Source organism: Chenopodium album, chromosome 3 (assembly GCF_948465745.1).
Source record: "Chenopodium album chromosome 3, dcCheAlbu1.1, whole genome shotgun sequence".
NCBI classification, from domain to species: domain Eukaryota; kingdom Viridiplantae; phylum Streptophyta; class Magnoliopsida; order Caryophyllales; family Amaranthaceae; genus Chenopodium; species Chenopodium album.
The window spans coordinates 62,747,017-62,891,195 of NC_137836.1; the positions used below are offsets into that span (position 1 = coordinate 62,747,017).

A 144,179-nucleotide genomic window follows, 5' to 3' on the forward strand; every position below is an offset into this window, starting at 1 on the left:
CTAATTTAATTTAATACATAACTTCCTCATAATTCATCGGAATTGAGCTAATAATATATCATTGGAAAGCTCTTTTCGAGCCCAATCCAACTACACTATTATTGGACCTTACCAAGGTCCAAACCAAATTGGAGTGGCTATTTTTCATCAATAGAGTAAGAAAAGAAATATTTTAGAAAAAAGAAAGAGAAATATTTTAATAAAAACATCCTCATCACTAGACTTTTCACACTTTCACTTCGTTCGATAATCAAATGACATGAAAGGTCGGTATTCATCACTGGGTTTGGTTTTGGGGAGACACATTTGGGTGTCTACAAGTATCTTCATGAAACCAGGGAATATCATCTTCATCCTCCGATCCTCTGATCCATGTAAACTTCTAAGCTCATCTGATTCAGAGCCCTCATCTTTTAAATCAGGTTCCTTACAACCAATGTCCTTAACCAATTGTTTCAATTTCTCCTCCCTCACTCCTGTGAAGTTTCACAATCTCCAAACTCCTATCTACTTCACCTAAAATGCCTTGTGAAGTTTGCATATGCCATTCATTCTCATCACTGTATCCCAGTCAATCTCTAGATCAGATGAATCTGAGCTGGATGACCCAGACCCTTATTCATCCTCTTCATCCAACTGTAGAGCCCTCCTTGCTTTACTTTTCCTACTTCCCTTCCTAGTTCCTTTCCCTTTACCCCTAGCAAGCCTCACACCAGCATTCCTATCTTCTTCGGTCACCTTATCCTTCCCCTTATCAATAGTTGTAGAAAACATAGGGCTTCTCTTCACCTTGTTCTCATTACAGTTCTCTTTTGTTTTAGGCATTTTACACAGTCTTAAGCTCCTTCTCACTACAAGTTCTATAGTTGTTTGTGATTTTTTCTAGGTTTGTGGTGGGCTAGAAGTCACATTTGAGCAATTTGTCTTTTTGGAGGTTTTGTTTGGGTTGGATGTAGTTTCAGTATGGCCATAAACATGTGGAGTTGAGTGGGAAGTACTTTCATTAAAGTTGGATTGTAGCTGGTTTGAGGTGGGGTTATTATCTTCAACTAATTAAAGTGCTCTAGATCGAGCGTTCTTTTCATAGACAAAAGAATCTTTACAGGCAAATACTGGCGGTGATATTCCCCAGATGTCAATAGTAACATAAATCTTTAACTGGTAGTAATTTTTAACAAAAAAGCATTTGTATGGTAGTAAAATAAAATAAATTTTTTCCCAGTTAGCAAAAGTGAAATACATGTGTTTTAGAGGTAGCAAAAGTAAAAAATCTCTTAAAATAATAATAAATTAACATCAAAATAACACAAACTAGATGAAGCCCGTGCGATGCACGGGTTGTTTGAATTTCTAAAAATAATATATATATATATATATATATATATATATATATATATATATATATATATATATATTGTGCAAAAATTTGTTATATATTTAGATAAAATTCCTAATATCAAAAGATAATATTTATATTTAATTAATTTAAACTGCGAAATCTCATTCGTCAATTTTGCTTACGTGTCATTTAAATTATTTAATTCTAAAATATGTGTCATTTAAATTATCTAATTCTAAAATAAATTAATAATCTCGTATTTGATTAGCTACCACTAAAATTTATTATTCTACATGGCGCGCTGAAAAAATTAAATCCTACGTGGCTTTCTAAAGACTCAGGAAAAAACTCTGCTTTATATATATACTAGTTTTGTGCCCCGTGCGATGCCCGGGTTGTTTATTGAAAATAAATTTTAATCTGTATGTCGAATTTTAAAATATATCATTGATACAAAATTAGTTAGGAATTGATGTGCTTTGTGACGATTTGCTATTTTTTTCGAAAATTTTTAAACAAAATTATAATTCAATTTGAACCTCTGAAATATTGGAATTTTATTGAAAATAAAACTCTAAACTAACAATTTTATCCTAAAATTCTATCAAAATAGAATTATAAACTAACTTATTTATCTTATAAAGTTTATTAAATTTATCCAACGTGGCGTGACATTTGACGAAAATTTAGAACGCCAAGTGTCGCTGTCTCGTTGCCTGACTAAAAGTTTAGCTTTATATATTAGTTATTATATGATATATTAGATTTTATAAACCTGGAGTATCATGCACCTAGGATTAACATAGAAATTGTGGATTAATCCTGAATCATGTAGAAAAAAAAAAAAAGGATGAATAAAACAAGGTCTAACTTATCAAACACGAGATTTAGATATTTAACATATGAATTGTTTTCAATCTAAATTCCAATCTCTATTTTCTTAGAGTTCGGCAGTTTTTGCTCATTCGAATGTTCTGAAATGAGCAAAATGAATACCAAATCAGCAGTAAATTACTTTTAGGATGTTTTGTTTGCATAAAGAAAAATCACTATTTCTACTCTCTAACTCTCAATCCCACATACTAAACGCTTCTCAATCCCACATACTAAACGCTTCATTAGCTAAACTCAACTAATGTACATCCAAAAGAAAAGAAAAAAAAAATAAAGAAAGAAAATTCCAACAGATTAGCAACTACTGCTTTTATTGGTGTTAGACAGCCTGCTTGAACAGGACATTACAGTTCATCATGACAGTTGCTCTTCATGTCCCTCACCAAAGTAATTGATTACAAGCTGAGTATCCAAATTGACGAAATAATAACTAAATGTATACAAAGTCATAATTCAAAACAATATTTTCCAACCTTACACAAAAGAAATCTATGTATAATCAGAAGAATGTATGGTGATCAGATTATGCAAAACCGAGGGGGTGCTGTTTTCGTCACTCCCCTCTTCAGATCACCAAAAATGAAAGGAGGAAAAGAATCTTGTCTTATCTATCTTTTAACAGCGCTGCCAGAAATTCGCCGGAACTAAATGGCACGGAGTCCTGATAATTCCCGGAGTTTCTCACAAAGTACAAATGTGATTGTTGTCTGTGGACCCAACCGTGCAAAAATTGTAAAGCCCCTGGTGTAGAAAAGAAACAAAATTTTCATTCAGCCAGCTGCTATCATTACTCAGACAGCTACATTTATAACTGTAGAGTACGAGATAAAATGGACAGGACAAGTATCGGTAGAGATATAGATGTGAAATCTCACCCTTTGTAAAGAGCAAGAGGACCCTCAGTGCGCATGACCTGCAACAAGTGAAATGATATGACGAAACTGAATACCAATTACTATATTAGGTAAATTTACCAGTTCAAAGCTGATAATGTAACAATTTTGTACAAAAAACATACAAGTACAAATTGTGGTAGAAATGCAAGTCATTAAGTTATGACAGCAAGAGTTAAAAATAAGCCTTCTTTGAAAATTTCATATTTATAATACTTCTGTCTCAAATTTAACTTCAAATTTGCATATGGCAGCATCCAAGGTGATTAAAGAAAGTTTGTAAAATATAAATTAAAAAAGATAAAAGTGAATACAAAGAGAGAATTTTGAGGCACCCTATAATCGAATGGAATGGCGGGAGCACTACTAATTTACAGATTGTGACAGCTGATAGCAATGAGATGCAAAAAATTAACACAATCTCTCTCAAAATGAGCATCCTAGTCAGAAGTACAAGAATAAAACTCATGTTATCAAAAGCAAATAGTGCCAAGATGAGAAGACAGGACCAATTTAAGTGTGTAGGACCAATAAGGCAATAAGTACGAGTGACACCTAAACCTAAAAAACAAGTCAGTCAGTTTAGCATGGGTGATAAGTTTGCTAGGAAATACGGAGGAAGAAAATAGCATTCAACTCCCTGTTAATGCATGAAACAACAGAATCCAAGCTTCAATTATATCTTGGATTCTTAATTAAGATTCACATACAAGTTTCAGTCTTGAACACTTATATTAAGGCATAATGTTCAAGCCTTAATGGTATAAGCAGTCACTGAAATCAATAGGAATATAAAACATATGAGCAAGTTGAAATATAGTATGAAGACTATCTCAGTACCTGGTAGGCACAGTGTAGTCCATTCTTATAATTCCTGCCACTTGATTCCTTTTGTGACATTAGACGTGTTTTGATCATATCCATGGGTGCCGTGACCAGAGTGCTGGCAACCCCAGCTATAGTACTTGACCTATTGTAAATAAACAAAGAGTCAGTCCCAGAAAACCTGTAGAGTGTAGACAACTCACAAACTCTAATAAAAGAGCTACTCTCTTGGCCCACTATTTTAATCCACAATATCAAACCCTTGCCTATAATTTATTTAAAGGGGGCATGACATCTAATGCAATTTCACAACACTCTTTGACTATTAAGTCTGAAATTTAGTTAGCAAATGAAGGTGAAATGAAAAAATTCACATGGGATGTCAAAGATTTACATTAATGAGGTGTAGCTAACCTGTAAGCTACATCGTATTGGTCTTCATGGTCCTGCGTTAGTTCATTAGTTGTATTAAAAATACTAAAGTGGAGTTTAAGCACAAACTATACTCTGCATTACATTAATCGTAACCTTGTAAGCAAGAGAAATAATTTATATGTGCATATCATGGATAATGCAGAATATTAGCCACGTGCTGAAGTCATAAACCAAGAGGACTACTTCCAGATATCATTCATCACATTTTGGGCTTTAAAAAGAGACAAACCATAAAAGCTGAAAATAATGCACCAGGTAAGTTAGTAAAGCAAGAAATACTGCTGCATACATGAGGTGCAAAGAAAATCCTTCTTCAACAGAGGCCCATCTTGTCAAAGCCTGCAATGCAAAAAAAATAGTAATTCAATGACTTCAAATATCATAAAGCAAGAATGTTTGGAGCTGAACAACAATCATCAGATGTTTTATAATATTGATGTCTACTTATGACAATCTAAAAGGTTTAAACAGTTGAGAAAATAGCATGCTTACTCGCTTAGATTCATCATATGTTGCTAGCTGTGATGCAGTCAAGGAAGCAGCTCTTGCCATAGCAGGACCAACACCCTTCCACAGAGCACTTATACCCTCTTCTGAAGCAATTTTGCGCATTAGGCTAATAGCACCAACTTTCGTTCCTGAGTTCATTTGCAAGCGAACCTGATTCAAAGAGTTGCTTCATTACAAAAGGCATTTTCGCACAGAGAGATACACAGAGAGAGAGTACAAGGTGAGCACCTTCAGAACTTCAGTAGGATTAGTCATTGCAGTTGCAAAAGAACCAGCAAAGCCTCCAGCAACTATTTTTACAAACAAATTTGTTGATTCAAACGCCACTTCACACACATACTTTGAAGGTTCATACAGACCTAGACGTAATCCTCCATATAGAACTGACCTTGTCAATGCAGGTGTCAATCCAAGGTACAATGCACTAAATCCTTCTTTGTTCAATATCTGGGTGAAGATGTGTCCCTGCAGAGGTTGAAAATGGCTAAAAAATTCAACTGGTCTTCAATGTCACAAAATTAAAGTTTAGGAGGTACATAAAACTTCAAAAACCTAGATGTTTACCAATCCAGTTAAAGGTCCTCTCTGACCAACAAGTTGCATTTGAAGCCTTACTTTGAGAACATCTGCAAGAATTGAATCAAGGTATTCAGACTTCAGAGTGCTGGCAGATTGAATCTTGGTCTCACGCTTCCATATTGTATATGAACAGAGCGAATGGTCACATAACTACTTCAAAGTACAACTAAAATCCCATTCCAATGATAACCCAGCCCATCAATCAGAGCCATTAAGAACTATTATAAGTCCTTAAAACAAGATAAACAACCGTTTCCCCTGACTGAACCCAACGACTCTCGAGTGGTTGAAAAGGGCGAGACTGGTATTGCAGCAAGACAGGGAAATTCTTTTTTTGAGAATGTGGAATCTGTGCTTTAGCAGTGGGCTTTTGGGCAGCTAGCTTTCTAAGCTAAGAAAGCCCAGTTTTCTGGGCACTAGGGTAGAACGTGGATCGACCATGATGAGAATGGACTTTTCCATACGGTCCTAATGTTGCAGCTTACCACTCCCAAATCCATCCATGTGGATAATCTTTTAGCGAATACAAATATGACTACTTGCTTACAGAATAACAATATTCCCCTGAGAAATATCATAGGGGAATAATATCCAAGACTAAGAATTGAGTAACTTTAGCAGAATTCCATTCCTTAAAGTTATTCCAATCTAAAAACTTTATAGATTCCAACACAAATGAAATATTGGACTCTCTCGATAAATATATGGGAAAAATATACTCTTATGGAATTTTGTTTGAATTGTCTTGATATGTAGTATCAAACTTTTAAAGATTTTAATGATATTGATACCCAAAACATTTATTGATAAAAATAGGTAAATGGGAACGTCTTTTAGGAAAGGAGGTAGTAATTTGCCATACAATACAGAGGCTATTTCCCTTTCGGACTGTCCAATGTGGCCACCAGACACTTCCAATTATCTCTCACACAATAATTTCAAAATACAACATCAAAGAGTTTGAAATCTTCATCATTTTCTATACACGTGAAGATTTTTATACAAACTCAATATGAATTTAAAAATATTAAACAGTACATTTCAATAGAATAGTGCTCCATAAGAGTTATTTGGATAGGAAACAGACATGTATTTTACATTGCAAGATAATTACATTTCATTGGAATTAGCTTTAAAGCGTTGGATATGAAACTTATTCACTTAGTTGCCTTTTAGCAATCCAAAGTTTCCTATGTGTTTTGGAGGCACGCCGGGAAAGGTCTTGTGAAACTCAGCATCTTTATATTTGTTTGATATAGATTATTTAAATGAAAAAGACAGTTTACCAAGATTATATTTACAATCAAACTAAACAAAGAGGTAGTTAATTTTTCTATCTTCACTCTGGATGTATGCTTTAAGAACTATTCCTTAAATATTTCTCTCTCTCTCTAAATTGATTTTCTTTTTTGCTAATATACCATGTAATTCTAATCATCAGCTATGCATATAACCAATCGACTAACACATGTCAACAATTAACATTTTAATCATGTTAAATCCTCATATTAGGGATGTACAGGGTTACCTAAGACCCTCTCCAATGGTGAGACTTAAGTGAGTATTTTTAGGAGAGAGAGAGTATTTTTTGCAATGTATACCAATAAGTTGGTATTTAACCTTAGCAACTCCAAAAGAAAGTTGTTAAGTTTAGATACTCAACTTTGAGTCTCATTTGACAAAAAGTGTGGGTCCCTTGTCAATATTGTAATATATTTTGTAATTTATTTAAGTTTTAACCTTTTTTTTAATCTTACAATATTTGATATTAAAAAAGAAATGAATTTGGTGAGCCATAAATTGAAAGTGACATTTGTATATTTTAGTGAGTCTCACCATTGGGAAATTAGGCTTCACATGAGTTGCTAAATTAAAAAGTGAGTATGGTATCACTATTGAAAGTAAAAAAACAACTCACTTTGTATTTCAATACTCAAATTTGAGTCTCACCATTGGAGATGGTCTAATACTCCCCCTACCCCTGAATTCCATATTAATACTTTCGTTCTAATACACAATACTTTTGCATATAAACACTCCCAAATTAGCGTATTCACCCTATTGTGATATCCCAATGCAAAGAGATAGGATTTAACAAGGAGGGGTGGTGGAGAGTAAAAATAGATCAATTAGAGTGGGTTTGTTTATTTGTCTCTATTACTCTAACCAAACACCATAGAGACTTAAAGAGGGTTCCTTCTTTTGATTTCCTGTTTCACTATGTTTCTTTTGCAGGGTTACCTAATACTCCCTTCCTCTCCATGAACTCCAGATGTAAGTCTTTCATACCAATTCTCCCTACAATTTGTATTTAAAAATATATATATATTTATTAGGGTGTATTGTTCATATCGTACCACCTAGCGCATTGTGAATTTTGCAATCGTTTCGCGTATTCGAGTGTTCTACGTATTAGGTAAGCCAACTCTTGTAATCAATCTAGCTCAAGCCTTCAATTTACCGATACCTAAACCACACATTTGTAATTCAAAGAAAGCTAAGAACTAAACCCCATAAACATTACACAATAAAATATTTCTTTCGTCCCACTAAGATTGCACTATATCCCATATTTTACTTTCTACGAGCTAAGTCAAAGCATGTGGGAGGATTTTTTTTTTTTTTTTTTTTTTTTTAGTGTGAAGCACTTTAATTGTTGAGTAGGGAAAATATACTATTAAGGAAATAGGGAAGACTCAATGGGACATCCCAAATAGGAATATGGGACAATATTAGAAGGATGGAGGGTTTAGCTAAGAGGACCATACACCCATTGTAGTTACCCACTACATAACAATTCAAAACCATGTCTTACCCCTAACATGAACATCATATATAGGCATGTAGAAGTAACATCAAGCAATTACGAAGTAGTATATTTGAAAACCATAGGCAAAGCATCTCCAATGGCCATGAATATAGGATATTCCTGTCATCACCCTAAGTCCATAAACAAAACCTATTTAAACCACCTCTATTTTGTAGTTACAACACTTTGATTTGCCAATTCACAACATCAACCATATATCTTCGATAATCTATTAAGAAAATCTAAACAGAGTAAAAAGATGATATTTTTAAACCATAATCTAACATCATTTTACAAATTAACATTTTACAAATCGATTCCACATCTTAACTACCAATGAGAATCCACAACAATGTATTTAAAAATTAAAACCTCAATGAGACTCCCATCACCAAAATTAAATTTCATTAATGAATAAACCAAGCAACCAAACAAATTAAAGCATTTCAAAAAGAATATTGTATAAATTAATGATATAAGAGAGAGATTCGAAACCTAAAGGATGAGTAACAGTTGTAGCAGTGGCAACAGAAACCCCACTTGTACCGAAGTGATAAACAATGGTTGATAATGGTGGCAAACCCCATTTGTGTTTCTTCTTATCATCAACGTCCATTACAGAATCTGCAATTATGTTGCATTTAATTCAAGATTAAATTCCCAATTTTTAAAACACATATCTCAAAAAAAATAAATGATTTTAAGATGGTTTTTTTTTTTTTACAAGAAATTCCAAGATGGGTGTTTAAAATCAGTAGATGACGCAAATGTAAAAGGGAAAAGAAAAAACCTGAGGAGTTAGAAATGGACATTGTTAATTAATTTGGTCATCGATTGAGAATCTGTACAAGAATGAACAATAGAGGTCCAATCAAGGTACCGGAGAATAAATCAGAAATACTTGGTAGTGAAAAAGTATGAGTTGCGAGTTGCGAGTTGCGAGTTGGGATTCCCTTCTCTCTCTTTTCAATGTATCACTCCTTTTTCCGGAGGCTATATAAACGGAGGATTGAGAGAGATTTAGAAGTGTCTTGCAGGAGTAGATTGGTCATTTCATGCAGGATTTAAATTTTGCCATTTTAAATTCAGTGGTATAAAATAGGTACAAAATATAATTTTAGTGGTATTTAAAAAAAGGTTTAAATGTCTAATTAGGCTATCAAATAATACCATTACAACTCAGGGGCTGCCTGAAATGGGTGTAATGGGAGGGGTAAAAATACACCAGTAAAATTTCTGGAATTGTTTTTAGTATGGATCAAGGGTAATTAATTAGTGGGGTAATCTATTTCCTTAAAAAGGGGGTTAATAAGTACCCACCTCCCCCCTAGGGTAACAATCTCCCCTGTTACAAAAAATACTCTCCACTGTTATATTGTACCTTCCTTCTCCCCTGCTCATGCTATCTCCTTCACCTCCATATCACTCCGCCCAATTGAAGCTGTTGGCCGCCATTATTGCCGCCCGATGGAAGCTGCGAGCCGCCACCATAGCTCATCAATTCTGGCGAATTACGAACAAGTGTCATGAATTGAGCCATTGGTTGAAGAGATAGTCGAACAAAAGGTTAAGGTTTTTTATCTTTCAAGTGAGGCGATGCTTGTGGTGGTCTCAAATTTATCATCGACATGATGGTTGCCGTCGTCCGTCGATTGCCATGAAGTTGTCTTTACCCCAGGATACTTGCCAAACCTTAGAAAATGAAATATTACTCTCTAAATCAAAACTCAAGCAGAATCTACCCCACTAGATATTACCCCCTATTAATTTATGGAATTCCAGGCATGCCCTCAGTGGTACAAAATACACTCCCTGTGGTACTCAATGCGGTTTTAGTGGTACTTATAAAAATCCTCAGTGGTACAAAATATACTCTCAGTAGTTGTGGTCCTAATTTTTTTTGTCGTTTTTGCACGTGAAACCAATTCTGAAAAGTTTTAGTGGGCCCCACACCACCTTTTTCACTCTTCCTATCTCTCTCCTCCTTTCTCTCTCCTCTTTTTACTTTTATGTTATTTTAATGGTTGTGAGACATTTGCATTTGTCTCACAACCCTCCATTTTTACTTCCTCCTTTTTCCGTATCACAATAATTGGGTTTTTTTTTATCAATAAAATCATTTTTTTTTTCAACTCCCTCCGTTTTAAATACTTGCTTCATTTCTCAATGCGTAGAGTTTAAGAAGAAATTGAAGAAATTAATAACATAGAAAGGTAGTGGGGTAGGTGGAAAAATAAAAGATTATAAAATGCAAAAGTAGTGGAGATAATTAGAGGAGAGAGAACATGAAATTAATAAAAGATGATTAATGGTGGGTCCACTAGGTAAGAGAAATTAATTAAATATTGTAAAATTTTTCCAAATAAAGAAATGGATCAAGTATTTAAAAACAGTCGAAAAAGGAAAGTGGAGCAAGTATTTTAAAACGGAGGGAGCATAAAGAACTTCATCTGTTTTTTAGTTGACACCTTTTTATTATCACGCTAGTCAACACATATTTTAAAACTTAATAACTTCAATTATCAACATTGTAAAATTATATAAAGTGGATATTAGTAAAATATACATATATACATATGGACGATTCAAACAAGATCACACATGATTATATTTTATCGTACATATAAGTCACAAAAGCGAGTCAAAGTGTAGTCCGTGAATAGTGTAAAAGTCAAACGTTGTCAACTGAAAAAACGGAGGAATGTAGTATTTAAACTAAATCTATAGTATTATATGAAAGGACTTTTTGGTAAATAAATTTTGCTTTTCCTAAAACATTCTTTTATATTTTAAAAATTACATTTTTACCAAAAATAAATGCAATTAAAAAAATAAAATAAAGGAAAATTTGTCAAAAATAACACCACCTTTGAGCAGTCTTTCAATAATAGCACCACCTTTTGATTATTCCAGAATAACACCACCTTTCACATGTATTTGCCAAAAATGAAACAAAACCGGTTGGTAACCTGATTTACAGGTTACATGTGACACGTGTCACAATCTCATTAGTCAATTTTTTTTAAAAAAAACTAAGTAATTAAAAAAAAGTTAAAATTAAAATTTCAAAAAAAAAAACCACCACCTAGCCCCCCTTCCCAGCCCCCACCCTCACTACCACCCCTCCCCCTCCCCACCCTCGCCGCCGATCGACCTCCCCTGCCTTCCCCTTCCCCTGAACGACACCCCTCCACCCATTCCCTTGCCCTTGAACAACCCAACACTGCTTGTGAACAACCCTCTTCCCCTTTCCCCTCTTGGATACGACTGAAAGGAATGGTGTCCTTCGAACAAGTGTACTATTCCGTTAGTGGGTTCAGAATTATTAGAAAGCTAATATATTCAGTGAGGTCAAGTGATCGGAATGCCTGGGTGGAGGCCGCTTTCGATCAGTAATATTAATGAATAATTAATATTACAGCTTAATCTTGACTGAACCCTTCGGGTCACACCCAAGCATTCAACAAACCGAACCGACGAATTAATTCGGAAGGAATTAATGAGTCGACCGAGTAATATTTATTTAGACGTCGGAAATTCGAGCTTAGAAAGCGTCGAAACCGAGCGTCGGAAGTCAAGTCGAAAAATAGTGAAAGACGAGACGAGAAATAGTAATAAATCAACAAAAGACCAAAATACCCCTAGCATCGGAATGCCCAAGCAAACCGAGTGCTAAGGGCCTATGGCCTAGCATGGTGGCTAGCATGCGCACCAAGCCGAGCCTAGGCTGGCTGGTGCGTGGTAGCGCACCCATGCTAGCATCGCAAGGCTAGGCGCTGCCTAGTGTGTGCTAGCATGCTAGGCACAGCCTTGTGCGCGCAATGGCTAGCAAGCCATGCCGCAACAAGCTGCAGCAGCTAGCACGCTAGGCGCGCCAGCTCGCCACAGCTAGCAACAGCATGGCTAGGCCATTGCTTGCTGCCTAGCAGCGCTGGCCAAGGCCAGCAGCAGCCCGCACAAGCATGCTGGGCTTGCTGGCCAGCAGCGCCTGGCAGCCCGCATGCAAGTGCTGGGCTTGCTGGGCGTGGCTGCCACGGACAGCAGCACATGGCAGCCCACCTTGGCTGCCTTGGTGCCCAAGGGTGGGTGCCATGTGGCTAGTGGTCCTTGAGTGTGTGTGGAGTGAGGTGGCCGGTTATGGGAGAGGGAGTGGGGAGCAAGTTTGGTCCTCCCCTTCTCCAAGTGGTCCTCACCTAACCACTCACATGAGCTTGCCACTTGTTGATTTATTACTAGTTTGATTATTAATTTTATTTTAGCTTTAAAATAAAATGGAAAAATCATACTATCCCACATTGATGGGAGAGTAAATGATACTCCCTTCATTTCCTATAAATACCCAAGTATGGGCATTGGGAATGAGGCTTGAGTAAGAGTTGAAAAAGGTATCACAATTAGTGAAAACCTTTGAACTCAATATAATTACTCGGGTTTTATTGGTCGGGTCTTGCTAACCCCAAGACATTGGACCTAGTCGGTTTTGTTGGTGCGGGTGGACTTCGTTGGAGGTCTCCGTGTGAGCGGGACTTGAAGCTTTCAAGTAAGAGCTCATTTTGGAGCGAAGCACGCGTCAAAGGTAATTATCTTATCTTAATCTTGTGATTAATATAATTATGTTTATGGTTTTATTTATTGCGAGTGCGGTCTTGTTTTTTGGGTTTGTTTCCGCGGTGAGTCGGACTCACCAAACCCCAACAACGACCCCCTTCAGCCACCGCAAATCGGTGCCCCCTCCTTAAACCTATAGCTATACAACATGAAAATCAAACCCGACCCTAAATCTGACCCTAAACCACCTTCCCGAAACCCTAGCCTACATAAATTAGGGAGGGAAAGCCGAAATTGAAAAGGGAAGGAGGGAGGGGCCGAAAATGGGTCGGTAAAGGGGAGGGGTGCTGGAAATGGGGTCGGGAAGTGGAGGGGCCAAGGAGAGGGTGGTTTCAGGTGGATGGTCTTGGCGGGGGTGGTGGATGCCGGTGCAAGGGGGTGGGCAGAGGAGGGTTTCAAGTGGATGGTCTTGGTGGGGATGGTGGACGCCGATGAAAGGGGCTGGAAGGGGGGTTTAATTTTTTATTTTTTATTTTTTGTTTTTTGTTTTTTTTAAAAGTATTTTAAAGTTTTTTTAAAATCAAAATTAAAAATAAATAAATTGACCAATCAAATTAGAACACGTGTCCCAGGGTTACCTATAAAACAGGTTACCGGTTTTTTGTTTCATTTTTGGCAAATGCATGTGAAAGGTGGTGTTATTCTGGAATAATCAAAAGGTGGTGCTATTATTGGAAGACCGCCCAAAGGTGATGTTATTTTTGACAAATTTTCCTAAAATAAAACCCTATCATAATTCATAAATACCCCTTTTATTTTTTTACTAAAAACTATCATCCTTAAGGCGTGATCGGCGCTAGCTTTTGAGTAGCTTTTAGGTAGCTTTTAGTGGTTTGACTTGGTTAAACCACTACTCAACAAAAAATGTGAGTGTTTGGCAAAGTAATGGTTCAAGTAGCTTTTAGTGGTGGAGGTAGCTTTTATTAAAAGTTAGGATTATTAGCTTTTGAAGTTAGAGGTATCTTTTGAGGTAGCTTTTGAAAATTTAATGTATAGTTTTAAAAATTAAATTTTGATTCTTAAATGTAACAGCTAATCAACCACTACTTTACCGAACAATCATACCTGAATTATCTTTTTTCACAGCTAACAGCTTATTGACAGCTAACAGCTAACAGCTACATACACAGATCACAGCTATCTCCACAGCTACAACTACCTTCACAGCTATATTTTGCCGAACATGCCCTTAGTCTTAAAAAAAAAAAAAAAAAAAAAAAAAAAAAAAAAAAAAAAAAAAAAAAAAAAACTACCATCCTTAAAAAATAAAACAATAAAATAAAAAGGACACCATTAAAAATTCCATCTGGAAAAAAAAAAAACAGATGATTGATCTTAATAGATTATTTAAATGCACACGCATGAATTTTCGTGCATCTCTTAACTTGTACTAATAAAATAAAATGAATTTATTTTAAGAAAAATACACTTTAATAATCCTAACTACCGATTTAATCTAATAATTCCAACTAAAGTTTATTTTTTTTTTAATAATCCTAACTATGCCTTGAGTTTTCCTCCATGGTCCAAAAAACCGGCTACCTACTGAAAGGGGTTTTTTTTAAATGCCACATGTCAACACATGATTGGCCTGAATATTTCAAAATTTTAAAAACAATAAAAGAAAAACAAAAAAAAATTAGAAACCAATCCAGTCAACCCAACCCACACAGCCAACCGTGAAACCCCGGGCAACCCACATAGCAAACTGGCCACTGGTCGGCCAACTCTCTAACCCTTCGAAAATGGTCGACCGATCCTCCCAACCCAAAAAAAAGACATAGCCGATCCACCTCAACCCCCTACATCACTCTTTGTGTTCCCTTCGCGCCCCCTTCGCTGAAAAACAAACCAAAAAAATAATCAGTGCCGCAACTCCTTCCTTCCTACACCTTCGAAATCGCCTAGGGAGCCGAATTCGGGGGTTGGGGAAGGGAAGAGGGTCGCATTCGGCGGTGGGAAGCTTATTTTCGACGGTCGGATTTGGTGGTAGAAGTTTTCAATGGGTGGGAATGGGTCGGCTTGGGTGGTTTTTGGGGTTGGGAGAGGCGAGCCAACCATTTTTCATAGGTGAGGGGAGATGGTCGGTCATTTTTCGACGGGCTGGGGGTTGGCCCTTGTGTTTTGCGGTGGTTTAGGGGCGGAGTGGTCGCCGTTAGGGTTTTTAGTTTGTATTTTTATTTTTTTAATTTAGACCAATCACGTGCTGACACGTGTATTGGTTACCAATTACAGCAAGTCATTGACTTGGTGTTGACCGGTTGGGACTATTAGATGAAAACTCAAGGAATAGTTAGAATTATTTAAAAATAAAAAATAAAAAAATAAAAATAAAAAAATAAAAAAAAAAACCTTAGTTGGGATTATTGAAGTGTATTTTTTCCTTTGTGATATTGGTCATTTTTATAAATTTAACACTTACAATTATAATTGAAATCCTTTTTTTTTTAATTACTCTATGAGTTTTGAGAGATTGTTATATACAACCGGGTGTATCGTACAGGGCGTATACCCATGAGTATTTTGTTCTCGTTTTGATGATTGTTTTACATTTAATCATCAAATTAGAGCAAAACTAATCTTACGTATACGGTGCACCCAGGTGTATATATAAACAAATTCTACTGAGTTTTGAATATTTGAGATTAACTTTTATAACAACTTTGACCAATTTTGACCATCTTTTTTGTTATTTTATAGAATAAATGTACTCTCTCCATTCATTTTCTACGGTTACATTTCCATTTTAACCTTCCCTTCCGTTAATTACATTTCTACTTTTAGTAATATATACTAGATAGCTCGAAGAAAGAAATATGTAAGACGTTATTAGATTTACCTTGATGTGTGTATGTGTATTATTTAAACTCAATGGGAAGACATGAGTCTGCCACGTGTCATGATGAGTAGGCAGATGATGTGGTGTTATGTCATTTCTTGAATAGTTCTAAGAGCATCTCCAATGATAAGCTACAATGCTTTGTAGCTTGGTTTGTCACATCAATTTTTAAGGTACAACAATTTCTAGCTACAAAGTGTTCCAATGGTGAGCTACAATATCTTGTAGTTTGCAATCAATAAAATATAAAAAAATTAAATAATTATATACATGTTATAATATGAGTGGAGTTTATTGGTCTCTTTTTCAATCAAGCATGTAGCTAGGTTGGGCTACAATAGCTAGCATGTTGTTCAATTTTTTGTTTTCCAATAGTAAGCATGTAGCTAAGTATTTTATTTATATTGCAAGCAAGTCCTTATAACTCAACCATTGGAGATAGGGGTGAGCATGGGACGGGTACCTATACCGTTAGTACTAACGGTTCGGGTACCCGATAACCAAAATCACTAAAAGTGATACCCATAGGAACCGATAAGTTCGGGTACCCGGATTTCGGGTACCCGGTTTTTCGGATCGGTTATCGGATACCCAATAAGATATCCAATAATGATAATTAAACTTAATTATGTAGTTATTATCATATAATTTACAACTAATTAAAAACAATACCATATGATCTTGACCAAATTATTAATAATATTACTAATCATTTATATTATAAAGTGAATATGAAGTAAAGTAAAAGTTTAGATTTATATTAATAGATTTAAGGAAATTTTGTCAAGAACTACCAATTAAAGCGCGTGTTTTGAAAACAACTACCTATTAAAAAAAAAATTTAAAAGAACTACCACAAAGTTGTAAAAAGTTTAAGTAGCACTACCACTCTGATAATTCCAAGTATAATATTTGGCATGTAAGTTCCACTTTTTACCTTTACCTCATAGAATCATCATCTAAATTGACTAAATTACCCTTCATAAAGGTAAAAAGTGATAAAAAATGAGACTCAAATACCAGAGATTCTAGTCAAAATTGTTAGAGTGGTAGTGCTACTTAAACTTTTTACAACTTTATGGTAGTTCTTTTAAAAAAACTTTTTTAATAGGTAGTTGTTTTCAAAACACGTGATTTAATTGGTAGTTATTGACAAAATTTCCTAGATTTAAGTAGGGAAAAAAAGCAAAAAAAAAATGCTTATCGGATCGAATCGGGTAACCGTTAATTTTAAAATGATACCCATAACCACACCCGATAACAAATTATCAGAACGGGTACCCGAACCATTATGGTTATCGGATCGGGTACCCTAATTTTCGGAACGTTACGAATCGGTTTTTCGGGTAGTTTTGCTCGGCCCTAATTAGAGATGCTCTAAGAATTACTCAAGAAATGACCCCAATTTAAGAGGATGTTTAAAGTGATTAATCACCACCATAATTCTCTTGATAAATAAACTCTCATAACCTCCAATTTAAGAGGATGTTTAAGGTGATTATTCACCTCTTTTGATGTTTGAGATTCTTCTTCTATGTTCTTTCATGTTTCTTTATAAATAAAAGTCTTTTTCTGATTTTTACACTGAAAAATACATCAAGCACAATAGTCTAAACACATGCATTCTCTATCGGCATAATTTACTCGACTCAAACTTTCCACCCAAAAGTGTCTTTTGTGTGGAAATGGTGTGTTAACCTTAGGGTTCATGCCGACGAATACAATTAAGCACCTTAGTTAAATCGAAAATTCGTTTTCAAGTCAGTGAATTGCATCACGGCGCAACGATATTGTTCCATTGTTTGTGAGATTATCTTTTTATCTTACTTAAATATTCTTATACGGTTTGTGCTAAACTACTTTATTTACAACAAATGTTTTCACCTTTTTCTTTTTAGGGGAAAAAAAAAGAACTACCATCCTTTAAAAAAAATAAAAATTAAAAAAAATCATCTAGATAAAAAAAATAATGGCCATCTTTTCCTTTTAAGTTTTCTTTTAGGAAAGTCAAATTGTATATTTAGCCTACATAACATCATCATCATGATCATATTTTTTTTTTAATAATATATATATATATATATATATATATATATATATATATATATATATATATATATATATATATATATAATAGAATAATTTTTTTATTATATTTTATCAACAATTTTTAAATCCACTAATATTTTTTTAATTAAAATTAAGGAGATAATATTGTAAAGGAAAAAAAATCGAGCTTGATAGGTTACTTATATTGCGCACACACACACATTGTATGATTTGTGTGCGTCTCTTAACTTGTGTAACCAATTTAATCTATATTTGTATTTTATCACATAATTTTTATCATAAAACCTCATTTAAAATATACGTATAATGACACAGGCCAAAAACTAGTTGATATATCAAATTATAATATTTACCACTCTCCCCCCCCCCCCACCTTTTTTTATTCTCCTTTTTCTTATAACATTTACTTGAAAATCAAATTTCCCATTTTTATCCCAAAAATTTCATCAATACCTCCTACTTGCAATATTTTATTCATCGAATTTCGATCACCGTTTGTTGCCTTTAAGGCTCATTTTTCACAAAGCCATGTATCATTACAGAGCCCTTTTGGTGTAGTTGCCCATACGGTGTGGTTGAGGCCTTCTGCCAACTCAACAAAAATAACGAAGTTTGACACGCATAACGGAGCCTGACATTCACATGCAATTTCAAATAACTCCTAATTTCAAGTAATCTATATTATTAGTAACCCTTAATTTCAAGTAACCCATAATTTCAAGTAGTAACCCATAATTTCAAGTAGTAACCTCTAATAACCCATATTATAAGTAACCCCTAATTTCAAATAGCTCATAATTCCAAGTAACTCCTAAATTCAATTAACCGTTTTATAACATATCAAAAACAGAAGACAAAAACAAGTAATTCAGATTATAAACCCCTAATTTCATGTAACCCCAACTCCAAGTCTCCAACCCCACCAATGGCACCAAACCAACCTAGAAACCCAGCAAAATGAGAAAGAAATGCGATTCATCTTCTTCTTCTTCAATAGGCATTTGCTATAACTAGAGGAGTGGGGGCCCCAAATTGTATCTCGGCTTCCCACTAATTTTCTATAAGAATAACAATAATAACAATAACAATAACAATAATAACAATAAAACAAGAACAATAATAACAATAACAATAATTATAATGTGTTTGGATGGAGACCGTGAAAGAAGAATGATATTATATTAAAATGTAATTATTTGGATAGTATTTAAAGAATTCATGAAAATAGGGCTCTAATTTGAAAAGTGAGTCTTTTGACAACATTATTTTGGAAAAAGGCTCTTTACTTCGCCATTTTTTTTAATACTCCGTAAAAGATTTTTTGATAGAAATGTAACTTTCTAACATTTTTTTGTAAAAGATTTTAATTTAACCCATAACCCATAAAAATAAAGCCATATGCCAAAAAAAAAGAAGACCATACTTATACGAAAGGGGGATAAACACAAATACTCCGTAGTTGAATACACATTTTCATGCTTACTAATTATATCTTGAATAAAATCAGCATTTACATTGGATTAATGACCTGCACAAATGAGAGATTTATGCCAGTTGTGGCTCTTGAGAAGATACTCTGCATTCCTACACCTTAAACAGACAGTTATATCTTCTCTTCACTCGGCTATCAGGCTAATTCATTGATGAAAACAAACCAAATAAACAATATAACAAAGGTAACAATGAAGGCATAAAGTTGTTTTGTTAGGGCTAGGAAAGGCATCCTTAAGATTTGATGCTTCGTCATGACATCACCCACTCTAAATTCTAGAGATGTGTATGAACATTAACTGGTAACTATCATTCAAAATGCACATTCCTATGATGTGTCCACCTGATTTCAAGTAACCTTTCAAGTATCAGAGATCAAGGTAAATAAATGACATCGATTTAAACAAGTACATCACCAGATCACTGAATTCAGCTGAACTAATCTTCCATTTGGCTCTTCAATATTTGTCATAAACAAGAAACAAAGCCTAAGAAGCCATGCCGTGCAATAGAAGCTTTGATTTATCTATAGGAATAGGATCCCCCTGCAAATGAGTATCGAGATGAAACAGATGCAGGTGCAAGCTCAGATTGAGCACCAACATGACTTCTCTGGTTGTATGCAGATAGATCACGAGAGGCATAAGATAAATAGAGCCCTTCATCAGCAACCCTTCTTGGTAAATGGTAATCAACAGCATTATTTGCAAGCCCCAAGTCACTACGATAAGCCTCAGTCACTGTTGACTGCGAGTATACCCCATAAGTATCAGGCCCTGCTCTTGTTAAACTTGTGAATGGATCAGAAGGGGTCACTGTCGCCTGCGAGTATGCCCCATAAGTATCAGCCCCTGCCCTTGTTAAACTTGTGAATGGATCAGAAGGGGTCACTGACGCCTGCGAGTATGCCCCATAAGTATCAGCCCCTGCCCTTGTTAAACTTGTGAATGGATCAGAAGGGGTCACTGACGCCTGCGAGTATGCCCCATAAGTATCAGCCCCTGCCCTTGTTAAACTTGTGAATGGATGATGAGAGTGGTATTGATTGTCTTGGTAACCATCCAACTCATTATTTGGCCTTGTTGTGGCTGATACCAATGGTTTATACTCACTTTGACCTCGCAAACCATACATTCGATACTCATTTTCACTCAAATAAAATGGCTCATGATGAGAAACTGCCGGTTCTTGCAACGAGGAAAAAGACCCATAAACTGGGGCAGGCTTTGCTAACATCTCCTGTGTATGGGACACATCCCTGTACAGCGGGGCAGGAATCCTATAGAGTTGCTCCTGCGCAGATGGTGTATCCTTGTATAGTGTAGCAGAGCTCCTGAAAAGTTGCTCCCTCTCATGATTAGTCCCATAAGAATCTGGAACAGGAGCATAGGAAATTGTATCTTGCCCCATATTACGTAATTCTGGTCGGAGGCCATATCTGCGGTACTCCATCTCAGAGACAAAAAGTCGATCAGAAGATGATGCAGGCTGCAGAACGACAGGATGATCCTTCAAATGAAGCTGGAGAACAGGACGGAACAGGGATCTAAGTTTCTTCACCTGCAAATGAACGGATGGTGAAGATGTGATCCAAGTTATTGTATGTAATTATGTACTTCCTCTCTTTTTTTAAGTCGCAACGTTTAGAATTTTACATTTTTCACACACACACACTCCTTTAATCAAATTTTGTAATTTATACGTTGAAACAAAATGTTCATGTGTGATATGTCAGATTTGTCCCAATATATACTTTCATAATATCAATTTTTTATTGGCAAGCGTGAAATCCCAAACGTTGCGATTTTAAAAAACGGAAGCAATATCATGCAATCTGCTCAATATTTAGGCCCAATAAGTTCAGTGGTGACAGAAAACAAATCATGTTCGCTTTCAAGACACTTTTCCCTTGATGCTATGTCACACACGGACTCTTCATTTCACCTCCAGTACCCATGTCGAACCCTCGACACTCGAACATGGGTATGACACTCGAACACTTCATTTTCAGTTCAAAATCATGAACTTTTTCACAAAATAGCCGAATCAGACATTTGAACTTGTACCCGGAGGGTACCCAAGTCCATGTAACATAGCTTGTATGCTTATACCCTATGTTGAATAAACATGGGTAAGAGTATTGGATGCGATACAAGTTTATGCTATGGAAAATTTTAAAATTAAGATACGTGGACACCAACCTAAATTCAGATATAGGTACATAGGTACACAGGTACAGGGATCCGGCAAGTGTGAAACTTTTTTTTGAAAGTTTCCATAAATCATTTAATAATTTTTTTAAGAAATTCTACATGGTGGCATCGTAGAATTGAAAATTTTAACTTGATGGCTTTTTATTATTAAACGGAATTCATATGATTAAGCATATTTCATTACATGCTCCTATTGCTCTTTTAATTGGAGCCCATTAAATGATTAATTTACGAACCAATTCTTTAGGCAAGTAGTTAATTACAAGCTTACTATCACGTTCACTTTGGTCAACCAAAAGCGTCAACTATTCCACATATCCATGCGAGACCTACGGGAGACTGTGAGACCGCACGCGCGAGTGGGGCATCGAGTCAAGGAGACCAAACTATTGTGGGATATAGGGTAATCACACTTGTATGTAAGGCTTGGGATGTCATTGATAATGATCTCATACGCTTAGTGGCTTAGCATCCTAGGCCTAGGCCTTGTCACAGGAGCAAGCGCGTGCACATAAGGATTTAAGTGGGTAAAACTCCATTCTAACCTATGATAAATTGGGAGCCTAAATGGACTCCCATTAAATCATAGATGACCTTACGGTCAAATTTAGGTCAAGGAATGTCAAATCACATTGACCGTTGCAAAATAATGTTTTTTAGGGGTTAAGTGTGACGACCGACCATGAATGGCTTCATGGCCATGAGCCACAGGCATAGTCATTGACGTAAAGAGACCAAAAGGGGCTATAACACATGAGGGATAATTAAGGTTGACATTGACTACAACCAACCTACCCGATGGCTCAAAACAAGGCATACTAACCCAATGGTGCGAGGCTTGCACGAGCTGCTCAACTGCATGTTTGAGGCTCTCAAAAGGTTATTACCATGTTCACCATAGAAATGGAGATTGTGGGAGGTAGTTACCTTGATTAGTAATTACCAAGCAATTGCCACATGACAACAAATGTGGCTTCATCAACGGTTTTCATGAACACCACATTAGTAAGGATCATGAAGACTTGTGCTTAGGACGATTGCTCTTGAAGAACCATGTGGGCGGAGAAGGTTGCCATGACTTTATTAGTAGGATCATGGGTGGTGGTTACTTGGCATAGTGTGCGGTGTGCGGTTGCAGATTGCCTTTTTTATTTTAGGAGGGTTCAGTAGTGGAATAGTGGGCACTTAAGTTAAACCCAAGTTGCTCCATTCCTCCTATACCGGTGGGACGATTATGATGAGATGACACCCGGTTGAGAATAACTTCCACGGAAAGAGATTGGCTCACAACCGAATAGTTAAATAAAGGTCAAAATCGGTTCCTAAACGATTATGCCATTCGCGACATGGCACCTAGAAAGTAGGAGAATTATGTTAGTGGGCAATTACACTAGAGAGTGAGTGGTTATCTTATAATAAACAAGCTACGTCCACCGGCAGCACCACCACTTGTGCATGCCTCCAAACTAATAGGATGCATGACGATAGTGGGGTGATGCGGTTGACCGCTAGTTAATGTGGAAGCACCCCTATGTACATTCAAGGGAGTTAAAGTAGTGAGCAGTTCCTATATTATGGGTGTAGTGGGTGGATATGCATGTTTGAGCATGCATTGGCCTTATGAGGAATCCCTAGTAAGCTCTTTACTTCTTTAGTGTTGTACTAGCCACGATTAATGAAAGTGGCTTGTATTTTGAACGCTTTTTTTCTATTGTTGTGTGTCTATACACCATTACAGGCCTCAAGCCTACGAAACCAAATGTTAAGTCTCATATGATTCATGTGACACCCACCAACATTGGGTGAGACCTACCGACAAGAACCAAAGTTTGCTTCTTCAAGTGACAAACATTGTACCAGTCAGCTCAATGAGATGAACGTATGGCCTAAACCATCTACCAATCTTTATTTATGAAAATTGTTTAACTGCAGACCATATACTTTCTCACTCCTCTTGATTAAGAACAACCCGGAACAACAAATACTTCAAACAAACAACTTAAATAGGATAGTCACCACACCAAGGGGAAATGACGGCGGGTGGCGGTCAAATTTGGTTAAGATGGGTGTAAACTAGGGATAATTTGGAAATTTAGGATTAAGGTTAAAAACCAATCATTAAATTGTTTAATTAGCCATAAAATTAGCAAATTAGGGCACTTACGAAATAAGCAATACCACATGTTCACTTGAGAAAGTATAAATTAAAAAAAAAAAAAAAAAATTAAAAAAAAAATATTAAATGTTCCAAAGAATCTTTAATAGTTTGATTCCCAATATAATTTTCACATTTGTGAAATGAAGTATGACATGAGGGTCCCTTTTAAAAGAAGTAAGAAATTAGAGATTAATATTATTAGATGTAGCAACACCAAGCAGAACCAAATATGATTTACTTAAACTCATTTCTAAGATTATAAGCCTGCTCCCTAATCTTAATTTTACAAGAAAAAGCTTACCCTAAATACCAAAAGTGTGCCAAACTCTTTGCTCTACAACTAGCCTTGGATGTGGGTCATTCATGTATAATTCGAGTAATATAAATACTTCAATACTTCATGGAGTCAAGGCTACCATGTGGCCAAGTCCCCGCTTATAAGAATTTAAGAAAAGCACTAATTTTTATCATATATTGATTCTAAGCTGATGTCTTACAAACATGCCACTGTCCAAGGTATATTACATCAAGCCTCAATCCATGATCATCATAAAATTTGATAAGTTCCTAACAATATATTCCTTATGTCCCAAATTAGTTGCACCATTTTCCTTATAAAGGCATTTTGACAATAGATCCACTTATTTTTTCTTACTACCTATGTTTGTTATTATGTGCAATAAAGGAATATTTTATTTCTCACAAATAATACCCCTTTGTTGCACATAATAAAAAAAAAAAATAAAAAAAAAAGAAGAAGTAGCGTATTAAGACTTAAAGTCCTACTATAACTAAAATTAATTCAAAATTGGATGATAAATATTTGTTGAAAGTTCATTCCATACATAAAAGATAACTAATATACTTTTTTGTAAGATATACAATATAGTTTTTTTTTTATTTTTTCCTAATGCACATTACTCTTTAATATGATAGGAATATAACCTTTATTTTCTCAATAAAATAAATAGAAATTTTCTTTTCCTAAAAAAAATGATAGATTGTTTTTCTCTAAAAACTAGGCGAATTTTGCCCATTCATACAGGTAACAATGCTTGCTAAAACACATTCTCTGTTTATTACTTGAAAACTACAAAGTTTCCTAGTTTTGGTAGTATTAGGATTTTAAGTGTTTATTTTCTACTCCCTCCATTTCATAAACGGTTTCACCTGAACTTTTCACAATTAAGGAGAGATGATGGGAAAGTAAGAGAGAGGTATGGATTAGTCGAATGTCGTAAGAAAAGAATAACTCATAATAGTTTAGAGTTGAGTTGTTTAAGAAAAGAACAACAGCCAAAAAAAAAAAAAAAAAAAAGGTGGAATGCCAAGAAGAAGAATTATAAAATTATAGGTTTAGTGGAGGTGTTGTACTCTGTTTGTAAAGAGGGAAAAGCAGAGCAGGGAAATGGATTAAATAAGGTGGGTAGTAGACCCAAAATTGGAATGCAGTAAAGTGCAACCATTAATATGAAACACCCATTTTTTAAAGCTTAACCATTATGATGATACGAGGATGTCTTTAATAGCTACTCTGCATAAATTTAGAATAAAATCATGTCTTTCCTAATAATAATCAACAACAATATTGACACCACTTCAAGCCAAAGAGAAGAATGTTAAGAGGATAAAATTCTTACTTGTTCAGAAGTTAGTTCAGTCTTGAATTTGTGGGTTCTCTCATCATAGTTTTCCTTTATTGCATTCTTGAAAACGCTTTCAGGGAGAGGTAAACAGTCTTCATTAATTCTGAAGCGCACCTGAAAAAGTGGCATCGATATCAATAATAAATAAAGGTAAATGACTAAGAAAAACAAAACCTTTTTTTTTTTTTTTTTTTTTTTTTTGAGATGATCCACCTGAGCAGGGAAAGCTCCACCAAAAGCATCTGGCTCAAGTTTCATACCCCCAACAGAAGATGCTTCATAGATTCCATACATGAGCCTAAGATCAAAATCGTAAAGGAAAAGCTTAAAACCAGGCTTTATACCAAGCACAACCTCCTTTTTGCTGGAAGGCAGGGCCATGACATTGTAACGAAAACAATCAGGTTTTGTTTTTGCATTACACATGAAGATCAATCCACCAACTTTATTCTCAGAACTTGGAGCCCCGACTCTTTTTTGCTCAGACTTACTGTTTCTATTGTTTTTCTTTTTGTCTTCCTTGAAAGAACCGTTATATTTCCTATTATCACTTGAATTCTTATTGCTTTCTTTTTCTACTCTTGCTGCTGTCTTGTTCTTATCCTTATTATCACTTTTTGGCTCATGCTTAGTGTTTCTAAATTTCTTATTTTTAATCCCCTTGGGAGTACCATTCTCTTTGCCATTATCACTCGTATTCAGATTGCTTTCTTTATCCACTGTTGCTGCTGTCCTGTTCTTATCCTCATTTGTGACTTGACTCTGTGAGGCAACTTCTTTTCTTTTTGCTCTTCGCAACCTCTGTTTCTTTAATCTCTTCAGCTGCTTAGCAGTGAGCTTCAAAGATTCCGGAGTCTTCTTCTCAGTTGATGCTTGAGAGGAGCGATTAGCAAACTCGGCTTTTTTCTGACTCTTCTTCCGCACCATTCTGTTTTCCTTTCCAAATAAACATCCCAAATGGTGAAACTTTGCAGTAAAAGTAGGTTAATTTCACTAATTCAGTACATAGAAAAAACTTGTTTAATTCAAAGAAAAGATATGCTAGGGGAAAAAATTAAGAGCAAATTGTAGTAATCTGCAGTTAAAAATATGTATATGAATCACAGTTAACACTCCTTTGTGAGCACAGCTGATAAGATCATTCATATGATTCCGTACTCAGCTTTTTTTTTTTGCCACAGATAGATTTGTGACTATAGTGGTAGTCATATGACTCATAATGAGTAAAAGTCCCGCCAAATCTTCCCGACTGCTAAGGTGAGCACAAGCTAATATTTTTTCAAAGATTGCCTAACAAAAGACTAAAAAAACCATGGACTGACTTGTAAACTAGACCAAAAGGATAACTCAAAGGCTAACAATCTTGACAGATTTGATTACGGGAGAAAAATTTATGACAGTTTCTATATCGAAAGACTCGAGTAAGCCACGAAACCAAAAAGCTCCATACATCAAAATCTTTGCAACATTTCAACCTAGCAATACCTACCCAGCTACCCCTCCGCCCCGCACCTGAACAAGGGCAGGAGGGAGAAAAGTTTTAGTTTCACAGAAGGTTCTGCATTAATACAACACATTTGCAACCAAATTTGATTCAATTTTCAAATAAGGCTCATAAATTTACCGAGAAAAAATACAATTTCATAGTTTCATCCTATCACTAAAGGGTTCTGCAACACATTTGCAACCAAATTTGATTCAATTTTCAAATAAAGCTCATAAATTTAGGTGAAAAGGTACAATTTCATAGTTCGATTCTATCACTAAAAGGGTTCTGCAACACAGTAGCAACTTATTCAATCATCAAATAAGGCTAATTAATTTGGGGAGAAAAAGTCCCAATTTATAATTACATCCTAACATTAAAGGTAAATTAGATTCAAATATCACATTAATCGAAGAACCCTAAATGGAGTAAACTAAGTATTAAATTAACGATAAACCTTCGATTGTGAAATTAAAATTCGATGATTACAAATAAAAACATCTTACCTCAGAAGCTGCTTCAATGGAAGATAGAAATATCAAAAGTCTCTCTAATGGAGAACGTTGAGTGCGCTTCAATGGGAAATTGAGAGAACGAGAAGAGAGCAATGTTTTCGACCAGTACAGTTTAGGGTTCGTTTGGCATTGACGTGGTTATCTGTTTTTTGGTTTTTTGTTTTTTAAAAGTATAATTTTGAAAACTGACAACAGAAAAGTGGAAACACCTTTTTCTTGTTTGCTGTTTTTGGTTTTTGATTTAAAAAAAAAACAGAAAACTGAAAACCAAAAATGATGCCAAACAAGCCCTTATTTTTTTATTTTTATTTTAACAAATACTCCCTCCGTAACAATTTACTCGCAACAATTACTATTTTTAGCCGTAACACATTACTTGCAACAAAGAAAAATATTTCCTATTATGGTAAGTTTTTAATGGTGAAATGACTATTTTACCCTTAGTTATTTCTGAAATTTTTTTTTAACCCCTAAACACTACTTATCTAACATTTAATCAAATACACTTAGGGCGTGTTCGGCAAAATATAGTTGTTAAGGTAGCTGTAGCTGTGGAGGTAGCTGTTAGCTGTGTAGGTAGCTGTTAGCTGTCAACAAGCTGTTAGCTGTGAAGATAAATAATTTAGATATGAGTGTTCGGTAAAGTAGTGGTTGACTAGCTGTTACATATTAAATTTTCAACAGCTACTTGAAAAGCTACCTCTAATTTCAAAAGCTAATATTTCTAACTTTTCACAAAAGCTACCTCCACCACTAAAAGCTACCCTAACCACTACTTTGCCAAACACTCACATTTTTTGTTGAGTAGTGGTTTGACCAAGTCAAACCACTAAAAGCTACTCAAAAGCTAACGCCGAACACGCCCTTTACCTAATCTAATCTAATCATTCCCACCAAAAATAACCCTCCCCTTTCTGATTTCATTAGAAATCATTCAACTCCTCAACTACCAGAATTGAATGAAGAACATTCAATTTTCCTCGTTCATGGTGCCCAAACTCTCCTTAATCTGGAGAATTCTCCAGAAGCACATTATAAACCCTAGATCTACTGTATTTCTCTCCCTTCTCTCTCATTTTCGTCCTCTGTTCTCTCTCCTCAGTGAAACCATAGTTCTCTCTCTGTTGTCTCTGTTTAATTTCCGTGAGAATGAGTTCCAAAAAAGCGAAGAAAGAGTCCCAAATTCGTCCAAAAAAGGGTGAGGAATCCACTATGTATATCGCTCGTAGAGGATCTGGTGTTATGAAACCAGTTCGTCGCTGTTCTTCTTCGTTTTCTCGTTACTCTGGAGGCAAAATTGGGGCGAAATTATATTTTTCAAGCGACGAGGAGGAAGTTCTGGAAGTAGATCCGCTTAAGGTCGTCCCTGTTCCGGCGGAGGTGGTGGCTGAACTACCTCCTCCTGCTGTTGAAGTTGTCGCTGCTGAGAAAACGACGAAGGAAAGCCCCAAAAATGCTGGTCCTGACGCCGTGGTGACGCCTGAGAAGGTTTCAGGCGAAGGGGCGTCTCCACGGGGACAGAAGCAGCCTAGATCTGTCTGGAAGGACGACTACAGTGACTGGGATCCCTACTACATGGCGTATTTGAGGGACAAGTACCCTCATGACTTTCCCCCAGATCTCTGAGTTTGCAGCGTAACTATTACTATACCCTAATTTAATGAATTTTGCATAAATATGAGTCCCTTTGACTGATTTTGGGTTGTGATATTCATTCCTTGTTTGTTATTGTTGGGTAAAACTGTTGTTGTTTGGTTGTTGGTGTACAAAATAAACAATTGTGGCTGTTATGACCTTTCTTTATGTTGGGTATGGTGGTTGGTTGTAGTTTTTGAGTTGATTTTGTTGATTTCTTATTGGCATTGTTATTGATTGTGGTTATAAAATGGGGGTGTTTGGTCGTCTGCTTATGTTGGTTGAAATTGTTGCTTTGGGTAAGGGAAATTTGTTGTTCTATTGTTATATTGGGCACTTCACTTGAATTCATTGGCTGCATGTTGTTATGGTTATATTGTGAGCATGAATTGCTTGGCTTGTGTGGTTTTTTTATACTGCCTCTCAGTTGGTTGGCTTGTGTGGTGTTTTGTTACTGCCTCTGAGTTGCTTGGCTTCTGTGGTTTTTTTTTACAATATGGCCTATGAATAGGCTGTTGTGGGTTGGTTATTGTTGATATGACTGTGTGGGTTGGTTATTGTTGATATGACTGTGTTGGTTGGTTATTGTTGATATGACTGTGTTGGTTGGTTATTGTTGATATGACTGTGTGGGTTGGTTATTGTTGAGATGAATAGCCTGTGGAATATCTGTTGCCTATGAGTCCCCACAGTTTGAGTCACTCCCTGCCATTGGTATTTTGTGATGATGCATTGAGTCCCTTTACCCACATTGCATCATAGATGTAGGTTTTCCATATGATGAAGGGACTCTTATGACTTGAGCCCATTACTTAAGGGAACTCCAACATCTTTTAACAGAGGGTGTTGTTGAGGTGCCTGTTAATAGTGGCTTATATGGTTAAACTAATCCCATCTGATGGAAAAAACAGACAATAACCAACCCATACTTTAAACACATTGTGTACTTGTTAATGCTATGATTTCATTTGCCCAAAAAATTGTTGATTGTACAAAGTTCCATTTCAATAATAAGTACCTACTAAGACTGCCTACCTACTCTATTTAACAAAATACACCTAGCCATTACAAAACATACAAAAACTTAGTTTTCAAGTTAATGGTTATGTGTGGCAGTCTTTGGTCTTCTGACTTGGTTACTGATGAGTCCTTCATTTACAAAAAATTACTTGTAGTGTTGTTCATTTACAAAAAGTTGCATGTTCTTACTTGCTGCTGTGACCTTCAATCTGCATCTACTTCCATATCTTCCCTATCTGGTTGAGGTCCTGTGGTTGGAACAAAGAGGGTGTTGAGATATTGCACTGTGTCTGCAATTAGTGTCCTGTCTACCTTCAAAATGTCCTCCAAAGTCCCTTGCCTGTCTTGCCTTGCTTTGCCCATATGTGGTGGATTGTAGTTGTTCCCTCCTTGTTTTTCCAATACCTTAATCATGCAAGCTTGTAGTGTGATCCAAATGTACCTATTTAGTGTTGGATCAAACATGTCAAATGCCTCTGCCACTTTCTCAAGTAGCTCATCAATATTTTTTGGGAATGACTGGTATTGTATGGATTGAATTGCCTTGAACAAACCTAGGTCCAACACATTCAGGTCTGGTGATTGGGCTGGTTGGAAAACAAATTGAATGTTAAACCCATTAGCTTGTGTTGCTTCCAAAAACTCTTCATCTCTTGGTACTTGATGTGGCCTAGCATTATCCCATTGTATGATAATATTCTTTGATAATTGTGCTGGCCATTGTGCATGAATTGTTGGGATAATTTTGTCTAAAATCATGTGCCTAATAGCTTCTTTGTTTACATTCTGAATTGCTTTTGTCTCCACTGTGCCTGCTTCTCTGTTTTTGCTTTTCTTTTTTGCCCTCTCATGTTTCACAAAAGGGAACAAACCATACTTCCCTGAGTGAATAAGTGTCCCATCTGCATCATAAAGTGGTTTGCCCACCATTCCCATGAACATTACCTTTATCTTAAACCTTTTAGACTGTTGTGCTCTGTATGGGACCTCTTCATTTGGGGTAAGATAGAAAGTCCTTGTCTCTGGGTTTAGGTAGAACCACTTCTCATCAATGTGTATGTGATGTTGCATATCCATAATTGTAGGGTCCCCCTCACTTGGAATTGGATGAATGTGTTGCAAAACCCACTTAATCCTTGCAACTTTGTGATTTTCTGATAATGCTGGGTGATTACTTGCTGACATTGCCCTAAGTCTGCCCCTTTTCTTCAACCTGTGTATCACCATATGATTGACATGTAGAGCAGCACCATAGCTTCTGTTAGTGGTTCTCTTGTAAAGAGGGATAGACATAAGCCACTCATCAGAGTATTCAAATGGCTTGCGACCAGTTTTCCCTAACTTTTTTGTCCTCACATCCACAACTTCTCCCAGTTGCATGTGTTGTTTAATTACTTTGAGCCACCTGCTTGTAGTAGATTTGTGTACACGATGTTTCTTTGCCAATGAGGTCAGCATTCCTCTTGGCAGTGTGTCTCCTACCATATTAAGCAGAATATCATCAACAATCTGCCTTTTTTCTTCAATGTTTAATTCTCTGCTTCTCCTCACAAATGCATGTTGCTAATTTTGTTGCTCTGTATCTGTTTCTGATTCTGCTGATGAGTTGTGTTCATGTTGTTGCTGCTGAGTTGGCTCTTGAGTTTCTGACCCAGAAGAACTGAAAGTTTCTTCCATCACCAAATCCTGCTCCATGAGCAGTTGGTTTATGTTGAAAAAATCATCCAACATTTCTGCCATGAGTCCCTTAATTTTTTATTTTTTTTTTTTCAGATTTGATGGTAGGTGATGAAGTGAAGGTGACTTGCCTTTTTTTTGGAGCTTTCAGTGGAGCCTAATTCGTGTACAAATTCACTAATGCTGCTACTACTAACACAACAATTAGGAATTAGGACTAATTTCAGATTATGGTTTTTGTAATTTTGCAAACACTTGGTTGTATCCTCTAACTTCTACTTTTGAAGAATTCTAAATCCCCCCCCCCAATACCCTCTTGTGTTTGAATGAGGGTATTGAATGAAACAGCTACTCCTTTTTATAAGGAGCTTTTGGTTTGGAAAATTTGTTGCTTTTGCTGGCTGTACTTGTGTGCATGAATTGATTTTAAATTTTGTGAATTTTAAGGGGGGGAAATGAAAATTTTGGGAGGCAAAAAAATTTCCCTCCCAAAAACAGCCCTCCCTTCACGTGAATAAGGGAAGGAAAGAGAGGGAAATGAACAATAGGGGCCACATGGCCTCCACTAAAAAGGGACCACCTTTATTTCCCTCCTTTTTTACCACTACTAATCACATGCAATTTACTTTAACTTACTCACTTAAAAACTTTTGCCTAGGAGTCCGTTCTCCCCTAGTTTGTTGCGAGTAAATTGTTACGGAGGGAGTAAATAAATGGAAAATTTATCTAGAACTAGTGCTAATCCGGCAAGCCGAGCCTGAACTATGGTCAGCTCGGTTCGTGATCGTTTAAATTTGTTTAAACTCGAACCGAATTCGAATCTTTATGAGTCGAGTTTCGGCTGAGCCGAGCTTTGACTATACGTTGACCTAGCCGAACGCAAACTGTTCACGAACAACCTTGATTTATTCTTAGTCCTAATTTACTTGTCTTCTTTATTGTTCATTATTAATTTTTTTACTTTATAACGAGTTTATTGTTTTAATAATGAAAATACTAACTTATTGTTGTGTAATATCTATTGATAAAAAAATTTATATTTATATACATGATTTTTTTATATGGAAAAAATAAACGAGCTTGTTCACAAACTTTTCGAGCCGAGCTTGGCATAACTCAGCTTGGCTCGTTAAGGTCTCGAGCCGAACTCAGACCCGAGCCGAGCCACCACAAATCGAGCTTTGACCGAATCGAGCTCGAATAGTTCACGAATAGCTCAGTCTCATTATCACCCCTAAGAACTACCGCTACCCATTTATTTTTTAATTTGTTTAAAATTATCCGTAAGTTTGAAAACTTTTGGGTAACACTACCCAGTAATATTTTCTGTCCAATTAAAACAATACTTTGGCCAATTTTTCACTTTTGTTAATTACAATGACCAATTAATGCTAAAATAAGCAAAAACCCGAATTCAATTAAACCCTCAAACCTTAGAAATCAAAATCCCTAAATAATACTAAACTCATGAACCCTAAAATAAATCCTAATTAAAACCTTAATTAGATTAATTAGGGTAAATTAAAACCTTTAAACAAATTGGTGGAGTTAATTAAGTGACAAAAATGAAAAAAATGGGCTCTAATAAGTCTTAATTGGACGGAAAATGTTGGTGGTAGTGCTACCCAAACGTTTTCAAACTTGTGGGTGGTTCTAAACAAATAAAAAAAATCGGGTAGTTGTTTACAAATGACCCTATCTTTAGGTAGTTTTACACAAAATTTCCTAAATAAATGTGTTATTCCAATATAGAGAATTTGCAAATTGCATCCACTTAAAACTTGTATTACAGCCCAAAAATATTATAAATTGTAAATTGCATCCTAATTCAATATTTTCACCGATTTGCGTGTCGAAAAAAGTTTGTTTAGGTTTGGCAAAAAATACTTTAAGTGTCCTGTTTTGCGTAACAAATATGTATCAATTTGTGGGCAATTATTTTTTTTCCCTGTAAAACGAGGCACTTACGTTAATTATTGGCCAATTTCGAGCTCAATTTGAGTTCTTAAGGGCTAAAATGACCACTAAAATCTTTACCGGACATTTTTCAACACGCAAACCGATGAAAAAATTGAATGGGTTGTAATTTACAATTTATAACAACTTTTGGCTGCAATCTATAAAATACAAGCTTGTTCAAATATTTGTCCATGTGTTCTAATTTGGAGAATAATGTGAGAAAATTATGCCCCTTAAAATGTGTATTGTATTTACTTATTTGTTATGTTGAATATTTTTTTTTAACTCTTAAGTCTTAACAATTAACAATAGTTTATTTCCGGTCAAAAAAGAAAAAAAAAATAGTATACAAACATTTATGACAAGAAGAAAAATGATTTCATTAATGAAAGATAGTCAAATGACAATTACAAACAATTTCCATATCGTAAAAATATTCGTTTACGTTTTTTTCCTTATTTATGCTGGCAACCACTAAAGTTGTGACATAAATTCAACCCAAAAGAGTAACTCGAATATGACTAGTTATGGCGTACGTGTTTGTCATAGTAGTAACAAGTGTGTCATTCAATAAATAATACTCCTTCGGTCACTAAATAATTACATGTTATATATTTTTTCACTATTGATATGAAATCTTTTTATTAAAAAGGTTTCCCCCAAAAAAATTGTAATTAAAAAGTATTAACATAAATTTTTACAGCTTATTTTGCGTGCGGCTGTGTGGTTAGTCACATTATGTGGTCAGCCACACATGTGGTGAATTGTAAAAGAACATTTATAACACTTACCGAGTATCCCATGTAACACTGATGGAGTAACCTTTATATCACTGATGAAGCAAATCCTGTAACAATGATTGAGTAGCTCTTATAATACTAGCTAAAAATAACCTCATTAAGGCTAGTCACACGGTGTGACAAGCCATACATACGAATTTGTGAATTTGTATTAGTAACTGCGTTAACTATTGTAGGATAGAGTGCATTTACTTGTACAGTACGAGTATTTTCTAATTGACCCCTTTATCTTATTTGACAAATTGGCAAGTTGCAACAACTAGCATCTTTTTTTGTTTAGTGTCATTATCTGTAGAGGTTCAGGAACTCTGTTTATTTAACACTTTCTGACATATGCTCGTATATAAATTCCATAGTAGTCCATCAGATTTCCAGCAATTACCAAACACATTATTTTTTTCCTCTTGTGCATTTCCTGCTGAATATATTCAGAAAAACTAAAGACCAAAATGTTCATGCTCAAATTAAGGTTAGTTTTTCTCTCTTTTCAGTCCTATAAATTACTAACTTGTTTAACATACATTTAAGTTACTTTTTTTTTTTTTTTTTTTTTGGTCCTGATTTGTAGCAGTTTTGCAGAATAATTTAATACCAAATAATCATGTTATAAACTTTGGATCATATGTCATTGATGGCCAAAAATTCCTTTTTTTCCATTTCCTTTTTGTGTGTAATGGCTGGGAATTTAGATATGCCCATTGGAATTTTCTTTTTTACTTTTTTTTGGGGTTTATAGTACGCTTTTAGAAGTATGATGTAGACGAGAATCAATCTCAGGTCAAGGGTACAACCCCGAGAGTTTAAATTTATCAACTAAGGTTGTTGACATCTACGAGTCAGGACAATGAGTTTAGTTATAGTTGTTACATGACAGAGTAGTAGTCTGGCTTTTATTAAAGTGGTTGACATAAATTTTCTAATGAAATTTGATTAATGGTTTCTAATGAAATTGTGATCAATGTATTGCTAACAGAAAACTGAGTTTTATCTCAAGAGCTCTAGCTTCAGCAAGCTTCACCAGGGAATTCTCTAATCATGGTGGAAGGTATGCAAATCATAAATTTGCTTTGGTTATTGTAGTGGTATGTGTATGTATGACTGTATAATCCAAATTTCTGGCGTATGTATGTAACTGTCATGTTCTCGGGTTTTCGAGGATAAACTCAAGGAAACTTTTAGAGTTATAAAAGGGAAACTTTTAGTTTTGGATTACCATCAAACTATTCTCATTATAGACATTTGAATCACAAAATGACCATTTATTTGAAGTAAACCAACTTCAGATTTGTAAGAATAATTGATTAATGATTAAGATAGATCTTGCTTTTTAATATATCCAAACTGTATGAAAATAACAGTTCTCAACCACAAAATCCGACGTTTCATTTTGTGTAATGTAGAACGGAATATAATGAAAGGTCTATTATTTGAATGAGTTATGTTTCGTGCTGTCAATCAGACAACCAGTACATGCTATAGTTCAAATAAAATTATACTTTTGTCGGGCTGTATTAAGATTTTGTTGCAAAAAAACAATATTGAAGTTACTTTTTTTTTTATGAAGGGTAGACTTTCAAGTAAGGACCATCTACATTTTGTAGTGTAGCACAAGGTAAGAATGCAAATGAATCTAAAAAATCTAATTCCCGGATAAGAAAAAATGCATATGATCTGAACACGTTTTAGTTAAAATTAAAATGCTTCATGTCGGCATGGTTTCAACAATATTACATTAAGCAATATTCTACCTAGCTGTTGGCCTAATGCACAGCCGTGTTAACTCTATTACTCTAACATCGCCACGTTGCTACTGAGTTTAATAGTTTCTCAGCTGAATTGCATCAAGAAATACCTTACCCGACCTATCTACTTTATACCAAGAAATCTTTGAATAATATGTGCTGTAGATTGTGCTAGTTTGTGGCTTTGGTTTCAAGATTGTATACCTTTTGTTGTTAAGCGAAAAGCTATTGCTTTTGATGGTTGCTATAAGATTCGTATGTGTCTATTGATGGAAATAATCTATGTAAATGTTTGTCACACTTTCTTGGTAAATGAATTAATTAGTTCTCATGTATCTTTCAACAATATTCATGTCTGTTGTTGAAAGGGAAGACGAGTTTTAATACTGTTTTTTTAAAGTTAGTTCCTAATATACATGATGCCTTCAAGAGCCCCGAAAAAAGCATCTTTCAGGTCTTGTTGCTTCGGTGAATCATTTGAGCTCTGGATTCTATTCTCGATTCATCTAATAGTGAGCTTGTACCATTTACCATACTATTATTAAGAGCTTGATATATATATATATATATAGTTTAGTAGACCTAAAATAAAGGTCAAGGTGTTACAATTTTTGAGTCTCGGAGATTAAAGCCTAGCTATTAGAGAATTGTCCATTAATCGTGTTAGTTTTTTGACATGTGTGAAGTATAACATCTCGATAAATGCTTGTGTTTCCTTGCTTACCAGTCAAACAACAATATTACCTACTTTGAGTCAATTGGACTACATCTGAGCATGTACTTACACCTAGAGTCTGTTTAATTGTTTATACTCTCAAGTCTATAAGCATAAATATTGTAATATGGTTGGTCAAATTTTGGATTAGAAAACTATTTTAAGATTGGATTTAAAAATTGATTGGATCTTACAGAGATACGCGTTTATCCTTTGTGTTCTCAATCCACAAGCATATTTTATTCCTGCATCCCATTAAGTTGTATGTTGAGAGATCACTAAAGTAGTTTGATGACTCGACTTGTATTAACCAATACTTGAGTTCCGCGTTCATGGGTAGAGATGGGAACCTTGATTTGGCTTTCTTTCTTAATTATGTATTAGCAAGCCGACAATCTCTTTTACTGTTGTAATCTACCTATATTAGTCAGTGGGAACATATAATTTATGTTATGCAAAAAGGTAGCATTCGAGTGCCTTTTTGCCTTTTACATAAAAATTGTTCTATCCAATGAATCTAAATGTAAACTATCCTGTTTTTCACGTTTATTTGCTTCAAGTCAAGTAGTATACATGTGAAAAATCATCAGAAAAACTGTTTCCTGCTAGTATTTCAGAATCAGCTTCTCTACTTGTTGCAATTTAGAAGTACTTTCATGTATATTTTGACTTCCCTATACCGGCCATATGCATCGCTCTGTATCCATTTGACATGTTATAATAAAAATATATAGACTGGAAGGAAAAGTAGCACTGATCACTGGAGCGGCTAGTGGGATAGGCAAGGCAACAGCAATAAAATTTGCTGAAAACGGGGCCAAGGTTGTCATTGCTGATATTCAACATGAACAAGGCCAAGAACTGGTAAAGGAGTTAGGTTCAAGTGCTTCATTTGTTTCGTGTGATGTCACGAAAGAATCTGATATCTCTGGTGCCGTTGATTTCTCTGTTTCCAGATATGGTCAACTTGATATCATGTATAATAATGCAGGTGGGTTTTTGGACTGACTTAATTGATCAAATTCGTTTTACGTTACTACAGAAGATGAATGCCGCCTTTATGTGTACATGTATGTACTACAGTTATATACTGATAGTGAACATGCAAAAAAATCACAATCCAAAGTAGTCGAATTGATGCAATACTAATTTAGACCAACGCACTTTTGTATTACCAGAATGTTTTAGTTTAGACAGAGAAAAGAAAGATGTCCCATAAAGTTCATATATTTTTAATACAAATCTGTATGTTAGGTAACTTTGCATGTGATAGGTAATGTTACAAACTCACTGATTTTCATTCAATAGCAATTTAACCATATTTTGTTGCCCAAATGTAGGGATTGCTTGCAGATCGCCGCCTTCCATTACAGACCTTGACCTTGGTGTCTTTGACCGTGTAATGTCAATCAATGTGAGAGGTTCATTAGCAGGAATAAAGCATGCATCACGAGTGATGATTCCTCGTCAAAAGGGTTGCATTTTGTGCACTGCAAGTGTTACTGGGATGATGGGAGGGATGGCTCAACCATCCTATTCTATTTCAAAATCTGCAGTAATAGGCATGGTTAAATCTGTGTCAGCAGAGCTGAGCAAGCATGGGATTCGGATAAACTGCATATCGCCCTATGCAATTCCTACACCTTTTGTTATGGATGAGTTGAGGATGCGGTTTCCTGGGGTTAAAGACGAATTGATAGTGAAAATGGTGCACGGTGCTGGTGAACTAAAGGGAGCAAACTGTGAAGAAATTGATGTTGCCAATGCAGCTTTGTACTTGGCATCAGATGAGGCCAAGTACGTAAACGCCCATAATTTAGTCGTCGATGGAGGTTGCATTTCCATTAAAAACTTGCATATTCCAACACAGGATCAAGTGTCAAAAGTTCAATAACAAAATCAAGGCCTTTTTCCCACTAACCCAAAAAATATGAATAGTAATGAAAAAAGAGGGGCATTCCGAGAATCGAACTCGGGACCTCTCGCACCCAAAGCGAGAATCATACCACTAGACCAAATGCCCAGTTGTGACAAAATTGCTTTTAGTAATTAATGTATTTACGTTTGTTTGTTTCTTGCTAACGTATTAATCGGTATCTATTTTATGGAAGAGTAGCTTATTTCGGTTTTATGTGTTGCTTTTTTTTCGAAGAAGGTTTTGTATGTTGTTATCTTCACATCTAATGATGTCAGTAAGTTGACATTCATGAACAAGTTCAATGAAAAATTAACATACAAACTTGTTTGTAATTTTTTCTCTCTCATTTAATAAACAAGCCTAGCTCAAACTATTCGTTTTACTTGTTCATAGTTGGGTGTATTTAAATTCAGTTAAAACTCATTCAATACTTGTTCAAGCTCATATTGACATTATTAGTTAATGTAACAAATTTTATACATGTTGATTAAGTACAAAATAGCCTATAACATCTTCTCTGCTCCTCATGTGAATAGATCTATGATAGATTGATAGGTATAGGTATAGCTGTGTAAGAGAATCATAAATCCATCTTCGTGAAACAGATTTATTACATACTATAGTTCCTGTTTACCTATGGATAGGTTTAACAGATATAAGTTCAAGAAGCATCGATTAGTTACGCCTGTGACACACATCTTTACAAATTATCAGTATATGAACAATTAATTACTATTCTTAAGAGCCTTTTACACTGCAGCAATCTCTTTCCACTATTTCCCTTTCCTTCAATTCCCACACAAGGAGAAGACAAGGCTGGAGATGGACAGGAAGCAATAAAGGCGTAATAAGGAAGACATGAAGCTAAACATTCTCTATCCTCTCAGCAATTAGATTAACAGCAGCATTGGCAGAAGAGAAAGCTCCATGAAAGCTTTCCTGGTAGGAAATAGTTTCTAGTTCTCGGACCATCTTCAACAAAATTTCACCCACATCAGTAGTCTTCTGCAGTAATGACTGGTAATAAGAATTAGCAGCCACTCTACTAATGTCAACATTAGTTGGTTCAGGACAATATTCATCATCTAACCACTTGTGGAGTGACACTCTAAGCCATTCAGATTCCTGAAAGAATATGACAGCAACCCTCAGGATTAAAACAAAGGTGAACACAACACGTAATATTTGAAAGGAGGAAAAAACACCAGTAAATTAAAGAACGCAATGAATCAGCAGATTGTTGGAGGTTATAAGGTCAAGAGAACTGAAAAAAATCAAAGAGACAGAAATAAAATTAAGTTACAGTGTTCAGCTAAAATTACAGCGTATGGAGCCAAGTTTAATTAAGAACAGACGATAGGAAATGAACTACAAACACAGGCAAAGCATTAGCAACAATCAGTAACAATTTCACCTTACTGCAATTTTAATCCTAGTAAACAGGAATGCAAGAGAAATTTTAAATTGGAATGAGCTCTGGATGCAATTCATCGAGGTCATGGCAATGAGTTTGTGTGTGGTGTTGTACATAATTACGTATATCCCACGGATCTTCACAAAGATGCATTTGAAGTCCATATTATGAGTATTCCACCTTTTCTTCTTCGGTTATATCACCACTCGTTATCCCCTGAGGGAAATCATTGTAAAAGGTACAAGCAAAAATCGTTACCATTACTTCTATGTATAAACTTAGTGCCAAGCTGTTTAGGGCAAAATAGAAACTGGAAAGACCAAAACCCCATAAATAATTTATCTGTAGACAATTTACTAGTTGATGCAAATATCCTTTTTCTCCTATATTCCTATGTCTTTCCTCCAGCTACCAAGTGAGAAATTGGGTCAAAAACAATTCTTTTGTCTCTCTCTCACCCCTTAACATAAAACACAATCCCTTCCCTCCACAGAAAGAATAGAGGTCTTTCTAGAGCCCTTTAGACAACCCCCTTTCTGAATTTTCTGGACCGTTTTTCATCCACAAAGACCACCTTTTCACAAAATGCATAGGTGTGAAAAGTGAAAATCCAAATCACTTCTTATAGACATAAGAAAGCCTCTCAAGTAAGGCTAACAAACTCGGGGAAAAGTCCTGACTTCTTGTGAGTTCAGGAACCCAGAACATTCGAAAAATACTGCTAGCCTGTCGATCAGTCAATGCCTAAACTACAAGTCTACAAAATAAAAAACACAATACACCTTAAAACCAGATATACAGGATCTGGATCCTTTGTCACATCTAGTTTTCTATCATGCATCCAATCTCTTCTCACCTTGACTGATCACCACTATAAAATTAATTATTTATGATTAATCACATCTTTGTTGGGGATGCGGTGATTGAATGGCAATTAAAGGAAATGTTTAGGGCACGCATAAGGGAGACACTGAATGCAATCTATTACCTAATACTATATGACATCATAAAAGTCGAAAATGGTACATATTAACAATAAACCAAAGGATGTTATCAACTGTTTATAAAAAAAATGAACCTCACTCGGTCCCATTCTTATACGGAAAGGATACATTCTAACTCGTGACTTCTACATTAAGAACGACGTAAGGTACTTCACCTTTATATCAAGCACAAACGCACAACTAATTGAATAACCAGAACTTATATTCATCAATGACAATTAAAACCCAGCTAAAGTAAAGCAAGAAATTTTGATCCAAAGTTACCAATAAGAATAAAAAATAACTCAAAAATGCGCAATACATAATTACTCATTTTGCATCTTAAATCATTACAATCAACAACAATTCAGGAACGCAAAGTTTCGTTCCGAAAAATTCTATCAACAATTAATTAAAATGGGTTCAATATTAATTTTCAAGAAATTAAACCAGGGCCATAATATACAGTCTTATACACAGGATTAAAACGTGATAATTAAAATAATATACACAAATAATTAGAATTTGAGGTGATAAGAATTACCTGAATAGCTCTGGAAGGTTCCAACCAATGATCAGGAACCCTAAGAACCTCAACTGAGCCAAGTGGGTCTGCTCCATTGATGGAAGAATTTGGAGAAAATCGAGAATTTTTCACCCAAAACCCTAATTGAAATTGGGGTTGTGAAGGGTAATTTAATGAACAATTAAGCGGGAATTTTGGGGGATTTGAAAAGGGATTAGAGGTTGATTTGTTTATTGTTGAAAATGGGATTATAGAAAGAGAAATTGAAGTCATTTGGCTGGAATTTGGAATTCAGCTTCAGCAATGGCGGGAAGGATGGTTATCTGGTGATGAAACAGGTGCTACACTGGTCTACTCGTATGGTCGGAAATTGTTGTGGGAGTATTACGGATTGTTAAATCTAACAAAATCTAACTTTTTATAATTTTACTTATCGATAATTAAAGATATAATTATTGATTTGTATATTGACAATAAGAGGTGGGCATGGGCCGTGTCGACCCGCGGGTGGCACGAGATTGGCCCGTCACCAATTGGTCTTGGGTACACCCTTGTGCGGCCATCTTAGCTACACCAGGCCCAAATACTCGCATCCAACAGCTGTTGAAGGTTGGTCTCGAGACCGGGTACATATTCATGGTCCCTCATTTAAAAATGAACATTTACAATAACAAAAATGACATTTTCTAACTGAACGTATTTTACAATAATTTTGTATATCTAAATTATGAAATGTTTATTTTCATGTAGTATGATGTTTATTCTGATAAAATAAATGTTCATTTTCATGTAATACAATGTTTATTCGTACAAAATAACCATTGATTTTGTTAAGAGAAGTATTGGCCCAGAAAGCTTCGTTGACACCAAGAATAGGGTCTTTAGGTGCCGAATCCACATGATCCCACCACGTCGACGACCTTCGAGCTCCGCCCATCAATGGCAGAGTTCTAGAGGTGAGTGCTCGTTTTATGGCGGAGGATGTGGTTCGTAGTGATGCTGTCATTTTAGGATGAACTAGGTTAAAATCTCGTGCAATAATGCACGGTTGTTAAATATTTTTTACAATCAAAATATAAGGGATATTCAGCAATATTTTATTTAGGTATATATAGAATAGGATAAAAAAAAAAAGATTTTGCAAAAAAAAAAAAAAAAAAAAAAAAAAAGAGATAAGTGAAAATGTCGGGAAATTTTTTCACAAGGTAATGACAAGTGTTATAGATGGATTTGCTTTTAGTATAGGTTAATAGATTTGGAGGTTTGGACAAAGAAAATGGTGATGGATTTGGAGGAAGGCGATGACAAAAAAATTGTGAACACCTCTCACATCAATGGCGGAGTTCAAGAGGTGACTGCTTGTGATATAGCGGAGGATGTGGCCCGTAGTGGTGCTGCTATTTTAGGGTGAAAGTTTGGAGAGAGAAAATGGTGGTGGATTTGGAGGAAGACGATGACATAAAATTGTGAACATTAACATTATAAGAATGAACATTTGATAGTGTGAAAATGAATATTTAATTTTGTAAGAATAAAAAACCTATAGCAAGAAAATGTTCATTTTGTTATATTATAAATGTTCATTTTCAAAATGAGGGACCAACCAGAAATGGCTGGACTTGGGACCAGCTAAAAATTTGCTCGCATCCAACACTATAAACACAGCCCATAAATTTTCGCCCCAATAAAACGCAGCCCACCCCACGAATTTTTCATGCAATGCCTTGTTCAACTGGCATATTAATATTTAAAAAAAAATAAAAGTTTAAAAAAAAAAAAATAATCATTTTTACACTTCTGAAAACTTACTTCTACGCTTTTGATTTTCTCTCCTCTCTATCTTTTTCTCTCACTAATCTGGAAAATCACCATGGATGTTTAATAAGAAGAATAATAATAAAATAAATTCTCCCAATTAAAAGTAAATTTATGTGAATATTAATTGTTAGATACTTTTGTTTGAATTGTTAGATACTCTATTAATTTATGTGAATATTAAGTGGCAATATTACTTTTGTTTGAATAGTTAGATACTCTATTAATTTTGAGTAACATGTACTATAATTTTATTGAAATTTCTTGAAAAATCATGAATGAAATCTACAAAAAAAAAATGAGATTATATGATGCCCCCATTTCACTTTTTTTTTTTTTGAGAAATAAAAAAAAAAAAAAAAAAGGTACTACTTCAATAACTAATGAAAATCAATTTTTCATTTTATTGTTACATAATTGATCTACATTATTTTTGTTTTAACTTAAAAATCTAATTAACTTGAATAGCCCACTTAGTCAAATGTTCAAGATCTAATTAAAAAAAATGTGAAAAGTCTAATTGTAGAGGGAAAAAAAAAAAAACTGAAGGAAGGAAGTTGGAGAACAACATGAGGAAAATCGGGAAAATAAATATGTTTTTAATTCTTATGTTCATTTTTACAAAACTTTCTATTCATAACCTTTATTTTCTTTTATACATTCTTTGAGAAACTTTATATTCATAAAAAATATGTACTTAATGCTTATGCTTATTTTCGAAACCTTTATATTCATAAACAATATGTTCACTTTCTAAAATCTTTAATAATCTTTAATATGTTTCCTTTTATTCATGGTTTAATTTAGATTTATTAAAAGCATATATGACTATATGCTCATTATTTTAATGTGTATGTTCACTTCCTGAAGTCTTTATGTTCATTATTTTTTGCTAATTTATCATGCAGTATTATGGTATTCATTTTATTTATGCTTATGTTCATAATTTAAAGCTTATATATACGCCTTTTTTTTTTTTTTTTTTTTTGAATAAAAGCTTATGTATACACTTTGTTCATACTTTTATATATACGCCTTTTTTTTTTTTTTGAATAAAAGCTTATATATACACTTTGTTCATACTTATCTTCATACTTCATATTGATTTAACTTTTTGTTCTTAATCTCTTAATGCTCACCATTGGACAACATGTTACTCCAAAGATAAACAAGCTGCAAATATAAGCACTTTTGGACAACCACCAGTTGATCAAACACAAGAAAAAATTGAAGTCCAAAAAAGAATGTAAATTATAATTTGGTTAATGTTCATTTGAAAAATTGTTTGTGTTCATATTTTGTAAACATATATTAATTAATAAACACATGTGAATTTACAATTAATTGGTACTATTAGAAAATGCAATTCATATTACCAAATTAATTCATAAGGATAAAAAAAAACAAACCATTGTTAATAATAATTACGGAGATTATTATTATTATGATAAAATACTCTTTCATTTTATCTCTCCTCAATTCCTCATCCTCATTCCTCACCATATCCTCCCACTATTTTCTCTCTCCTCATCCTCACCAGTTAGGGCAGTCACCAAGTCACATGCCCTCCCACCATTTTCTCTGTCATTACCTCCTTCTCCACTTATTTTCTTGCCCAAGAATATTCAAGTTAAATACGAAGTGGTAAATGAACTTGAGGTAATAAGTAAAACTCACCTAATTTAAAAATAATAACATAAATAAATAAACTCAACTAAGAATTTATTTTTAAAAAAAATTAATTTCGGCAAATTTTTTGGATCTTGATGATGTTTTTTTTTTTTTAATTTGGTTTTTATATGTAATTATGTAAATTGGTTGCAAATCATGCAATTGAATTAGAAATTGTTTTAATTTGTGTTCCAGAGAAAGGAAAAGAGAGAAGAAGGAGAAGGAGAATGGGAGCTTAGAAACATTGAGAATGTCTTGACAACATTAAACGTTGTCGTTTTAACCTTGGTACGCAGCTAGAAATAGACAAATAGTTGCAGTAAGGTGTAGAAAAGAAATTACGTCCCGGCACAGCACGAGCCCAAAAGCAGCACGACACGGCACGGTGACAGACGAGTGGACCGTGGGCCGTGCCATGAACACGATTTCAAGAATCCGGCACGAACCCGCAGACCCGCCAGCATGGCACAACCATAAAATAACATAAATAATAATAAAAAGAATAATAATAATATAATAATAAAAAAAACATAAACATAAACATAAATTAATAAAATTATTTAAATAGTATATCCATTTTAAAAGTTGTTAAAAAATTTTATGGGCGGCCCGGTGTTTGACACGACACGACATGCCTAGCGTGTGGGCTGGGGTGTGTTAAATGATGGCTCGGCACAACACGCCAAGTTGCAGGCACGGGCCACCACCATGCATAGCGAGGCACGTCCCGCAGCGGCCCATCACGACACTTGCCCACCTCTATTAACAAGCGTTACTAAATAAAGTGTCAACAAAAAAAAAGAGCTTGTTATATATACCCAAGTGTATCATATACCCACGAGTATCTTGTTCGATGATTGTTATTTTAAAATCATCAAATAAAGATCAAACACTAACCTTGGAGAGGTTGTTTAGTGAGTATTTTGTACTTATTTTGATAATTGTTTTTTATTTAATCATCAAATGAAAAGAAAAAAACTAAACTTAAGTTAGTTGGGTATACGGTGCACTTGGTATAACAAAATTTTCTAACCTTGGGTTAGCAAATTCTACCAAAGAAGAAATAGTGGAAGTTTAATGATTTTTACTTAACTAAAATTATTTTACTGAACTAAAATTATTTTTGCTGAACTGAAAATTTCATTTTTTTAAGATGAAGTGAACGGGACCAAACAAGAGCTAATATATCTATTTCCTATATTAAATACACAAGCACTTAATAATTGTTTGTCTATGGTGGAGCAAAATAATAAGGAAAACAAAGCGCGGCAAATTTGAATAATTGATGCACTAAATGAACCTAAAAGAAAATCAAAATAAAGATGATTGTGCAAATATATGAATAATAAATCTGAATAAAATGCATACTAATAGCTTTGCATACGTGCTTGCTAGGGAAAGACCCCTGCAGGATTGTAATTGTGTATAATCGAAACTATATTACAGCCTTACAGGTTATTGTTGGTTGCCTCATGAATGTTGTGGTGGTTTTGGACCGCCTAAAACAAGAGAACAAAAACTTTATGGGAATATCCCCAAATATATAGATTGAATGTTGCTTAGCACCTTCATATGCTACGGGGACAAAATATACACGTAAGGGGAGCTTGAACATGCTTTCAGCATGGCATATCAGATTACTAGCCATGCTGAAATCCACCATGGCTACAGCTATGACATTGTTTGTTTAAGCAGATAAAGAATGAAAACTGTAGTTAGTACCTCCATCAGAGCAATATATGCTTCATCGGGCCAAAATTGGTATGGGGATATAGGCTGCCTTTTTTTAATGTAAAACCCCGATTCAAAGACTCAACAGGATGGCTAATATGCTTGGGTACAAGTTTACTAGAAAGGCTGAACCACATATTCATCTCATAACCTTTTGTAATGTAGATAGTCTTAGAACTTTCAGATGCATGCATGGATTTGTGAAATGCCCAAGAATCCATGAAAGAACCACAACCTTTCATACGAAGCACCTTGGAAGAATCCAAAAGGAGAGCACTGGTATAAAAGGAGTGCCAATCATTGCCATTTCCAGTCACCTTCTTAAGGTTATTCTCAATTCACAAGAGAATGCCTCCTCTGATAAAAATCTTACAACAGAAATGAAAGACTAGAAGACCTCTATAATAACAGCTATGAGGCCAGTCTTCCAAACAAAACGCCACTAAAGATGAGAGCGCCAAACCATTTGTTTGAAACAAACCTGATAATTCAGAAGGAAAAGGTATATTATAACATGAGCACAGCTGCAGAAGTTTGCTATGGAATTAACTAAGATAACATGAGCGTTTCACAGCTTCACCAGACCAAAATATATTATTTTTGAGGACAAGTTCAAAATGCATGCAAATTTCAAGAATGAGAAACAAACACATGCATTTATGATGCAAAAGCATCACATTCAACACCTAGACTATGTTCTTTCAATCTTTCATCATACTATCATAATCTTTACAAATTTTTTTAATGGTAAGGAGGACCTTAGTCCTTTTCTTTATATCGTACGGTTCTTTATATGACGATTCATGTTAGTTGACCCCAAATTATGTTGGGACTAAGGCTTAGCTATTCTTGTTGTAAAAAGGACCCTAACTAGACAATCCTCAAAGTTTTTTTTGTTCCATAGGCCAAGCACTAGAGAGTAGAGGGGAGGATAAGGGAGTCCTTACCCCCCAAGTACCCTCACTTGGAAGATTTTAAACCACAAACCTTTAAAAGATTGAGGTAAGAACCTTACCAAGTGAGCCAACAATTTGTTGGTATGTTTTTTTACATGCATATGCACTAGTATTCTTTTCCATGACCTAAACATGATTTAAGTTGCATGCAGTTTTTATACTACCCCATTAGGATCTTTTTTAACAATTGACAGTTCAATGTAGTGTCTTTTATTAAACCATAGATTGGCATTTACTACATCTTGAACAATATGCCCATCTTATCCAATAAATTATGATTCAATATGGCAACTGCATACCAGACAAATCAGTACCATGATGTGATCATACAGGCAAAAGGGTGGAAAGGAAGTTGTGTGTGTGTTGGGGTTGCGGAGAAGAGAGAGAGAGGAGGGTGGGGGGGGGGGGGGGGGGGGGGAAGGTGCACAGTAACAAAAACAAAGTAACTAGGAGTTATGAATAACTCCCGTTGTCTCAGAACTAACTAGCTAAATCGACATTACTCAAGGGCAATGATATTAAAGAGGAGAGAGGGATAAACATGGATGTTGAAGTTGTGTAACTACAACGTTAGTGAAAAGGTAGAGAGAAAACTTATCGAAAACAGTAAGATAGCTTAGCTCTTGGTCAATCCCAATAATAAAATAAAATTAAACCTTAAACTCTGGAATGGAAGGAGTGGTGGCAGTCTATTAACACATTTTGTGAGTTCCATCATTATAAATTTAAAACTTGAAAAAAAAAAAAAAAAAAAAAAAAAAAAAAAAAAAAAAAACAATATTTGGTTGGAAATTTAGAACATTCATCAGAAAATTCTAAGGATGACAAATTTATCACAAATTGCTTGTCCTTGGGCATTAGTCAAGTATAATATGAAAAACAATTAAACATTGGTCCATAATAGCACTCAATTACACCATCCCTAGTTCTTTGCAAATTATAACTGCATTTGAAACTTTGTTTGACACAATACCTAGAACATCATAACCAATTCAGAAACGTAATATAGTAAAATCAGCCATTAGTTATAAGGGATAAGAACATACTTTCTATTACAATCAGCACGATTAGACAAGTCAACTGTATAGATCTGCCATGTCATCTGCCCAGATGCAGCAGCCAAACATGCAAAATATGGCCATCCTGTAGTTCCAACAGAAGAAAAAAAGCAAATAGCTTTAAAGTAAAATCCTATAAACTATAACCCCAAATATATAAAAACCAACAACTCGAAACCATGAGCAGAAAACTATGAGACATGCATACCCAAATGTGCATTGTATCCACTGAGAGCAAGGCTGCATATGCTTACAATTCCAAACCCAGTGACCCATTCCTTTGTTAAGTCCCCAAACCTCAAGGCCGTAGATTTCACACCCACTTTCAGATCATCTTCTTTATCCTGCAGTAATTTACAGTTTCAAAGGGTTTGATTCTCAAGACATTAATCAAAGACCTTTTAATTTACATTCTACAAAGTTTTTTTTTTACCACCAACAAAAATCACGAAATTGTTTTTTACCACCAAAAGTTCTAAAACTTTTATTTTACCACCAAAAAAGAAATTTAAAATTGTTTTTTACCACCTGCCGTTTAAAAAAACCGGTAAGCCTAACGGAATTTTTCAAATTCTTTGATTTTCGTGCCAAAGACATGATTTTTAGGGGTTTTTGGGGGGGCGTTTTGGCCCTATAGATCCAATTTTAGGTAGGAATTGACAAAAAATGATCGGAAAGGCCTCGTTTTTCCTACTAAAAAATACCTTGATTTGCATGAAACACGCAAAACGAGGCATTTCCTATCATTTTTTGTCTATCCTGACCTCAAATTGGACCCATGGTACCAAAATGCCCCCTTATACCGGTAAAGAACATGTTTTACACACGAAAATCGAAGAATTTGTTTTAATAACCATTAAGAGTTGACGGTTTTCTTGACGGTAGGTGGTAAAAAATAATTTTTAGATTTTTTTTGGTGGTAAAATAAAAGTTTTAGAAGTTTTGGTGGTAAAAAACAATTTCTTGTTATTCTTGGTGGTAAAAGTGTAAAAATCCTTCCAAAAATATAAATAAACAACTATGATTTTGAAGATCAACCAATAACTTGAAAGAAAACAGGTTTAATTTTTCTCTAGAGGTCACCACATTACCATTATCAAATGCTAGGTATAAAAGCAGATTATGTCATTTGAACTAAAGATGTTATAATATTTGTGAAGAATCTCCGAGAGAGTACCTGATGTGCATAGATAGTATCATAGACCAAAGTCCAACAAACACCAGACAAGTACAATGGAAGGACTACAAAAGGGTCTAAACTTCCTCTGACAGCAGACCATCCCAAAAGCGCTCCCCAGTTAAACGTCAATCCAAGGTATGCCTGGGGCTGTAACTCCACAATTACATATTCCAGACATGTCAGTAGGGAATAACATGATGTTTACAAGCAAGGACAAAGAAAAACGTAATAAAATGCTTCACAATATTATTACCCAAAATGTCAGCCTCTTCATAAGGGGATATGAGAAAACTAGAAGCAAGGATGAAGCTCCCAGAATGCGGCTGTTGATAAATGAATGTCAAAACACTGATGTTCAATCAAACAGAGAGTGTATAAGCATGAAGATATACTACATATATAGAGTTCAAAACTTTTTTCATCATAATCATTTTCGACTTTATCTAGTTTAATTATTCACATTGTAGTTCAAGAACAGAAAAGTTCATTCTTCAGAATATTTAGAAATAATGTTTTACACTATTCCAGAAAATGCAAGTAAAATGAACTTTTTAGTCATATCCCTGCAATGATGTAACCACAAACTAAGCACCAAATTTAGTTGAAACAATTATTAGGCTCAAAACTACTTCATAGCTAGCTTTTTTCAGTGCACAGGAACCAAACTCCATTGATTGGAAAGGGTTAAAGAGTTATCCAAACTGGCCATTTCTGTAACACTAATGTAATGTATGATCAAATTATATAGCATTGGCAACTCCTTTTTATAGCAGTTAATTTTGGAGCAGAGTTAGGTCAATCATTTATCTTAGTTCAGAGCAGAAATGATACAGAGCTCACCTGTAATCATTCAGCTGAAGGAGAATTCCGAGACCCAATAGAAGTTGTACACCAAGAAAGGAAATCCCTTGAAATGGAGTCAAAAGACCACTAGCAATTGGTCGTAGCTTAGTACGTTCCACCTGAAAACAGAATTTCCATTCATTGCAGAGGATTGGCAATGAAGAAAAGGTGTAGACATCAATAACAAAAGGGAAATTCTCCAAAATTGAACCAGTTGACCAAATGTCTAAAAATATAAAATCATGAGTAAATTTATCACAATGAACAACCAAATATAAAATATACAATAAACAACCACTCAGCTCCAAATAAAGTCTAATTCTAAGCTAATGATTCCGATCCTAGTTGTGGGCGGTATTATTCACAATGAAAATAGCAATTCAAAAATACACGCTCCTCCATGATAAACAACCAAATTCGATCACAAAAAAAAAAAAAAAAAAAAAAAAAAAAACACAGTGAATCTAATCGAAAATTTCATTACATAAGAGTATAAGACCCTTATATTTAAATTCTACTGCAGCTCCCTACTAGTTAGATTACATTATCACTCACATGATTATTTAGAACACACAAGCAGACTAAAATTCTTTCAAATTTATAGAAAGCATCTAAAGCATGTTTCATCATCATCATACATTCATAAAATATACTAGAAAGGATACCAAATCAAAAACAGATTAAATATTGACACAGGATCAGAAGATAGATACTACGGGGAACAGAATCTGAAAAAGGTTGAAATGGGGAACAGGGGGTACATTCTGCACTAAACCAGACCATAGCTAAATATTGATAGGGGTAGAGAACAGAATACTCATGTGAATACAGAAATTTAACATCCAAACAGTTCTGTCTAGTATAAGCTTAGTTGAACCCTATTTAGTATACCATCATACTGCATTTTTAATGAATAACAGATGTAAACATTTGCAAAGAAAAAGAAAATTGATGATCAGTAAATGACTATAATATACGCAAACATAGCAGAAATGAAGAATTTACCTTCACATCAATATCTTGGTCAAGGAGATCATTTATAGTACAACCAGCACCCCGTAGGAGAAAAGCCCCACAGCCAAAGAGAGCCAGCATCTTGAAATCGGGAAGGCTTCCTGGCTCTGCTGCCATTGTAATGGACCTTAGAGCCAAAAGAAAATGGTAAAGATGCCAAGTTGATGTTTCATTAATCATGAATGAAAATATTGACAATTATATTGTAGCTAATAAATTTCGTAAATACAGTAAAGCATGCAAGCCCTAAGCTCAAGACAATAAGTAAAGTCAAGGTCTCAAGGAGCAAGTCCAGACTCAACATTGTTCTTTATATTTCATTTGAAAAGGTTTAATGCTTTCATGATAGTAAACTGGATGCATAAACCTCATAAATGAAAAGATTAAGCCATCAGAAATATAAAACCACTATAAAGCTGGGATCTGAGCATTGCAATAGAACAGTAGCCGGAAACAATTTATTTCCTCATGAGCTTAAGATCACCTAGATGGTGATTAATAATTTCTAATATCTGACATCACATCCTAGCACAGTTCAGCCACCTTCATTTCCCCACCTCAGATATGTAGACAAACTATGCTTTGCCACTATCCTTTTAATTTGCAGGAGATAGCATAATATATTGGCATTTTATTTACTACAATTTTTTCACAAAAAATCCCTTTGTCCCTAATGAGTTTCCAATGTACAATTTATGATCGCCCCAATGTAAAGTTTACACTACCTTTTCAAGTTAAAATTGATAATGCATTTTTTCCCCATTCTCGTCGTCCCATCAATGCTTCTCTCCTTTCATTATCTCTTACTACCTTATCCCTCTTTTTTATTTTATATATTTTCATCTACAAGCTACATTTGACAAATATTCCTAATAGTTATGTCATTCTAAATTTCTAACCATGAAGCATGCATTCTTTTTGTTGTTCCCATATAGAATCTTGGCATAATTCATAAATTGAGAGAATCTACTAAATTAATCTCAATATATAAAAAAATTAACATAGTCATGTTGAGTTTTATTTGATTCGTTTCAATGAGTAGTTTATTTGAATTTTACAAATTGTACATATAATAGCTGCTTATTTAGTATCACCATCCATGGGAGGGCTCTCCGGTACTGTTCCGTGCTATATAGATAACAACCCCCTATTATTTACTAGAGACCAATTATGTAATCTAATCATACAAAACCAAAAACAATGAAATCACCGAAAATTAAACTATAAATGCATTTAAAATTGACCAAATTCCAATTAAAACCTCTTACCACATACATGGCCAAGCAAGCAACCAAGTACCAATAGGTTTATCTAACCGAGCCAGCTTAGCATAGGGCTGAGCACTACGCGGCAAATACAAATCAACCCATGAAGTCTCGGTCTTTGTCTTCAACTTCAACTGATCATCATCGTCTTCTTTGCCAAAATTCGCAAATTGTGACCCTTGAGGTACCGTAGAATAAGCATAGAAAAACGATTTCTGGCATAATGTAAATTGGTCCAAAAAATTCAATTTGAAATTGAAATTAAAATCAGGGGTTTTGTAAATATTGTTAGGTTTATGATAGGGGTTAGCATTGGGGTAAGTAGATGATGATGGGCAGAGGAGATGAGGGTAAGAGAGAGAAAATGGGAGGAGTTTACGGCTGGAGCGGGAGAGACGACACAAGGCCGCCATTGATGGAAAATTCTAAGGTTTAAGATGAAAATGGTGGGTGGCCGCTGACAACTGTTGGCGGTTGCGCCGTTTTGGTGCTCCTTTGACGGCAGCTCATCCTATAGGAAGTCGGAGGCTAAATCTGACTCTGAATCCTACTCCGCAACTCCGAATCCAATCCGACTTCAATATCCAACCTCTGACTCTAATCCGACGAATTTTTTATCTAACAATTATCATTTCTGTCATCATACAACAAACAACAGATTATCAACAGCAGCAAATAAATCCAGCTTTGAGCAATTATCAACCACTCCACATCACACAGCAAAACAAAATAACAAAGAATGAACACATTATCAATTCTTATCTTACAATTATCAACTCTGCCATTTTAAATTAACAGATTCTAAGACATTAATTCTATCTAACTAATATTGACTAATAAAATCTTTATATATAAATCAGATTTCATAATTAGATTAATAATTATTCAAAAAAAAAAAAAAAAAAATTCACGAATTCAACATTTAGAAGAGTGACTTCGTGATACAAAGATGGAGAAAATCTTGGTTCATATGCCATATAAACGAGCTGCGTTGATATGAGGTTATACGCGCCATTTCGCCAGCTTTAGTAAGGGTAATGTCGTCAACAGGGAATTATCACCTTAACTGAAGACTAGCGGCGTTTATTCTTTGCAAACTAACGTCCGTTTAAAAATGTTTGACCCCGTTCATAATTATATTGACCTGTAACGAATGCTGGAAAGACCAAGCACAAGGGCTGTATTACATACCAACGTAGGGGGAAAAGGGGACTGACACAAGCACAACAAATACAACAAATGCAGCAGCCACAAGCACAGCAGGGAAAGCCACCAAATCAACCTACCAATCAGTGAGCAATGTAGCATCATCCTCTGAGGATGTGACAGCTGCAATATGCCATTTTGTTTCTTCTGTTTTTTGGCTTGTTATGTAAATATAAGAAAGGGGAAGGGAGAGTGTGTTGTCTTAGGCAGTCAATTGGTAAACACTAGGTTAAGGAGAGTCGTACCCTCAAGGTACTCCCTAGAGAGTAGTGGCCTGAAGCCACCATATGTCCAAGATTTCATCTTTTTGCATTCAATCAATCAATCAACAGCTTTCTTCCCTCATAAAAATTGCATCTTTATTGCTAATTTCTATTCTATTACATAGTCAGTGAGTTAGTGTGTTACATGACCCCATTGTACTTCAGAGTAATTTTGCCTTTCCAACATTAGCTCCTGTTAATGGAGGTAGCAGTAACTTGGTGAAGATGCGTAACCTCTAGGTAATTGTTGAGGCGTCAAATTGCTGTACCGATGATAAAGAGTTGAGGAGGTGGAGGCGGAGGCGGAGACCTCGGGGCCGCGATTGAGGAATGTACAGCTAGGGCTTCGAAAGGTATGTGTCATATCCTCCCAATTAAGACCTTTTTCATCGGGGTTTTCGGTTGAGTGTGCCTTAAATTGTTCATGTGTTTGAATTGCGCAATGATTGCTAAGAATTGAATTGATATGGGTATAACTGTGTTTAATTGTTGTTGTATGAGCTGTGGATTAATTTGCGCAATTGATACATTAAATTGTGCAATGATGGTGTAAAGGGATTTCACGCATTTTCGGTCGCAATGACTATTGTTGCAATTGGGATTGAAATGGTATGTTGATAATGTAGTAATTTGATTGTGCCCAGTATTGTTGTTGCTAAGTGAATTGATAAATTAAATTGTGTAGTGAAATGAATTGCTATCGACTGAAATAGGTGGCAGTGAGTAAGGTTGAAATTGAGTATGGCAGTACATGGGATTGAACTAGCACAGTGACAGTGTATTGATATAAATTGTAGTTGGAATTAACGTGTTCTTAATGTGGATAGGAAGTTCTATGCAGGGATTGGTTGGCAGAAAGAATGGATTCATTGGGGAGTACAAACCGGAAGCGCAAAATATGCAGAACTGGAAATTTTTCTGAGGTATAAACCCTGCTGTGAGCATGTAAAACTCTCTATAAACCCTACTATATTCATGTCCCCGTCTTGTTCTAAAGCTTCTATCTTTGATCATTCCTTGGTTTCTCCTGCTAACCCTTTTGAGGATTCTAGGTGGGGTTTTCTTGAACATGATTATTATGTTTTTTTTTTTTTGTCTAATTATTCACATTTAATTTGGTTTTCAACTTTTTAAGTTATGCTAAATTATGTTTGTTTCTTGTTTTTTAGGAATTTGGGTTGGAATAATGAGCAAAAATGGAATCAATTAGTGCAGACAAACATGAATTCCAGTGTTTTCCATCAACAATTTGAAGGGGAGCCCTTGAATGTGAACTCTCAATCTGGTTACAACCCTACCAAATCTGATGAATTGGGTTTATTAGAGAGGCCTTTGTTTGATGGTTGGTCAATGGGTACGGCAGGAAATAATAAGAACAATGGAAGTAGTAAACTTTCATTGTCCTCATCAAATGGAGGCAATTCCAATGTTATTGATGATGAAATGTGCCAAATTCATATGGGTCTTGGCCTTATTGATTCTTCCACCACACCTGGTGGTCCATTGGCCGAAGTTCTGCGGCTGGGTAATATGGCATTGTCTGATGTCCGGGAGGTGGAGTTTGTCACTCCACCGGCGACTGCGGTCTCATCGCCTTCCGGTGTTGTGCAAAAAACTCTTGCTACCTTTTTCTGATAGCAGTGAGAGCAATAGTCCTACTACTACTACATGCCACAACACCAAGGCAAACTCTGATATGCAGGAAGTGCAGAAAGTATTAGATATTTTGAGTTCTAAGAGTTCAAATATTGTTTCCTGTTATTTTGCTGTAAAATGTCAGAAAACTCCTATATCTCTAGAATAGTAGAATTAAACTGAAGTAGTGTGTATATAGCCAGACTTAAAATTGCATCAGCCTATGATGTTCTACTTAAACTTCAATGAAACACTAGATAAAACAAACTACCAATCAAATATACAAGAATCCACAACTCCATCTAGTTTTTCGTCTAATTCTTTCATGCATAATGAAGCAAATATGAACACATACTAACTGATTGTCACCTTGTCTCATTTTCGAAAAAAAGAAAATTAAAGCTGCAGAGAAGTTTGGAACATGTGGTTGGATTGATTGATTTGGAAGATTCCTGGGTGTGTAACAAAAAAAAAGGGGCTAATTTCTTCAAGTACAAGGAATGTGAACATGTGGTAATAGTTATCTAGATTTTGGTAACCATACATAAAATTGCCAACTTCTATAACAGAAATCACTCCTATTTCAGATACCAAACTGAGAACTTACAACTGAGCATGCATCAATATAAACATATTAATTAATGGTTACCAAACTAGAATGTGAATGCCAGGAAAAAAGCAGGAAATTTGTATTATGCAGTCTATTCAAAATGAGAGAGGGGGGGAGGGGAAGGTATTAACAGTTCATACTCAATAGCATATGCAACAAAGGTAAAAAGATTCCAACACTCAACACTCATCACTACAGATCGAGAACATATATACCTTAAGCAGAATTCACTTAAATTAACAATTAGAAACAACAAAGGATCAAAGTTGACAAGCAATTTTTAGCAATGAAAGAGATCAAATTTGAAATTGACAACTTCTCCACCAGAAATCACTTTACTCACTCCTATTTCAAATCAACAACTGGAACAACAACAAATACACTAACCCTCCCAATGTCGAATTGCCCCCCACAACAACACCATTATTCACTCGACAACCAAATTAACTAGTACAATACTTGAAATCAGTCCATACACAACAAAAATATTGCAATCCAACACAATTACAGAGCATTTCGATAATTTAGACCCTTCCCAATTACCTTTTGCTTCACTCCATACCAATTCCATTTTCGATTAATTAGAAGAACATTCAATACAATCAACCTCGTTTTACCCACCCAATAACTGTATTTGACACAGAACAAGCATATCTTTAACAATTGCAACAAACGACGTCAACAATTCACAAAATTAATAGGGAAAATTAGGGCTAACCTCTCACAATTGATGGTAGAAATATACAATTGGGACAAATTATGGGCGTCGAACCGCTGCCGTGGAGGTCGTACGGACTTCGCCGTGAACCACAGCGGTGGTGGTCGTGTCTGGTGGTCGCCGCTATGAAGTTTGGTGGTCGCGCTGTGGAGTTTGGGTGATCAGCTTTCCTTCCTTTTTTTTTTTTTTTTCGTATAATAGTAGTATAAGGCCCCGTTCTTGAGCCTGCTCTGCTCTGCTCAAATCGAATCTGCTCTGCTCAAAAGAAATCTGATCTGCTCTATTTTCAAAAAATAAATAATAAAGTAGTGGGATTGGTAGGCTCTCATTAAGTGACTCTACAATTATAATATAGATAATTACTAATAATAATTAATATTCAATAATAATAATTATTTCAATATTCTACTTTTAATTTCAATCAATATTAATGTTTTATTATTATTTTTATGATTAATATTATTGTTGGTATTATTATTATTATTATTATTATTATTATTATTATTATTATTATTATTATTATTATTATTATTATTATTATTATTATTATTATTATTATTATTTGTTATTATTATTAATTATTTTGATTATAAATTATTAATTATTATTATTATTATTATTATTATTGTTGTTGTTGTTGTTGTTGTTGTTGTTGTTGTTGTTGTTGTTGTTGTTGTTGTTGTTGTTGTTGTTGTTGTTAGGAAAATTATTATTATTTCCTACAAATATTTTAAAAGAAACCTAGAAGTATTAAAATTATCATATAGTAGAAGGTAATGAACTTGTAATATTTTATAATTTTATTATTTATAATATCCCACATCATAAATGAATTTTTTTATAAGAAAGTATTAAAATGGGGATCCTAAGAAAACTAAATTACAGATTACAGTTATCATAGTTTTTTGTTATATAGAAAAAAGAGATTTGACTTGTCTTTGTTATAGGGAAGTTTCCAATTTTTTTGGTAACGTAAATTGGTTGACTAAATTGAAATGAAAATTATCATTTCATATTTCATATTTCAATATTCCAAACTACTATGGGTAACACCTCTATGTTCCTATATAAAACAACATCTTACTGTCATAATTTTCACACTCTAAATCAAGTTCCTACAATATTTTTCTCCTCATCTTTTCAATAGGTTGTTTGTCTATAATCTCCATCATAGGTAAATACTTCAACACTCTATGTCATTAATTTTATCATTTGTCCATTGTTTTTTTATAGTGTAGGAAAATATACATTTATTTGATTTCATGAATTTAACAATTGACCTAATGCAAGTAACATCGATGAAAATGTAAAGCTCAATTAATATTTTATCATTAGTTCATTTATTTCATGAGAATCCTTTTGATTATAATCCTAGTGCCAATTCAACATTAATGTCTATAATTTATGCATGAAATATTGATTCGAAAGTGCTCTTTATCATAGTGTAATGGCTGGTAGGGTAGCATGGTCTGAAGAATCTACGGAGATATTGTTGGACATATGCTTGGAGATGAAAGAATTTGGATATTTAAAGCTTAATTGGGATAGAATAGTGAGTACTTTGATCGTAAAAAGTGGAAAGCAATTCAATACCAAACAAGTAACAAATCATTGGAATGATTTGAGGAATAAATTCAAAGTTTGGACTGAGATGGAACTCATTTGGACTGACCTTAAATTTGATTCTATTACCGGGTGTCCTCTGATTGAACAAGATGATAAGTGGATGCTATTTGTGAAGGTATGACATGTTTTAAACAAGTTTTTATTATTATTGGTACATTGTTGGTTACTTTATTAAATTCATTTATCTAAATTAAATCTTATTTTTGCAGAAACATAAAAATATACCTGGAATATTCCTTACGAAACCATTACCTCATGTAGAGAAGATGCGAGCATTTTTTTCATGAGGGACAAATACCTTAATTAAAGGTGATAATTGATGTATCCATCGGTATTTTGTGAAGTCGTTACCTAGTTGAAAGGCGACATTTTAAAATCCAACCATGAGAGGTTCTTAAAATAATAATATCGGATTTATGATGTATCGGATTTGGTTTTATCGTTTGTTTGAACTGGCCACATTTTCTACGTTACTATGTACTAATTTCAATTAAAGGAATGCGTTGCTATTATTATTATACACATTTATTTATAATAATTATAATAACAACAACAACAACAACAACATTGATAATAATAATAATAATAATAATAATAATAATAATAATAATAATAATAATAATAATAATAATAATAATAATAATAATAATAATAATAATAAAAATAATAATAATAATAATAAAAATAATAATAATAATAATAATAATAATAATAATAAAAACAACATTAATAATAGTAAAATTTATAATAGTATTAATAATAACACCATTAATAATAGTATTAATAATAATGTTGAAATCTGCTCGGCTCGGCTCGGCTCTGCTCAAAAGAAATCTGCTCTGCTCTGCTCGGCTAAAATTTAATCTGCTCTGCCCAGAAGCTCAAAAGAACAGGGCCTAAATATGGCAGAAGCAATTAAGTAAGTGTGAGATAATATTATAAGTAAGAGAGATTATTTAATTAGGTAAGAACCGTTTGTCAAAAAAAAAAAAATTAGGTAAGAACCGCTATTGGTGTCACCGTTAGCGGTTCTTTACTGAACTAAAAAATAAAAAAAATAATAAAAAAAAGAAAACGAGCCTTGTAATGTCCACAGTACCAGTCCTACGTGGACAGTACCATGGGAATAAGTTTTAACACCAACGCAATTAGGGAATTAATTTATAATTAAACAATTTCTAGGGAAATCGTCCGCAATTAAAGGGTTTGCAAAAACTAGGATTTTCAAGATAAGAAAATTTACCAATTCAACTGTACCACTTTCAGATCTATGCACCAAGTACGCTCACGACATCAAATTCGTATCTTGCTATCTCAAACTCTTACAAAAATGGAGTAGAGAAGAAGGAGGAGAGCTTGTTGATCGTGTTCTCCAGATTCCTCAACGACGGGGTGAGGCAGAGCTTGTGATTCCCAAAGTCAAGACAAAACGGGATTGAAATTGACCGTTAACCATGCTCTAACGTAAATTACAATTGCAATTTAGATCATCCCATTGCAATTGTACTTTTACAAAATCGTAATTATGCAAAAATTGCAGAAACGGAAAATTAAATAAAGTCGGTACGAGCCTAACCCAGCCAACAACTTAGAGTGATTCCACCCCGGCATATATGCAGCAGAGCTGGTTGCGACTTGCGAGTTAATTTCGTGACTAAAATAGGTCGGAGAAGATCTAAATTGCAGTGAAGCCCTAATTTAATTGACTTCAGCAAAGTGCAACTCCCTAATCACAATAACGAGACTATTCAAATGCAATTTGGGTCCAAGGAGAACCCAATTGCATGAAACGACATCTTAATTTTTGTGTATAAACCAACTGCTGAAATCCCTTTTTTTTTTGTTTGGTGCTCACGAGGGGGAAAGCCCCAGAAAAAAACAGAAAAAATAAAACTAAGGGGGAATTAAACGTGGAATAGCCACACCTACTACATCATCATGTAAATTCTCCCTAAGGCTAGAAGGGGGACTTGAATCAACACCGTAGGGTTATTCTGATTGACTCCTTGATTAGCCAGCCAATCTGCAGCTCTATTTGCTTCTCTGTATATATAATGTACTTGAACTTGCCACTTATCATCTTCGAGCATTTGCTTACATTTTGAAATAATATGAGTAGTTTCGCCAACATGCGTCTGGTTGCCTTGTAGAGCTAGCACCAAAGCTTGGCTATCAAGCTGCACTTAAAGTTTACCAGGCTGTAATCTTGCTGCCAGCTCTAGTCCATATTCAAGATCTTTTGCTTCAGCTTTGAAAGCATTACACACCCCAAGATTCAAAGAGAAAGCGTAGGCTAACTTACCCGTAGCATCACGAATCAGGCCACCTTCTCCAGCATGACCAGGGGCCCCTTTTGCTGCTCCATCCATATTAAGAACCAGCCATCCAACAGGGGGGTAGCCATCGAATATAAGCTTCAACGTGTTGCCTCGATCTTGCATTTAGAGGGCTTTCGAAATCCCCAACATCTCTCCAAGTTTCTTCAAACTTTGCTAATAAAAAAGCTCTTATATCAATGGGATTCTCATCGCCACGGTTGTGGACAACATTATTTCTCCATCTCCAAGTCCACCATATAACCAAAGCAAAAAAGGTTGGCCAAATTTCTGGTGATAATTCATTCCTCTCTTGAATTTTTATATTTCGCACTATCCATTGTTTCAAAGAGCTTGTTCGAAATTGAGGAGTGTTGGCAGGACCTCCAACTTGTCTCCAAATATCCCGTGCTACCTTGCAATATCTTAGCATATGGAGCATAGTTTCATCATGGTCAGGGCATGCTTTGCATTTAGGATCATCCGCTAGATTTCTCTTAAATCTATTCTCATTAGTCATGAGTCTATCATGCAACACAAGCCATAATAGAACTTTTATTCGCTGCTGAACTCAAATACTCCATACTAGATCCCAACTTCCATCCAATGGCACATTTTCCTCCCCTCAAATAATTTGTAAAGCAGATTTAATGGTAAATTTACCTTTAGCACTGCCTCCCCAATACAACAAATCTCCCATCGAAGGGTCATCCCGAACTTGGTGAGCTGCAATTTCTTGGAGAGTATATGTTCTGGCAGAAGGTCACCAAATAGATCCCACTTCCACCCTGTCTCTTTATCCCAGAGCTCCTCTACCGTTGCCCCCTCTATTTCCTGCGGGATAGGAGCTATGGCAAGGTTTCTAAGCTCACTCGAACAAGCCCACTTATGGTCCTAAAATAAAGTTCGAGTTCCATGACCAATGGCCACTCGGGCTCCTAGTCCTAAGACCTTCACATTATCTGTAATGCCCCTCCAAACATTAGACATATTGCTCTTTGTTTCAAACATATTGATATATCCAATTTATATAGTGTTTTACCCCCGTCCCACAGTCATAATTAGTAGTGTTTTTGGCTCTTTAGGGCCACTTTTATTACTAATTTGTGTTTTCTAGTGTTTTCGTGGTTGTAGTTGAGTTTTACAGGAAATTGCACTTTTAGAGCATTTTCCCGGGTTATCATGGATCAACAACGGAAGCTAGAAGGACACGACCACTCTTGAAGCCTAGGATCGGTGAGAGCCGGTGATTAAGGGCTCAGTATGTGATACGAGGCTATTGAATCGACTAATCAAGACCAGATGAGGAAATCCGGATTGGGCCGAGGAATCGAGCCCAATCGAAATCCAAGTTTCGAAGAGGAAGTCGGGCTCGATCGGGCAAGCATACGCCCGATCGGGCGGATGCGCGCAAGAGTAACCTCAAGGAAGAAGCGCGCCCGATCGGGTGAGCGTAAGCTCGATCGGGCGCGGCACACCAGCAGTGGGCAGAGCAAAAAAGGTGGGCCCGATCGAGCGCGTGTTTTTCTTAGAGCTGATTAGTTTTGTTTTAGTTTTTGTTTTAGGGGGGTTTAAGTACGAATTATGTACGTAAATTCTTATTACCTTCTTTTTTAGATTTTCTCTCTCTACTTAGTTTTTAGATTAATTCTCTCTCTTATACTTTTACTCTCAACCTTATATATTCTTAATCCAGATTTCTTTTGGTAACTATTTCTCTTCTCTTAATCTTAGTTGTTTACTTTATTCCTTTGATCATGTCTTGCTTTATTGCTTTGATTAGTTTAGTTTCTATTATGTGTGAGTAGTTTTATTTCTAGGGTTTATGGGGATCCATAAATAATATGAAGGGGTAATTTATTGTTGTTGATTATCAATGCTAGATTAATTTCCTATTGATTGATTTAATGCTCTGTGACTAGATTAGGCCTGATCTTTTATGTATGAGTTTGACAATATTGATTCGAGATTCGACAGATGAGAATTGATGTTTAGGTCTAGTTTCAATAGGCAGGTTAATTTATAAATGGTTAAGTCGAGATTCGAAAGATGAGATTTAATACCGGTAAATTAATTGTGTGATTATAATACGTAGCGAAAGCCCTTTATAATCTGATTAATGTATGCATTGATGAATGATTATTATATTCTACCCTGGAATATTATTTATTGGTGAACCTATGCCCTAGATCCTTTTATTCATTGTTTTCTCCCTATTCTTAATCTTCGTAGTTTAGTTTCATATTCAAATTTATATATTAGTTACTTCATAATCTAGATTATATTAGTTAATTAGGAATAGAAAGACTCGTTTCTCTGTGGATTCGACCCTACTTCCCTATCTGCATTAGTTAGAGGATTTAGGTATTACTTTTGATTTGAGGATACGACTTTACCCTGTCAAAATTTGGCGCCGTTGCCGGGGAAACGGTTTTATTTTTATTTCTGATTATTTTTGTAGTCTAGGTTGTTTTCTTTTTTGTCTCAGAGAACGTTAGTTCTTTGAGGCAAATCTCATATTTGCTTTTAGTTTTTTTTGTTTATGCCCAGGTGTTCCATATCAGGGTTCATCCCATTCGATCCTGAGATCGAACGATCCTTTCATAGACAGAAGAACTTCTACAAGCAAATTCTGGCGGACTCTGGTGATAATAATAATCACCGCGATCCTCCAACTGGTTTTAGCGATTCAGAGGTATCATCAGATATAGAATCAGAGATGACAGCTCCAAAGAAGCTCAGTGATTACTCACAACCCAAGCTTACAGATTTTCCACATCTCACCCCCACTCCGGCTCTTGATGGGGTACAGTTTGAAATTAAACCTCAATTTATAACGATGATAGAGAGGAAGAAATTCAGTGGAGCTAAGGGTGAAGACCCAAATCTTCACATTGCTGACTATCACTACAAGAAAATAACCTTTTAGTAGCGATTATTTTAACCTTTAGTATCGATTGTAATTGCAACAAAAAGCTTTCCCAACGAATGGTCATTCGATACAATATCCCCCGTTGCCTTAGCCTTTGGTAGTGGTTTTCAATATCGCTGGGGTTGGCCTCAATAATCGATACGAAAAACTACATCCAATCGTGGTGATTATTGTAGCGATTACAATCGCTACAAATGTTTAACTCATTTTCTTCAAAAAAAAAAAAAAAAACATGCGTATGATCTTTACAAGATTCGAACATGCAACCTAAAACTCTTATATTAAATGTTTCACCAATAAGCTATGACATATTTTATGTATTCTTTGTCAAACAATATTTATATATCTAGTGTTGAAAAGGCTTTTCGTATCGATTTTTAGGATTTAGTGGCGATTGTAAATGATACGATTTCTCAAAATTATATAAATGTGTAAAAATAGTGTGGATATGTATTATTATGTTTTCCGTATCGATTTTATATGGGAAAACCATGGCGATTGTAAAATGATACGACTTCCTTAACTATTTCACAAACATACTTGTATATTGTAGCGAATGTACAATCGCCACGAAATAATCGCTACGAAAAGACATTTTTCTTGTAGTGTATTGTCAATATTGTAATACCATCAAGCAAGCCGGGGTCACACAAGACCAAATCAGGGAGATTCTCTTTCCCTTCTCTTTAACTGGAAAAGCTAAATTGTGATTTAATGGCCTAAATAGAACTGCACTTGGTATAACTGGCTAGGAAACTCTTGTTTTGAATTTTTATAACAAGTATTATCCTGCAGAGAGAACAGCCGTACTACGGAGTGCAATTCAGAACTTTGCCCAAGAAGCCGATGAATCTTTATATGAGGCTTGGGAGAGGTTCAAGGACCTACAGAGAGAATGCCCCCATCATAATTTAGCACAATGGCAGTTAATCCAAGCCTTTTACAATGGCATTGGAAATTCTTTTAGAATAATTTTAGATTCTACAGCTAGTGGGAGATTTATGAATCTTAATGTTGATGATTGACAGGGTAAAGTCGTATCCCCTAATCAAAAGTAAATACCTAAGTCCTCTAACTAAAGTAGATAGGGAAGTAGGGTCGATCTCCACAGGGAAACAAGTCTTTTTACTCCTAATTAATTATTATAATCTAAATTATTTAAGTAACCAATATTTATAATTGAATAAAAAACTAAACTACTAAGGTTGAGAATAGGAAGAAAACAATATATGAAAGGATCTAGGGCATAGGTTCACCAATAAATAATATTCCAGGGTAAAACACAGTAATCAATCATTGACATGGCATAAATAACATGATTAACAGGCTCTCGCAATTTATTAATCAACATAGATCTAACAGGCTCTCGCAATTTACTAGATCTAAGTTCTTATTGAAAATAGCCTTTAATATCAAATTAACATCTGCTCGATTCATCAATGTAATATTGCTATACTTTTACAAGCCGCAATTGTAAAACATTAAAACAATCCAATAAGAAATTATCATGCAATACCAATAATCAATAATAGTCAATCATCAATGCATCAATTAACCAGATTGTAAAGGGCCCTCGCTACGTATCACAATCACACAATTAATTTACCGGTATTAAATCTCATCTCTCGAATCTTGACTTAACCATTTATAAATTAACTTGCCTATTGAAACTAGACCTAAACATTAATTCTCATCTCTCGATTCTTGAATCAATATTGCCAAACTCATGCATAAAAGATAGGCCTAATCTAGTCACAGAGCATTAAATCAATCAATAGGAAATTAATCTAGCACTGATAATCAACAACAATAATTTACCCCTTCATATTATTTATTAGATCCCCATAAACCCTAGAAATTAAACTACTCACACATATTAAAAACTAAATTAATCAAAGTAATAAAATAAATCATGGTGAAAGGAATAAAATAAATAACTAAGATTAAGGGAAGAGAAATCGTTACCAAAATAAATCTGGAATTAATGAAAGAATTAAGAACAAAGGTTTAGAGAGAGATTAAGAGAGAGAGAGAAAACTAAGTAGAGAGAGAAAGTCTAAGAAAGAAGGTACTAAAATCGTATTACGGAGGAGTATTTATACTCCGTACAAAAATCCTAAACTAAAGCAAATTAAAACGACGTTAATCGTCTCCTAAAAATACACGCGCCCGATCGGGCGAGGCACCGCCCGATCGGGCGCGCCTTTTTTGACTCTAACACTAATCTCGCGCCCGGCCGGGCGCGTCACCGGGCGCCAGACTAAGCTTCTCCCGCCCGGCCGGGCGCCAGCCTCTTTGGCCGGGCGGCTCATTTGGGCCACTATTTGGACTTCGATTGGGCTCCAATTCTTCGGGCCAATCTGGGTTTCCTCTTTGGGTCTTGAGTACTCGGTCCAAATGCCCCGGTATCACCTATACCGAGCCCTTAATCACCGGTTCGATGGCTCTAACCGGCCCTGGGCTATAAACTCTGGTCGTGCTTCTCCAATGCTCGTGATTGCTCCAAAATATCTCAGGAAAATACTCCAAAAGTGTAAATCCCTGCAAAAGTCAACCAAATCTACGAAAACACTAGAAAACACCAATTAGTAATAAAAGTGGCTCTAAAGAGCCAAAAACACTACTAATTATGACTAAGGGACGGGGGTAAAATAATATATAAAATGGACACATCAATGATGCAAGTCAGGTTGTTGAAGATATGGCGATACATAATTCCCAATACGGGAATCCTAGAGGATTTGCTAACAAGGGGAAGCATAGTGTTGACTCTGTATCCTTTTTGCAGTCTCAGCTGACCTCTATTTGCCATAAATTAGATCATCTTAGCACTGCTAATGTAGCTAATGTTTCTGCAATTAATAATAATGCTAATGAGGCTTTCTGTGAAAATTGTGGAATTCTAGGTCATCGGGAACAAGATTGCAGGAGTTCCGTGGAGCAAGTTAATGCCTTTCAAGCTTATAGGCAGAATAACCCATACTCCAACACCTACAATCCTGGGTATCGGAACCATATGTACCTTTCCTACCGGAGTACTAATATTCAAAATCCACCACCACAAGAACCACAGGCGCCACAGCAACAACAGCAGAAATATTACCACCCCAATGCTGGCCAGAAAAACCAACCACAACAATCCTCCTCATCTTCCGACCCCTCTTTGGCGGAAATTAGAGCGATGTTGGTTAATATGCAGAAGCACATGGAGAGTAGAGATGCGCAAATTGATTCAATTCTAGCACATAATAAAATTGTAGATAATCAAATTGCGCAACTTTCCGCTACTCTACAAGCCCGCCAACAGGAAGCTCTGCCGGCACAGCCGACCAGGCCTACGGATCAAGCCTATGCAATTACTCTAAGGAGTGGTTCAAACTATGAAGGGCCCCCTATGCCCAGAGTTGATGAACCTATTTTATTAAATAATGCTAATCTTGATTCCGTTAAACCAAACAATGTAGTTAATAGCCCTACAGGGCTAAAGCATAGTACTGACATATTTAACTCTACATTGCAGGGTACGACTCCAGAGAAGGTGGCTACTCCAGATAAGAGCAACAATGCTCCAAAGCCAATTATCAAACTTCCATTCCCCAATCGTCAACTGAAAACAAATTTGGATAAGCAGTTTGGTAAGTTCCTGGAGATGGTGAAAGATTTGAAGGTAACAGTTCCCTTCACGGAATTAATCACACAAATTCCTTCATATGCAAAATTTATGAAAGAAATATTGACAAGGAAAAGGTCTATTAGTGAGGTAGAGACAGTAGCTTTCACTGCAGAGTGTGGTGCCGTACTTCAAAATAAATCTCCACCTAAATTAAAAGATCCGGGTAGTTTTTCTATCCCTTGTCTTATTGGCAATCTAATTATTGATAATGCATTATGTGATTTGGGTGCTAGCGTTAGTGTCATGCCATTATCTGTGTGTTCCAAGTTGAATATGGGTAAATTAAAATCTACTAATATTACTCTACAAATGGCCGACCGTTCTTTCAAATACCCCTTAGGTGTTTTAATTAGAGGATGTCCCCGTTAGAGTAGGTAAATTTTATATACCTGTTGATTTTGTTGTTCTTGATATGGCTGAGGACATGCAAACCCCAATTATTTTGGGTAGATCATTCCTCAACACTGCAGGAGCAATTATAGATGTGAGAAGTGGCAAGTTAACACTATCGGTAGGGGACGATAAAATTATTTTTAATCTTAATAATACCCCTAAAAGCCCCATGACAGAGGAGAAATGCTTTAGTGTTAATGTGGTTGAGAATTATTCTAACAAGCCCCAAGCTCTTTAAAAAGACCCCTTGGAGGCGGTATCTTGTGTTGCATCCCTTTCAGATGAGATAGACAAGTGGTAGGAGGAAGTTGATGCAATAGAAAGAGCACTCTACACTGTTGGTCTTGGTTTTGAGGACGAAAAGGTGGAATAAATCAAGCAAGTTGTGCAATTTGAGCCTACGGTAAGTGTTCCGCCAGATCGAGTTGCAAGTGTTAAATGCAATGACAATTTGAAGCAACTCTCGATCAAAGAATGATCTTTGGTGCGTGGCATTGAAGCACCCCCAACCCAAGTCAAGGAGGATCCACCAAATAAGGTGAATTGGCGTCCCACAGGGCATGTCAGGAAGCCGCGTCGTGGCCAAAACACCGCTAGACCGGGTGAGAAACCGCCCGATCAAGCGTTAGGCTAAGGGTCCTAGTTATTGTACTTGGTAAGAAGGTCGTGCGGGACCTAGATAAACCAGCTCTTTGCGGGAGGCAGCCCATATTTCTTGCTTTCTAGAATAAATTTTTCCTTATTTTTATTTTTATTTCTTTTAGAGAGGTGAGGAGAGTGAATTTTACCTTTCATGAGTGTTTTGTACAGGTTTTAGATCACAATGTACGGAGGTTTCAAGAGAAAAAGGCGAAGAAAGAGAAGCTCCAAGCTTGGGTACGAGCCCTATCGGGCGAGGCTCGCCCGATCGGGCGCGCACCTAAGGTCGGAATTGAGGACAATTTCGCCCGATCGGGCAAGGAGTCCCGATCGGGCGCAAAATATTGATTTTATCAGAGCTTTATTTCGCCCGATCGGGCAAGGAGTCCCGATCGGGCGCGCAAGTGAGGGAAGAAATCAAGGGAAACTTCGCCTGATCGGGCGAGGCCGCCCGATCGGGAGGAATTTTGGAGAAATCGAGTGCCACAAAAAGAAATATCAGGCGAAGCTCGCCCGATCGGGCGAGCAAATGGCGATTTCTAGGTTCGAGTTCGCGCCCGATCGGGCGGAGGTCGCCCGATCAGGCGCGCACTTTACATTTCAGGAAAAGGCAACTTCGCCCGATCGGGCGCGCCTATTTGTCCGGAGGCTGTAAACCTCCTTCTCCCTTTCTCTTTTATTTTTCTTTCTTACTTCTTCTTTCTCATTCACACTTGCTCTCTCTAAAACCTCCATTTTCAAACCTTCAACCTCACCTTCTTTCCAAGATCTCCTCAAATTCACTCATCAAAACCTCAAAATTTTTACATTTTCTCAGCCCTCACACCTTCCTCTACATTTTCCACCCACTTTCTCCCACTTTCTCTCATAATTCCTTCTAACCCTTAGAGAGAGAAAGATTCAAATACCCAATTTTCCACATAAACATGGCTTCAAAACGTTCTAGGCAATAAAGGGGCGAAAGTTCGAGGCAACAACAACCAATAGTCAACCTGGAGCTTCAAGTACCGGGATGGGAGGAGGTTGTTATCACCTCGGAGGAACAACGGTCTAGGATGCTAAATCTCATCGATAGACATGTAATCTCAACCCGCTTTGTTCATCATCCTACATTATCTAGACTAGGTCTTGATAAATATGTGGAAAAATTGTTTAAGGGTATAGGCATGAGTGGTTTCTTTCAAATGTGCCATGATACATATGATTATTTAACATTAGAATTTATCTCTAGTTTTAATGTTATTAAAATCAATGCTATAATCACTCATGTGCAATTCCGATTATTGAACAACGATGTGCGTTTAACTCTTAAAGAATTTGGGAAGTTGTTTGAATTAAAATCGGATAAACCAATCGAACCCTCCCAAGACCACATTGTCGTGGTCTACAAGAGACTCACTGGGGAGAGTTTGGCTAACCTCGAACACGCCAAAGGGACGTGGATTCAACATTTGCGTCCCAAAGTTTTGGCAAAGATTTTCCGGCCTCACTATTTTTGGGAGGCATGAACCGGCAAATGTGAGGAGAGATGAATTAGAATTATTGACATCCTATGTAATCCCTAATGCTGAAAAATTGAACATACCCCATAGGATAGCCAATCACTTCCAAAGGGCGGCCATTGCGGCCGAAGCGGGTAGGTCTAGGGCACCTATTTATTTTGGGGGGGTTAGTGACCCATATTGCCATAAAACACCTAGGTTGGAACCCAGATGGGCATAGGAAAGTAGCGGGCTCAAACCTCATGGACCTAGCCTATTTAGGGAGCCTAAATTGGGTGCAACCAGTGGGAGGTGACATTTGGTGGATAGTCCACTGACAATCGGGTAGGAGAGACCAAGCCTTTACCTTACCCAACCCCGCCTTGACCAAATTTGAGAAGGGGAAGCCTTCTTACACATTTGAGATTAACGGTCAAGGCGAAGTTCAAGCACCTCACCCTTCACCACAACCCCACCAATCACCCCAAGACCAATCCCCCCCCCCCCCACATCCATTCACCACACTACCCACCACCTCCACCCTTCACCTATGGCATACCCACTTCCTCGGTCGATTATAACGTCGACCCCAATGCCCCCTATGACTTTTTGGCTTTTAGAAGCCAACTGGACCGTATCGAGATGGGGCAAGGGAGAGTTGAGGGCATGATGCAAAACCTAGATTCTAGGTTAAGCACCTTGGATGGTCGGGTAGGTCACATAGAGAGGAACCTTGGGAGGGGTTTATACCCCATGTATGATGACTATGCACGCCGAGGGGCTATCCCCCCCGAGGCATTAGTTCCCGACTGGTTCCAATACCCCCAAGGAGGGTATTCCACCCCCGGAGCATTTGGTACTTATGTGGACTACTCTTCAGTCCATGGACATGGAGGTGATGCTCCTTTTGGGGGTATGGGGGGAAATGTGAACCCTAACTACTTTGCAGGTGGTTCGGGTTATGGTGGTGCTGGAACGAGTCAGGGTGGTGCCGGCTCGAGCTATGGAGGAGGGTATGAGAGGATGGATGATGATGAGGAGTGGCTTCTCCTAGCTACCCTCCCAAGTCAATGAGGATATTGCTTGATTTGGCTTGGGGGGAGATTTCTTGTATATATGGTAACTCTCTTTCTCTCTTCTCTATTTATTGCTTTCCTAGTGTAGTTTTTATTGCTTTCCTCTATGAAGAAAAATACAAAAAAAATTTGAAAAACAAAAAAAAATTCAAAAATACGTTCCAATGAATTGTAGATCATGCTTCCCTGTGTCCCATACTTAGAAATATTGTTTTGATTCTTGGTATATGATAATGAGCTTTGTGAATTTGTTGATCATGATTTGAAGTTTAATTGTTTGGATTCCTAAATATGCGTCAATTTTGCCAACTATTTGTGAATATAGTGCTTGACTAGTTGATTTGGTTAGGAATGTGTTTTAGTTCCTGGTATGTCAATGAATTTGAGTATTGGTTTGCAACTATCAGTAATGTTTATATAGCTCAATATTATGCACATTGAGGAGGACGAAGGCATTTGTTCTCTTAGGTAGCCTTCAGACGATACTAGATACATTTGTTCCCTTCTTGCTACCTGTAGGGAATAGTTTCAAGCCTTTAAAATCCCACTAGCTTGAACCCCACTGTGATCATACACTAAAGTACGGTGGCGTCCAAAAGGGAAGAAGATAGAGCAAAAGAGTCGCCAACAAGTTTTTAAGGAACTTGTAAACCGTTCACGAGGTGAAGGTTACACCCCTTAACGATCCAAGAGATCGTCAACTCCATAAGGTCATGAACCAAATAAGGGTCCGGGGATGAAGGTACAAATCCAACCTAAAAGAGATTGAACCTGCCCTAATAATATGCCTCTACTTTATTCTGCTCGTATTCATGTGCGCTTTCTGACTAACATACAATCAATAGGATTAACCCTAAACCTGTTTAATCTATGTTGGTTGAACATTAATGCACAAATAAACTATTATTGGCGATCACTTGAATTATAATCACAATTAACCTAACAAGATTATTAATTATCTTATTAAGCGTGATTGCAAATACCAATTCCCTTTAACCTGCAATAAAAGGTGATCAAGCAATAACAATATACAATAATATGCATATCAAGCAACATAATAAATAATCATCATCAATCATAATCATAAATATTAGAAAGAACATAGGAAGCATCATACTTTTAATCATACTTGATATTAAAAATACCCTAGACATGATACTAGGAATCAAAACAACAATATAAGCATGATATCTACATCATAAAATCAATTAAACCATTAAAGTACTTACTTGGATGCCTCGTACCTCTTTCTAATAACAAAATACACACGTTAGTAACTTCAAGGAAAATAATAATCAAAGCAATTAAATTAAATAATTGAAATAGAGATTTGGGATCAAACCCTCAGAAATTAAAACCTTTCACGTCTAGGGCGAAGGCAACTTCGAATATGGCTAGGTGTTTCTAGTTCTAATGAATGCAGAATTTTGTATGAAAAAGCAAGAAAGAAAGAAAGAATGCTAAAAGATTAATGCCATTGAGAATTGATGAAAGAAAGATGATGAATAAAGAGAATTCGGTGAATGAGATGAATGATGATAAAGAATAAGGAGAATTAGTGAATGTTGATGATTGTTGATTGTAGATTGTAGATTGATTCGTCCATGAAAACGGAATTTTTGATACGATATTTATAAAGAAAATCGGCCAAAAAAGATAATTTATCAAAACAGAGTCTGAAGATCACAGAACCAAATTGGCGCCAGCCCTGGCTCATTGGCGCCAGGACCCGTGGCTAGCGCCAGACGCCAATGGCTGGCGTCTGGCGCCAATCCTGGTTCCAGGCGCCAAGGCCTGGGGTTGGACGCCAAACCGGCTTTTAACACGTTTTCGAAAATCTGATAATTTTACCGTACTGGAAGATAAAATAATATATCAGTCGAAAATGCTATTTGATCTAATTAAAACTCTAAAGAATCCTAATTGAATTAAGAATGATAAGACCTTCTAGAATGTTCTAGAAGACCAAAACCATTCCTAATTACATTAGGAATGATAAATCATATTAGGCCCTCCCCTAGATCATTGGGCCGTACTTAAAACTCAAACCGGACCCAGTTTAGTAAATTGGCCATAAATTCCTCAATATTCATCGGAATTGGGCTTATAATATATCGTTGGAAAGGTCTTTGCAAGCCCCATCCAACTACACCACTATTGGACCCATATCATGGACCAACCAAACTGGATCGGCTGTTTTCTTAAAATAAAGTTTTCAAAAACAGAGAGAAGAGAAAAGAAAAGAAATAAAACTTTCCGCAACACTAGACCTTTCCACACTTTCGTTTCATTCGATTATGATTCGACGTGAAAGGCACTCATCACTGGGTTTGGTTTTGGGGAGACACAAATGGGTGTCTACACTACCCATGTTGTTGCTTGTGCCTTTTATTGTTTATTTAGCCACATTACAAGCCTATATGAGCCCCATTGGTTACTAGTCCCAAGCTTGGCTTGGGGGAGCTATTAGTTGGTGAGGTGAGGGAGTTGTGGTGTGCATATCATTTGCACAATGTGAGAATAAAAGAAGAGTGATTGTTCTTTGATATTATGATTGGAAAATATTGATGTTTTGTGTTACAAAGTTGAAAATTTCCAATATGAGGAAAAGAAAAAAAAAAGAGCAAAGAAAAAAAAAGATGTTTCATATGTTCAAATGTTTTATTTGAAGGTTGTTCAAGAAAAAAAAAATTCAAAAGAAAAAAAAGAGTTCAAGTTTTAAAAAAAAGAAAGAAAAAAAGTGGTTCAACGTTTGTTTTAATTCACTCTATTCCATATTATCATATTTTGTGAGTGAATATGTAAGTGTTGGGATTGTGTTGTATATATGATTGTTTGGTGAACTTTTGTGGAGTTGAGTTGTGATTGGAGATGTTTTGGTCATCACCTGTTGTGGCCTTGGGTTTTATTAGGATATGGCTCCCTTAAGCATGGCTTTACTCTCACATTTTCCTAAATTTATCCTACCCTTTACCCTAGCCTTACATTACAAGCTTTAAAGACCTTCCGACTTTTGTGCATAGAGTTGTATGAATGTGAAAATGTTGTTTATCAATGCAAGTTATGACTTGACATATTTCGAGTCGACTAGTAGGTTGAGCGTTCATTGTTTTAAACACACGAGAGTGTGAGATGGGAGGGCATTGTTCACAAATAAAGGGGTTGGTTGGAGAGCGATCGAGTACGTCTTTTACTCGCCACATAAATGAGAGTTGAGTGCGTGATCATGTGGTTTGCTTTACTTGACAATTGTTGGGGATAAAGGATAATTAGATGAATGAGATTGATTGACATTGAAGCATGTTCACTAGACTTATCTTGAATCGTTTGTGCTTGATTTTGTTTATTGGGATGAGGCATGTTTTATATGTTCATTGATGAGCTCTTTGCTTAGGGACAAGCAAAGGTTTGGCTTGGGGGAGTTTGATATATCCAATTTATATAGTGTTTTACCCCCGTCCCACGGTCATAATTAGTAGTGTTTTTGGCTCTTTAGGGCCACTTTTATTACTAATTTGTGTTTTCTAGTGTTTTCGTGGTTTTAGTTGAGTTTTACAGGAAACTGCACTTTTGGAGCATTTTCCCGGGTTTTCATGGATCAACTACGGAAGCTAGAAGGACACGACCACTCTTGAAGCCCAGGATCGGTGAGAGCCGGTGATTAAGGGCTCAGTATATGATACGGGGCTATTGGATCGACTAATCAAGACCAGATGAGGAAATCCGGATTGGGCCGAGGAATCGAGCCCAATCGAAATCCAAGTTTCGAAGAGGAAGTTGGGCCCGATCGGGCTGATGCGCACAAAAGTAACCTCAAGGAAGAATCGTGCCCGATCGGGTGAGCGTAAGCTCGATCGGGCGCGGCACACCAGCAGTGGGCAGAGCAAAAAAGGCGGGCCCGATCGGGCGCGTGTTTTTCTTAGAGCTGATTAGTTTTGTTTTAGTTTTTGTTTTAGGGGGGTTTAAGTACGAATTATGTACGTAAATTCTGATTACCTTCTTTTTTAGATTTTCTCTCTCTACTTAGTTTTTAGATTAATTCTCTCTCTTATACTTTTACCCTCAACCTTATATATTCTTAATCCAGATTTCTTTTGGTAACTATTTCTCTTCTCTTAATCTTAGTTGTTTACTTTATTCCTTTGATCATGTCTTGCTTTATTGTTTTGATTAGTTTAGTTTCTATTATGTATGAGTAGTTTTATTTCTAGGGTTTATGGGGATCCATAAATAATATGAAGGGGTAATTTATTGTTGTTGATTATCAATGCTAGATTAATTTCCTATTGATTGATTTAATGCTTTGTGACTAGATTAGGCCTGATCTTTTATGTATGAGTTTGACAATATTGATTCGAGATTCGACAGATGAGAATTGATGTTTAGGTCTAGTTTCAATAGGCAGGTTAATTTATAAATGGTTAAGTCGAGATTCGAAAGATGAGATTTAATACTGTTAAATTAATTGTGTGATTATAATACGTAGCGAAAGCCCTTTATAATCTGATTAATGTATGCATTGATGAATGATTATTATATTCTACCCTGGAATATTATTTATTGGTGAACCTATGCCTTAAATCCTTTTATTCATTGTTTTCTCCCTATTCTTAATCTTCGTAGTTTAGTTTCATATTCAAATTTATATATTAGTTACTTCATAATCTAGATTATATTAGTTAATTAGGAATAGAAAGACTCGTTTCTCTGTGGATTCAACCCTACTTCCCTATCTGCATTAGTTAGAGGATTTAGGTATTACTTTTGATTTGGGGATACGACTTTACCCTGTCACATATCAATGTCACATCGACCCTTACAATATTTTGCTCTCAAAACACTTGACCACAAGGAATGTGGTTCCGTCAAAACCCTCCAACCAAGCTTAGTAAGGAAGGCAGCATTCATATCTCTCGAAGATCTCATACCCAGGGCCACCTTGATTTTTATTAAGCTGCAAAGTTTCCCAAGATATGAGATGGATCCTGCGTTGGTCTTCATTGCCCCCCCCATATGAACCTGCGTACTTTTTTGTCAATATCATCGCAAATATACCTTGGGATCTTTGCTGTGTGCATTGCATACGAACTAATTGTGGAAATAGAAGACTTTGCTAAGGTAATTCTTCCTGCAAGGGATAGGTATTTAGATCTCCAACCGGATAATCTTCTGTCTACTTTTTCACATAAGTAAGCAAAAGTATCCTTTGTTACCCTGCTTGTTATCGTAGACATGCCTAGATAGTGGAGAAGATGATCTTGGGTCACCAATTAAATTGGGGCTTGTCAAATTGGTAAAGTGAAGTAAATAAACGATAGAGAAGATTGTTACTGCTTTGAGTAAGAACGCCGTTAGTCAACAAATTTCTGTATGTAGAAACTACCGTGTGAGCACCATCCACGGAAATTTACAAATTTACCTCAAGCATTTTGATACAATTACTGAAAATGCCACCTGATGTACATATTAAGTCAATTAGGCTGATCAACTAGTATTTCCTCCAAAGCTCGTTTTCCTCTGAATCTTAGAGGGTGCGAGCAATTGATGACAAAGGAGAGAGAATGCATGAAATTGTAGCTTTATGTTCCCCTGTTTACCTTCATCCAACAAACCCCCAAGACCGAAATTGCCATGAAATCGTTAAGTAAAGTATCATGAAAAATTCAGTTCAATTTTGTTGAGTGAATTGAATAGATTATTTCGAACAAAATCACACCGAAATGAATAGATTGTTTTCGATAAAAAGTAAACCGAATTGAACAAAAATAAATTAATCGAACAAATTCAAACTAAACTAGGGTTGAAATTGGGGAGAAATTAAATATTGAGTTAAGTGAAGAGATATAAATTAAAAAAAAAAAAAAAAAAAAAAACACTCACCCTATAAATGTTGTGAAAATGTGGTATGAGTTGTCATGGGTTAGAGGAGGAAGAACCGAAGAAGGGAGGAGGAAGAGAAATTCCGGGGTGTTGGTGCAAAGTACATCATGTTACGAGATGTTTGCCTTTTGGTTCGAGGCAGCGATTTTAGGTGAGGAAAGAGGAGGAGGGATTTTTTGTGGTAGGTGCAAAGTACATCATGTTACGAGATTTTTGTCGGGGTGGGCTGTTGTATCGTGAGTTGAAGTATAAATTAGTTACTCTTTCTAGCTACTAGACTCAATAAGTCTTCACCAATCCTACATTCATAACTCGCATTAGGAATTTCTCTAGTGAAGAGGGTTTCTAATGTTTACTTTTTTCTTACCACTGTAAAAAAAAAAAAAAAAAAATTAAAATGAAAAACAACCTGTTTCAAAACCAGGTGGTGTCGAGGTGGGGGTGGGAAAAGGGGAGGGGTGTTGTGTCGTGGAGGGAAGTATAAATTTGTTACTCTTTCTTCTTCTAGCTTCTTGGTAAACTTGTAAAACCCACCTTTCCTCCAAATCTGCTTCTTGGCTTACATTGTTGTCCATTATACTCTTCTTACCCAATTTCTAAGGCCTAATTGAAATTGCTCGATTATTCTAAGCTTTGTATAAATAGCGTCGCAAATATTCAATCTATGGCAACTAATTACTTTTCTGACATCTATTCACTTTTCAATTCTTATTTTTGTCAACAATGGTGAAACTTTCTTTGGAAACGTGTAACAACTAAGTGTAACAATGGAGTCGTGTAGGCGTCGTTCGAAGTGCGCCTATGCTAAGCATGTGGTGAATATGCTTGGCACTCTTAGGAAGTGGGAATTGACATATACGATTAGGGACAAGGAAAGTAGGGAGCCGCCAATAGGTTTTTAAGGAACTTGTAAACCGTTCACACGGATCATAAAGAGACAACCACGATAAAGGGACAACGATAGGCAACAACGATTGACCCATGAAGGTTACACCCCATTCATAATCCATGAGATTACTAACTCCATATGGTTCGGAACCACGAAAGGAGGATCGGGGATGATGGTACGAAGTTAGTCATGGAGTCACATTCGCCCGTATTGGCTTCTACTCGATTCTTATTATGAAAAGTGATTCTTGTGATCTCAAAGGCATGCAAATAAAGATTCAATTTGCTCCAGACTATTATTAAGCTAAATTGGTTTAATATTAATGCAATACATAATTCTAAAATATTTGTGATCACTTGAATTAATAACAAGATTAAAAAGGAACCTAAATTGGTCGTCCAAATTATCTTATTAGGCGTGATTTTCAATTACATATTCCCTTTAAACATGCAATATGGTGATCATAAAAAATATAATAGAATAAAAATTAATATTGGAAGCAATTTAACAATAATAGCGTTAGTCAAATCAAATATAGAATAACCTAATCATGATACTAGCAATATTAAAATAAAATAAGTAATTAAATTAATTAATTACTCACATTCCACGTGTTCCTTTAAATTGATACATCATGAATAAATTGTTAGTAACTTCAATAAAAAAAAAATCAAATGGAAATTAAATTAAATAAAATAAAAAGTAGGGTTGATTTGGTCCAAACCCTCAGTTATTTGTACCTTTCACACCTTGGTTAAAGGACGGAACCTTGGGTGTTGTATGGACTCCTTGGAGTGCTTAAGGAAAGAATGATGTAATTAAGAATATAGGTTTAAGGCTTAGAATATGAGAGAGAGAGAGAGAAGAGAATGATTTTTGGTGTAGAAAAGAGAGGAACAGAGAAGGATTTGATGCCCCGAACTGTAGAAAGGAGGGGCGGGGTATTTATAGAGGAAATGAGTAGGGGAACGCATAGAACCCTAAAAAGATAAAAACCCTAAAAAAAAGTTGATGCGACACGACAAAGAATACCGCGACACGGCAAAGAATACCGTGACACGGGGGAAATTGGAGTGACACGGGAAAAACTAGAGTGACGCGGGAAATATTTGACCTACGGGAGTAAAAAAAAGTACGCGGAAATTACACAGAATAGCCCCGTGTCAAGGAATGGGCACCGTGACACGGGAAATTGTACCGTGACGCGGTGCAAAATCTCGTGGTGTGGCAATATTCCCATGACACGGTGGATTAAAAACATGGAAAAACGCACCGTGACACGTTGTACATTACCGTGTCACGACACCAGGCACCGTGCCACGTCATCAGGCACCGTGACACGGTGCTTTTACACTGTGCGCAGTAATTCCAGTTTTTTATACGTTTTTAAAATCATCATAACTTTTGATACGTAACTCGGAATAAAGCATATAATATATCATTGGAAAGATTATCAAGTATACTTTCCAACCCAATTAGATTCAGGTAAAAATCATTTTTATATTTTAAGATATGGCCGTTTTAGTAGAAGGGTGTTGGTTTTAGGCCGAGTTTAGTGTTTGGCTCATATCTTCTTCGTTTTGAATCGGAATTGGGCTTATGATATATTGTTGGAAAGCTTATTTCAAGGCCTATCCAAACAAATAATAATTATATCAAAATAATAAGACTAAAAAAATTAGTTTATCTCGGTTTTGCGATGTGGACACGAAAAGTGGAAAACAAGTTATGGTTTAGGGAAATGAGCTAGGAAATGGATTGGTTTATGAAATGTATTGAATAGAACATGGATTTAAGCACTCCAAAGATTAAATACTCAACCCGACCAATAATGGCGGTGAAAGGTTGTTCATCATCGGGTTTGGTTTTGGGGAGACTTTTTTAGGTGTCTAAAAGTCGCTATTCTAGTTTGTGTTTTTCTTTCTGGGATTGTAAAGAATTTGGTAAAGTGAAGTTGCAAAGTCACCATTAACATGAAATCTAAGTGGGCAATTAGCCATTTCAAAATTTACTATTCCATTTTGTTTTTCCCTCCTATTTTACTAATTTTTCCCTTTCTCTGTCAATAGCACTTGTTAAGCACATTTCCCATGCGTCACAGTTATGCATAAATACTTCCTTATTATTATTTTTTTTTGAAGAAAATACTTCCTTATTTATTGCAAGTATATTTTTCATTTCATGTTGTGTCGTTACACTCGTTAGGCAAAAGAATAAATTTGTTACCATTTCTAATTAGACTGGACAAGTTCTCAATTTCTCACCTATCCCGGGTTCAAACCGGTACCCAGTTTTTTATGCTCAAATTTGCGTCAGAGGAGGCGCCAAAATATCCGATGGGCCTCACTCCAAATACGTAAAAGAGGATAAGAAAACCAACATTCATTCTTTCTTCCTCTTCCATTTTCTCTCTCCCTCCTTCCTTCCTTCAGCTGCTGCTGCTGCTGCTGTCATCTCCTCCAAACCACCTGCGAAAATGGCGATTGGAGCCGCAAGCTGCTGCTGGCTTAACGGTACTACTTCCGTCGATGTAGCTCGCGCTTCTCTCGTCTCCCACTCTTTTTCCCCTTCGCCGCATCCTACATTTCGTGCACTCATTTCAATGGGCGCCAATTGCAAGAGTAATGGCGATTCTTCTTCAAGAAGAAGTGCTACACATTCTTCCTATAGTAGGAATGTCGCTAAAGAGGTATAAACCTAATCTCCATTTTTAATTGTGGCGCTGATATTGTGGAATGCAATATTGTTAGTGAATTGTGTGTGTTTTGCTTAATTTTAGCTTGAATTGCTGGAAAATTGAGACAATTGAGTTGAATTATTATTGTTGTAAATTACTGTGTTGATTTTGGTATTATTTAGTGTTAGTTAGTTGTAATTAGTCTCTCTATTTCAATAATTTGCTATATAAGCTTCAAAATATCAATAATGGTCAGCTAAATTGCAAATTTCTAGATGTTATTTGCATGATATATGAATTATCGAGGTTGATTATAGGAAGTAGTTGTCTCAGTGCAATCTGTTTATATATGTCTGGAACAAGTTATAATTGCTTGGATATCATAATAAAGCGTTTGGCCTTATCATGAAATTGAGCTCTTTTGAAGTTGATTATAAGATGTGAAAGATTTTAACTGAACTAGTTGATTGAAACTCCGTAGTAAGTTTGCTAGCACGGTGGTCGTAGCTTGAAATCGATCTTCTTTGAAGAGTGCTGCCTGGTTTTTTCCTTTGGTCTTTCAAGGAACAGTTACTTAGAAATGAGAATTGTCATGTAAGGGGACAACTTTTGGTGACTAGTCCTTTATTGATAGGTGTACGATTAGTTGATTGCACGTTGTTACTAGCACTCGGTGTAATTCTTGAGTTTGGATTACCTTAGAGGTTGAAGTAATTCATAAGTTTGGATTAACTTAAGATAGCAGATTAGCAATCAAAATATATAGCAGGTTAGCAGCATCATAATATTCTTGCTGAAGTGGGTCTTGTGTGAGTATCTACTCATATGATGAAACACCCGAGATTTAATTTTGGTTCACTTAGTAAACACCAATTCTACTGCTGTTATATATGAAAAGGAAAAGTTCCATTTTTCTCACAAAAAACTCCTTATACCATGGAAACCACTCTCCTTTAACGCCCTGCTGGGACCCAAATCTTTCATATCAGACTAATGGTGGAACTGTATTTAACTTAACCATGGAATTATTCTTGGCAGAAACTAGATGATCCATATGAACTTTGATTTCCATTAAATTACTAATTATTCGTTGAATAAATAGGGCGGTCAACCTACAGCTGAGCAAGAGAAAAAGCCACGGAGTTGAAAACTGTTATATAATCAATTTCTATTAGGTTACATCACCCATTGATAAATTTGCATAGGCAACTTATATCATCCTGGTATTTATGCCATTTCATCAAAGTCACATAAAAAAATGCTTGTATGATATGGGTGTCAATGTTCCATTCATTGGTCATTAATACCTAATTAATTCTCTTAATTAGTCTATCTCTGTTTGTTCAATAATAATACCTGTGGTGGGCTCATTGGTTGGTACTGTTGTAGACATTGAATTTCTGTTATCATCATTCAGGCAGATATTATTTCGCATAAATTCTTTTTTGGGAAGCCGAAAGATGAAAAACATTCCTTCTATAGACATTATGATGACAGAAATAAAGACATGGGGCGGTCGCAATCATCAGGCATCCAGTCATTTGTCATGCAAAGGAAAGACAGGAAAGGCTCTGCCTTCGAATTGAAGGAGCAGCAGGTATTTAGTCTTCTTTAACTGTCTTTTAGCAAATTCTAGTTATAGTTATCATGGTAACATTGCTGCCTTTGTGCGTTTCTATCTAGGCACTGGATTATTATTTGTCTTCACTATCTGACAGAAATTAGCTGCCTGATTTGTTGAAATTCATTTGTTTTCCTTCATTCTTTGTCTTATATGCATGATAGTATACTTCCACATTCACCTTAGTTACTGTCTTCATGCTTCAAGTTTGTCCAATTTCAATTACGAAGCTCCAAAAGCCAATAATAATTCATTGAGGAATGAGGATAATGGTGTGATAACTGTAGTTTCATGATCCAAGTCTTGAGTTAGGTGTTATGCATTTTTGCCTTTTCTCTAAATTTTTTTTTGTTTCTAGCTTCATTTATCTTTGACAATTCTAATATTGATGCTTTTACGAAATTTACCATCTAGAGTTCCATCTAATTAGAATGAATGAAAATAATTAATGTAATACATGAATATATATAGCGGAGGTACTCTTCCACCCCAGCTTGTATAACTGTCAATAAATTAAACCATTATCAATTATATATACAATACAAGCATATGCATGGAAAAAACACAATCACTCTAAATTAACCAAATAAAAAGTCTAAAGCCTCACATTAGGTATTTTACCCTTGAGCCACCGGAACATTGTGTCTCACCCTTAACCTACCCCACAGCCCATACACACTGGTGTTTAATTAAAAAAGGTTATCCTAAATTCCTAATTATAATCAAACTTTATATATCCTTCATACATCCTTATATGTCTACAATAAATAATGGAAATCCTGACGCTGCACAAGAAGCTAATGTAAGAGTAATGTAGGACGATTGTTCAAATATGCCTTTGACGCATACATTGAGATACTAAGGTTCATGATTTCAAAGGAGAACACCAGGGATGAGCCGGGTGACTATTTTGCGGAATAGAAGCAAGCTGTGTATGAGGAGTCATGGGTCTCCGGTCTTCTCCTTTACTGTTTTGGAACAGCTGCAGGTTCGTTTTGTGAGCTTTGGAAGGGCAAAAGAGAATAAAATGTTTAGTATAATTTATGGCGTTTTATGGTGTATGTGGTCGGAAGACTCAGAGAAGGAAAGCGTAATTTATCAAGAACTTAGGACATAATTTCTTAATTATATTCTTTGTAGGCTAAGTGTCACGGTCCGGGAGTTTGGACCCCGAAACGTGCGGCGCGCCCTAGCCTTCTGGCGGCAACAACGCTAGCCTTGAGCGGAAGAGGGGCTTGTGAGCACAAAGCAACACAAGCGGACAATTAAATCAAAGGAGCACTCGCGTCTATTTGGGCGACGGAGTGCGGGTGGTCGGGGCTTGTGACGGCCGATAATTCAAGGCGGGCACAAGCGGGTCCGAACCACGAGTTCTTAGTGCATCAAGTTGGTTTGGAGGGGAGCTATTATGCAAGTAAGACACAATATCTATAAAGGTGTAACAACAAACAAGCATAAAAGCAAAGCAACACTTGGTAGAAAGCTTGAGATTTCATTAATCATTCACCCTCTAAAGAGCTTTAAATTGATTACAAGGAGAATCCCTAGTGAACACTGAAGCATCTAACATAATAATGAGACCTTAAGCTAAGAAAACAAAAACTAAACTCTAAGAAAGCATCTAAAGGGAATCTAATACATCAAAGGAGTTGGATTCTAACACTAAGGCAGCTGGGTTGTAGTCGGCACGTGACATGGGGCTCTTGAGTTGGGGAAATTCAATTAAATTGAGTGAACTTGTAATTTTGTTTCGTGGTACTTGGAGGACCACTTGCCCTTTATTTTGATGTCCATGATATACACAATGCTTCTATCTAGGTCTCACACAAGCCACCAGCTCCTTTCATTCTTTCAAGCAACATATCACATATGAAAAAGATGCTTAACAATTTAAATGTGTAACAGAGCTTCCCAATGCTACTGCAATTCCGCTTTCCATAGCCGCCCACTCACAGAATTTGAATTCTCCGGATTATCTTTCTCAAAACCTCCAAAACACCACTACTATATTGCAGTTGATTTATTGTGTCCGTGGCCTAACAGATGCATATAATAATAGAGAGCTAAAAAGGAGTAGAAGATCCATAGTATATGATTTTAATTATAGATTTCAAATGTTGAGTGGAATTGAGTTTTGTGGAATCTTTCAGCATGAAAGTTTCTCCATATACTCTTGCAACAACAAAAACAATAGTGTAAGAATCTGTTATAGGACTGTCCATTGCAAGGTATGGGACTTGAGTCCCACATCGGTCATATTAGGGGCTGATGTGGGGTTTATATAGGACAATGGGCTCTTCTCTCCTTGAGCTAGCTTTTGGGGTGGCTCTCCTATTGTCCTATATCAATGGTATCAGAGCCGAGAAGCCAGCCATGACCAAACATGGCCGTGACCATACGTGGCCGTTAACGAGGACGTTGGTCCTTTAAGGAGGGACGAATGTTATAGGATTGTCCAAGGTATGGTACTTGAGTCCTACATCGGTCGTATGGGGGCGGATGTGGGGTTTATATAGGACAATGGGCTCTCCTCCCCTTGAGCTAGCTTTTAGGGTGGCTCTCCTATTGTCCTATATCAGAATCTTGCTAAGTATATATTTATGTTGCTTATATGTGATCTCTATATGTTGATTTTTCCGTGAGAACCCTAGATATAGAGACACCATAGTTAGTCCTTATCCAGCAGGAACATTTACGGGATCCTTATCAATTGTTATATTTTAAACTTCAACAGCATGTCGGAAACAAAAAACCTTATTGGGTCTGGTATTGTTGCTCACTTTATCTAATAGCTGTGGCTCATGCTCATCCGTTATATCATGCTTTGATGTGCTTTATCTAAGGAATAAGTGGAAGCTGTATGTGGGAGAACAAGGGCGCAAATATATATTTAGTATTGGTTGGTAATTGGAAGGAAGTGGTAATTTTTGACAAGTTAATGCATTACTTGATTTATCTGGTTTGCTCGTAGTGCCAAAAATTGGAGATTTGGAGGTTGACAAGTATTGTGAATTGGGGTGCATAAATTCAGCGAAAATGGGCTATTTGCAATTTTTTTTGTGTGCTATCCCTATTAGCCTTATTGTTCTTTAAGATCTAAGGGAAACACTCAATTTTGGTTTGAGTTCGGCCCTTTGAAACCATTTTAAAGATGAAGACTGTGTAACTCCGTAATCCTCTGGAATATCAGCAAGTACATTGAATTACTTAGGGAGGAAAAAGGGTAGGAAAACCTTGTGAGCTGGGACTGGTTGTTTGTATGGTTGTCCCTTAGGCTATGTGGATGGAAAGGAATGGATGCATCTTTCTTACCAGGTATTGATGTTGGGAGTCTTTACTGAAATGAGCTGTGTTCTCTCTCTCTCTTTCTCTCATAAGCTCAATTTATTTTATTTGAATCGAAAAACCAAAGATAATTTATGTATTTTCAAACTACAAAAGGATATCGTGTTTGAACACGTCGCTTTGAAGAGTGAGGAAACCCGCTAACATATTTGGAACCCAACAGTGAGATTTGGTCCTAAGTCCCTAATCATCATTCTATGACAAGACTAGTACTAACAATTTGGATTTTGGAAGCCCTTTAAAAATTCATAATATTAACGCAATATGTAACTTGCTCTTTGAAGAAAACTCACATTAGTCCTTAAAAGGAGGTGATAGATTCTTCATTAGAAGTTAGGACATGATACATATGACATGATTCATGTATGCTTGAAACAAAAGCAGTATACCTGAGAAATTATCAGTGCACTAACAACCACTTAACATAAAATGGTAATGTTTGAAGAGTCTAATTAGGATCAAATTCCTATTAAACATATGTGCAAGTAACTGAAGTTCTATTGTTGATTTGGGATTAATTTTATCACAGGCTGAGGCAGCGAATCTTCAGAATGCGGCTTTTCTGAATGCTGTTGTGAAGGTATGATAGATTTTTACTTTATTTTCACTATTTTCATTGTCATATTACCTATTTCTATGCTCATGAAGAAACTGGCTTTGTTCTAAGGAATCTTGTTAGAATGTTTATTCTGTGAGTAACTGTTGCAACTAGAATAGCTTCTTATGCTCTTTCTGCAGGTATTCTGGAAAATAATAATAATTAAAGCAAATTTCCCTTTCCATTTACGTTGAAGACTTTCATTTTACTAAATATTACAATGTGCTTTTATTGGTGAATATGGAATAGAAGTCGTATGCTTTAACTTGATACTCTTTTGATGTTTTATGTTTGTTATGTGTACTGTACTCATACTACACCCAATTATTAAGTCGTATGCTTTAACTTGTAACTCTTTTGATGCTTTATGTTTGTTAGGTGTACTGTACTCATACTGCACCTGATTATTCCCTTCCCTGGCAAAAGCAAAGACAATATACTAGTACTGGAAGGTATCTTTTCTGCTATTGGTACCCCTTTTCACCTTCCTCCCAATTAAAATTTTAATGATATGAACTTAGAAAGTTAGAAGACTGTTTGCAGTGCTTTCATGATAGGGGATGGAAAGCTCTTGACAAATGCGCATTGTGTTGAACATTATACACAGGTGAGCTCAGTCTATGTGATTGTAAAAAAGTTCTTTATCTTTCATCATCTCTTCCGTTTTATCTTATAAAGATGCAGCTTTTTATCTCTTCTTGCTATCTTAATGATTTTGTTTTTGAAGCGAAGACCATGTTAGCTTGACATTGACTTAATTGAAATTTTTACCAACCAGAAATGTGTAGAGTTGCAATAAGAGAGCATGTGTTGCAATTTGACTATTTATTGTATATGATCTGGTTATGTTCTTATTTTGTGGTTAAATCTCACAAAGAGCTATACTTGAAAGCTTTGGAACGTGATGATATCTATTTGCATCAATCCAGTGGCAGCAATGAAATGCTTGCATGTCATTGTTTGTGAAGTATCTTGATCATATTCTGATTGATATCCCCACTTATGCCTTGTCTATAGCCAAGTTTACATTTGCCCAAATTATTCAGTTTGGATTATCCATGTGCTGTGAATAATAGTTAGGTCATTGTGTGTTTGGTAAAGTACCTTAATCATCTGTTCTGGCATTTCAGATTTCCGAGAGCTTTAGTTTATTGCATGACTAAATGATTGAGAGAGAGAATGAAGACACTTTGGGTTTAGCTTTGAAGAGGCAGATATTTTCAAACTAATTGAGTTTTTAAGAAATCACTAGACTAAAACAATTAGACATTCATTGTGCTTTAATCATGCATGGAACTAACTAAGGATGATAAAAGAAAGAAATGTGATTGACCTGGATGAAATGGCAAGCAGTGCACGTGTAAGCTACTACTCTTTCAATCTCTATAACCTTATGTCCTGTCTTTATCTGAATTTCATCGCCTCCTAAGCTCCTTTCACATGCATCACATATGTGCGCATTTTAAGATCTAGCCTGCTTTATGAGACGGCCAACAGCTTTTTGGGGTTTGTTTTAGCATTTTTAGAATATTTGTTGGTTGTTGATATTGATATCATTTGTCGCTAGTAATATTATAGAAGTAATCTACCAATTAGTCTTTCTAATTTTGTAACTGTGTGTTGTGTGTGTGTGTGTGTGTGTTTTCCTTTTATTTTTTTTAAACAATATTCTTACATCAACCTACAGAATGAAATAGCTGCATCTTGTGGTTAATTTTGAATTTTAAGTATCTATTCAAGAGAGTTTATAATAGCTGTATTTGTGTAGGTGTGTGTATTTGCTAATCCTTGTTCATGACTCCTCTGTCTATTTTATATTCTTCCTTTATTTCTTAAACACATTTGGCTGTTCATTCCCATTTCTCATTCACTCTTTTGGTTTCTTCTTCCTTCATAAAATGCAGTAAATGAGTCTTGTTGCGTGTGCATTCTGTGAAATGATCCCATTTACTTGTTGCAAAATAATTTCATTTCAAATTTTACCTTTTCTTTTTTAATTGTAGTTTTAAACTTGTTTGAAATCTTTTACGCTGTGGAAATTTGTAAAATTTTCTTGTTGAGAGAGAGCTACATTTTTGTTGGCTTAGATCTCATGTATATAGAAGGAACAATAAAAAATAATACCTTGCAATTATGTGTCATTCCACGACAGTATGCAAGTATAGTTTCTTAAAATGCATAATCTGGGGATGTATAATCGAGGCATAAGATGCAATCACTATGTGGGGGTTTGCATGTATAGTTTCTTAATATGCTTTCTGACAATTCTGCATTTTTATCTCTTAGAACTTATTTAGAAGCTCATTGAATAAGCAAATTCATAAGAAGTCTTTGACTTCTGTCATAATGCTTATACAATTATCACATCTGTGCTGCTTTCTATATAATGCAGGTGAAATTGAAGAGGAGAGGAGATGATACAAAATATGTTGCAAAGGTACAAATTTATTAGCCTGAGGTTCTCTTTTATCGGTACTATAGTTTCAAATTTTATGTTGTTGCTTAGTGTGTTTCTTTGTGGCCCACTCTAAGCATCAGATAGCATTTCAGCCGTTACAAAGCTATGCTGTACTCTTCAACAACTTACTTTCCTCTTAGTTCTTTTGAATTAATAAGGCATATAGAGCAACGGTAGTGACCCACCTAAAATTTGTAGTTTCCATATATTCTTTCGAAATGCCTTATAAAGAACTCATTAAGGGCTCTAATTCCGTAGCTTGTGAATATGGGATAAACCTGTTAATGAGTGAATTCGAATTAATTTTTTCCTCTGGTCCTTCCCCATTGTGGTAATGTGGTTGTTTCTTTGAAGCTAAAATACTCCGTATGAAAATATGTTTTGGGAAATTAAACTTTTGATACGGACCAGGAAATTTTAGATGAGTTGTCCCTGTTATTTTAACTTAAAGACACTTCAACAACTTACTTTCCTCTCAGTTCATTTGGTGTACAGGTTTTAGCCAGAGGTATTGACTGTGACATAGCTCTGCTTTCTGTGGAAAATGAGAAATTTTGGAATGGAGCTGAGCCGCTTCGTTTAGGTCGGCTACCGCATCTACAGGTGCAATTTTTTCTCCCCTTAACAATGTAACATAATTCTTTTTTAAATACTTTCTGCAGGAAGTTTATGTACTAGTATAAACTTTTCTTAATGGTTGTAAAGTTAAAAAGCTAAGCTGGACTCTTCATTCCAGTACAGACAACAGTCACAACACTGATAATACATCTGTTTGGCCTATAAATTACTTATAAGAAAGCAAATAGACTCCTTTTGAAAGCCAGATCCATTTTTTGATCAACCTTATAATCTGTCTGTCCATGTGACTTAGTATGATACTTTTTGTTAGCCTGTTAGGTCCCAAGGCTTGTTGATGTGTTTGTGAGTTTTTGGACTGATATATATATATATATATATATATATATATATAACAAATACCTATTGGATGAAATGATAAAAATGGGTGTCTAAATTGTAGAAAGTATTTGGTTTGAAATGAATGTAATATGTATTTACTATTTTGGATAATTATACTCTATCCCTTCTGTAGAATGGGGGCAAGATTTTTTGGTTGGAATTTATTTGTTTAGTTCAACTGATAAATAGGTTTTAAAATGCACTGATATTAGTGAAATATCTTACAAAGGAGCAACCTTTTGAGAGTTGGCTGAAATTATTCCATAGCTACTGAAGTATAAGCAAGGACAAAACATCAATATCTTTTTTTTTTTTTTAAATGTATTGACCATGTACCACCTTTCCTCGTGCAATGGCCCTCAATCCAAAATAACTAACATTGGCAACACAAAGCCTGAAACCTGTGACATCAAATATAAATTACAGAGACTTATCCACTACAATCTTATGGCTTCTCTTCTCATATATGAAAATGATATGGGTTTTTCTACATAGTACCCCCAAAGTTTTGTGTTTGTGCCCTCCTAAATCTAAACTTCTACACGGTACCCACAAGTTTATTATATTGTTTAATATATGCCCTTCATAAGTTGTTTTGTTAATGGTAATTAACGTGTTGTTAGGTTAACCACCCACCATAGTTAATTACTAATTTAATTCAAAGGAAATAATTTAAATTAAAATAAAAAATTAAAACCCCTTCTGATGAAACCCCTCACATTCCATCTTTTGCCTTTGTTTAATTCGAACGCTTATACAATTGTTTCAAACCCTAAGATTTTTGCTTAAAAATTCGAAGCTAATAAGGATTGATTAATACATTAACATCTCCAAATTCTTCTTTGCATTTTTTTTCAATCAGCTTTTTTGGTGTTCGTCATTCGAGCAGAGGTATGGTTATGTACATTTGAGTCATTTTCGTCGGAGAAATGAGAATGCGACGAATTGTGGTGCTGAATTGGAGGGGTTTACACTCTTAACGGGGAGTGAGAATTCTGGGTTTTTGAGGAAGGTTGCAGGGAAACGAATTGGTTATGGTTTTGGGTTGTAGAAGTTTAAGAAAGAAATAAGAATGGGGAGGGTCATTACACGTGAGTTTGGGGGAAGATAGTATTGCCAAATTAATCTTATTGCTAACCACTTTTTTTTAAGAAAAGGAAAAAATCATCAATCAATACTATATACTAAAAGACACACCAGCAATGACGCGTGTCATCTTCTGGCGTGTCCTTAGTGTGTGTGTGTATATATATATATATATATATATATATATATATATATATATATATATATATTTAAAATGCTTTTGAAAAAATGATAGAGAATATACGCAATATATTTTCTTCCAAAATTTAGGAAAAAAAGTCGTAAAATAATTTATTTAACAACTTAGATATCTAAGCATATCTTTCTATTCCTATATAAGTAATTACTTTTTAATTTATATAATTATTATCTGTAGTAAAAAAAAATCATGAATATATATAATCTTTCAACCTAACATAATTAGTGAATGAAAAAATTTTGAAATTTGAAATAAAAGTTTAATATGTAGTCATAAAAAATAATACAGTAATAGTATTTTAAGTTGCTTGATGTGGGATAAAATAAGAAATAGATTATGGACCAAATTATTTTTATATTTTAATATAGTTTTAATGATACTCCATAACAAAGAGTGAAAAACCGTCTTACCTAGTATAAAATATTACTAACCATAGTTAGTAGTCAATTAAGAGTATTAAATTAACATTAATTTTAAAGAAGACTAAAACTGATTAAGTTAATTAAACTTGTGGGCACCGTGTAGAAGTTTGGATTTAGGAGGGCGCAACATAGAAAATGCAAAACCTTGGGGGTAAATCTGTCGACCCGACCCACACCTGTCGACCCGACCCGAATGACCCAACCCATGACCCGAAATTGACCCGAAACAGTGACCCGAAATTGACCCAAAACCCGAATTAACCCGACCTGACCCATACCCGACCCGAAGTGAAATTGACCCCCCGAAACCCAAAGTTGACCCGACCCGAAGTTCACCTGAGACCCGAAGTGACCCGAGATCCGAAGTTGACCCGACCCGAAGTTGACCCGACCTTTAACTTGAATTAATTAACCCAAATAGACTCGAAACCCAAAGTGATCCGAACCAAAATTATCTTATACCTGAAATGACCAGAATCTATTTAAGTTAAAGACTTGACCTTAGCAAACCGAAATAGAAAAAAACCGCAATCAAATTGAATTAATTGACCCAAATCTATTTAAGCTAAAGATTTTTTTTTTTTCTTCTTATTGTTTTACTTTTATTTTTGTTTTTTTGTATTTTAGAATTTAGTCACTTTACTTTTACTTATGGAAATTATATTTGGAGGGAGTATTCCCACTCATAATTTACCTATTGTCCTCATAATGAAATACTTTTGGAGTTTTAGCCATTTGGGGGAAAGAGTTTCCCACAATTTTAACCAAGTTAAAAGTTTTATTTTGTTTCTCTCTTAAATTATCACTTTTAAGTTGTAACTTTGTTAAAATTGAAATTTTGAAAATTTTTAATTGATCAACAAGTGTGTCCATAATCTTACATCTGAATATGAGAATATTTCACTTAATTAATAATACCTCCGTTTTTTTTTTAAATGACATGTTTGACTTTATTCACACACTCCTCTTTTGTGTTTTATATGTAATGAAAAATATAGTCATGGATGATCTTGAGTTCTTTAATTGGATAGTAGACTAGTAGATAGATACAAGCATAGTTGCATAACTGCAATACTTCATAATTCATTAGTTCATTATATACTAATAGTGATGAGATATCCTATGAATTAATTTGAATAGGAGAGTCGGAGACTGAGCTATTAAGTAGCCCAGAAAAGGTTTGATCTAATCCTATCAAGTTTGAATTTGAGATCAAATTACCTTGAACAAGAAAACCCTTATTATGAGTTTCGTTTGAAAAACTTGAACAAGAAAAACCTTATTATGAGGTATAAGCCGTATAACTCAATTAGTTAGAACATCCCTCTAAGTTTCAGGAGATCTTGAAATTGATTCTCAATCTAAACACAAAAAAAAAAAAAGGTCAATAAAAGTCAAACAATTACTCTATTCCATGAAAAAAGTAGCCTTAATAAATGTAGCGAGTTTTTCGTAAAAAAATAAATAAATATATATACAGAGTTGAATTTAACCCAATGCATTGACCCGAATATGACCCGACCCGAAGTTGACCCGAAAATTGACCCGACCTGAAAATTAACCCGACCCAAACTTGACCCGATTCGAACTCGACCTGAAGTGTTGACCCAATACCCCACCCGAAATCAACCCAAAACCCGAAATGACCCGACCCGACCCGAACATGACCCGATAACCTTTTGACCCGAACTTGACCCGACCCAAAATGACCCGACCCATACCTGAACCGAGGTCTACTTGGGGGTACTATGTAGAAAAACCCAAATGATATTATTGGGTCTTAATGTATTCTGTAGATCATGTTCAATTTACACTGATAATAAGTATACAATGCCTTGTTTCATTCTTTAATTACATATTTCCACACCAAATTGACACTAGTTATAGATGAACACAATAATTGTCCACCACTTACCAAATGTAGGTCATGCACGCTTGAGGTATTTCCCAAACCAGCCATAGTGTGTGTGTGTGTGTGTGTGTTTTTTTTTGTTTTTGTTTTTTGTTTCAAAGACATAACAGTCACTAGTTAGTCTTGAATAGATCGACTTTTCTACACATTGTAATTCAAGACAGCACTATATGTGTGCAACAAGTAATAGACAAGTTTTTTGGTTTGCTTGCATGTAAAGGACACGAAGAAATTCATAGATGTGTAGGAACTACTTTTTGAATGATAAATTATCTTTAATGCTTACCTTTCATATTTATCGCTTTTAAAAGAAACAATAACTGCAACTGTACATTATACTTGATTTCAAAGTTTTGGGAGAAGATACATTAAAAGTCAATGTTATTATTATTGTAATAAATCACAGTTATCAAATTTATTCAAGTGTATGTTTAAGTCTTGTGTTTGGTACTTTACAACCTGTATGTTGGTCATTTGCTTCCGTGGGGTTTCAAGAGCCCCTTGTGAACTGCTTCTGCTTGTTTGTGTGTTGGAAATGAACAGTGTTTGAAAAAGCGCGCCTAAGGCGCGTCTAGGCGCAAGGCAATCAGGGGTGAGCGCTTATTTTGGTCTGGGCGAGGCGTTTTGGGTTAGGTGCACAAAAAGCGCCAGAGGTGCACTTGAGGCGCACTTGAAGCAAATTTCAGCCAAAATTTTTAGCTGTCCATATAGTGTGCCTCACTTCAAAGAGGCACACTGAGGCGCGCCTAAGGTGCCCCTAGGCGCAGCAGAACCCTCTTGCTTCAGTGCTCCTTGAGCTTTTTTATACATTGGAAATGAATAAGTAATTTGGTATGCAAAGATTTAAGCGCTTATTAGCTTAACTCATACTTGTGTCCCAATGCTGTTCTCATTTTTAAATAACCATCGAAAATCCTTCCCAAATCTATCAAGTGTTTATAATTATTTTGGGAGTATAGGAATCAAGTGTTAATAAAGTTACAAAAAAAAAAAAAAGAAAAAAAAAAACCCTAGTCCAGTTAGGGAGGTTATTGTACAAATAGCTATAATTGTGAGCAAATTGTTTCATTTGCACGTTTAGTGGTGTCAACAAATAGAAATAATTATAAGATGATGAGATGATCTGATGAGAATTCTGCATCGACTGTTGAGCCTTGTTGTAAATGGTTGCACAACTCACACAGAAGGATTAAATACTTGACGAGCAAGAATATGTGGAATAGTTTGAAATGCAGTCTAAGGAATTTGAGATATTACATCTGAATTTCCTTTTTTTGTTAACTTTTCTTTAAAATAGATTTTCTGAATTTCCATTTGGATGGATGACTATAAATGTTGGTGATCTCTAATAGTTCTACGTGATCTCTAATAGCTCTACTTAGTTTTGGTATTTTTTTCCTGTCAATACAATTATGGTAGTATCTATAAATAGCATCTTAAACAGCATGGTAAAGAAATACTTACCTCCGTTTTTTTATTAGTTGACACGTTTTTCTTTTTAGGAAGTCTTTTTTAGTTTACACGTTTTCTTTTTGGGTAAGTTTTATACTTTGCTTTTTAATTGTACCCCACTTGCTTTATCATTCTCTCTCACTCTCTCTCCTCTCCTTAATATGTGTGCCTAAATTGAACGTGTCAACTAAATAGAAACGGAGGAAGTATAATCTATCAGTTTATTCTTCCTCTAAATTAATGCAAACTAATTATTATGTGGCCATTTTCATGGACAGGATTCAGTCACTGTCGTAGGATATCCACTTGGAGGAGATACAATTTCTGTGACAAAGGGGGTGGTTTCACGAATAGAGGTTTGCCTTTACTTTGAAGTATTAAACAAAATATTTATGATACCTGCTATTATTTACTTGATGATAAAGCATTTCTGTAAAAAAACAGTGATTTATATATGCATCTGAATTTTCTTTTTCCATTATGTTTCTAGTTTTTCCTTAAGCTCCCACTGTATTACTACCTCTGTGCCATTATGCTTTTCTGAGTAACTGTAACTACACAGACCAAATGCTATAGGGTCCTTTTAGTGGACCCATGTGGTGCGGTAAAGGAAAGTAAAACAAAAAGATTTTTCTTTGCCATTAAAAAAATTAGTGTAAATTAGGCAAAGCTTTATGGAATTGGCTAAAAACCTTAAATAGATAGAAGGAAGAAATTTATGGAATGGTGTATGATTTAGATTCTAAAAGTTTTGACGTGTATAATGGAGATAAGTTCTACCGCCTATGAGATATATCATGAACATCTTAAATTTACACCCCTTGTCTGGATCCTGGTTTAGTATTACTATTATTGTATTACATTACTAATGTAGCACTTCCTTGAAATAGTATAGGTTTTGGTCGTATGTAAGACCCCTATTGAGCCATGCGCGGCATGCACTACGGCTTGGCTAAGGTGCTAGGGTTTTTTCATAGTACTATACGACCCTAAGGTGTGGTTGATAAGTAAATAAGGGCATATGGTTGCCTCTATATGTTGGGTTGAGTAAGCTAAGGTTCATTAGATGGCCGTTGGACCCTTGAGGCCAATAACCCATTATTGTTTTACTGTCATTGGTGTGTTCACTGGTATTTCAAGCCTATATCCAAATAAAACTCAATTACAGTCCATAGCTCTGGTTTTGTTAAAAAATAAAATAAAATTGTTTCTTCTTATTTTTTTTCTTTCAAAAATTTACTTAATTTCTTGACTTCTGAGTAATTCCGTTCAACAATTTGACGTTTGGATAAAACCTTCTCAATCTTTACCAAATTGCTGTAACGTTGTCTATTATTGCAAGGTTTGTGTTCAATCTTCTTCATGTCTTTCAATTTGAATATTTATTTCTCATTCTTTTTTAAAAAATGTTGGTAAATCGTGTTCAACAATCTGAATTTTGTAAAGTTTGTTCTTGACAATCTACATTTTAATAAGCCTTTAACTAAGATATATTAATGTGATGCAATTGACGTTTTCATTGTATTTTAGTTTTCATATTTGATATGTAATTTCGAGTTAGATTTTTTAGGAGGCTAATCTTCATTTTGCATACCCTTAAACCTAAAAAAAAAAAGTTAAAAAAAATAAAATAATGCTTGTTAATTAGGGCCCCAATCTAAATTTCGCCCTAGGCCACCAAAATCTCAGAAATGGGCCTGCTTATATACTTAATTGAGCAAGGAAGAGATGACCCGGGTGTAAACTTATGTAAGAATGCACGTCCTTTAATTTGAGGGAGTAAGAAGATGTAATTATTGTTATTGAATGGTTGAGTTTATTCTTTGCTTTGCAACTTCATTACTGAGTAGTTGAAAGTTATTTATCTGGTTAATATTGTTGTCTTTGTACAATGAAGATGGAACACCTCCTGCATTATGTTTTGGTTTATGTTTAGAGTCAAAACTTGCAAGAAAGTAAAATGCTAAATCATTTACCTTTGTCATTATATATCTATATATTCGTATTTCAGATTAGCTTGGTTTCTCAATATCTGCAATGAATTTTATTTTCAAACTTGTGAATGTGGGTGCCAAGGGATGAATTCTGCTTGCAATGTGCTGCAAGATACTACTTGATGTATGTGAAGGCTTTGAATTTCTTATCTGTTTGTGTTGCAGGTTACATCATATGCACATGGGTCATCTGATTTGTTAGGTATCCAAATTGATGCTGCTATAAATCCTGGTCAGTAACCTTTTTTTTCCAAAGCATTTTAAACTAATTGTAAGTTATGTCAATTATGCATTAAAATCCTTGTACTATTTTACTATTCTCTTACACTATTCTATTCTGTTTCAGGTAATAGTGGAGGCCCTGCATTCAATGACCAAGGGGAGTGCATTGGTGTGGCATTTCAGGTATGGTCTATATAATTCTTGTTCTTTTCTCATGTGATATTATAATTGAGAAGTATAATTACTTTCAATTTAGCAGTTAACATGTATTATATATTTTTGGAATTTGGATACAGGTAAACTGCAAAAATCTAAAGTATTGAATTCCGAAGCTGCATGTTTTCGTTAAAATTTGTTATAGACCCATCTTTCTTAGGCATGCAACAGTCATGCATTGTTATTGATTTGATATTTATTAGTCTCTTATATCAGGTACTCAGATCAGATGATACCGAGAACATAGGATATGTGATTCCAACTACTGTGGTGTCTCATTTCTTGGAAGACTATGAGAGGAACGGGAAGTACACAGGTGAGGAACCCTTGTTTTTTAGGTCTTCAAATAACGGTTTAAAGTTAAGATTTGCATTTGATATTATTAGAAATTATGCTTGGTCTGTTATTGGAACCCGAGTCCAAAACATTGTGGCAGTGAACCATTTATTTAAGTCTATTTGTTTCTCTAAAATGATTGAGAATGTAGAGAGGAGTAAAGATGGAGAGATAAGGTGAAAGAAAAGAAGGGAAATTGTATTTCTGGTTGGTTACTAATTACTATGCAGAAAATGAAACAAAAGTACTAAAGTCCTTCCTGTTTGGATGATGCATAAGAAAAAAGACTAGGGTACTTTTAATTTTTTGTAGTTTTGAGGTTATTCCTGTCAAATCTAAATCCGACCAATTAAATGATGGCAATATCAGAGTTTTGTGAACTTTTCCATCAGTTATATTGCTTTCACTCTTTATTAACATAAACTATATTAAACTGGCCATTTCCATCAGTTTCATTGCTTTCATCATGCCAGAAGGATAGGAAATTTGTGTATCAACTGTCTGTCTTCCTCTCTTTTGCAGTATTACTTGGATAAGGAGTAACCTTCATGTGAATATTAATTGTTCAGGTGTATAAAAATTATCTTAATCACCTTTGGTTTGAGCTGGATCTATTTAATGAATAATTGCATACAATTTCAGGTTTCCCTTGCCTTGGTGTATTGCTGCAGAAGTTGGAGAATCCAGCTCTACGCTCCTGCTTGAAAGTCACGTCTAATGAGGTTGATCTTTCCACCAAGCTATAAGCAATCACTTCTGCTAAGATTTTACACAAGTGTAGTTTTGTATTATAGTTTAAAGATATTTCCTTTCAGAATGACCCCATCCCTCATAGATTCTGCTTTCACCGTGTTGTACATTTGTCATAGAGAAGAAAAGAGAACTTTACTGTGCTAGCAGTAGAGAAGATATAGTGTTTCTGGTTGCAAAATCCAATTATGACATTTGTACGACACTCTATTGATTATGTGTTTGACGTTTACAATTAAATCCCAATTTCCAGGGAGTTCTAGTGCGGCGAGTTGAACCCACTTCTGATGCACATAATGTTTTAAAGGAGGTAAGCTAACTCTTATATTGAAGGCTGCATTTTCCTGTTGAATTGATTTTTTGCATGAAGTGAACTTCGTTTTTTTTTAAAAAATAAAATAAAATTACTTTAGCCTTAGACATGATCCTGAATGGGTTGTGAGTGAAGATTGGAGTATTGCTATGAGATGGATATGAACTACTTGTTTGTACTCATACTTAATACTGAGTAATTCAAAGTTGGAAATTGGTTTAGGACTGGGAAGCATTTGCAAGCTGTCATTTAAGGTCATTTTACCACTAATCTTTTATTAGATTCACTTTTGGATTTTGCTTACTTTAGTGTCAGAGAAATCAGGAAAATATATAGGAGAAGCAAGAGTGAACAGGGAGAGAACCCTTTAGTTTGTCATCTAGACCATTAATTGTAATTCAACATTTTTATATATTGAAGATGAGTCTCATAGTGTACTTTCACTTTATAAACGTTGTAGGGTTCTCACAAGAGATAAAACTAAACCTAAACCAATTAGTACTGAATTTGACCTTCGTATCCACACACTGTATATATACAAAACAAAACATTTGAATTTATGCTTTATACCGTTGTGTATTCAACATATCTTTGTAGATTACAGTACATTTTTGTTATTAGCTGCTTGTGCTCATGTGTTGAATTTGCTGCTAATCATGGTAGAGTAATGTTTACGAAGAGCTCAATGATAAAAAAAAAAAACCTTAAAAATGTCAAAACTACAACTATCAAAATGATACTAAAAGGAAATGCTATATTACAGGGCGACGTGATTGTGAATTTTGACGGAGTTCATGTTGGCTGTGAAGGAACTGTGCCTTTCCGATCAACTGAGCGTATTGCATTCCGCTATCTCATTAGTCAGAAGTAATTTTACTTTTCCTCTTCTCTATAATGTTAAAGAAATGGATTGTTCGTTTAAGCTTCTTGCAAGTCCTATTTGGCAGAGTCATAAATCAGAGACTAGCACCTTGCAATTTAGGAAGGTTTCATTTCAATTTGCATTACTCAGTTTCCAGTTCCATTTAGTCACCTTTTTGTATAATATAAATTCTTAATTCCACAATTGTTCAAATTTGTTATTTAAAATTTTACAGAAAAGTAATATACAGAGTAGTTCTGGCTCTCCACAAAAACCATCAGGGGATAATTATTGAATTGTTGAAAACCAGCTTGAATTATCTGTTGCCTCATATTGAGACTGTTTGCAGTTAATCTTAAAAGTATCTTTGTATAGATTTTCAGGTGATTCTGTAGAGCTTGGCATCATTAGGAATGGGATTCATATGAAAGTTCAGACAATTTTGAATCCACGTGTCCATTTGGTATGTCTTTATTCTATTTTTTTGCCAATGATTTTGAGCAACTTTAATTTATATACTTGCATATATTTCGTTTCATTTGATTTTAATTCCTATACTTCTGATCTTGAAGGTACCATTCCACATTGAAGGAGGCCAACCTGCATATTTGATAGTTGCTGGATTGGTGTTCACCCCACTTTCTGAACCACTTATAGAGTACTATTCTGCTAACTTTACTCTCCATTAGCTTATATTTGAAGGCTCAACTTATATATGCTAATGAACTGTTATTTTATTTTTTTCTTCTGCATAGAGAGGAATGTGAAGAAGCTATGGGGGTGAGTTAACCCAAGAGCAACAAAATGCTTTACAAGTATTGTTTAAAAAGTGCTTGTTTTCTGTGACTGCTTTTTGGATGTTGAAAATACCTAACATCTCCTTTGGTCATTTTGTCAGCTGAAACTAGTGGCAAAAGCAAGATATTCTTTGGCACGATTCAAAGGAGAACAAATTGTTATCCTATCACAGGTAGCTACATTCTTTTTTCTTTTCTTTTTTTTTTTGGAGGGCAGGTAGCTACATAATATATGTCAATCAATTTTGTGCCGAAGTCTTGTAAAAATATAATTAATTCAAGTACCATGTAAGTAGACCTGGCAAATGGGTCATTCGGGTCGGGTCGGGGTCGGGTCGGGTCATTTTGGGTCAGCTAACATTCGGGTCGGGTACGAGTCGGGTCGGGTCGATTCGGGTTTTAGGTCAACTTTGGGTCATGAATCGGGTCCAATTCGGGTCGGTTATGTTCGGGTCGGGTCAGGTCAAAATCTGATCGAGTCATGTTCGGGTTGTTTCATTTGTGAATTAAGCTCAAACCAATAATTTTATACGCAGTGTATATTTTGTTATTGTTATAACAAACACTACCAATCTAGTTTATGAGCTTATCAACAATTAAAGATGAACAATTTGAGTTATTTTTGGTACAAGACATTTTAAGTTCAATAAGAAGGTAATTTTAGTTCAGGACATTTCGGGTATCGGGTTTGTTCGGGTCAATTTCGGGTATCGGGTCTGTTTGGGTCAAACAATTTGGGTCAATTTCGGGTCGTTCAACTTCGGGTCGGGTTAGTTCGGGTGACGGGTCAGGATCGGGTCAACTCTATTTTCGGGTCATGAGTCGGGTCATTCGGGTCGGGGTCAGGATTGCCAGGTCTACATGTAAGATGTCACCAAGAAAATAATTATATTCACAGAAATGGTGTTGATCTAATATCTTTCCGCTCAAGGCTTTCCTTTTGGTGCCCTCAGTTTCCAAGTAGAAGATGTGTAAGTTAATATGCTATATGCCTATATGTAATTTAACATAATAATATTGATTTAACAGAGAGTGCAAAGTATTTAAAAAAGCTTTTTTTATTTAGCTTACTGGGAGATTGTTGTATTAGGTCTTGGCAAATGAAGTGAATATTGGATATGAAGATATGGGAAATCAACAGGTAAGCTTTATAGTCTATCGTATGTCCAACAGTCCCGTATTTGTTTTTGGTTTATTTACATAATCTAATGGTCTGAGATTTATCAACTGTAGGTTTTGAAGTTAAATGGCAAACACATCAGAAACATTCATCATCTAGCTCATCTTGTCGATTGTAAGGACACAAATTTCTTTCTTAATATCTTGATGCTAGCTATCCTTAAATCTTACATATCTCTATTGTCTATTTCACAGCTTGCAAGGATAAGTATCTAGTTTTCGAGTTTGAAGATAATTACCTTGTTGTATTGGAGCGAGAAGTAGCTGCAGCTGCCTCAACTTGCATCCTGAAAGATTATGGGATTCCTTCTGAGAGATCTTCTGATCTAATGGAGCCTTATTTGGATAATTTCACAGATAATAGCGCTGTAGATCAGGATATTGGGGATAGTCCTGTATCAAACGAGGAAATCGGATTCGATGGGCTTCTTTGGGCATAATTAGTTTATCCTAGGTTCAAGTTTCACATATTATCCAACTCCATATGCTCAGATTTGGCCATATATTCATCAGTTAGATTTTCCAGTCCTCTTCCTATTTTTTGAGAGCACAAGGGCAGAGAGGCAAAGGCGAGTATATTTAGATCATCCTTGTAAATTATTGCTGTAACATTATAATCACCATAATAATAGTAATAGAATGCATTCTTTTTTAGTGGATTGATCTACAATACCAATTAGGTGCAATGCATGAGATTGTCACTACAATGAAGATAAACGCGGATCAGAAGACCAAATCTGCAGTTTTAAGGGAGTATAAACAGGTTCTTGAATATTGTTGTAACTTTTGCTGTTGTTTTCCTAAGTTTGAATTCAACGTATCTAATTATAAATACCACGAGTACTAAATGTTCTGAAGTATACCTTAGAGCTCCTTGTATTTATCTTTATAATTCCTAATTTTTGAGCAAGTTCCTTGTTTTAAAAGACCAAAGATTTAGTGTACTGATTTTAAAGTAGAATATTAGAGACCATAATTTTAAAAATTTAAGTTGGGATACTTACTGAATCAATCTTTGAAACCAGGAAGGCGAGGTATAGATATTGATACCTTTTGTGATCCATACCGATTTACAACATCTATTTAGATTTTGCACATCTGCAGGGAAGCTTGGAGGGTTGGAAATTTGGAATGCTACAAATCCACTCAGTAATAGCTGCAGACTAGCCATTTTATTGATTGAATTCCTGTATTATATTAGGCTTTTTTTAAGCTAGGATGGAATTAGTGGTCATAGGACTACATTCTTTATGCCACACTCTAGAGGTTGTGGGTTGCAAGGATTAATAGAATTTTTTGGGGCCAATTACGCGGTCTAATATTTATGAAGGATTTAGGCAACAAAGCTTGTTATTAGCGGACTCACCCCGAGATTTATGTGGGCTATTTTACAAAATGATGGCAGGAGTGGTGTTTTTACAACGCCAATGTTGGTAGATGGCCCATGGAATAATAAACATACTCATGGATTGAAATTAGGGTAGTGCCTGAAAACTATTCAATTTGGTATTCAAGGTATGTTGGGGGTGAGCAGCCCACATTTTGACTCAATCTACCTTACATGTGGAGATGAATGTATGTCTTGAAGGTCTTTGGTGGGAAACAAAACATTTTTTGTAGGTCGTTATTTCAGTCTTAGATGGACGGTGGATAATATTTGTCGATGTAGAAGCATTTGCAAGGTTTAGAGGGAACAAGTACACAAGATGCATATCCTTAACCATGGCTAATTGTAATTCAATTATATTCTTTGTTCTTTTAATAAAGTGGTTTTGTTTGTTTGTTTAGGAAACAACTCACACTACTAAACTTAGATTCCTCATTAGTTTATCAATAGAATATACATAATCAAATTGCAATAAGTAATGCCATGCTCCATTCACATTTCCATGTCAAACTAAGCATATCATGCTATCAAGCTCCTAAATCAAGGGTAGCTAATCCTATCATGAAGAACTAACAAGGAATCTCATACAATCAATTTAATTGCAATACAAACATCAATGCTACTCCCACATTTGCATAACTATCCTAAAAGTTTGAGCTTCACTCAACCCCTAGTAAGAAGACTACTCACACCTCATATTTATCAACATGCAAACAAGTATTAGGGTTCTAACTAGTTCAATAATTGGGAAAAAATGGTTAACAATGGAATTCACTATCATCCAACAACAAATTATCAAGAACTAAAAGGATTCAAGTAACATGCAAACACCAAACAAAATTTTGAAATTAAGTAGAAGAAGGTTGAACAAATTACTAATTGAAGCTTCAAATGTTGATTACAAAGTGCCAAACCTTGAGAATTATTCTTGAATTTCACTAATACAATGATTGGATTTGATGAAAACTAAGCTAAATTAATTAAGAGGAATGTTTCAGACTAAGAGGAGTTTCTAAAACTAGGCTACTGCTGTCTAATTTACAAATGAGCTAAAGGGAAGTATTTATACTCCCTGAATTACATAGGTTAATCCGTCAAGAAAGAGCGGATTTCCAGTGAGGAGCTCCGGCTCCATAATGAGGAGCGCCTGCTCCTAAGTCTTGCACGCCCGCTCCTAAGTCTTAAGAAGAAAGTCAGAATTCAAAACACCGGGGAGGAGCGCCCGCTCTAAGAGCACGCCCGCTCCTCCCTGCTTCAGCATATAAACCAGATTTGATCCTCAAAGGGAGGAGCGCCCGCTCCAAGGTAGGAGCACGCCCGCTCCTCCCCGCTTCACCATAAGGCAAAATTACTTGAAATAGGAAGGAGCGCCCGCTCCAGACGAGGCGCACGCCCGCTCCTCAAAGGGTTGGATCTTGGGCAGAATGTTGCTTAAGTTGAGGAGCGCCCGCTCCAGAGGAGGCGCATTCCCGCTCCTCCTAGAGCAAGCTCTCCTTTCTTTGTCTTCAGGTCTTGGACATCATTCCATGCTTTGAGTGCTTGTCAAATTGAGATAAAGTACCTGAAAACATGGACAAACACAAGCAAAGAAGGGGCGAAGCTGAGATACAACATTTTCATTCAAAAACGGGTTAGAAAGAGGGGAAAAGATTGCAAAAATCAGGTTTAAACCAACACAATAAGTGGTCAAATAAACCACTTATCAAATCCCCCCAAGATAGCCAAATGCTTGTCCTTAAGCAATTTACATTACCCAAAAACAAACCAAAAGTTCAATTTGGTCAAAGAAAAATACATGCATGGATACAAGAATCCTTAAGCAATAAAACTCGAGCATGAGGAATATGCCTAAGATCAACCACGATCATGACTAGCCAAGGCATAGCTAACCTCTCCGAAAATACTCAACTTAAGTCTATTCAACATATCTTACCGAGTCCCCATCACAAAGTTCAAATCCCCCCTAATGGTAGTGTCTCGTGACTCCTCGAAGGAGCCGAAAAATATAGATAAAGCGGGTTATTAAACACTCGACATCTCAATGAAAAAGTACCCTCTTCATATGCTTGTGAATCAACTCCATCCACCGAAAATGGCTTCTACTACTCTCCTAACATTACAAAACTCAAGGATTTCGGCACAAAGTTAAGACATAGATAGAACAAGAAGTGTTTTGCAGTTTAAGCCAAACTAAGATGTATATAATTAAGAGAAAACCTAAAGAGGTTCCTAACTTTGACCTATGCTACAAACCATGAATGAATTGAAACAAAAACACGCCCCAAGCTTGTTTAATTGCTAGGGTGGTGACATTTCATCACTCTTTTCTTTCTTTCTTTCACTTACTTTTTTTTTTTTTTATTTTTTATTTTTTTTATTATTATTATTATTCTACAAACTTAGATATTTACATCACTAACTACTAATTACAATTAACTTAAATATTGAACTAAGGAAACAAAAATGATATGCCTTAACTTTTGTGAGTAATCAATACGTAACAACCTTCATCAATACTAAGAGTAGTTTAGGCCGCGGTCTTGGGAGCTGAGACTCAAGTTCTCGATCAAGGTACTAAATCAAAGAGGATCCTTGCCACTCATACAAAATGTAGTAGGCTTGAAAAATATTAAAACCTCACTTTTTGGGATAATGTGGGATCAAATACTACCTTTCGGGGATCAAATTCCTTTGAGATAGGCAACACCATCTTACCACAAACCTAGACTTTAAGTCTCGTACATTCGGTAAGGTTATTCTCACACTAGCATAAACTAGCCAATTCTATGTTCAACCAAGGGCATCTAAACCATGGTTGAAATTTTATTACAAAAAGAAAACAAGCATCCACCACATACAATCCAATATCATCAATGCAAACCGATCAAAGGCAAAACAAACTCCTTTTTTTTTTTTTTTTTTTTTTTTTTTTTTCAAAGCTCATTTTTCCATTTTTTCATTTTTTTTTGAAAGCTAAAAATGGGGGATAAGAAAACTAATTAAAGAATTTGGATATTAAGGGTTTGGATATTAGGGAATTTGGATATTAGAGGGGTTAAAAGATAAGAAGAAGAAGTTTGGATATTAGGGAAAGACCAACATCATCAATCCTCATCAAGCATCACAAATCATCATAAAAGAGACCAAGAGCAAACCAACCATACCATATAATCGATCATCACACAAACCAACCAAAAACATGTAAATACCAAAGCTATCCATAGGAGTAAGATGCTCCAAAGCACACATATAAGGAGAAGTGAGACAAAAACATCAATATGCAATCGTTCTAGCCTAGACATGCCATATCATCGAGAAAAGAGGACAACCAACCTAAAATAGGCATGCAATCTAGAACATAATACCACATGAATCCTACCACAAGTCCCAAAGGCTAAGATAAGCCTATAATGCCAAACATTCCACATACAAACTCAAACTTCTCCTTATATAGCACAAGATAATCACATGGAGGCACAAGTCCTATCAAAACCGAAACTACCCTATACATAAAGACCCCAAGACTTCCCCCAAGCTAGACATTAGATTACCGTTCCCACGATAAATGGACACAATGAGAAACATCTCCCCCCAAGCTAGAACCCGACACAGGCCTCGGTGTTACATATGACGGGAAAGAAGAGAAGAGAACGGTAAAAACAAATGTCTAAAGGCTACACCCGATCATCCTCCCTAGGAGGCGATGACATGTAGTTATAATTTGGGTCTACATCGCCGGATTAGGAAGGTTGATCCACGTATAGAGGAAGATCATAGTTGGTGCTACTACGATAGTGACCGTAGTCCGGTGCACTACTAGTACCCCAACCACCATCATACCCGGGTGGAAACCCGAAGTATCCCCTTAAGGGATGGTTATCGATCTCCTCGGAAGCCATATTACCACATGTCTTGGGGACGTGGTAATAAAAAGGGTCCCCCCCTAAAATCACAACCTCCGGGTTTTGTATAATTGTAGGGAGGGAAGGATTGTAGCTATGAAATGGAGCTACAGGGTCCTTGCCAATAGGAGTAGGTGGGTTGGTTGTTGCTCCAACCCGGAACCGGCCCCTCTTGTACAGGGCGGTAAGGGTAGTTGACATAGGGGAGGAAGTCTCCCCTCTCAACTTGGTTTTGATAGGACATTTGGGAGACATAGATTTGGTATACATTTCTTGTAATATTCTTTGGTTGGTTAGGTTGAGATGGTGAAAGGCCGACTCAAGGTTGAAGGAAGAGGAAGAAGAGGAGGAAGGACCACCCATAAAGCTTGAAACGGTTGATATGTTATGACGGCGAGGTTAGGATGGTTGATCAAGGTTAGGAACATTCCTGGGGAGGGGCACATTTGACACTTGCCAAGTGGTTCCCACGGTGTTCATTACCGCCGCATTCGGCAGAATGCAACGGTGTTTACCTCTGACCAACCAAGAATAGGTGGTTACATTGCCCGGAGTTCCACAAGCATTTGCATTGAGGCAAGTCCGGGAATGTCAAGGACATTGGAACCATTCACCGGGGTCAATTGCTCAACCCAATTGGTAAAGTTCAATGCCTTGGAAATTATGGTGATCAACCCACCACATTTTATTTCCCTTTTAAGCTCCATACTCCTCTTAATCTCAAGGCACCGCTTAATGAACATGTACCCCATGTCAACGTTCCCCTTAAGATCCCCCTCAAATCGGGAAGCCATGAAGAGGCATTTGATTTCCTCCTTCGTAAGCTTCCCGAGGTCTTGCTTTGAGAAGTTAACGTACCCCATAATTCTCGTGAATATACGGAGTACGGAGTGGATAATGTGGCTAGCATGGCTAGACCGGGTCGTGAAGTTAGGGTACCCCGCAATAGTGTTCCACCAATTATACTCTTCATAACTAGAGAGGTAGAAACTATCGGGGTCCTTTACTTGGTTAAATACGGGCCACCCGAAAATCTCATTGAGGCGAGTTAAGCTTAAGGTTTTGGGTTGATTGAACATATAAAACTTAAGCTTGCACTCAAGAGGCTCTCCCTCACCACTTATTTGGCGCACGATTAAGGTTGAAAGGAACTCGAGAGTGAGCGATTCGTATGTTAATTCCCTTTTTTCAAGGAAGCTTAACCATCCTAAATTCTCGGCCACTCGCCGAATTCCTTGGTCAATCCCTAGAATTTGACAAGCTTCTTGGTCATAAAACCTAGTTGGAAGGATTTTTCTTTTGGAAAGTTCTTTGTGATAACCTTTGAATTTTTCGGGAATTTTTATTAAGGGAGGAGTATTGCTTTGATTTGGTGTTTGGTTTGAGGTTTGGTTTTGATTTTCGGATGAACGGTTTTCGTTTATTTGGATGCCAGAAGTAGTCTTCATCTTCTTCCCTCCCTCACCTCCAAATAATCGAAGAACCATTTTGACAATAAAAATGGGTTTACTAAGGTAACTCAAAACACCTTACACACACACCACAACACACCATAAACAACCTCCGATACTTGAAACTCTCGATTTAATCAAAAGTACATGTTTCCACAATTCAATATAATCCCAACACAACCAACAAACAAGTTCACAATTCCAATCAAGTTGACACAAATTTCATGCACAAGTTCACCAAACTCATGCAAGTAAACAATCACAATTCTCCTACTCCAAAAATTAATCACAAAATTCCACCAATTAAGTCTGAAGAGCAAATAAATTTATTTTAATTCACCAAATCATGCAATTAATCACATAACATTCATGAAATAAACAAATTTAAGAATTTTGAAGGAAAACCCTAAGGTTTAAGAGTGAAAATGAAGAAGGGGAGAAGAGTATACCAACTAGAGTATGAAAATACTCTTAATTCCTCCAAGATTTCACAAATTATCTTCTTCTAAACCAACCTTCACCCCTTTGCCTCTTTGTTCTTCAATTTCAAGTTTGTGGGTCTTTGAATTTTTGCTCAAATTTGTGAGAAATTATTATTTTTGGAGAGAGAATTTGATGGAGATTAAGAATTTGTGAATTTTAGGTGAAGAGAATTGGGATTTGATAATGAATTTGAAGAGAGAAGTTGGGGAATAAGAGGGTTTTTAGAGTGAGAAGTAGATGAGGAATGAGGAGAGAGAATTTGATAGTGTGAATGAATGGTGAGAAATGGGGGAAAGGGGGTAAAAAGAGATAAGAGAATCTCTCTCTTTTTTTTTTTTTTTTTTTTTTAACCCGGACAGCTAGGAGCGGGCGAGCACAGTAATAGGAGCGCACGCTCCTGGCCTTAAGAGAAAAATCTGACTCCCGAATCCAGTTTGAAGCTGGCGTGCAGATGTTGTGGAGCGCCCACTCCAAACTATAAACTTAACTTCTGTTTTCTTCAATAGAGAGGAGCGGGCGTGCAGTGTCTCAGAAGCGCCCTCTCCTTAATTGGATTTAGCTACGACATTTTCTAGGAGCGGGCGTGCTGAAATCATGGAGCGCCCACTGCTATCCTTGAAATAAAGCTCTGACTTGCTCTCCTAGAACGAAGCGGGCGTGATGATGCTTTGGAGCGCCCGCTCCGTTATTCCAATTTAGCTACGGCTTTTTCCGGCGCGCGCGTGCTTTAGCCTTAGAACGCTCGTAAAGCACGCCCGCTTCGACTCTAATTTTTGGCTCTTGATGGATGCCTAGAATGGAGTAGGCGTGCAGCTCTCAAGGAGCGCCTGCTCCAAACCTTAACAAAATTTTCTGATTTTAATCTCTTTCTTAGGAGCAGGCGTGCTGTCATGTTGGAGCGCCCGCTCCAGCCTTCAGCTTTTCTTCTGTTTTGGTGCTCTAGATTGAAGCGGGCGTGCTGTGATCTTGGAGCGCTCGCTCTAATAAATGAAATTGGCTACGACTTTTGTTGGAGCGGGCGTGCTGAGGGGTTGGAGCGCCCGCTCCAACCTTGGCTCTTGGGTTCTAATTCCTCAGTCAGAGAGGAGCGGGCGTGCAGTTCAGCTGGAGCGCCCGCTCCTCATGGTACCTAAAGATTCTGACTTGTGTACGACCCTTAGGAGCGGGCGTGCAAGGTATTAGGAGCGCCCACTCCTGACAGTTGAAGAATCTCACTGTTAATCTTTAAGCTAGGAGCGGGCGTGCAAGATTTTAGAGCGCCCACTCCTAGCTGATGAGAGCTTTTTTGTACTCTTTTCTTTGATTCATTTTTCCTCAAGTACCTAAATTAAGCCACAAGAACAAAATTCAATCAATTTGTAGCCAAAATCAGATATCACCAACACTCTTCTTCCTTTTCTCACTCACTCAAATTTTTTTTTTTATTTCTCACTCTCTCATTTTCTTTCTTGTCTTTTTTTTCTTTTTCTTTTTTTTTTACTCGGGTTGCCTCCCGGAAGCGCTTCTTTAACGTCAATAGCTTAACGACCTCCACACTCAAGAGGTAAGATTCATTGCAATAACTCAACTAAACCAACATGAGCACCCTCGTAGTAAATCTTGAGGCGATGCCCATTGACTTTGAAAGATCTCTTTCCATCCAAATATGTGATTTCAACGGCGCCATGTGAAAACACTTGCTTAACAACAAAAGGTCCACTCCACCTTGATAGAAGTTTTACGGGGAACAACTTCATCCTTGAATTGTAGATGAGTACCTTATCACCTACAAGAAATGCTTTCTTTTTAATATTCCGATCATGCCATTCCTTTGTGCGAGTCTTGTAGTTCTTAGCACACTCATAGGCCTCCGATCGAAGCTCTTCAAGCTCATGCAAATCAAGCCATCTTTTCTCTCCCGCACTAGTGTAGACACCCATTTGTGTTTCCCCAAAACCAAACCCAGTGATGAGTACCTTTCACGTCGAATCATAATCGAATGAAGTGAAAGTGTGGAAAGTCTAGTGTTGCAGTTAGTTTTTAATTCTTTTCTTTCTCTCTATTTTTGAAAAACCTATTTTATGAAAATAGCCAATCCAGTTTAGTTTGGTCCATAACGAGGGTCCAATAATAGTGTAGTTGGATTGGGTCGAAAAGAGCTTTCCGATGATATATTATAAGCCCAATTCCGATGAATAATGAGGAAGTTATGGACAAATTAATAAACTGGGCCCGATTTGGTTTTTATATGCGGCCCAATGATCTAGAGGACAACCTATTATGATTTATCATTCCTAATGCAATTAGGATTGATTATAGTCTTCTAGAATCTTCTAGAAGGTTCTTTTGAATCCTAATTTGATTAGCATTGATAAATTGAGTTTTAAGAGTTTTATTTAGAATAAAAGAAGAGTTTTTAAGGAAATTACAGTTTTACCCCCTCGTACACTTGAATTTTATCAAAATAAGAAAACGCGTGGAAAAACTGATTGCAGCGCCGCAACTACAGTCTGTCGCCTGGCGATAGCCCTATCGTTGTGACGACACGTCTGTCGCCTGACGATAGGGGCGTGTTTGGCGAAAGCGTCGTGTTTTATTCTTGTCAAAACTCTGACTCTTTTTTTATCATATCCGGCTGATTTTCTTTATAAATAGCCTCCTAAAACCTCCGTTTTCAATGACCAACTCTCATCAAGAAATTCTTGATTCTCTCTCTCTTTTCTAAACTAGCCTTTTCTCAAATACACAATTCCGCATTCACAAGATCTAGACACACCTAGCCAATTTCGAAGTTGCCTTTGCCCTTGTAGGGAATATTTCAAGCATTATCCCTAACTTGAACCCCACTGTGATCATACACTAAAGTACGGTGACGTCCAAAGGGAAACAAGATAGAGCAAAAGAGTCGCCAACAAGTTTTAGGAACTTGTAAACCGTTCACAGGGGAAGGTCGCACCCCTTAACAATTCAAGAGATCGTCAACTCCAATAGGTCTGGAACCATGACTGGTAGTTCGGGGATGAAGGAACAAATCCAACCTAAAAGAGATTGAACATGCCCTAATAATAGGCCTCTACTTTATTCTGATCGTATTCATGTGCGCTTTCTGACTAACATGCAATCAATAGGTTTATCCCTAAACCTGTTTATCTATGTTGGTTGAATATTAATGCACAAACAAAACTATTATTGGTGATCACTTGAATTATAATCATATTAACCCTAACAAGATTATTAATTATTTTATTAAGCGTGATTACAAGTACCGATTCCATTTAAACATGCATAAAAGGCGTGATCAAGCAATAACAATAAATATAATCAAGCAACATAATAATGATCATAAATTATAACAATTATAATAATCATCACGTTAAAGCATAATAATAGCAAGATACTAGGCATGATACTAACAAGATTAATAACAAACCCTAGCATGTCACTAAGCAATAAAGATCAAATATATAGCCCTAACATGAATATTAGAAAGAAAATAGGAAGCATCGCAGGAATCACAATTGTCATATTTGATATTAAAATTATAGTTATTACCCTAAACACGATACTAGGAAGATCAAAACACCCTAACATGATATTAGGAATCAAAATAACAATCTAAGCATGATTTCTATATCAAAACATCAATGCAAACAATTAAAGAACTTACTTGGATGCCTTGTATCTCTTTCTAATAACAAAATACACACGTTAGTAACTTCAAGGAAAATAATAATCAAACAATTAAATTAAATAATTGAAATAGAGATTTGGGACCAAACCCTCAGAAATATTAAACCTTTCACGTCTAGGGTGAAGGAAACTTCGAATTATATGCTAGGTGTGTCTAGTGCTAATGTATGAGGAATTGTGTTTGTAAAAGGGTTGGTTTAGAAAGAGAGAGAGAATCAAGAATTTCTTGATGAGAGTTGGTGATAGAGAGAATTAGAGAGTTGATAAGAATTGATTATTGTTGAGAATTGATGATTGAAAACAGAATTTTAAGAGGCTATTTATAGAGAAAATCAGTCAGATGGATAAAAAAACGAATCAGAGTTTCAACGAGAATAAAACACGATTAGCGCCAGGCGTTGAAGGTTAGCGCCTGACGTTGAAGGTTAGCGACAGTGTCTGGCGCTAATCGTGTTTTATTCTCGTTAAAACCCTGATTCGTTTTTTTATCCATCAGACTGATTTTCTCTATAAATAGCCTCTTAAAATTCTGTTTTCAATCATCAATTCTCAACAATAATCAATTTTTATCAACTCTCTAATTCTCTCTATCACCAACTCTCATCAAGAAATTCTTGATTCTCTCTCTCTTTCTAAACCAACCCTTTTACAAACACAATTCCTCATACATTAGCACTAGACACCCATACCGTACTTTAGTGTATGATCACAGGAAAGACGTGAAAGGTTTGATTTCTGAGGGTTTGGTCCCAAATCTAGTCTAAACTTTCTTTAATTCCTTATTTCAATTATTTAATTTAATTTTTGATTTTATTATTTTCCTTAAAGTTACTAACGTGAGTATTTTGTTATTAGAAAGAGGTACGAGGCATCCAAGTAAGTGCTTTAATTGCTTTATTGTTATTATGATATAGAGATCATGTCTAGGTTGTTATTTTGATTCCTAATATAATGTTAGGATGTTTTTCTTAATTTGGTGTTTTGAATGACAACAATACGTTCCTAGTATCATGTCTAGGGTAAAGATTATAATATCAAATATGCTTATTATGATTTCTATGATGCTTTTTATTGTCTTTCCTAATATCCATGTTAGTATCATGTTAGGGCTATATATTTGATCTTTGATTCTTTATTGCTTAGTGACATGCTAGGGTTTGTTATTAATCTTGTTAGTATCATGCCTAGGATCTTGCTAATATTTTTATGCTTTAACATGATTAATTTTATTAATATGATTATTTATAATTATTATCATGATTATTTTAATTATTATAATTTTATGATGATGATTTATTATCATGATTATTACTATGTTGCTTGATGTTTATTATTGTTACGTTATTGCTTGATCACACCTTTTATGCATGTTTAAAGAGAATTCGTACTTGTAATCACGCTTAATAAGATAATTAATAATCTTGAATAGGGTTAATTTGATTATAATTCAAATGATCGCCAATAATAGTTTTATTTGTGCATTAATATTCAACCAACATAGATTAAACATGTTTAGGGTAAACCTATTGATTGCACGATAGTCAGAAAGCGCATGAATACGATAAGAATAAAGTAGAGGCCTATTATCAGGGATGGTTCAATCTCTTTTAGGTTGGATTTGTACCTTTATCCCCGAACATCCAGTCATGGTTCCAGACCTATTGGAGTTAACGATCTCTTGGATTGTTAAGGGGTGTAACCTTCACCCTGTGAACGGTTTACAAGTTCCTAAAACTTGTTGGCGACTCTTTTGCTCTAGCTTCCTTCCCTTTGGACGCCACCATACTTAAGTGTATGATCACAGTGGGGTTCAAGTTTGGGGTAATGCTTGAAATATTCCCTATAACTAGCTAAGTCAAAGTTAATCTTCTTAATGGCCCATTGAGTTCGGTGTTCAAGTTCCACCGGAAGATGACAAGATTTTCCATACACTAGATGATATGGAGTTGTGCCAATGGGGGTTTTATACGCCATTCTATATGTCCATAGGGCATCATCAAGCTTTTCCGACTAATCTTTCCTATTCCTTGCAACCGTCTTCTCAAGGATTAACTTGATTTGACGATTGGACACTTCCGCTTGTCCACTAGTTTGTGGATGATAGGTAAGACCGAACTTTTGGTGAAATCCATGCTTTCTTAGCATCTTTTTAAAAGCACTATGAACAAAATGTGAACCGTTGTCACTTACCACATCTCTAGGAATTCCGAATCTTGGAAATATGACTTTCTTGAACAATTTCATGACTACCTTATGATCATTAGTTGGGAAGGCAATGGCCTCAACCCATTTTGTGACGTAATCAACCGCTACAAGGATGTATTGATTTCCATATGAAGTAGAGAATAGTCCCATGAAATCAATACCCCATACATCAAATACCTCTAGATATTGGTTGTTGAGGCATCTCATTTCGCTTGGATATGTTGCCGGTTCGTTGACACTGGTCACAAGTCTTCACAAACCCCCAAACATCCTTAAAGATGAGAGGCCACCACAAACCGCTATGCAAGACCTTCAATACTGTTTTTTTTGCTCCCATATGCCCTCCACAAGGATTGGAATGACACATCTTGAGCACATTTTGCACTCCCTCATCTGAAACGCACCTTCGGAGCAAATCATCTACTCCTTTTTTTGTAGAGAATGGGGTCATCCCACACATAGTGCCTTGCTTCCCTTTTAAGCTTCTTCCTTTGGTTCTTGGAGAAATCGGGAAGAAACTCCCCACATGCCAAGTAGTTCACCAAGTCGGCAAACCAAGGAATTTCCTTCTCATTCAAGATATAGAGCACATCATCTCTCAATTCATCACAAATGGGAATATCATCATCATTAATCTGCACATTCTCTAAACGGGAAAGGTGATGCCCAACTACTATCTCGACCCCTTTTTTATCACAAATTTCCACATCAAATTTTTGTAGAGAAATGACCCAAAGAAGAAGACGAGGTTTTGAATCTTTCTTTTCCACAAGGTACCTAATAGCCGCATGATCGGTGTAGACAATAGTTTTGGAACCAATGAGGTAGTTCCAAAACTTCTCAAAAGCATGTACCACGGCAAGAAACTCTTTCTCCGTTGAGGTGTAGTTCCTTTGAGCTTCATTCAAGGTCTTGGACATGTAGTAGATGACATGAAGCTTTTTCTCTATTCTTTGCCCCAACACCCCTCCAATTGCAACATCACTAGCATCGCACATAAGTTCAAATGGTAAATCCCATCTTGGCCCTTGCACGATTGGAGTAGAGATTAAAGCCTCATTTAATTTGTTGAAAGCTTGAAGACACTTTTCATCAAAAATAAATATGGCATCCTTTTGAAGAAGAGAATTTAGGGGTCTAGCAATTTGTGAGAAATCCTTGATAAATCTCCATAGAACCCGACATGCCCCAAAAAGGATATTTCTCCTCTCACATTAATTGGAGGTGGCAATTTTTCAATCACTTCAACTTTGGCCTTGTCGACCTCAATCCCCTTGATTGATATCTTGTGACCAAGGATGATTTCCTCTTCAACCATGAAGTGTCATTTCTCCCAATTTAGGACCAAGTTGACCTTCTCACATCTTGCTAAGCATTTGACCAAATTGGACAAACAATATTCAAATGAAAGGCCCCCTACCGAGAAATCATCCATGAACACTTCCATTTCAGCCTCAAGCATGTCTCCAAAGAAACTCATCATGCACCTTTGAAAGGTTGCTGGTGCATTGCAAAGTTCAAACGGCATCCTCCTATATGCAAAAGTACCATATGGACAAGTAAAAGTTGTCTTCTCTTGGTCATCTGAGTTTATGGGGATTTAAAAGAAACCCGAATAACCATCAAGAAAGAAATAATACTTGTGATTGGTTAGTCTCTCAAGCATTTGGTCAATAAAAGGGAGGGGAAAATGATCCTTGTTAGTGGATGCATTTAGACGTCTATAGTCTATGCACATCCTCCAACCGGTCACCTTTCTAGTTGAAATGAGATCACCATTCTAATTTTCAACTACGGTCATTCCTCCCTTTTTAGGGACCACATGAACGAGGGAAACCCATCTAGAGCTCGAAATGGGGAAGATAATGTCGGCATCAAGGAGTTTGGTGATTTATTTTTTCACCACCTGTCTTATTTGAGGATTGAGTTTCTTCTGCCTTTCAATGGAAGACTTAACACTTTCCTCAAGTGTTATATGGTGCATACATAAAGCGGGACTAAAACCTTTGAGGTTATCAATAGTATAGCCTAAAGCACCTTAGTGGTTTTTCAATAAACCACATAACATTTGAGTTTGACATTCGTTCAAAGAAGAATTCACAATTACCGGAAAAGTTGAATTAGGACCCAAAAACACATACCTTAGGTGTGATGGTAGAGGTTTCAACTCTACCATTGGAACACCCTTACCTTCTCTTGAGGTAGCTATTTCCAATGCATCATCACTTGTGATTCCCATGCATATGTAACACCCCAATAATTCTCTCTTTAAACCCGTGTGGACCCTGAACTATATTCAAGAGAATTACTGGCGTGCTACCGCCACATGTTCAAATGTTAAGGCTATATCAGAAATTAGCAGCGGAAAAACTAAATCAGTTATAAATAAGTTTCAAAACCAACAAACAAACCAAATTAAGTCTTACAACTTGGAACCATTAAGACCCTTATTCAAAACTAAAACCAATGTAGTTTAAAAGTGAAATTGAGTTTAAGTAACTTCAAAAGTAAATAGCAATAAAAATGAGAAAAGCAACCAACACTCCACTCAAGATCCCACCACCTAGATACGAATGCAGCATGTGTAAGAACCTGTGGTTAATCTGCTCCCCAATATTACAAGTGTAAAAGTTGGATCGTCACAGGGTCATTGAAAGGCGAAGGCCATGACCAAATAAAAACACACAACGCACGCAATCAGCAAAGCTGAGTACATACAAGCTGCGAAACATAATAAGAAATCCCTAGAATGCTACTAATAATCAATCATCACACATTATTAGATTGTAGACTCAACACACGACTCAACTATCAATTTACTAAGACTTCACTATTTAAAAGTAGTTAACTCATCATTTTTATTCGTTGGATTAAGCAATAGACAAGGTTGTCCAACCCATGCTCCATTTGGAACATCAATAAAAGAAAAGTCCCATGCCTCCTTTCGGAAACATCAATAAAACATCCAACGATCACAGGCGCGACTCCGTGACCGTAGCTAGTATGAGATCTCATCTAACTCCTAATTTTTGAAAAGTATTTGAAATAAGAGACTCGTAGATCAGACGACCTCAAGAAAAGTGCACGGCTAATGCCTCGTGTACCCCAACCCCTGATTGTCATTACTTCAGCTGTGCACAAATCCAGAGTTTTATTGCTCATCCATCTTGCACTTTACGTGATTTACAAGTTTAGACTTGGTGATGACTCATTTGCAAACAATACAATCAATCCAATATCAATTCAATCAAGTAAAGCAAACTTCCAATTTCAATTCTTGATTTATTAGTGACAAGCAACATTTATTATTTATTCCTTTGACTACCGCGGTGTATAAACACCTTGAGTGCATAAGGCACCCCACAACCTTAACCTCGTCATATAAAACTTAAATTTCCTCCTTTACTCATTCTACCTCTATGATCATTTCACCAATCACATACCTTTGCCTCTAAGCGCACCTTGCATAAACAATACTTGCAATATAGAATAATGCACAACATACGTAAATCACAATATATAACCAAACAATTTAGCCCAGTCTTCTCTATACATGATACTAAGTTCTCGATCCGTCCTTAAACATGCACCTAAAAGTAAGGTTTTGTAACTCGTACGTACCTTGTGTAAACAACTCGGTTGACCACTTTAGAAACTAAAAGTCGCCTTCTACAAAGTCCTTTTTGTAAACAAGGGCGGCTGTCTGGTGGCGTAGGGGGGGGGGGCGCGGCGGCGTCTGCTCGGTCGCCGGAGGTGGTGCGTCGAGCTGGGCAGCGGCGACAGTTCGAGGCTTCAAGTTTTTTTTTGTTATGGTTTACGTGAAGGAGGAGGAAAATAAGTGAGGTTTTTTTTTTTATTTTTTATTTTTATAATTATTTTTTTTTAAACGTGAGAAGGAGAAAGAGTGTGAGGGTTTGGGATTTTATTTTCCTAATCTTATTAGGAATATGAACTTGTAATTTGGGCTTGAATAGGAATTAAATGTTTAGGCTAGTAACTTAAAAGGGATTATGATTTAAATTAAACACTTAATAGTTTTGGCTTGAAAATTCTTATTGTTTTTACATCAAAATAATTCATATTATAAGATTAATATAAAAAATATTTGTATAAATAATAAATAAATATATTAAAAATATGGGGATTACAGCTTACTTGCTCAATGCTCTCTTCCGTACTTCCTTCAAGCATTTCTTCATACAATGCCATCTCCTTGCCTTTCTCACATATCTTTTCCTTGTTAAAAAGGACATTCTCAAGGGCATCGTTAGTAGTGAGCAAGTGCTCATGCATAGAAGTCACAATATAATCAATAGTATCAATCATCATACAATTATCAAAATTAGAGCTTGGATATTTCATGCTCTCATTCAAATCAAATTCTATCACCTCATCTCCTACTTTTAGTGAAATTTTAGCACTTTTTACATCTATTAAAGCACCCGAAGTAGCAAGAAAAGGTCTTCCTAGAATTATTGGAATGTTTACATCTTCATCCATATCTAACACAACAAAATCCACCGGGATTACAAACTTTCCCACCCTTAGAGGAACATCCTCTACCTTACCTTTTGGAAATTTGAGAGAACGATCAGCCAATTGTAAGGTAATGTTGGTGAGTTGAAGTTCCCCTATCTCAAGTCATTGATATACCGAATATGGCATAAGGCTAACACTAGCCCCAAGATCACAAAATGCATTATCCATTTTCATTTTATATATAACACAAGGGATAGAAAAGTTATCGAGGTCTTTCAATTTCGTTGGCATTTTGTTCATGATAATAGCACTAAAATTCTCGGTGAGATTCACCATTTCCACCAATTCACACTTTCTCCTTCCACTCAAAATATATTTTAAAAACCTAGCATAGTTAGACATTTGCTTGATAGCATCGGTAAAAGGAATTGAAAGGTGAATGTGTTTCAATGTTTCAAGAAACTTTCTAAATTGCACATCTAATTTGTTTCTAACAAATTTGTGAGGATATGGTAGCTTTTGCAGTTGTTTTGTTTCTCTCTCTTTTTCTTTTTCATTCTCATGATTTTCCTCTCTTTCTTGTTCAAAATCACTCTCAAGGGGAGGCTCATTCATGTTCACTCTCTCATTGCTTCTCTTAGGAACACTCTCTTCCAACACCTTACCACTCCTAGTTGATATAACATTTACGGGCCTCTTGGGATCTAGTCCTTGGGGTGGAAGTTTGGAAGTGCTAGTCCCTTCCTTTAAAGCATTGTCCAATTGAGAAATTTGTGTTTCAAGCATTTTGTTATGGGTCACAACTTCACTAAATTTCTTATCACTAGAGGCCATGAAAGTATTGAACATTTTGGCTTGACTTTCCATCATTTCCTCTAAGTTAGACCTACTAGGTGGTGTTTGTGCATAGTAGTTATCTTGGGGAGCTCTATTACCTCTCACATTTGAATTGGAAGCATTTTTATTATAAGAACCTCTATTGTTATTGTTGTTCCAATTATTCCTATTATTAGAGTTCCCCCCTTGGTGATATTGGCCTTGATTCCCATAGTTCCCTTAGTTGTTATGGTTATGGTTACCATAACCACCTTGTTGGTTGTAGTTACCTTGGGGATTTTGGTACCTGTGGTTGATTTTTCCTCATTGGTTTTGGTTATGGTAATCATAATCATTTCCTCTTTGGTTATAGGAATTTCTTCCTTGTTATCTTCGATTAAGTGGTAAGTATCTTTGATTGTCATTCCTAGGTCTATTATCATAAGACAAGGCATTGACTTTTTCATTTTTCATTATCATTACTATTTTCATATTGGGGTTTTGTAGGGAATATTTCAAGCGTTAATCCCTAGCTCGAACCCCACTGTGATCATACACTAAAGTACGGTGGCGTCCAAAGGGAAAGAAGATAGAGCAAAAGAGTCGCCAACAAGTTTTAGGAACTTTTAAACCGTTCACGAGGTGAAGGTTACACCCCTTAACGATCCAAGAGATCGTCAACTCCAATAGGTCTTGAACCATGACTGGTGTTCGGGGATGAAGGTACAAATCCAACCTAAAAGAGATTGAACCTGCCCTAATAATAGGCCTCTACTTTATTCTGATCGTATTCATGTGCGCTTTCTGACTAACATGCAATCATTAGGTTTACCCTAAACCTGTTTATCTATGTTGGTTGAATATTAATGCACAAATAAACTATTATTGGCGATCACTTGAATTATAATCATATTAACCCTAAACAAGATTATTAATTATCTTATTAAGCGTGATTACAAGTACCAATTCCCTTTAAACATGCATAAAAGGTGTGATCAAGCAATAACAATAAAAAAAATTAGGCAACATAATAAATCAAAATAATAATAATTATAATCATCAAGCAACATAAATAATAATAATAATAATAATCAAAACAATAATCATCATAATATTAATAATCGTGATCATCATGTTAAAGCATAATAATAGCAAGATCCTAGGCATGATACTAACATGATTAATAACAAACCCTAGCATGTCACTAAACATTAAAAATCAAAGCTTTAGCCTTAACATGATACTAACAATCATATATTAGGAAAGAACATAAAAGACATCATACTTTTAATCATACTTGGTATTAAAGTTACCCTAGACATGATACTAGGAATTTATTATTGTCACCCTAAACATCAAATTAAGGAAAACATCCTAACATGATACTAGGAATCATAATAACAACCTAAGCATGATTTCTACATAATAAAACCAATAAAAACCATTAAAGTACTTACTTGGATGCCTCGTACCTCTTTCTAATAACAAAATACACACGTTAGTAACTTCAAGGAAAATAATAAACAAAATAATTAAATTAAATAATTGAAAGAGAGATTTGGGAACAAACCCTCAGAAATTAAAACCTTTCACGTCTAGGGCGAAGACAACTTCGAATATGGCTAGGTGTGTCTAGTGCTAATGTATGAAGAATTGTGTTTGTAAAAAGCTAGTTTAGAAAATAGAGAGAATCAAGAAATTCTTGATGAGAGTTGGGGAATGAAAACGGAGTTTTAAAAGGCTATTTATAAAGAAAATCAACAAAAAAGATAAAAAAACCAAAACAGAGTTCTGACGAATTCAGGACTTCTAGGCCCTACCCCGTCATCCGACTAACGCGTAAAACCGAGGTTAGCGCCAGACGCTGACATTAGCGCCAGGCGCCAAGCTTAGCTTCAGGTGCTAATGCTGGCGTTTGGCGCTGACTAAGAAATTGACGCGTTTTCTAAAAATCAGATAGAAATTGCCGTATAGGAGGATTCAATCGTATTTTCCTTAAAAACATTCTTTTATTCTGATTAAAACTCTAAAAAGTCAACAAAAGTCAATTTATCAATGCTAATTGAATTAGGAATGAAAAGAACCTTCTAGAAGAATCTAGAAGACTAAAACCATTCCTAATTGCATTATGAATGATAAATCTATATTAGGCCCTCCTCTAGATCATTGGGCCGCATATAAGTCTCAAACCGGGCCAGTTCAGTAATTTAGCCATAACTTCCTCAATATTCATCGGAATTGGGCTTATAATGTATCGTCGGAAAGCTCTTTTCAAACCCTATCCAACTACACTATTATTATACCCATATCATGGACCAACCAAAATGGATTGGCTGTTTTCTTAAAATAGGTTTTCAAAAACATAAAGAAGAGAAAAGAAATTAAAACTATCCGCAACACTAAACTTTCCACTCTTTCACTTCATTCGATTATGATTCGACGTGAAAGGTACTCATCACCGGGTTTGGTTTTGGGGAGACATAAACGGGTGTCTACAGAAGCCCCCACTTTGACTGAGTTTGGAGAAACGCAAGTTTCGAAAACAAAAGTCAAAGTATCGATAGGAACGGAGAATGATTCAGAACGTTCTGCGATCCTAAATCATTCTTGTAACGCCGATACCTGCAAAACTAGCATTAGTTAAACAGATAAAAGAGTTAAGAAACGCGTATCTTGCACCGTCGAGCACACGTCTCTGAAAGTAACCGATTTGTTGCTGCATTTGTCGTTGCGACAACCTTCCACAATCTATGGAACTCCATCTTGCTGTTTTGATGTTCACTCGTCTCTGAACAATAGAGCTTTTTGGATATGTTTACGTGTCTCTGAACAAAGAGCTTCTTTTTAATATGAACTTCTGAATGATGTGTCCACGCGTCTCTGAACAAAGAGCTTGATAATAGGATGCCCACCCGTCTCTGAGCCAAAGAGCTTAAAAGAAATGTCCACACATCTCTGAAAAAAAGAGCTTAAAATAAATGTCCACGCGTCTCTGAACAAAAGAGCTTTTGAATAATATGCCCACGCGTCTCTGAGCAAAAGAGCTTGATGATATGCCTACGCGTCTCTGAACAAAAGAGCTTGATAGAAGTGTCCACGCGTCTCTGAACAAAAGAGCTTGAATGTTCATTGCGATAATATTCCGAAGAAAAATTTCCGAAGACCAACGCTTGTCGATCTCTAAAGCTCGCTTGAACTTTGCTTCCGCTATGCCAGTACGTCGGCGGTTTGCTGCTTGTGAACCATTATGTCGGTGCCTCTGCTGTTTATGAACCAGTATGTCGGTGTCTCTGCAATGAGCCAATGCTTAGGCGCTTTAAGCTAAGTGAGACGATCTTTTTTCAGGTCGATCATTTATTGCGATTGTAATCAAGCTGACTACTTGATCATGTCAAATTGCTTATAGGGGCTAACTGGCGTACCAAGGAACCCGAAATTGCTGAAAGAGGTTGAAATAACTACTCTGAGTGGTTGAGCGTTCTGTCGCCGCCGCAATATCTCTGGCGCCAAGAATTGGCTCTGTCGCCAAACGCCGGGATCTAGCGCCAAGCGCTAAAAACTGTTGCCATACGCTAGATGTTTTCGTCTGGCGCTGGAGTAGGGTCTTCCCTATTCTGCTGCACCTGTATTTATTTTGACAATTGGACTTTGCTAATTTCTTTAATTATCTTAGGGTTGACCTAAGGCTTAGCGTTGCTTGACTCATTGACACGACATGACTCAAGGTATAAACTTGACTCGTTGTGATTGACTCGAGGTTGACTCGACTCGAAGTGAAATGACACATGTGACTCATGACCCATGTGACTCGAAAATGCAAAAAAGCAAAAATTTTCCGTCATTTTTTTGGAGGGTACCGACTTTCTCCCGAAAAAGAAAGACGCGAAAAAGAAAGAAGCAAAGTTTTTGAAGGTGCATGTTGAATGAGCTTAGTCAAATGTTGTTTCTCACAGTACAAGGATTGTAACATCTTAGACTATCCTAGTTGACTCGATAATGAAAGTATTTAGGTGACTTAGGTGCGGAGGCTAAGCACTTCATACTTCGATGAAATGATGATTATGATTGATGAGTGATTTTGATATGATAATACATGCTTCAGCGTTGTGTTAAGATTTCATGACAAAGGGTTCCTAAGGGAAAGTATATTTGGTCATGTATCTGTGCAGTGTGTGAAAGTGACACAAAAATTAGGCCGCAAAGGCTAAGTGTGTGGAAAGATATTATTTTTTAAAAGAGTCAAATGGTGGTGACTCTTAGGCTAGGTAAGCTAATGATGTAGGGATCAAGCCCCCAAGTCTAGCTCTAAATGAATAGGGATGAGCATAGGAGATCCCTTGATATGATCATGGTGTAAGTGTGTGAATGTGAATATGAATGAATTTTTATTACGGCTGCACCTCGATGTGAGGTTGCCTACGTATCCGTTAGTTTATACACCTAAAAATGTCTCCCCAAAACCAAACCCGATGATGAACAACCTTTCACCGCCATTATTGGTCGGGTTGAGTATTTAATCTTTGGAGTGCTTAATCCATATTCAAATCCATATTTTAATTTCATAAACCAACCCAATTCCTAGCCCATTTCCCCAAACCATAACTTGTTTTCCACTTTTCGTGCCTTTAAACCCAAAATAATTCATTTCGTGTCCTTTAAAATCATTCATTTCGTGTCCTTTTTATAAAAACGTTTAATCCAGTTTATTTTGGTCCACTATATGGGTCCAATGATTGAATATTTGGATGGGGCTTTATAAGATCTTTCCAACGATATATTATAAGCCCAAATCCGAGTTATAACGAATAAGTTATGGCCAAAATATTAAACTGAGCCCAAACCGAACCTAAGCCCACCTTACCTACGACCCAATGATCATGTGGATGGTTCAAATTATTTAATCCAATTCCTAAACCAATTAGTATTAATTAGAAGCTTCTATAAGTTTCTAAAAGATCTTAATTATCCATTTTGAAAAGATAAGATTAAAGAGTTTGAAATTGAATAAAACTCCTTTTTATAAAAGTCCTAATCTTATTCGAATTGAAAGACATTCAAATATAGACAGATATTATTTTCGTGCCTCATAGTTTTTATCCAAATTTTATATGGTTGGATAGCCCTTGAAATTATCTTTCCAATTATATATTATAATATCAATTCCGAGCTATAACGGAAAAGATATGAATAAAATGTCAAACTCTATCCAAAACTGATACCGTCTCACTATTTCGGCTATATCTTTTGTTCTACAAAATATTTTAATCTCATTCTAATTGGGTTAGAAATTAGACTTCAAGATCTTTCCAACGATATCTTATTCATCTTATTACGATTTTTGGATCAAAAGATATGATAAAAACAAAAACCGCAAAAACTGCTGTATATCGAGTTTATACCGATTTAATTCGGATCTTATCTTGTTTTTTCGACCCTTCTTTTTTCTCTATAAATAGAGGTCATATCACCCCTTTTTCAATCATCAACAAGCTTGACCATCAACTCCTTCTCTCTTTCTCTCTTTTACACCAAAATTCTTCTCTCTCTCTCTCTCTCTCAAATTCTAAGCCTTAAACCTATATTCCTAATTACACCATTCTTCCCTTAAGCATTCAAAGGAGTCCCTACTTAACCCGAGGTTCCGTCCTTAAACCAAGGCGTGAAAGGTATAAATAACTGAGGGTTTGGACCAAATCAAATCTTTATTAATTTAATTTAATTTCTATTTAATTTATATTTTTTTTAATTGAAGTTACTAACAATTTATTCATGATGTAGCAATTTAAAGGAACGCGCACAATGTGAGTAATTAATTAATTTAATTACTCTTATTTTATTTTAATATTGCTAGTATCATGATTAGGTTATTTTATATTTTATTTGACTAACAAATTATTGTTGAATTGCTTCCAATATTAATGTTTATTCTATTGTTATTATGATCACCATATTGCATGTTAAAGGGAATATGTAATTGAAAATCACGCCTAATAAGATAATTTGGACAACCGGTTTAGGTTCCTTTTTAATCTTGTTGTTTAATCAAGTGATCACCAATATTTTAGAATTATATGTTGCATTAATATTCAACCAATTTAGCTTAATAATAGTTTGGAGCAAATTGAATCTTTGTTTGTATGCCTTTGAGATAGCAGGAATCACTTTTCACTATAAGAATCGAGTAGAGGCCAATACGGGCGAATGTGACTCCATGACTCACTTCGTACCATCATCCCCGATCCTCCTTTTGGGTTCCGAACCATATGGAGTTAGTAATCTCATGGATTATGAATGGGGTGTAACCTTCACGGGTCAATCGTAGTTGCCTATCGTTGTCCCTTAATCTTGGTTGCCTTAAATGATCCGTGAACGGTTTACAAGTTCCTTAAAAACTTGTTGGTGGCTCCCTACTTTCCTTGTCCCTAATCGTATATGTCAATTCCTACTTCCTATGAGTGCCAAGCATATTCACCACATGCTTTAACGTAGGCGCACTTCAAACGACGCCTACAGTTAGGAATCAGGCCGAACGTAGCTCTAGCCGAACCTCACACAAGTGTGTGTATACCTCAAAAAGGTCTTTTTAAGGGTTATAACTTGGTTAGGCTAAAGGTTATAGAAGAAGGGGATAAAGGCTCAAGACCCTCGATAAGCCCCCAAGGTGTGCAACCTTGCTGTTGAATCTTTATATTTTTATGCTTGAGGCTTGATTACTCTTTTTTAGCTCTCTTTTCTCCTTTTTTGTTTTTGCTTTAGCATTTATTTTTATTTTTATAAGTGTGGGCAATCCCGATCATGCGGTCTATCACCCACTTGGCATTCATGTTTCTCAGGCACGGTACCGAGCACTCGATAAGAGACGCAATCTGACATGTGTTCATATCAAAGACATGTTCATGTCAAAGACATTGGAACACTTGCCCTTTTTGTACACTTTTATTTATTTATTTTTTCTTATTTTATTTATTTTTTGCTATTTTAATCTTTTGAAATCACTCAAGATTTTTATGAAATTGAAAATTGCATAAGTTGCACACCATCCCATCCCAAAGTTAGGTAGATGTAGGTTGAAAAATGAAAGGTCTATCGTTAGACGAGGCTCAAAGTGGTTTATGAAGAAAGGATTGTAAATTAGAAAGGTGAAAGACAATATTATGTGGCTACAAGGGGTGCCTTAAATCATTGGTATACCTTGTGCTTATTTGAAATGGATTTTTTTTTTTTTAATGTAATGAAATGATCATATGCAAGAAAATAAATGCTCATTTTTATTAAAGGAAAAGAAATAATGATCCTACAAAATAAATCTAAGGGGAATAAAAAGGTGCCTGTGCTAGACTTATTGGGGAAAGGGTAAATAAAAAATAGAAAAAAGATCATGAAATCTTGTCGTTGAAGCTTGCATCTTGTCCCTTGGCTTATCATCACTTGGTGTTCTTGCCGACTAGAGGTATTGGAAGCCCGTTATTGTCGATCAAATATTGGATTGCTTCCTTTAGCTTCCAACATCTCTCAGTAGTATGACCCCTACCTTGATAGTACCTGCAGCGTACATTTGGGTTCCAACTAGGAAATCTCTTCTCAAGTGGGGGATCTTGAATGGGTCCAATAGGAGTAATGAGTCCCTTTGCATGGAGTCGATCGAAAGCATCATCGTAGCTGATTCCAATAGGGGTGAAATCCTTTCTTAGTTGATTTCTAAATCCTCGATTATCCATGGCTAAGATTTCATTAAGGTCGAAAGTACCAATATTGTTACTAGAGTAGGTGTTTTCAGAAGAAGAAGGATAGTCGTTCTTCTTTCCTTTACAACCACTGTTGTTATTGTTACTGATCTTGGCCTTCTTGTCGCGCGGGGGAACATGAAGGAGATTTGAATCAATGAGATCTTGAACACGATCTTTGAGGGCGAGACATACTTCAGTGGTGTGACCACGACCTCTATGGTATCGACAATAAGAATTTGGATCCCAATTGGGAAACCGTTTATCAGGCGGAGGGTCTTGACTGGGACCAATGGGGTGAATAAGACCTTGATCGTGAAGACAGTCAAAAGCTTCATTGTAAGTCATTCCTATTGGTGTGTATTCTTCAATGGCCCGTTTTGCCCGTGGCTTAGGAGCATTGAGTTCTTCATTAAATCCTTGGCGAGAATTTTGTTCGATAACCATCACCCGATTTGCTAGTCCTTCTACCACATTCAAGAGCATGACAATGACATCTTGCAGTTTTCGAATGTCCTCTTTTAGATTTGACGAGTTTTCCCTGGTATTATCTAAGAAAAGACTTTCATCCTCCTCAATCATGGCCACTTCATCAAGAGAGGTTATATAAGTTGTTTCGATCATGGGCTCACCTACAGGTGTGATAAGGAGTGAAGGATCGAAGGATATTTGATTTTCTGCGATGGCTAGAACCTCGGAAGTTTTATTGTCATCAATCAGATCTTGAATAGCTTCTTTGAGTTTCCAACACTCCTCAGTATCGTGACCCTTTCCTTGGTGATATTTGCAATGTTTATTAGGATTCCACTTAGGTGGCCTGACTTCTGGAACTGGATCTTTGATAGGCCCTATGGGCATGATTAGTCCTTTGTGGTGTAGCTTTTTGAAAGCTGTTTCATAACTCATACCAAGTGGAGTTAACACTCTTTTCGACCTTTGGATTCGTGATTTAGAGGCGTTCGTAGCATGTACTTCATTAATGGGAGGGGAAGAAGAAGGATGGTCGTTCTTCTTTCCTCTAGCACTATTATCTTTCAGAAGGTCATCTTCAATGTCAATGCCTATATTATACACAACCCTGAAAGTATTCAAGTTGTGTTGGTATTTTAAGTGCTTTGAATACTTCCCTTGGAGATTCTTGATAAACATCCTCACAGATTCTTTTTTGGTAGGAACCTTGACCATATTAGCGGAAGTTTCCCTCCATTTGTTGAAGAAAGACGTGAACCCTTCGTTTCCTTTTTGTTTTAACATCTCAAGTTGTCTATGGTCTGTTTCGTCTTGAATGTTGCACTTATATCTATCTATGAAAGCGTTTGTTATCGACTCCCAAGAAGAGGTTTTCTCTTTGTCAAGGGAAAAGAGCCATTGTTGACAAACGGTTTCAAGGGATAAAGAAAACAAAGAATGAAAGACTTTCTTATCAATACCCTTAATGTTCATTATGGTTTCAAAAGCTCTTAGATGAAAGTAAGGGTTATCTGTTGCCTTTAATTTAGGGATGTCGTTGGCATTGAACTTATGCGGAAGAAGTTCCTTGTCCAGCGAGACCCCTTGTGAACTAATGCCCTGAAATTTATAGTCACTAGATAGCTTGCTCAAGCTTTCTTGCATGAGGTTCATTTGTTGTTGCTTTACAGGGTCATCAATTTTGAGGGTTAAAGCCTTTAACACCCCAGTCACGTCAGTCAATTGACTTCTAAGTTCATTAACTTCCTCTTGAGTTGCCATTATCTTTTTAGCCTTCCTCTTTTGACAAATCGGTTTATCAAAAAGTAAGACTTGAATAAAGATGTTATCCTTGATAAATCGCCCTTCTCTCCTCGACCAAGTACTGTGGAAAAGGAATTTGGGGATATTCATTGTTAATTGTTTGACTCAAACTTTATTCAACATGCAATGGATAGAAGAAGGTAGAAAAATGAGGGTGGTGATATGGAGAAAGCATGTAGATGGAGAGATGTGGAAAATTAGGAATAGAATGTACCCCCAACTCAAATGACGGAAAAACCGACTCATGTATGAACCTAAGACATGGCCATGGTGATATATACTCGAAGTGTGTGCTAATACTAGTGAGTATAGGTGACATGTTAAGACTCGTGTCATGACCATGTGGCTAGACTATGTGACTACACTCGAACAAAGACTAAGTTAAGACCTCACGTATATGCATTAAACTGAACAGGCTGTAGTATTTTAGTCATAACTTTTGATTTGTGACTCTGATTGGGATAAAACCAACTCCAAATTAAAGATAAAACTCGGGGCTACAGATCCATAGGCTCTATGACTTGTAATTCTTCCTAGAACTCCGGATATGACCAAAACAAGTTGACGCTTGTGCAGAATACGGGAATAAAAATCCGGGTTGATTTAAAGGAACTATGACTCGATTTTAGACATATTTTTTAGCTCTAATTAATTAATTAATTAATTAAACAAAGTCTTTTAGTCATTAATTAGTTTATTAAGTCTTAACACAAGTCAAACAAACGGTTAGGAAAAAAAAACACATAGAGTATTGTAGACACCCATTTGTGTCTCCCCAAAACCAAACCCGGTGATGAGTACCTTTCACGTCGAATCATAATCGAATGAAACGAAAGTGTGGAAAGGTCTAGTGTTGCGGAAAGTTTTATTTCTTTTCTTTTCTCTTCTCTCTGTTTTTGAAAACTTTATTTTAGGAAAACAGCCGATCCAGTTTGGTTGGTCCATGATATGGGTCCAATAGTGGTGTAGTTGGATGGGGCTTGCAAAGACCTTTCCAACGATATATTATAAGCCCAATTCCAATGAATATTGAGGAAGTTATGGCCAATTTACTAGACTGGGCCCGGTTTGAGTTTTAAGTACGGCCCAATGATCTAGGGGAGGGCCTAATATGATTTATCATTCCTAATGTAATTAGGAATGGTTTTGGTCTTCTAGAACATTCTAGAAGGTCTTATCATTCTTAATTTAATTAGGATTCTTTAGAGTTTTAATTAGATCAAATAGCATTTTCGACTGAAATTATATTATTTTATCTTCCAGTACGGTAAAATTATCAGATTTTCGAAAACGTGTTAAAAGCCGGTTTGGCGTCCAACTCCAGGCCTTGGCGCCTGGAACCAGGATTGGCGCCAGACGCCAGCCATTGGCGTCTGGCGCTAGCCACTGGTCCTGGCGCCAATGAGCCAGGGCTGGCGCCAATTTGGTTCTGTGATCTTCAGACTCTGTTTTGATAAATTATCTTTTTTGGCCGATTTTCTTTATAAATATCGTATCAAAAATTCCGTTTTGATTCACGAATCAATCTACAATCTACAATCAACAATCATCAACATTCACTAATTCTCCTTATTCTTTATCATCATTCATCTCATTCACCGAATTCTCTTTATTCATCATCTTTCTTTCATCAATTCTCAATGGCATTATTCTTTTAGCATTCTTTCTTTCTTTTTTAAACTTTGGTTTTCATACAAAATTCCGCATTCATTAGATCTAGAAACACCTAGCCATATTCGAAGTTGCCTTCGCCCTAGACGTGAAAGGTTTTAATTTCTGAGGGTTTGGTCCCTAATCTCTCTTTCAATTATTTAATTTAATTTCTTTGATTTATTATTTTCCTTGAAGTTACTAACATGTGTATTTTGTTATTAGAAAGAGGTACGAGGCATCCAAGTAAGTATTTTAATTGTTTTTATGATGTAGACATCATGTTTAGATTATGATATTCCTAGTATCATGTCTAGGGTGTTTTTAATATCAAGTATGATTAAAAGTATGATGCTTCCTATGTTCTTTCTAATATTTATGGTTATGATTGATGATGATTATTTATTATGTTGCTTGATTTGCATATTATTGTATATTGTTATTGCTTGATCACCTTTTATTGCAGGTTAAAGGGAATTGGTATTTGCAATCACGCTTAATAAGATAATTAATAATCTTGTTAGGTTAATTGTGATTATAATTCAAGTGATCGCCAATAATAGTTTATTTGTGCATTAATGTTCAACCAACATAGATTAAACAGGTTTAGGGTTAATCCTATTGATTGTATGTTAGTCAGAAAGCGCACATGAATACGAGCAGAATAAAGTAGAGGCCTATTATTAGGGCTGGTTCAATCTCTTTTAGGTTGGATTTGTACCTTCATCCCCGGACCCTTATTTGGTTCATGACCTTATGGAGTTGACAATCTCTTGGATCGTTAAGGGGTGTAACCTTCACCTCGTTATGACACCGCATTTGATCGGCTAAATGCAAAAGGTCTTATAACTCCCATTGGACCATTTGGAGATCCACCAGTCGAGAAAAGGTCGCCTAATTGGAACCCCAATGCACATTGCAAGTATCATCAAGGTAGGGGCCATTCTACTGAAAGCTGTTGGAAACTTAAGGAAGCTATCCAAGACCTGATTGACGGTAATAAGCTGTCGTTGCCTCCTGCCAGTAAGAAACCGAGTATTGATAATGCACCTCTAGCTCACACATTGGTTATCTCCGATGAAAAAAGCGAAGTCGACCCCTCATCTCTCATTAAGCCTGTCAAAGTGACCGAAGAAGAAGAAGAAGAGATCTTTTTCGATGTCGAGGATAATCCTCCAGAACTAGCAAATGAGGTAGAGATACGAATACTCACACTATATCTGAGGGAGACATCACAACTGTTACATGAAACTCTCAAAATTCTGAATGAACTTCGCAAGGAATATAATCAAGAACCTAAGAGAGAATTCACACCAGTAAAAACGACTTATGAGGCAAAATACTTTCCCTTACAAGTCACCGAAAGACCCAAGAAGAGCAATAAAATTTATACTCCAATTGGGATCCCGTATGCACAAATGTTTAAAATGCTCTCCGAGAGTGGCAAGGTCAAACCTCTCGAACCGAGACCATTTGAATCATTAAAAAGAACAGATAGATATTACTGTCAAACCATCAGTCAGGAGGACACACCATAGAAAACTGCTTCAAATTCAAGGATTTGGTGCAGAAAATGATTGATAGAAAGGAATTAGTCCAAGTTCAACAAGAAGAGGATATAAATGTTAATGGAGTATGGGACAGTGATGAAGAAGATGTCTATCTAAAAGACATATTAGAACCTTCACCTTCCATATCATACACCACAGACGACATTTGGGCTGAAGAAGATACATCAATAGACGTCCTCACAAGATCCGGGAGAATACAACCTCCTGTTTCAACGCAACCCATGCCTACCGTACAACAAGTTCCCATACCTATCATCGAGGACAATGACATTGTTAAACAATTCAAGAAGACAAAAGTTGAGATGAATGTATGGAAGCTTCTAGCAACATCTCGAGAACATAGGTTGGCTGTGATGAATGCTTTGGATAAAATTGGGATCGATTCTGACACCACTCTTGAGGGACTGGTTAACTTCCTCACGAGTGATCTCCCTAGTCCAATTAATCTAATCACGTTCTCTGATAAAGATTTACCCCCGGAAGGTGACAAGCACTACAAAGCGTTAAACCTCACAGTAGTCTGCAAGAGAATGAATGTTCCCATGACACTTGTAGACAATGGATCGGCTATTAACGTCTGTCCACTTAGGACTGCGAGGATGCTCGGCATAAAGAATAAGGATTTAACTCCGTCTACTCAAGGAATAAGAGCTTACGATAATACTCGACGTCAAGCTCTTGGCAAAATAACCCTAAATGTGACGGCAGGAGTAATAGAACATGCTACTACTTTTCAAGTGGTAGACATCAAAGCCTCATTCAATCTGTTGTTAGGACGCCCTTGGCTCCATGATCTAAAGGCCGTCCCTTCATCTCTCCACCAACAAGTGAAAGCTATAGTTGGAGGAATTCCCATCACCATTGATGCTTCACCAATGAGGATCAAGTCAATAGATAATCCAATCATCAACGTGGAGCACGACGAAGATGATGAAGACCTATGGGGCTTTAACGAAGAAGTCTCCTTAATCCAAGAGGATGAAAGGACATCTCTTTGCCACGACCCCCATTCCAACATGATTATCAACACTATGCTGAAAAAACAAGGACACTTCCCTGGGATGACCTTAGGAAAGAAAAAGGGGATAGCAAAATCAATAGAGTCACCTGGCCTCCCTAAACTAGATACTTTCGGACTTGGTTTCGAACCGACTCGGAAAGATCTCAAGCGAGCCCAGGACAAATTAAAAGCACGTAGGGACGCTCGTATTCAAAAGAAAGCTATTCCCATGGATCAGTACCCTCTTACGCTTAATGGTCAGTTTATAAAGGAAGGAGAGGACTATCCATGCTATGAATTTCCTGAACCATTTGTTGTAAATGGCATACGACAACCAGGATTCGAGATTTTCTTGGATTGCTATTTCACTGATGAAATCCCAATTCCCGTCCATAAGGAGAAAGCACCTCCATGCTTTGACTTTAACGTCATGGGATTACTGTTTGGGCGAGAAAAGAATGAGCCAGTTTATGAGGAAGACAACTCCTCACTCATTCAAATGGTCCTACAAAGTGAAAACTTCGATCCCTCGAAGCTAATTACTCTAGCTGAAGGATTACTGCAAGGGTGGCGCAAGACTATTAGGGTGATTACTCCAAGTGGGAGGAAGATATCAATCACGACAGGACAAGGGCCAATGTTTGAAGAATCGTCAGGGTCAGAGTCAGAGTCTGAGTAAGAGTCTTTCCCTTTAGAATCTTCTAAGTCTTTAGTTATAACGCCTTCCCTTCTTGTTTCTTCTCCTAGGATAGTTAGTGATCTAGTCCCTAAGGACATATCACTCTTTGATGTAATGATCTCAGAGTATAATAATATCGCTCTTTCTCCTTACTTCTCGTGTTCTTCCCTAACCCAAGATGACGAACATTGCTTAGCTAACGATGAAAAAGATAAAGAATTTATTAAAGCAATGGAAACACTTGAAAAGAAAACACCAGTAATTGAAGAGACTGAAACAGTTGACATCTCAAATGATTCAACTCATAAAAGAGAAGTTAAAATCGGACTAACATTAAATAAACAAGAAAGAACCGATTTAATTAACTTGCTTAAAGAATTTATCGATGTATTTGCTTGGTCATATGAAGATATGCCAGGCATTAACAGAGAAATAGCTCAACACACTATACCATTAATTCCCGGAATGAAACCTGTAAAACAAAAGCTACGTCGAATGAAACCCGACGTAGCACTTAAAATAAAAGAAGAAGTTCAAAAACAAATAACTGCAGGTTTCATCAAGGTATCCAAATACCCTTAATGGGTCACTAACGTCGTCCCAGTACCAAAGAAAGATGGAAGGGTAAGGATGTGTGTCGACTATCGAGATCTAAATAAGGCAAGTCCAAAGGACGACTTCCCTTTGCCACACATCGATATTCTGGTAGACAACACAGCAAATCACGCGCTCCTCTCATTCATGGATGGATACGCAGGGTACAATCAGATTCTCATGGCGGAAGAAGACATGGAGAAAACAACTTTTATCACACCATGGGGCACTTACTGTTACACGGTAATGCCATTTGGGTTGAAAAACGCAGGTGCTACTTACCAACGTGCAGCAACTGCCTTGCTTCATGACATGATGCACAAAGAAGTCGAGGTATATGTAGACGACATGATTGTAAAATCAAAAGACTGTCCAGGCCATCAAGTAGCCTTAAGGAAATTTTTCGAAAGACTAAGAAAATATAATATGAGGTTAAATCCCTCAAAATGCGCTTTTGGAGTAACCTCAGGCAAGCTCTTGGGATACGTCATAAGCTCTAGAGGAATAGAGATAGATCCAACCAAGATTAAAGCAATCATGACAATGCCACCGCCCAAGACCGAGAAACAGATTCGAGGATTCATTGGCCGGTTACAATACATAAGTAGGTTCATATCAAAATTAACAACGATATGTGAACCAATCTTCAAAAAGCTCAAGAAGAATATACCAGTAATATGGGATGACGAGTGTCAAAAAGCCTTTGACCGGATCAAAGCCTACCTCGCAAATCCTCCCGTATTAGCGCCAGCACTTCCTGGAATACCTCTCAGGTTATATTTGACGGTTACCAAAGAGACAATGGGAGCCATGCTAGCACAAGAGGTAGAAAACAAAGAGAATGTAATCTATTACTTAAGTAAGAAAATGCTCGAATACGAAAAAAGCTATACACCACTCGAGAAATTGTGCCTCGCTTTGGTGTGGGCCACAACTAAGTTGAGACATTACATGTTGGTGCATACCGTTTTCGTGGTATCTCGATTGGATCCACTCAAATACTTGTTCGAGAAATCAACGCTCAATGGACGTATTTCAAGATGGATAGTCAACTTAGCCCAGTTCGATGTACGGTTTATGCCACAAAAAGCTATTAAAGGATCTGTGGTGTCAAACTTTCTGGCAGACTTTCCAATAGAAGACTCGACACCAATACAGGACAGTGAATTTCCAGATGAAGATTTGATGGTCACTGAAGATGATACTTGGACCTTGTACTTTGACGGAGCCTCAAACCAAAAGGGATGTGGTGTCGGAGTGCTACTAGTATCACCTAAAGAAGAACACGTCCCAATCTCAATAAAGCTTGATTTCGACGTTACCAACAATGCTGCTGAATATGAAGCATGTGTGGTAGGCCTTGAAACAGCCTTGGCATTGGGAGTAAAGAAGTTAAGGATATTCGGAGATTCCTCTCTAATCATCAATCAAATATCTAAAAGGTGGAAAGTTAGGAGCGAAAGCCTAGCTCCTTACCAAACTTATCTGGAAACTCTTACCGATCAGTTAGAGAAGGTAGAATACACATATCTACCAAGAGAAGAAAACCAATTCGCTGATGCCTTGGCAAGACTAGCCTCAATGGTTAGGATTCCCATGGATATCGAAAAAATGCCTCTAACTATCGAAAAAAGGCACAAACCAGCATATATACAGGCTATAGAAGACGACAACCCAATCCAAGACGAAGATGAAGAATGAGAAGAAGAACCATGGTACACAGACATTCTCAACTATGTCACCAATGGAGAATACCCTCCTCATGCTGACAAAAGAGCAAAACGAGCCTTGAGACTTTTGGCTTCTCAATATGTACTCATAGATAACGAGCTACATAAAAGGGTACCTAAAGGTCGAGCTCTCCTATGCGTGGGGAAGGTAGATGCACAAAGAATAATGAGAATGGTCTACGAAGGAATCTGTGGAACTCATATGAATGGCAAAATGTTAGTCCAGAAAATAATGCGAGAAGGGTATTATTGGACTACCATGAATAGGGATTGCCATCAATATGTAAAAATATGCCCTAAGTGTCAAATTTATGCCAATTTACAACACGTTCCACCATCTTTGCTCTACTTCTACACATCACCATGGCCATTCTCTACATGGGGAATTGACATAATTGGAAAGATCGCTCCTCCAGGGACAGGAGGCCATGAATTTATTCTAGTAGCGATTGATTACTTTACGAAGTGGGTTGAAGCGCAATCATATGCTAAACTCACCGCAAAACATGTAGCACTTTTTATCGAAAGAAATATCATTTGTCGATATGGAGTCCCACATGAAATGATAAGTGACAATGGAACTCACTTTCAAGCCGAATGTGAAGAATTGCTACATAAATATGGTATCCAACATCATCATTCGTCCCCTTATAGACCTCAAGCAAACGGAGCAGTCGAGGCAGCTAATAAAAATTTAAAGACTATCATCGAGAAAATGACAGAAAATTACAAGGATTGGCCTGACAAGCTTCACTTTGCATTGTGGGGTTATCGCACGTCAATCCGTACGTCAACAAGAAATACACCATTTTCTTTGGTATATGGAATGGATGCCGTACAACCTGTCGAATTAGAAATACCATCTCTACGTATTGCGCTAGAAAGTAAACTCGATGAAGTCGAATGGACTAAGGCACGATATGAAGAATTGATCCTACTCGACGAAAAACGACTAGAAGCTTTACATCACACTCAGTGTTATCAAACTCGTATGGCTAGACTTTTTAATAAGAAGGTCAAGACAAGAAATATCAATATAGGAGATTTGGTATTAAAGGCACTAAGGAAAAATGTTTTAGATCCAAGGGGAAAGTTCAGACCTAATTGGTCTGGCCCCTACATTGTCAAAACAATCCTGTCAGGTGGTGCAGCAAAATTAACTGACATGGATGGCAATGAATTCTCAAACATGACCAATCTTGACCAACTTAAAAAATACTACCCATAATTACTTGAGTAGGACACTCAAGAGAGCTACGTTCGGCCTGATTCCTTAGGAAAGGATACGTAGGCAACCCATTACGGGTGCGCCACTTTATTTTTCAACATCTCCGCATTCCAGAATCAACAAAAAGTCAAAAAAAAAGTCGGAAAAGCAACTGGCGTCGCAGAACAGAGCCTGGCGCCAGAAAAAGGCAATTAGCGCCAGACGACAGTATTGGCGCCTGGCGCCAGACATCAATATCCGGCGCCAATTTGCAATTATTGACGCCAATTCAGTAATAAAATCTGGGCGAATTTCGGTGTTTTTCGGAAAATTTTCGACTTCCGTACTCGAAGAATTTCTGGAAAATCAATTTTTTTCGGTTTTTCATTGCTTTAATAAAACAAATTTAAAGTAACAATTTAATTGAAAGCTGAAATTTCATTAATAAAATAAAATTGCATTGTTAATGGAATTTAAATAAAGCTGAAATAAATTAACTTTAAATAAAAACTAAGAATCTAATAAATCGAAAGCTAAACAATGTTCTAATCTTTCTTCTCCTTCTTTGCTCTTTTCCAATTCTTTTCTACCTCCTCCTCTTCATCCATTATTTTGGCTAGTAGGCATCCTTTAGAGGACCTACATTCAATCTTAGAATGGATTGTTTCCCCTTCCGCTAGCACCCCATGCTTCTTTTCCACCCAAACCTTTTTGTCTGTAATGGTAGCTTTCCTTTTCCCCTTGTCTTTAGTAGAATTCTTCTTCTTAGGCATTATAGGTGTCTTGAACTCAATTCTTGCACCTAAGCGTTCCTTGGCCGGTGTCACCCTGTCACCTAGACAATTCTTCACATCAGTCCTACCCTGATCAATTGAAGACTTCTTCAGCAACCACTTCTTTACATCATTTGGCAAAGAAGGGGGAACCTTTTGGGTAATCACTTCCCATAAAGGTCTAGCGCTCCAGTACGTGTCAAATTTATCTACCTCTTGAGATATGGGATACTCATAGGGAGGACGAAGATCCCCGGAAGGAATATTTTGAAGCAAGCCATATTGTCTCTTTACTCTGCAGGGATAATAATATGTCATGAGAGACAAGCTTGGAAGACGGCAGAAAGGTTGCTTGTTAACACCAACCATCCTTTTTATTTTCCACCATGGGATGACCCACTTGATAGCAAAGTCACGTGATTCAAAGACTTTCTTCCACCCATGGCGCCCAATTTTAGGGATGCGCTTCTTTCTTCTCACAAAGCAAGTGGGCGTATAACTTTCAATGTCGTCCGGAGGGCTAATTAATCCTAGCCTTTCCATTAGCCACATCTGAAAAAAAAAAAAAAAAAAAAAAAAAAAAAGGAAAAGTTAGGAATACGGATAAATCAATATTACAATACAAAACTATATTTTTTAATTTCTGTAATTAAAAATATTATTTTTCTACCTGTAATAAAATTGGAGAACCGCGAAGAGGTGCTTTTGGGTCCCTTTTCAACTCATCTAGACCAATCATAGTCTCTCCAACTATTAAAGGCATCGGATTTCTCCCTGATTCGATTTGTTCTAGCACAGTGGTTATAATTGATCGACCCTCATTAATTTTACCACTACTAAGACAATATTGATTAAGCATGCAGAATAAGAACGCCCTTCTTCTATATATGTGAAGAGATTCAGAAAGCGGTTTATCAAAATAATAGCGTGCGAATTCCTTTAAGTTCACCACGTTGCCATTCACTATCTTTGACAAATCCCTTTCCTTCAAATTAAAGAAGCGCTCAAAATCCTTATAGTAATATGCATCTACTCTAGGGATCACCACCAGGTCTATTGCAGGGAAGCTTAAAATAGCACCAAATTCCTCTGGCAAAGGGCTAATTTCATCATACCCTATTCTAAAACAATGTGTGTCAATGTTCCAATATTCTAAAGCGGTATGAATAAAGTCTATGTCTAGATCTACCCCTTTAATGCCATATATTCCCCCCAAGTGAAATAAATCCAATTCTTTTCTTTCTCTAACATTGAGAGATCGACACCACTCATGAGAATATTGGGTGAAGGTTTTAGTGGCTAAAGACATGATTACTATTTTTTTCTAAAGAGAAGAATAATTTTTTCGCTGGAATTATGTGAATAATCGACTGAGCAGGGGGCTATTTATGCACAAATTGCGAGGAATTTCAACCTGACTGGTATACGTAGTCAGCGTCAATTGGCGTCACACACCCGAAATTGGCGTCACCCATCTGCTCTTGGCGCCACACGCTAGCAATAGCGCCTGGCGCCACGCGCCACAGGCTGACGCCAGCTGGCGCCAAGTCAGCAGGACAGCCGCGCGTGCTCAGTTTGCGTTTTGATATTAAATTGGAGTCGGTTAATGATTTTATGGCCCCGTTTTAATTTCTTCTAAATATCTCTCTATCCTTTTTCTTAATTAATTAAATATAGCAATTATGTTTAGTTAATTTTCTATTGTTTATTCTTTTTTTGGATTTTTTATTAACATTCAAAAATCAGCCTTTCTCTCCGTTTTATTTTCCCTTTTTATTTTTTCTTTTTGGGGGAGAGAGTCGGATAATACCCTCCATCAATAATAAAAATGACGGAATTTTTTTGCGCAAAATTGTTATCACATTTGCACACACTAACATACACTAACATAATAATAATACATAATAATAGATTTACAGAACAAAGTGTCTAAATAACAAGTCAAAGGCAAAGTTCTATAAAAAGTCAAAATAAAATGCATATACAGAAATAAACTACGGCGCCGGAGGACGTAGGCCCATCATGTCATAAAACTGCGCCGTCCGAGGAGTCACCTCTCCACCAGCTCCAGCCTGCAAAAAGAAATCGGCTGACCCTGCAAAAAGAAATAAATCAGAAACAAGGTGAAAATTGAAGCATAGTGCAGAAACAATAAGTAAAGAAAAGTTACCTCTCGGACAGCGTCGTCTCGACGACAGGTAGCTGCGTTCCTCATCCGGACGAGTTGGCTCCGGAAGGCATCTATGCATCGTGCCATAGCCGAAACCACCTCGCGTGAGAACTGTCAAGGAAAGTTAAGTCAGTAAAAATGCATGATAACTGAATACAAGATTCTGGATTAGAGCTAAACTTACTCTGGTCTGATGACGAGGAATCGACCACTCCACGAAGCGCTCACCCTCAGGAGCCGGAGAAATCATCTCCTCGATCGGCCCGTACATCCCCTGGTAGTGGATGGACATACGGGGTGGCACAAACTCAGTGGGACCATCCTGATAAAACAGAAAAAGAAATCAGTAAGGTATTACTTGGGGGCTACTCAGCGAAAAACAAAAGTCAAGAATCTTACCCTCACATCCTCGGCCGGCATGGGGGCTGGAGCTAACAAAGGAAGTAGCTCCTCAGCATAACTCCGCCCAAGGATCACATGGGACCGCCAAAGAGAACCAGGCTCCTCAGCCACGCTCGACAACTCCCTCTCATCGAACATGTGGCGTGGTGGAGGAGCAGGAACGACAAAGACATCGGAAGAGTGTTGTCTAGCAACTCTCTCTCCTAAATACGCAACTGCTCCGTAGGTCCCCAGAAAGTAACGGCGCTCAGCAGAGTACTGTGCGGCTAATCCAGGGACTGTCCAACCACCCCATGGCCGGTATACTACCTCAGGTCCCTATAAAATTACCAATCGGGTAAGAACATGAATAAAACATCGCAGAAGAGCAAGATAAGCACCAAAAATCATACCGAAATGATCCGACTCCGGACACGTGCAGTAGACAGGTCCACATGGTGGCCGCCCCAAGAGGCGCTCACCGGATACCCCCTCGGCGATGGTCTCGTCGGCGCAATGGAAGGAAAGTATTCATAGAACCAGATCTACAAAAGGCTAAAGCATGAGTAAATGCTAATTAAACATATAGGGCTAAATGTTATAGGGAATAATGTTTACCTCTACAACTTTCCAGAAAGCGGACAAAGCGACATTCGTCCTAAGAGACCGGTGGCGACACGAGTCCCTCAGTGCGCGAACGAAGTCAGTATAGGCCAAGCTGGCCCAGTCATAAGTCCCGATCTGCCGGAGATCGCGAACAGCAGGGAGATAGTAAAGCAATGCCCTACTACCCCTATCAGGGGAGAATGTCCCTGACAATAACATCAGCACGAAAATGCGCACCCGCTGCTCTTGGGTGGTCGCATCGTCATCAAGAGCCGCTACCAGCGTCGAGCGGCGAATCCCTCTAGCACTAAACTGAGTCGTCTCGACCTCAGCTCGGGCCCGAACAACAATCGGCCCCAGTAGTTCCTCGACCTCTGGAGAAAAGACGTCGATACCGCCGTCGAATGGCAGCGGCACAGAAGTGAACTCCAGTCCTGTGATAAGACTGAAGTCTGTAGGAGTGACCATCATCTCACCCCATGGAAAATGAAATGTGTTGGTGGTGTCCCAAAAGAACTCCACCAGAGCGCGTACTACGTGATGACCCCCGCTGGAGGCGACCATAGCCTCGGAGGCCTCAATTAGGGCAACCAACCCGCAAGACTCCCATAGGAGTCTCGTCTCTCGATCTCTGGCGATATGCATCCTATACAAATCACCGAGACCATCGCAGCCAGAGCCGTGATGTCGTGTCCTTCCCGACTCGGTTCCCCGTCTCACCCTCTCAGAAATGTGGTGGACAGGAGCAAAGAACAAGGTCTGCTCATCCCACTCTGGGAATTGACCAAGCGAAGTGGACGGTGTAGTGTCGTCTTCCACGGGCTCATGCTCCCGTCTAGTGTTTTGGGACCGTGAACCGGAGCCTCCTTGTCTAGCCATGCTACATTATGCAGAATCATCATAAATCAAGGTTCTATAGTATCTAAAGGTTTGCCTAGCCGCATGATACTATGTTCGCAAAAAACAGAGTACGTAGTACTAAAACAGAGCACAAATTCGAATTGAGCATGATAAGCATTTTTTCAAGCAATCAAACAATTTCTTGCAACACTATAGTGATTATTGTGACAAATTGAACAAGAATTGCTAGCAAAAACATCAAGAACAAGCCACATTGTTTTTCACGACCTTAGGAGGTCCAACAATGGCGGATTGCTCATTTCTTCGCCAAATTGAGTCAAACAAGTCTCAAATTACTCCCAAGGCAATATACAAACATAAACAAGCAATTTCATGGCATAAAACTTGATAAATAGAGCAAATTGAGCATTATAAGTTTCGAATTTTCATCAAATTCGTGAATGAACATGCCAATAATTCATAAAAACCGGTGCGAGTTGGAAGGAAACTTACATAGATCGGGAATATGGATGAAAAGAGCTTTGATTTGCAACAAATTTGAGCGAATTCGGTTGAGAAACGAATGAGCAACGATCAATTGAAGTTTCGACTTCTTTCGAGCAGCGTTCGCAACAAACCAGAGCACGAAATGAACTGAAACGGGAATTTAAAGTGATTCCCGTGCTGGCGCCAGTCCCTAGGCATTGGCGTCACATTATGTTCTTGGCGCCAGATGCCAATTTCAGCGCATGGCGCTAATGCGAAAGGTTGGCGCTGATCTATTTTCAGCGACGCCAAAGCAGCCAGCCACCTTCTAGGGTTGTGCTAGCCTTCTGCAATATATTTTAGGTTCCTTGGTACGCCAGTTAGCCCCTCTGAGCAATTTGACATGATTAGGTAATCGGCTTGATTACATGAAGTGATCGACCTGATGAAAAGATCGTCTCACTAAGCTTAAAGCGCCTAAGCATTGGCTCATTAGCAAAAGGCACCGACATACAGGTTCATTAGCAAAAGGCACCGACATACAGGTTCATTAGCAAAAGGGCACCGACATATAGGTTCAAGAGCAAAGAGCGCCGACGTACAGGCATAGCAAAAAAAGCAAAGTTCAGGCGAACTTTT

The 144,179-nt window shown here is 36.4% G+C and overlaps 7 protein-coding genes, 2 non-coding genes and 1 pseudogene across 9 annotated transcripts; 3 read left to right on the top strand and 7 right to left on the bottom strand.

Moving 5' to 3' along the window:
- Positions 1–2,608: 2,608 nt before the first annotated feature.
- On the bottom strand, positions 2,609–9,249 carry LOC145624027 (uncharacterized). The gene is made up of 9 exons (XM_081676951.1): positions 9,075–9,249; positions 8,780–8,908; positions 5,461–5,522; positions 5,125–5,361; positions 4,879–5,046; positions 4,676–4,725; positions 3,967–4,096; positions 3,109–3,146; positions 2,609–2,974 (listed from the first exon to the last, which is right to left on the bottom strand). Exons 1-9 carry the CDS (start codon positions 9,094–9,096, stop codon positions 2,878–2,880), a joined length of 933 nt encoding a protein of 310 aa, XP_081533077.1. The 5' UTR covers positions 9,097–9,249; the 3' UTR covers positions 2,609–2,877.
- A 10,192-nt stretch (positions 9,250–19,441) lies between these two features.
- Positions 19,442–27,418, bottom strand: LOC145624025 (uncharacterized). The gene is made up of 4 exons (XM_081676950.1): positions 27,302–27,418; positions 25,523–26,275; positions 25,304–25,423; positions 19,442–20,852 (listed from the first exon to the last, which is right to left on the bottom strand). Exons 2-4 carry the CDS (start codon positions 26,234–26,236, stop codon positions 19,815–19,817), a joined length of 1,872 nt encoding a protein of 623 aa, XP_081533076.1. The 5' UTR covers positions 26,237–26,275; positions 27,302–27,418; the 3' UTR covers positions 19,442–19,814.
- A 2,751-nt stretch (positions 27,419–30,169) lies between these two features.
- Positions 30,170–31,450, bottom strand: LOC145625186 (uncharacterized). The gene has a single exon (XM_081678261.1). The coding sequence runs from the start codon at positions 31,448–31,450 to the stop codon at positions 30,170–30,172; it is 1,281 nt and encodes a 426-aa protein (XP_081534387.1).
- Positions 31,451–34,707: 3,257 nt separating this feature from the next.
- On the top strand, positions 34,708–39,152 carry LOC145614537 ((21S)-21-acetoxyl-apo-melianone synthase SDR-like). The gene is made up of 4 exons (XM_081669598.1): positions 34,708–34,870; positions 35,375–35,446; positions 37,593–37,849; positions 38,199–39,152. Exons 1-4 carry the CDS (start codon positions 34,851–34,853, stop codon positions 38,750–38,752), a joined length of 903 nt encoding a protein of 300 aa, XP_081525724.1. The 5' UTR covers positions 34,708–34,850; the 3' UTR covers positions 38,753–39,152.
- TRNAP-UGG (transfer RNA proline (anticodon UGG)) lies at positions 38,810–38,881 on the bottom strand. The gene has a single exon. It is a non-coding gene; the product is annotated as a tRNA-Pro (tRNA).
- Positions 39,153–39,369: 217 nt separating the features above from the next.
- On the bottom strand, positions 39,370–42,104 carry LOC145614547 (uncharacterized). The gene is made up of 2 exons (XM_081669607.1): positions 41,718–42,104; positions 39,370–39,901 (listed from the first exon to the last, which is right to left on the bottom strand). The coding sequence occupies exons 1-2, from the start codon at positions 41,970–41,972 to the stop codon at positions 39,641–39,643; spliced, it is 516 nt and encodes a 171-aa protein (XP_081525733.1). The 5' UTR covers positions 41,973–42,104; the 3' UTR covers positions 39,370–39,640.
- Positions 42,105–46,537: 4,433 nt separating this feature from the next.
- Positions 46,538–57,849, bottom strand: LOC145614559 (4-hydroxybenzoate polyprenyltransferase, mitochondrial-like). The gene is made up of 9 exons (XM_081669619.1): positions 57,665–57,849; positions 53,236–53,866; positions 51,959–52,094; positions 50,951–51,072; positions 50,364–50,433; positions 50,108–50,257; positions 49,139–49,274; positions 48,919–49,015; positions 46,538–47,397 (listed from the first exon to the last, which is right to left on the bottom strand). The coding sequence occupies exons 2-9, from the start codon at positions 53,643–53,645 to the stop codon at positions 47,328–47,330; spliced, it is 1,191 nt and encodes a 396-aa protein (XP_081525745.1). The 5' UTR covers positions 53,646–53,866; positions 57,665–57,849; the 3' UTR covers positions 46,538–47,327.
- LOC145625187 (growth-regulating factor 7-like) lies at positions 55,261–56,505 on the top strand (annotated as a pseudogene).
- A 7,494-nt stretch (positions 57,850–65,343) lies between the features above and the next one.
- On the bottom strand, positions 65,344–65,450 carry LOC145625868 (small nucleolar RNA R71). The gene has a single exon (XR_014110766.1). It is a non-coding gene; the product is annotated as a small nucleolar RNA R71 (small nucleolar RNA).
- A 15,346-nt stretch (positions 65,451–80,796) lies between these two features.
- LOC145624028 (protease Do-like 2, chloroplastic) lies at positions 80,797–102,863 on the top strand. Its single transcript, XM_081676952.1, has 21 exons — positions 80,797–81,257; positions 82,663–82,842; positions 86,741–86,791; positions 87,188–87,261; positions 87,353–87,416; positions 89,202–89,246; positions 89,763–89,870; positions 95,574–95,651; positions 97,455–97,521; positions 97,636–97,694; positions 97,944–98,043; positions 98,706–98,785; positions 99,067–99,123; positions 99,890–99,993; positions 100,364–100,451; positions 100,561–100,646; positions 100,744–100,768; positions 100,887–100,958; positions 101,876–101,926; positions 102,019–102,079; positions 102,160–102,863. Exons 1-21 carry the CDS (start codon positions 81,045–81,047, stop codon positions 102,402–102,404), a joined length of 1,908 nt encoding a protein of 635 aa, XP_081533078.1. The 5' UTR covers positions 80,797–81,044; the 3' UTR covers positions 102,405–102,863.
- The last annotated feature ends 41,316 nt before the right edge of the window (positions 102,864–144,179 follow it).

What these genes read in the sequence shown, in the direction of transcription:
- LOC145624027 (XM_081676951.1), bottom strand. Translation starts at nt 9,096, where the DNA reads ATGTCCATTTCTAACTCCTCAG. An exon ending in ATCCTACTGAAGTTCTGAAG is followed by an intron (nt 5,047 to 5,124) that starts GTGCTCACCTTG and finishes TCTTTGAATCAG; the next exon opens with GTTCGCTTGCAAATGAACTC. An exon ending in GACTACACTGTGCCTACCAG is followed by an intron (nt 3,147 to 3,966) that starts GTACTGAGATAG and finishes CACTTGTTGCAG; the next exon opens with GTCATGCGCACTGAGGGTCC.
- LOC145624025 (XM_081676950.1), bottom strand. Translation starts at nt 26,236, where the DNA reads ATGGTGCGGAAGAAGAGTCAGAAAAAAGCCGAGTTTGCTAATCGCTCC. An exon ending in GTGGAGCTTTCCCTGCTCAG is followed by an intron (nt 25,424 to 25,522) that starts GTGGATCATCTC and finishes CCACTTTTTCAG; the next exon opens with GTGCGCTTCAGAATTAATGA. An exon ending in CTGAACTAACTTCTGAACAA is followed by an intron (nt 20,853 to 25,303) that starts GTAAGAATTTTA and finishes GTTCATTTGCAG; the next exon opens with GTGAAGAAACTTAGATCCCT.
- LOC145625186 (XM_081678261.1), bottom strand. Translation starts at nt 31,450, where the DNA reads ATGGTAGGAGACACACTGCCAAGAGGAATGCTGACCTCATTGGCAAAG.
- LOC145614537 (XM_081669598.1), top strand. Translation starts at nt 34,851, where the DNA reads ATGTTCATGCTCAAATTAAG. An exon ending in TTCTCTAATCATGGTGGAAG is followed by an intron (nt 35,447 to 37,592) that starts GTATGCAAATCA and finishes AAAAATATATAG; the next exon opens with ACTGGAAGGAAAAGTAGCAC. An exon ending in TATCATGTATAATAATGCAG is followed by an intron (nt 37,850 to 38,198) that starts GTGGGTTTTTGG and finishes GCCCAAATGTAG; the next exon opens with GGATTGCTTGCAGATCGCCG.
- LOC145614547 (XM_081669607.1), bottom strand. Translation starts at nt 41,972, where the DNA reads ATGACTTCAATTTCTCTTTCTATAATCCCATTTTCAACAATAAACAAA. An exon ending in AACCTTCCAGAGCTATTCAG is followed by an intron (nt 39,902 to 41,717) that starts GTAATTCTTATC and finishes ATATTCTTTCAG; the next exon opens with GAATCTGAATGGCTTAGAGT.
- LOC145614559 (XM_081669619.1), bottom strand. Translation starts at nt 53,645, where the DNA reads ATGGCGGCCTTGTGTCGTCTCTCCCGCTCCAGCCGTAAACTCCTCCCA. An exon ending in ACCAAGATATTGATGTGAAG is followed by an intron (nt 51,073 to 51,958) that starts GTAAATTCTTCA and finishes TTCTGTTTTCAG; the next exon opens with GTGGAACGTACTAAGCTACG. An exon ending in TGGATACAATGCACATTTGG is followed by an intron (nt 49,016 to 49,138) that starts GTATGCATGTCT and finishes TTGGAACTACAG; the next exon opens with GATGGCCATATTTTGCATGT.
- LOC145624028 (XM_081676952.1), top strand. Translation starts at nt 81,045, where the DNA reads ATGGCGATTGGAGCCGCAAGCTGCTGCTGGCTTAACGGTACTACTTCC. An exon ending in GGGTGGTTTCACGAATAGAG is followed by an intron (nt 95,652 to 97,454) that starts GTTTGCCTTTAC and finishes TTTGTGTTGCAG; the next exon opens with GTTACATCATATGCACATGG. An exon ending in AAGATATGGGAAATCAACAG is followed by an intron (nt 101,927 to 102,018) that starts GTAAGCTTTATA and finishes TATCAACTGTAG; the next exon opens with GTTTTGAAGTTAAATGGCAA.